Below are 141038 nucleotides of genomic sequence, written 5' to 3' on the forward strand. Positions count from 1 at the left end.
TACTCTTGGCCACCTCCCTCCTGACTCTTTGGTGGAGAAATTAGGCAGATTATAAGTTTGTGGGGCGATTGAGGCTTGAAAGCACTAATATGCAATGTTTTTCAAAAAGTTTTGATTGCAACTCAGAGTGAAAAATACAGTTTACATTTCATTAGAATGCAACATGTATGTGCAGGGATGGAATCAATATCACTGGAAATATATTCTGGTATTTCGTATTCTATTTAATTCTGTTGAAGAATGCTCATGGTGGCCCACTAAATTGATTTCCATGACCCTCTAATGAGTCTGCAGTTTAAAAAAAAAAAAAAAAAAATGAGTCTATATGGTAGGACTTTAGGGAGCTAGAAAGTGGTGGTAAACACTGTGGCCCAGGGATGGGTCTAGGGGTGCTACCTGTAGGAAGAGCCCCTTGACCAGGGTCCTGGAGGAGGGGTAGGAGCTGGATCAGTAAGGGAAAGTCATCCTAGGAGAGAAGCCTGAGCAAGACCTTGGCGGATAAGCCTACATGTTAGGGTTAGCCTACCTGTGCAGAGGGGCCCTATGTGGGTAATGGGAAATAGGAAACAGGCGGGAGTGATACTCCAAATAGCTCCGATTTGGAATATCTCTGACCCCTGGATGAACACAGGCTTTGACCAATCAGAACATCACCAGCTGGGCACCCTCCTGCCAGAGCGATGGTACCAAGGTTAGCCTGACTGTCTTTCTGGAAATAGGACATGCAAGGAAAGGAGTTGGTTTTGAACAGGGCTTGGGGATGGTGGTGGAGCTGGAAATAGCAGGTTTGGGGACCAGAAGCCCTTGTGGGATGGAAAAACATCTCTGCATTATGCTCCTTTCTAAAGAATAATCTTATTAGCTTTTTATATGATTATAACCCCCTCGGGATTCTGAACATCTCATTCCCAGGTGAGGATCCTGTCTGGCTGAAGCCTGGGAGAGATTAGGATTCAGTGAAGGTCAGGGGCAGGTCACAAACAGGAACACCTGTGCATGTTGGGGCAGACCGGGAGACAGCCTGCTGAGACAACTGTGTTCGGTGTTGCCGGACTGAGGGCTGAGGGAGGCATTGGGGATCTGGATTTAGGTCCAGACAACACACTTCCTTTGCCATGAGTTTCAGGGTCTAATAAAGGAAGTATAACAACATCTGCCCCGCTGACCTCAGAATTATACCATGAGCATGTGACAAGGAGAAGTCAGAAATCACCTTGAAATGAAAAAGTGGTTTACGAACAGGAACACGGCCTTGAGGTGGCAGAGGAAGCACTTTCCTCCCGACTTGCCTAAGAAGGGAAATTTTTGTTTGAATAACACAAATGTAATAGAATTGTCCAAAGTACATGATTTCTTCAAGGAAATTGGTGGGACCTAACTCACGGTTCTTGTAGTTTTAGAACAGTGTGAAAATAATACATTTTTCATCAAGATTAGAAATAAAAACAATAATAAAAATCTAACATTTATTGTGTGTTGATTATGTGCCAGCAACTCGACCAGGTACTTTGCATCTCATTTAATTCTCACAACCTACCTGTACAGTGCATACTATTATCATCTTCGTTTCACAAAGAAAAACGGCTAAAAAGCTGGTATAACTCAACTGATGAGGACATGGCAATTGTCACCTCGTGCAGTGCCTTTCCACCTGCAGGCAGGCGTTGTCTTGCTGGCCTAAGGGCACAAATGTGAGGTCCCGCCTCTGCCCCATCCCCCAGCTGTCTTGGGCCATCTTCCCTACAAGCACAGCCACATTCTGCTCCCACCCCACACCCCCGCTCCTCTGGTGTCTCTCCGTCAAGCCTCTTAAGTACCCAAGAGCTTGGGTAGGAGTGTGGTGTCTGGAGCAAGTGCCCTAGGAACAGAGTAATCCTGTCACTTTCTCTGAGGTCTGCACCATCCTCCAGTTAATCCAAAACACGGCCTGGAGAAGGGGAAGGGCTGGCAGCCATCTGCGAGCTGCGTTGGGAGTCTGCGTTCCTTCTCTTTCCCATACACATAGTCATCAATACCCATCAAGCTTGTGAGCCTTACTAGGTCTTCCCTGAGATGCCATGAATTCCCGGGTCCTCCCTGTTTTCATCAGCTTTTCCAGATCCTGCCCATGACCCCTGCCCCCGACATGCTCCCCGCCCCCCACCCAGGCCCCTGCTACCTGACCATGGAGATCGAGCTCCAGGCACACCTCCTCCATGAAACTTTGCTTTGTCTTTTGTACTCAGGTGCATCTTTCCTTCTTGGCACCCTGTCTGTCGACATTTGGCCATGTAGGATCCTTACTTGTCCGTATTGTGAAGAACACGTTGAGTTGACGTTCCACGAGGTAGTTTTTAGGGTTTCTCCCATTGGGACACTCTAATGTGTTCACAAACCTACTTAGACTTGCTTCTGTCCACCCTTGATAGATCTTTATGAGAGAGGATGGCTTCACGAGCTTGAATTCCTCATCCGCCACTTTCTGTGTGCTGTTGGGCAAACCAGTCCCTTTTCTCAACCCATGAATGAGGATAATGATACCTCAAAGAGTGGCTGTGAAAAGTAGAAAGGATTAGGTAGAGCACCCAGCACAATGCTGGTTTCAATAAACAGCCCTGGGATAGGGGAATAAACCAGGAGTGGGAGAACGGAGATTGCATCCTGACTCTGTGACCGTTCAAACTGAACTTGAACAAGACAGATCTATCTTTGGAGCCTTGGTTTCCTCATTTGTGGAATTAGCAGGTCTGGATGATATTTGAGGTCTCTTCCAGTTTCTCTCTTTTCAAGTATGTATGTATGTATATATGTATGTATGTAAATTCCAGTGAACATACAGTGTAATAATATTTATTTCAGGTGTACAATATGGTGATCAACCCTTTGATATTACACCTGTTGCTCCTCACATGTGCCCTCCTTCATCCTCACCACCTGTCCCCCCTCCGCTTCCCCTCTGTGACCATCAGTTTCTTATTTAGAGTTAAGAGTCTGTTTCTTGGTTTGTCTATTTCCTTCTCTCTCTCTCTTTTTTCCCCTTTGTCATTTGTTTCATTTCTTAATTTCCACTCATGAGTGAAATCATATAGTATTTGTCTTTCTCTGACTGACTTATTTCACTTAACAAAATACTCTCTGGCCCCACCTATGCCATCGGAAATGGGAGATTTTGTAGCTTTTTATGGCTGAGTAATATTCCGTTTTATACACATATGTATTATATCTATATCTCTATATCTCTATCTATATCTAATCTATCTCTCTCTATATATATCTCACAAGTTCCTTTTCCCACCTCAGATTTAGGATTAGAGTTTGGGTTAGGGTCAGGGTGAGGGCCAAAGTGGGGGGGTGGTTAGGGTGAGGGTGGGGGCTGGGAGTGGGGTTACGGTGAGGGTCAGGGTCAGGGTGAAGTTGTGTGCCCAGTGACCTGCAGCTAAGAGTTCTCTCCAGAGTGTGAGGTTTAGTGTTAGGGTTAGGGTCCCGGTTAGGGTTAAGGGTTAGTGTTGAGGGTCAGGGTCAGGTCAGGCTAGGATATGTGCCTGGTTTCCTACAGCTCACAACTGCTGTTCTTTCCTTCCCTACACTGCAGTTTTTATTTAAATTCCGGCTGGTTAACATATTGTGTTATATTAGCTTCAGGCGTAGAAGCTAGTGATTCCTCACCTCTGTCCAAGACCCCGTGCTCATCACAAGGGCTCCCTGACGCCTGTGCCTTGTTTCACCCATCCCCCACCACCTCCCCTTCGGTTACTATGAGCTTGTTCCCAGTAGTTAAGAGTCTGTTTCTTGGGTTACCTCTCTTCTAGTTCTGATGTTGTCTCTGACCCAGCTTCCCCCGCAGCCCCCAACCCCGCCAACAAGGCCTAGATCAATGAGCCCAGTAGGACTCAACTGGTTCCCATGAGCTGAATTTCGAAGGTGTCTGCTTTCCCAGGGAACGTGGTTGGCCTCTCCTTTGTAACTAGGGAAGCTTGGGCTCTTGCCTGTGTGAGGCCTGGCTTAGAGCAGAGAGAATGGGCAGGCAGGAAAAAGGGAGGGCATCTGAGAGGAGGACAGCGTGACCTTGAAGCTGAAGTCCTGTCGTTAGCCCAGAAATGACAGGTTAAGGAAGGGCTCTGGCGTGCTGCTTGTCTCAACTTTAATTACTATAATTCTGAGAAGACTTGAGTCTAAGCCTCAGAATTCCTCCACGGAAAACCGTGTCTTTGCAGCGTCCGCAGACAAGGACGTTAGCAAACTGGCAGTCAACGCTCCATCAACTCCCCATGCAGGGAGGGCCGCCGCTGACAGATGGAGGTGTGTTTGCGGCATGGGTCAGAGCCTGCCAAGCGCCTTCCGCATGCCTGGCTCCCCTTTCCCTGCGATCACATGGCTACTCAGTCGGCCACAATTACAGAGCTATGAAGACGTCTATTACCTGGTGGGGAGGCATGAGGGGACAGAGCCATTCTGAATGAGGCAAACAGAAGAAAAGGTGGGGAAGAGTCAGGGACGTTGACGTTGGGGTCTTTGTACTGGATGTCAGGTCCATGTTATAGGGGTTGCGGGGTCCTCTCTGTGTAGTTCTGGGTGTGTGGGGGGATGCCTTGCTTGTGTGTGCACACGTGTGACCATGATGGTGAGTGAGAGGCAAGCCATAGCTGGCAGGGCTTGGAGAAGCCTGGCTCCCACGTAAGGATCTAACTCATTCATCAGGCCCAGAAAGCCTGGAACCTTTCCTGATTCTGGAAATGATTATTCAGTAATTTCAGTGTTGATTCTTGGCAAAATCCCAAAACAGATGACTAAAACTGATGATTTGTGAGTTCTTGGAAAAGAAAGGTGATTGCTAGAAGCCAGCATGAGTTCACTTAGAACAAAGCAGATCAACCCACCTCCTTTCCTTCCTTTTGACAGCTGTTGGATTGATAATCAGTGTGGTGGGGCGCTTTTGCTCAGCGGAGAGTGGGGGTGGCAGTTGAGAGTTCTCCTTCTCCCCATATTGTCCATGTGCCCGTGGGACTTAGGTACTGCATGGTGGGTGGCCTTGTGGACTGTCCCTCTCACAAGTCTCTATTTTTATCCTGAAAACATGTAGAAATGGGGTGGTCCCCAGAGAGACTGGGGAAGCGGACCCCATAGCCACATTGCCACATTGGATGGCTGCATCTAAGGCACATGGGCAGGCAGGAGCAGCATGGCTCCCTGGGGGCACCTCACCAGTAAATAAAGGGCAGTGGGACCCCGGGCCCAGACCTCTGAGACCATTAGTACGAGGCAGGGGGATGTATGTGTGGGTGGGGTGGGGAAGTGGCTCTGGATTCCATAGGGGCCCAGGGCAAATTTAGAACACTGGGGGCCTGGGAAAAGCTTTAGACTTCCCATTAATACCGCAAAACTTGGGGTCCCGAGTAGATGTGGTATCCTCTCTCTCACCCTGGAGGGCCATCGTAGTCCCTGCAAGTCAGACTGACCTCTATGGCAAGGCCAGTGAGGGCACCTAGCCTCCAAGTTTCTGCTTTCTTTGCAGATAGCAACAGTTTTAGACAAGTTTATACAACCCTAGGAATTCCTGGGAATTTTTGGTGATCAGATCCTTGGTTAAGTGGGTGGGCCATACTAACTTGGGCATGAAAGGAAATGTCACCACATTTTATATGTAGAGGCTGATGAGACCTAGCTACTTGGGCTGGTCAATCTTTGAACTCACAAGTTAAAATCGCTCATGACAGCCTTGTGAAGAAATGACAAAAGATGATCTTTCGTTGGTAGTGCCCTTGGGTGGGCCCATAGTGTCCCTAAAGGAGATGGCTTAAATCTCAAATCTCGGTCTAGAAGGGAGACTCCAAGTATGGAGCCATAACACTCAGCCCTAAACTCTCCTCAGCTCAATGATTTCATTGATGATGCAGGTGAAGACACAGAGAGCAGGATTATTAAATTTTTAGATGACAGAAAGGATAATTGAGGTCCGGCGAAAGAGCTGAGGGCTTGAAAACAACCTGATAAGCTGAAATGATGCCTGAAACAAACAAGATGAAATTTAATAGGGACAAATATTAAGCCCTATATTTAGGTAATAAAAATGAATTATGTAGGTACAGTATGGGGAAGCAGGATTTCAAATTAAAATTGGGTGGCTGGGACACATTGAGCAGAAATTGCCTGATGGGGGCAGCAGAGAGCAGATGCTTTTTGGAGCTCACTAGGGAGTGTGGACCAGGCAGGTATGGGGTGCCTGTTTGGGCAGCAAGAGGCACAGAAGCACAAGGGGACAAGGGGGCCCTGAATGGGCGGGGGAGGACTGATCTGCAGCACACCGGCTCCACGTGTGTGGGCTGTCTGAATCCAAGTGAGGCTGGGCTCCTGGTGCCTTGAGTCACTTCTGTCCCAGGCCGCCGCCCTCATCAGTCCTTTTCTCAGCTGGGTTTTGCCCAGTCTCTGAAGGGGCTTTCCATGCCCACTAACCCCGTGGGGAGCACAGACTGGAAATGACACGATTCTCGAGATGGAAAACAGATGAGTGACAGCCTGAGAGTAGGGAGGGAAGGAGGGGCATGGTATTTGAGGGGGAGGAGGTAGAGGAGGTGACCTTTGTGGTGATGGAACAGTTCTGTATCTTGATTGCAGTGCTGGTTCCATGAATCAACACCCGTGAGAGAAAAAGGCAGGGAACGGCACACACACATTGTGTCGTGGTACCTGGTCAGTTTCCTGGTTTTGTTATTGTCCTATAGTTATGTAAATTGTAACCATTCAGGGAAACTGCATGGAGAGTCTAGGAGGTGGATCTGTACTTTTTACAATTTCCTTTGAATCTGTAATTATTTTTTTAAAAAGTGAAAGAAAACAAAATAGGAGAAAAACTAAGCCAGACTCTGCGATGAACACCCTCCGATGGGGGTAGAGGAGCAGATCTCCATTCAGTCCTGCAGAAACTAGCTGTTAGGACAGCCTGTGGGGAGGGAGGGGAGGCTCGCATCCAGGAGGTCCTCCGGGTCACTGGCATTTGAAGAGCCCTTGGCAAGGCCCAGGGCTTTGGGAATATAAAGCTTATGCACGATGGAGATAAGAGCTCCTCCCCAACCCCACAGATGCTCCAGTTGGGTGGAGGACCGGAGGCACTCCCCCTTCCTGGGTCCTTGACAATGAGTTTGGTTAATGGTTGCTAGGGAGAGGTGTTTGGGGATTTTATCCCTGGAGGACACTCAACGATTGGTAAGATCCAGCCTGGGAAAACCTGCCCCAAGTTCTCTAAGAGCTGGAAAAGCAGAAAGTAAAGGTCTCCTGGCTTGAGATCTTAGACAGGATTGGAGCCCTAGGGAGACCTGCCCTGGGCCAACCTCAGCACAGACCTCCTGCAGAGCAGGCTGAGGTGATGACCAGCTGTGCGTAGGGCTCTGTGAGGCCACCTCTGAGGGAGGCCAGCTCTAGTTTCTGCTCTGGGGGAGGGGAGAGGCAGAGTGTGCACTGCCCTGGAGGACATTGCCAGGACGACCCTCCTTGGGGGCCCTAATGACTTCCAAGGATGTGGCTGCAAGTGTGTCCTCTGTCCTGTCCCTGCTGAGGGCTTAGGACTGTACTGCTCTCGGCATGCTGTTCCACCCCTCTTTTGGGGCCCAGCAGAAGCTAGTCATAGTCCTGCCCCCAAAGCCAGTGGGATCTAGAAATGGATTTTCCAGAGAGGACAGGAGTGTCAAGTATTTTGGCAAGGCTATTAAGAGGCAGCCCTCTCCCCTGATGTCCAGAGAAGGAGGGGCCTGGTGGCTTTCCAGGGCCCTCTTCTCTCCCATGGGTTGCTTGTTTGCTGGGGCTCCTCCTAGCCCCCAAGACTGGTACCTAGGGCATGAGCTGCACTAGATGCCCCTCAGTGCATCTCTCACATCATTCCCATGGCTTCTTTCCAAGAACCAGGTCCCAAACCACCTCCTCTTTTTGCCAGAGTCTCTGCGAATCAGGCCTCTGCAGCTGACACTCCCACCAATGGTATCGCTCTGTCGAGGGCGCAGAGCCCCACTCCTTGGATGACATTCTCCTGGGTCCTTGACACTGCTCTTGTCCTGCTGAGACTGGGTCTCTGAGTGACAGCTCCTCTGATGGTTCTGTTCCCCAGCCCCGTTGGAATGTGCCATATTCCTGCACCCCAGAGCCCATTCCTTTTATATCCTCATTGTGCTAAGGAGCTGGCACCAAGGGCTTGTAGATTTTGATCTATGCGGGCAGCACATACCCAGGAAGGACTCTGCCTGGGGAGGGAGGGACTTGAAGAGACTAGGGACATCAGTATGGGATAAAGGAGCAACTTAAAGGTTCTAGAACAATTAGGGGAGGCGGAGGAAAAAGGAGCGTGACTCTCCCCAAGCTAGAGACCGACATACCTGGTGAGGAGGTGTGGAGAAGACCTATGTTGTGGCTCATTTCCACCCCCTGAAGTCTAGAGTTAGGACAGCAACAGGGACCTGTTTGGGTTTGGGGACCTGTGCTCATCAGCGGAGGGGTGTGCCATCTGCTACGTGCCTTTCTTATTTGGCTTTTGAGGGAGAACACAGGGCTCACAAATTCTCCTTTTTGAGCTGAGCTGGTGACAGATCATGGTTTGTTAATTCTGTGCCTATTGCATACCACATATTAGAAGATGATCAGGAAGATAAAAAATGTGGGGTCTGCTTATGCCCAGGACTATAGGAGAAGCAGCATCTGGGGCTTAGGGCACGGGGTGCAGGGTCTGTCTGACCTTAGCAGAATCATGTTGCTGAGTGAGAAGGGGCAAGCGGTTTGCATGTGCTGCTCCTCCAATCCCCTTCCCGAGCTCTGTGTCATCCCTGAAGTTCTCTCCTACCCCTGACATTCGGGAGGCTGCTCCAGGAAGCCCATTGCAAAGATGCTGGTCATAGGCCAAAGGGGTTGCCAATTCCAAAGACCTTGAGTGTCCTGATGGCCACGTGGACTGGGACAGCTGGGGGTGGGTGCATCAGGGCACGGTGGGGCCTGTGGGGGCTGGGGAGTCCGTACTGCAGCGGAAGTCATTCAGATACAAGTTGTTTAAGAATGGCATCTGCCAAAGAAGATAGATCTGCAGCTAGAGTCTGGCAGCAGCTCATGCTGACCTTTCTCTTCTGTCTTGCCCTGAGAAGGGAGCTCTCCTTGTCTATTCCTCAGGGTTCTTCCCACCCCAATCCAGTCGCTCCAGGAAAGTGGCCTGGTGTGTGAGTGAAGGTCTGGTTCATTAATCTGCTCCCTGAATGACTTGGGGCAAATAGTTGACCTCTCTCTTATCTTGCTTTACTCATCTGTCAAATGGGTATAATGATATCCTTCTAAATCCGCTTCGAAGCATTGTTCTGAGGGTGAAATGAAATAGTGTATTTTTAAAATTCATACCCTGTTTCATTCCACAGTGGATTTGAGGCAGCTTCTAAAAATACCTGTGATATAAAGGATAAAAATAAATAATATGTGAAATCATTTTGCGATTGTACTGTAAACACGTTTTCCTTATCGTTCCTGGGAGCAGTGTGAAAGTGATAATAGATATATTATTTCCCAGACTCATTTTCAATTTAACCTTGGCCTTCAGGGCCTTAACTGAAAAGCTGGGCTGTGGGGTTGGGGAGGGGGGAGATCCTCAGACACCAAAGCCAGCCATCTGCTGGGCCCTAAGGCTGGTTTTGCCTGGGGGTGCTTGGTGGGGGTGAGGGGGGTGGTGAGGCGGTCAGTTCTGACTCTTCAGCCTCTTGCTACTCTGCGTGGAGGCTTTCCTGGCAGCTCTGTTATCATTCACGTCAAACCTTCCTTGAGCATCTCCTCTGTGACTTGGCCCTGGCCTGGCTGTGCAGACACAGAGAAGAAAATGACCAAGGCGGGTCCTACCCGGGGGCTCAAGAGGAAGGACTCTGGGAGGGAAAGTCACAGGGGCTTAGCTTGATTGGGAAAGTCATTGATTCAATTCTTCGTTTCTAGGATGGACACCATAACCTTCCACTTCCTCCCTCGCAGCAGTGCTGGAAGGAAGAAATGGGAACATGCTCTGATAAAACAAAATTGCTATGCAAATGTAAAAAGTCATCCTTTCTGTTCAATGCTGCTCTGAAATGATTCCGAAAATGACAGAGCTGTGAGGATTTCGGAGCCGACATGACCAAAGGGGCTCGCCTTGAATGCTCCGTCCTAGAATCTTTCAGGGACCTCTGCAGGACTGGGAGCCCAAGCCACAGAGAGGAGCCCTTCTCTGGAGAAAACAGAAATGCCTATCAATTCTGGGGCATGTAGGGAATATTTAATATGTGCCTGGCACGGAGGTAGGCATTCTGAGGGGAGGGTTGTTATGGGCCGAATTGTGTCATGGCCCCACCCCCCAAATTCCTGGGTGAAGTCTTAACACTCAGGGCTTCAAAATGTAACTGTATTTGGAAATAAATCTTTAAAGAGGTAGTTAATTAAAATGAGGCCGTTAGGGTGGGCCCTCATCCAATTTTTTAAGGGTGTCCTAATAAGAAGAGGACATTTAGTCCCACACAGAGGCACTAGAGAGGATACCGTATGAGGACCGAGGGAGAAGGTGGCCACCTGCAGATCAAGCAGGGCGGTCTGGGCAGGAGCCAACCCAGCCAGCACCTTGATCTTGAACTTGCAGCCTCCAGAGCTGTGAGACAATCAATGCCTGTTGCTTAAGGTTTGCATTTTGTTCTGGCAGCCTGAGCAGACTCAGGTAGACTTACAGAGAAAAGTACAAAGCATTCATGCCTTCAGTGACCACTCAGTGAGGTGGGCACTGGGTGGACAGGAGACACCAGCATGAAGAAAAAAGAGGTGGTTTGCACTCTCACCAAGGTTAGTGTCTGAGAGGATAGTGTTGCTGCCTTCAGGATGGGGACTGAAGACCGGCACTCAGAGAAAGCACATTGGCATCTAATTCTGTGTGTATAGGTGGAGTTTAAATTGAGTGGTGCTGACTTCCAGCGGTGGGTGCACAGAGAAAATAAAACCGAAAGGGAATCACAAGGGGAGGTTTTGTGGGGGCGGGGGGCTAGAATGGTTCAGGGGATATCAATCTGGGCTGTTCTGGACATTTGCAGCAAACTTCCTGCGGGTGTCATGCCCATGATCAGGGTGCCAGCCAGGCCAGTCTTGTCTCCTGGGAGCCGCCACCACCATCCTCCAGCGGAAAGCCCCTGCTCTCGGGAGGCTGGGGCTTGGCTGGCCCTTGTGTGGTTGGTTGGTCGCTGCCGTTTCTCCAGGCAGATGGGGACTGCTGGCTGTTCATCAAGTTAGCAATTAACAAGTAATTCATTAGGCGCCTAATGAACAAATTATTAACCTGGCAAGCCATGTCCAGCCGCTGACTGGGGGAGAAATGGCTATTAATAAGGTCTTGCAGTGGCAGCTGCGGTTTAGTGGTGAAGGCAAGGGCTGGGCAATAGGAAATGTGGGTTCTAGACTTTTGGGCCAAATCTCTCCGCCTCTCTAGGCCTTAGTCTGGCTGCTCACATGGGAGTGGGGGTGGGAGTAATAAAACCCTATTAGTGGGCAAATAAAATGTCAGAAATGGTCTGTATAAATGCAGGTTTCCACTCCAAGGCCCCTTCATTCTAACTCCCTATGATTGTACCTCCCCAAACCGATGCAAGGCACACCAGGACCGTCCCTAGAACCCCGGGAATGGGGGAATGTCACTCACAGCTTAGTATCTGCCTGGAGCCCTAGTGTATGCGAGGACTATGTAGGGTAGGGCCGATGTGAATGGTGGGTCCCTGCTCTGCTGGTGCTTACCATTTGCCAATATCAGGCATTCAAACACAGCAAACTCACTGGTTTACGAAGCAGTCTTTGATGGGGCCAAGAGCCACAGAATTTCAGAGGAGAAAAAGAAGTGTAAACCGAGGGATGGGGGAGCCTTCCAGGAAGGCAGGGACTTGAAGCATGACTTCATTGTGTTTTTCTGATTGTAAAAATAACATGCACTCCTTCCCCCAAATCTCCAAATAGAGAAAATTGGAAAGAAGAAGATAAAGATAATCTGTAATCTCATCAGCCTGAGATAACTGCTGTTGACATTTTTGTGTGTATCTGGGGAGGATTTTGACAGACAAAGATGGCAAAAGGATATTCTAGGTGGAAGCGATGCCTTGAGGGAAAGCTCTGGGCTGGAGGAGGGTATGACCTGGGGTGGGGGTTCCGGGAGATGGAGGTGTGGACCGGGCAGGCTGGAGCAGGGGTCCTGGAGCAGAAGGGAATTGGTGGCCCGGAGGTAGGATAAAGGGCTGGAGAGGGCAGAGGGGGCCAGACAGCTGCGGTCGAGGAGGAGTGTGTGTGAGAGAGCGACTTGTGCATCAGACCAGAAGCCCCAGCCAGCAAGCCAGCCCTCCGCTCTTCAATCACGCTCGTGATGCAATGGAACTTATTGATGTAGCTGTCCCACTTAGGAGAAATACTGCAAAAGCCCCGGCAGGAAAAATAAACAAATACAAAGCTGTGGCAGAGCTGCCAAAAGGAGTGCGGGACTGGAGGATGAGTTGAAGGAGGCTGTGTCTAGTGGGACTGGCTGGGGCTGTTCCGGCTGTGACGCCAAGTCTCCTCAGGGGACACAGGAACTTGTCCTGCTTTGCCTTCCACCTGGCAGGGGAGACCTCCCCTCAGACCCTCGCCCATCCTAGGAGACATTTAATCCACAGATAGTTTCTGTCTCATAACAGCGTTAAGTTGGCAAAAGTCCGACGAGATACTTCAAAGGGTTTTGTGGGAGGTAGTTTTTCTTTGGCTCCCATGTCGAAGACAGAGAGGCTCACCACATGTCTACCAGCTTCACTGCGTCAGACGGGACCACGTCCCTGTCTGGCCAACGGGCCATGGATGAAAGTGACACGGATCGCTCTGGCCAGCCCTCTCTGCTCCTGCCTCAGTGGCTGAGGGGACTTTTGTTCCAGGAGGAGCGACCACAAAGGGAGAGGGCGTCCCTCGGTCTGAATCCCTGAACTACCGTGTGGAGCAGAGCTCCCTGCGACCTAGAGGCGAACATGTTGCGTGAAGAAGAAAGAAATCTTTGTTTTGTGGTGGTGTAACCCTCGGAGACCCTGGAGGTGTTCTCTGCCCTAGCGTAGCCTAGTTTAACTAAAACAACCCATTTCGGTAGACTGAGGTCTGACCTTTTATTTAACAGTAAACCTAACAGCTTTCACTGGACAGCTTTCCCTAGCTTATTAGAGAGCAGGTTCATACCATCATTTCAATCCTAGGAGCAATTACATATATATGGGAATCGGTCCCTGGCGAGAGCTCAGGAAATGTTAATTCTTTATGCAATGACTTCCGTAAATCCCCACTGCTACGCACATCCAGGTTTTAATCAATCCCTCTCCCTACTATGCTCGAATTCTACCAGTGTTTTGCTTCCCAACGGTGTTATACTTCTTTGTTCTTACATCCAGCCAGGTTAGAAGCTCCTCGATTCTGTCTTATTCAAGACCGTGTTTGTCCATTTTGCGTGTCAGTGTCTCCAATGGCAGGTGCTCAGATGTTGGCTGAGCGAGCCACAGCTGTGTGTGAGCCCTGTGGGCCTATCGTCATTGTTTTGTGGAGGGGCAGCCAGGTTAGGGGACTGGCCCATGGTCACGCAGCTACCAAGTAGTCCAGCCAGCAGTGGGCGCCAGCTTCCTGACTAAGAACCACAGCCTGTTGACTCATTCGAGACCCAAATGAGATATTGCCAAGGTGTCTTGTGAGGCATTCCCATTATGTTTGCATTTCCTATTTCTAAAGGAAAGTCGGGAGTCCCAGGTTGGGGCGGTGGGGCAGGGGGAAGTTAGAAGCTGGAGAAGAGCTGGGTTGACTAAAGAGGGCTGTTTCGAGGATGGGGGCAGGAGCTCCCTGGGGAGGAGGCCTTGTCTGCCATATCCTCGGCAGGACAATGGGGCCTGGAGCATAGTTGGCACTCAGTTCAGTGCCCCCTTGAACAAATGGGAAGGAACCCACAGGTGAAGGGAGTTTGGGAAGGAAGCTGCAACTTGAATTCTGAAGGGACAGATCTGTGACGGGGTGTGCAGGGTGGGGAAGGTGCACAGGCTCCCTCCTGCCCACCCTCCAACTGAGTGCATCCCCCGCAGCTCAGGTGGCATCTGTCTCCTGCCCCTGTGGAAATTCCGGGACTGGGTTGGCCGCCAAGCAGGTGATATTATGTGTGGACGGCTTACTGTTGCACCTGTGCCGTCCGTTTAAATGCTCCCAGAACGCCCATTAACAAACACAACATCAGCCATGGGGCTTCCCCTATTCCTAGTTCCTCATCAGGGTAGGGGGGCGGAAGGGAGTCCCTTTCTCACACCTGGTGGCCTGAATCCCATCCAAGGAGCAGATGGATGGAGCATCCGGGTGTGGTGGTCCAGTGGGGGCTGCGAGCAGTGCCTGGGGAAGAAATGCCTGCTCCCTCAGGGCTGACGGTATGTGGGAGCTCTTCTGTGGCAGAGATTGGTCTTAATTAGTCATCAGATTCCAACAGGGGCTGGTTGCTTTTCTTGGCACAGTAGTTCTCTTCCAAAAGGCCCATTCCCTGTCCTCCTTTGGGGAGCAGAAAGATCTTTCTCTTTTGAAAAGCCCTTTGACACCCCCACTGGACACTCCTGGCATGGCTGGGTACCGTGAGGTCAGCCATAGTGTGATTTGAGGGGTGAAGAGAACAGCTTCTCAGACATCTCCCAGAACCCCAGACCTGAGGACCAGAGGGCATTCAGAATTCATCAAGTGCCCCTTGCAAATGGATTAGATGAACTTGCATGCCCACTGCAAGGGACTGGTTATGGCTGCCTGGAGCGCTGCACTGAGCAGTCTTGGCTGCGATCAATTAACAGTATCTGCGGTGGTTACAAGAGGGGAGTGTGCATGAATGCAGCAGATTTGCCTTCTCGGATCTCATTTGAATCCCTTTCTCCTGGTGCCTGATTTCTACCATTAGAGAACCATTACCTTGCATTAAGGCCTTCTCTCTCTGTTCATATTTCTTTAAAATGCATATGTGTCAGAGAGGAGTACCAAGAAGGTATTGAAGAATTCAATGATTGATTGATCAGGATTGATCACAAAGAAAGGACGCTTATCAGTTTTGCTAGTTCTGGAAAATGTAACACACTGACAACCTTAAAATGCATGGATTATCACTTGGCTTAGGATCTGTTTATCAACCGCCTTCTGAAGTGGCAGTGGGCTGAAAGAAAATGGGAGAGCAGGTCAGCCTGCTGGGGTGCACACTGGGGGGTCAGAAGTATGGAAACATGACCTGTGGGAGGGCACAGACCAGCTCTACTCCTTCTGTTCAGAAACCCTTTTTTGGGAGACTGTGTGTTCCTGGCACCATCGCCCATTCTCTGAGGGCTGTGTCTTTATCACCCACTTTGAGGGGGGGCAGGTTTGGGGAGAATGAGTTTTGTAGCCACTTCATTTCTTCCAAGTAAATATTATTGGGGTCGCTAGGCTGAAGTGCTGGGTGTGGGGCATTACATGCTAACAAGTAAGCCAGGCAGTTCATTGTGTCGATCGGGAATTCTAATGAACCGTTAATGTACTAAGTCTTTATAGAATTAGACTTTAAAGTGAAGAGTATAAGCCAATCTAGCTTGAATTAAAAGAACTTAAATGGCAAAAAAATCCTTTGGTCAGATGTATCAGTTTTTCCTAAGGAGAACAGAATGGGAGGAAAGAGAAGCCTAGTCCAGTAAAAGAAGAGCTTTGACCCAGGTGGGCGATCCCAGGTCTGAGCCTGGGTCAGGTCAGGAAAGGGGAACCATCCATCCATCTATCCATCCATTCAACAAGCACTTACCTGAACACTGATTATGTACCAGCATCTGACCATACGGGGTTGAAGAAGATATAAGTCTAGTCTGCCTAGAGCTTTGAGTGCGGTGAGGAGTATAGACAAGAAAACATGCATTCTCAGTAGAGTGGTAAGTGCTGAGCTTTGGAGGCCTTGGTTTTCACATCTGTGAAGAGGGGCTATTCCTCTTTACCACGGAGCTCCAAGCCACTGGAGTAGCCAGAGCTGTCTCAAGCCATGCACCAGGTGTGGGTGGTTCATCTGGAAGCCGACAGGGAGGGGCCTCCAGAACTCACCATGGGATGGGGGCTGCCCCAAAGCATCGTGACTTTTTCTGCGAAACTGTCTTACTTTTTTACAATTGAAAAGTATTTCATTTTTATTTTACTGAAGTGTTTGAGCAGAAGCTACCTCACACATAGGCAATTTGGAATCAGTTCAGTCTGGGTTCAAGTCCAAGGTCAGCAACTCACTATGTGATCAGGGATAAGTCACCTGATGTTCTGATTTCCAGTTTTTTTTAATCTGGGAAATGCCTACCTCAGAGGCTGTTTGCGGGAGCCCAAAGGAGTTGAATTTACAGAAAAAAAACTTTGTAAGCTGTTGAGTGTTCTGCATGTGTTGGCTCTTTTTTTTTTTTTTTTTTTTAAGATTTTATTTATTTATTTGACAGAGAGAGATCACAAGTAGGCAGAGAGGCAGGCAGAGAGAGAGGGAGAGAGAGATGGAAGCAGGCTCCCTGCTAAGCAGAGAGCCCGATGGGGGACTCGATCCCAGGACCCTGAGATCGTGACCTGAGCTGAAGGCAGAGGTTTAGCCCACTGAGCCACCCAGGTGCCCCATGTGTTGGCTCTTTATTCTTGTCCTGCAAGTTTCCTTCAACCCTGAGAACCCGAGGGCCCATGATGATTGAAATTCTACCATTAGTGCTTCATTCTTTTGGGTTAAGCATTCCCCCTCCCCTTGGGAGCAGCATCGGTTCAGACTTTCCTGCTGGGGCAAGAGAGAGGATAGTAGGAAAGCACAGTGCACAGGGACAGTGGAGGTAAGGAGAGAATATTTTGGATGATGGGAAAAGAAGTTTCCAGGATGAGATGTCGGGCTGAGGAAGGTGGGCTGATAAATGTGATCATCTGTCTAAACTCTAGGTTGGGTCCAGGGAAGGCATTTCTGCTCAAAGAAGGACATTCTGCTCCCGTTTTCTGTCCAGAGCTCCCTGTGAATTGCCTTCCAGCTCGCTGGAGACTTTCAAGTGACAGTCCATCTCAGACCTAGCTCTGGTGCCCCACCCACTTTGCCAGGCTTGGCTAAATAAAGACACAGTCCCTGTGGGGAGCTGCTGGGTCTGAGAGCTCTCCTGGGGGGCACCAGGCAGCAGGAGCCGGCTCCCCACAGCTTAGCAGGAGCAATCCCTGCCCCTCTCCCTGGATTCTGTCTCTGACCTTGGGTAACCTGGCGGATTGCCAGTGCCTGAGAGCTGGGGAGGGTGTGCATGTTCAGGAGAGGCTGTGGGGTTGTTCCAGGCAGCTGGGGTCTGCCAAGCACAGTGCTGGCACCAGGACAATCCTGGGGGGCGTGGCCTGGATGGTGCCAACATGGGCGGCAAGCTTCGCAGTCAGAGCTGTTGGGGAGGAGGCTTGACAGTGAGCTGGGATATTTTAAGCTGACAGTAGCTTCTATAGAGGGGCCATTTACCAGCTCCACTCCTGCTGCCATTAGGGAGTTGTGAAGGGGGCAGAGGAGAAAGGGGGTTTTGCAGTTTTCTCAGGATATCTGTGACTTCAGGTGAAAGAGGAGTTTAGAGAAAGTCCTTCCTACATTTGTCCCAGATGAAAGAAAGTCACTGCCAAAAAATATTGGGTGCCTTCTCCCTCTTCTCCATGATCTCCTATGTGGGAGAAAACAGCAGAGAGGTGAGGCACCCTGGTGGGATGAGTGCTTGGTTTCCTTGTTACAAGGGGAAAACTCACTAGACCAGAGTGTGGGAGGACCTACTTTTGAGTCCCGGCTCTGCCACTTGCAGACTGCATTGTGACCTTGGCCACATCGTGGGACATCATCAACCCTGAGTTGGTTCACTTGGAAGGGAGGCTAATCCTGCCACACTCCCTTCTCAGAGATGCTGTAAGGGCTTCAAGATCAGGGAAGAGAAAGCCATGAAACTCTGAGGTCCTATACCCACATAAGGTGGTTCTGACAGCTCCCTGCTGAGAGTCATGGAGTAACATCCCATCTGCCTTCCTGCATCCCTGCTGCAGTAGCAGCAGCAGCTTTCTCCTCCTCTGGTGGGCTAGCCTGGAGCTTGGGGACTCCCTGGCATGGGTGGGGCTGCACAGAAGTCTCTGATGCCCTGAGGAGAGGATAAGTAAAGCCAGATTCCCACCCCCTTTGGTGCCTACCTCTAAAGATAATGATGAAGCACAAAGAACACTGACCGAAATCAATTAGAGAAATCAATGCCCACCTCCCCAGTGCAGTATGCCCTTCTTCTCTCCTACTTTGGACCCACCCACCTTGCCCAGCAGCCCTGTTCACCCTTGGGGATCAGATGGTTTAGTTGAATCCCTGCTGGTCTCCATTCCCACTAGTTCTCTCCTAGGCTGGGTCTCAGGGATCTGGAGTAGGGGAGGGAATGCTGGTAAGGGTGTTCAGCCTTCCATTAACAGGGAGACAGAGGGCCGGATCAGGGCTGGGAATGCCCATGGTTGAGCTGGGCATTGTGTAGGTTCACCATGTTGGACAGGATCCTTGCTAGGCTCCCTACTTGAATTCCAAGGATGAGGCCAGGCAAGGACCACAGGAAAAAGAAAAAAGAAATTTCAGTTCTTACAATGTCCTCACAATGTCCCTCCTGGGCAGGGCAGGGAGAAAGGGAATATTTAAGATGCTCTGTATTGGGACATGAAAACTTACAGGCTGGAGAGCCATCACTTTCTTTATTTATTTAGGGCACATAGATTACCAGGGAGGAACCCTGGAGCCCAGCTGCCAGAGTCCAAATCATGATTCTGCCACTTAAAATAGGACTTCAGCAGAGTTAAATCACTTTTCTTGCCTTAGTTTTCTTATTCATAAATGGGGCTATTAATGGTACCTACCCCACAGAGTTCTTATAAGAATTTTGGGGTGCCTGGGTGGCTCAGTGGGTTAAGCCTCCGCCTTCGGCTCAGGTCATGATCCCAGGGTCCTGGGATTCAGTCCTGGGATCGAGCCCTGGGATCAAGCCCCACATCTGGCTCTCTGCTCAGCAGGGAGTCTGCTTCCCCCCCCACACCCCCCTACCCTCCTGCCTCTCTGCCTACTTGAGATCTCTGTCTGTCAAATAAATACATAAAATCTTTAAAAAAGAGAATTAAATAACAACATGTATCTTGCCATAAAGCAGGTTACTTTAACTATTTTTTTCCAGTGACAAATCCTGAAAAGTCAGTGCTGGTCGTCCGGCCCTCTGTGATGGAAAATCTGTTACCAAGAGCTTGAAGGTTTTTCTTGATATTTGCCTCTGACACTTCCTGTCCATGCCCACCGTCACCTTCTGCTGTCCACCACTACCTTCTTCTCCACACCCACCTGCTCCTCTCCCTGCCCACCACTGCTTTCTGTCTGGAGCTTGTCAATGCCTGTCACGTCCACACCACCTCCTTGTCCACTCCTACCTTCACCTCCTGCCAAGCCCACCACCACTTCCTTCTCCAGGCCCACCTCTTCCTATTCCTGCCCACCACTGCTTTCTGTTTACGCCTATTGTCTCCTTCCATCACTCCCACCACTACCACCTTGTCCACTCCTTCTGTCATCTGCTGTCACTCGCACCATCACCTCCTCCACGCCCACATTCTCCTAACCCCGACCCCCACTGCTTTCTGTCCACGCCCATCGTCACTGCCTGCCACGTCCACCACCACCTCCTTCTCCACACCCACCACCTCCTCGGGTTTTGGGTAACCCTCGTTACTTCGGGTGAGACTGTTATAATTGCCTCCTAACTGTTCTCCTGTCTCCATCCTTCACAGAGTTGTCAGATCAATCTTCCGAAAATACCATTTTCGTTATGTCATTTGCCTGTTCAGAAACTTTTGTTGGCTTCTAGGGGGAGCAAGTCCGAAGCCTTCACTAGTTTGGTCCTCCATTGTCCATACCGATGCGACCTTCTAGATCCTCTTCCATTAGCCCGTCCCGACCTGTGCCCATGGTTGCCCCTTACTCTTGGACTGTTTCTCAAACCTTTCTTACCACTGTGTTTTTACCTATGCTGCCCCCTTCCCAGAGCTCTCTCCTTTGTGTGCAGCCAAATTCTACCCATCATTCCAGGTCCAGCTGGCATCCTGCCTCCCCAGAAAGTCCTGAAATCCAGTGGTGCTCTTCTTTTCTCTTACTTGGCCCAGTATGACTTTGGGTTGCTCACTCTTTTTATGGTATATGCCCTAACTCTATCTGTAAATGTTTCCGTGGCAGGGGCAGTCTGATGCTGTGCTGGGGACAGAAAAGGGGTCAGGTAAGTCTGTGCTGGTTGGTTGACTGCAGGAGACTCTGGTGGGTCTCTGGCTGTCTCATACTGGTTTTTGAAATGTCTTAGCTGGCACCTTTTTATTCTTGGTTGGTTTTATCTCCAGGACAAGGGAACACTCACTCAGCCTTCTTCCCTCCACTGAAGGAAAGGAAAGGATGAGTTTCTGCTAAGGGCAGCCCAAGTCTGGTCAGCTGAGCTCTGTGGCTAATGTGTGTGTGCACATGCCTATGTGTGTATATGTACATGCATGTGTGTGCACTGCACGTGTGTGCACCGAGGTGGGGCTGCAACCCCCCCCAGTCCTTCTTCCCTCCCTGCTACTGCTCTTGCCCTCCAGAGAATCCACTCTACAAGACAAGTAGGTCTAGAGAGATGAGGCAAAGGGAAGAAACTAAAGGTCTAAGTGTTCTCTTTCCCTCCCCTTTGCATATCATAACTTGTCCATCTTTGATGGTGGAGTGACAGGCAGGCTGGGTGGGTGGGCAGGCAGGAGGCTTACCTGCTGGGTAGCTCAGGATAGCTGGGATGGGCCCTTGCAGGTGGTCTGAAGGATATAGTACCTGAGTGTGAAAATGTGTCAATAAGCCCCTGGGGCTTTTGTTCACACCTACTCACTCTCCTTTCTCCCATGACTCCCTCTTGCAAAATCGCCTACCCCTCATACTCTACAAAGTGGTCTTTGGATCCCCACAGCCTTTTATCTTCTCATTTCCCACTAAATTTTATGTCTTGTCATTGGTTCCCAATCCTTTCCCTGGATCCCAGAGGAAAAGGGTGACATTTTATGAACAACTTTCTATGAACCAGGTATTTGACTAGCTGTTCTGTCTATATCGTCTCATCTAATTTCTTCAAGGTTTTTTTTTTTTTAATTCCCATTTTATAGAGTAGAGATTTTCTAGATTAAATCGCCCATGACTAGTATGTGTTCATCTGTATTTCCTCTGTAGATCCTGGCTGAGGGGAGCCTTACATACAGCATATGTTCAGGGAATAATTGAGGGCTGGGGTCAGCAGAGGGTGGGCTGTAGTGGAAGAGGCTTATACAGATAGAGAGGAAGAGAGGGCCCAAGGTCAGAGTGCCCCACAGCCCCAACAAGCTGAACGTTAATCTGGCTGGTGTTGTCCACTGTCCTTGTGAAAGCATGGTAACCTCAAGTCCATAAAGGGCCTCAGCCACTCACCTCTTGCTACCCGCCCCCCCCCAACTAGAGATGTCAGTGGGAGCCACTCTTGGGTGTCCATTGCTGCTTTCTCAGCCCCCTTCACAGAAACGGGGGCCAGGCAAAGCTTCGACATAAGTTTCGGAGTTATCCTTCATATACCCACTGGGGTTAAAAGACAGTTTAACACATTTTTGGAGGAGAAAGAAAGATGTGCTAATTTGGGAGCATGAAATAGAGCCCTTGAAAGAGGGACAAGCTGCATCAGATAACGTGGTGTGGCGATGGTGGAGGGTATTTGGGCCACCAGAGGGCCCTGAAGTGGGGGAGCCACTGGAGAAAGGTTATTTATAGTTTTATTTATAGCGGGCTCCCAACCTCTGGCCTCCAGTCCAAGACTCCCCAGCAGTATAATTCCTATTGGCCTGTCATCCTTTCATCTATACTTTTCTGAAGCTGGTTCCTTAAGTTTCCAAATTTTGGAGAAGAAGCCGGGAGACCTTGTCAGATGTGAAGTCTGTTTCTAGAACTAGAGAGGCCCGGAGTAAAGGCAGGGAGGGCTGCCCCGAGGAGGCTTTCCCCAGCTCCGATCCCCAAGCTTTCTTGGTGCTGATCTTCCACTAACTGCCTAGGACTGCGGCTTCATGGGGCATAATTCAGTGGCGTGAGGAGGAGATAGGGCTGCGGCCAACGCGCCAGGATCAGCCAAATAAGAGAGGCATTCGGAGGAGACCCGCGCGCTGTGCAAGCAGGGCTGGAGAAGCCGAGTTCCCGCCTAAATCCGCAAGATGGAAGTTGCTCCCTCTAGCTTTTCCGCTAGCGCAGCGTATTGGTTTTGGGAGTGACCCCTCCCTTCTCGCGTGGGTCGACTTTTAACATTTACTATTTTCTAGAGTCTTGTTCATTTAGAAATGCATGGTAAAAGACACTACCAAATACCCCTTAGATTCGGGCCCAGACCCGGTTTTGCGTGGCACAGAAAGTTTACAAGGCGCTAGATGTACCCCACCCCAGCACACGGGGTGCTCGCGGAGCAGAATGCAAGAATGTGTGCACCAAAGCCGAGGGACCCTGGCAGCTCTAACGTTGCAGAGGATGTGCCGGGAGTGAGAGTGAAACTGGGGTGCCCAGCGTGCGTAGGCGTGTGCCCCCGCATGTCCACGGGCCCGCCGCCTCGCCCCCTCTTGCCGAAACGTGCCAGCAACCTCAGCTCTCCTTCAGCCCTTTCCCAGCCAGACGCTCCCTTTTTGGTGCCTCTGGGCGTTTACTGTAAATTCCGTGACTAAAGCACGCCGGTGAGCCCGGCCCATCGACAGATGGATCAATCGCCCCCTTCTCGGCTGGGGGAGGGGGACCCCACCCGGAGCCTCCGAAGCGGTTTGCTGCCGGCTGCCTTGGGAGAGCTCTCCGAGCCCAGCCCGCCGCCGAGCGCTGGCCGCGGAGCTTGCCTGGCACGGAGCCCTGGGCCGGGTCGGTCTCGGGCGCTCCCGCCAGCCGTGGCGGGGTGCGAGCCCCCGATAGATCCCTCCCGGTGCAGTTCGGGCAGGTCAGCCGGCCTCGGAGGAGGCGGTCAGGGCGCCCAGGCACAGCGGCCTTCCTCCCGCGCCAGGGGAGAGGAATGGGGAAGGGGTGTCTCGAAGGGCTGCAACGCCGGGGAGTGAGGGGGCCGAGGGGGCTGGGGGCGCGTGGGGAAAGTTCTCGAGCTCCCCGTGGAAAGCACACGCGTAAGCGTGCTAGGGGCTAGACCTGGGCAGGCAGGCTGCTTGGGACGCTGGGGGCTGGCCGCAGGAGGTGGAGTGGGGGTGGGGTGGGGGGTCCTTCTTTTCTCTTGCGCCTTCGGGGAGAAGCTCTGCTTCCACTCTCCCGCCCAAGGACGCATCTGCCCAAGGAGGGTGGAGCCCCTCTTTAGACCCAGGCCACCCAGCCGGGGATTTTCGAGCCCCCCCCCTCCCCGGCCCCATGCCTCCGGGATGGCTGGGGTGTCCTGGACTCCACGCCCTTCGGCCTCTGCTGAGCTTCCCCAGGCTTTCGGGACTCGTGGGCCGAGGCGGCGGGGGCAGGGGCAGTGGGGGTTGGAGGGCTGGAGGGCTGGAGGGCTGGAGGGCTGGAGGGCTGAGCCCCTCCGCCGCGGGGTGGGGGGGGGGCGCGGAGGGCGGTGTTGCGCTGCGAGTGGAGAAGGCGGGTGCGGAGGTTTTGATGGGTTTGAACGGTAGCTCGGGGAGCCGGTCAGTTTCCGGCCAAGGCAGCAGGTCAGTCCCGGGAAGGGCGGGCGGCAGAGCAGAGGGAGTCAGCGGCGAAGCACTCCTCTCGTCCAGCGTTCCCCGGCGCCACTGCCACCGCCGTGTCGCCGCCGCCGCTGCAGAGTGTCGCTGCTCCGCCGCGCTCCCGCGCCCCGCGCCGCCGGCCGCCTGGGAGCCTGAGCGCCGAGCCCCGGGCGGAGAAGAGGGGCGCGGGCGCGAGAGCTGCGGCTAGGGAGCCGCGAAGGGGGAAGGGGGCGGGCGGAGGGAGGAGCAGGGAGAGAGGGAGAAGGGGGAGGGAGAGCGGAGAGCTAGGGAGAGCTGGAGAGAGCGAGAGCAAAGAGCGAGAGCCAGGGAGAGGAGAGGGAGGGAGCGAAGAGAGGAAGACACACGCACGCAGAGACACACGGTCACTGGAATTCCATTAGAAAAAAGTGAGACGAGCAGGGGTTAGCAGGAGAAGATTTTTTTTTTCTTTGAATCTTTTCTTCGTCTGGGTGCGAAAGAAGCGACTCCGGGCTCTGGTCTTCGAAGCTCCCACTGGATTGTTCCTGGCGCTAACACTCGTCGGTGGATTTCTCTCCTATTTGCATTTTATTCTGACCCCCACCCTCGCTGCTTCCTTCCAGCCCTTCACTCTCAAATCGCCTCTTCCCCACCTCCCCAGTCCGCTCCTGGGAAGCGCAGGGGAATTGGACCCGTGGGGACCCGAGCCTTCCCGGACCAGCGGAGGGCAGGACCGAGCGAGGACCAAGCTGTCGGCTTGTAAAGCAGATATATCCTCATTTACGTGTATATTTGATTTTAGTGGGCAAGGGGGGCGTCGAGAGGTAGCCCACCGCTCTCCTTCCCCCCCACCCCCTTCGGCCAGAGGCGAGAATCGCAGGACTCAGGATCCTTATCGGGTGGACTAGCTGGAATCTCCGCATTGGATTTGGGGCTGATTATCACTGCTTGGCTATTATTATTGTTGTTGTTATTATTATTTTTTACCCAAGGGAGAAAGACACACACAAAAAACTGTGGGATTTATTTAACATGATCTTGGCAAACACCTTCTGCCTCCTCTTCTTTTTAGGTGAGTACCTGCGGGCGGGGAGGGCAGCTTGTCCGCCGGAGCCTGGGGGGGCCGCGCGGGGTCGCGCGTTCGGTCGCCGGCGAGAAGCCGGGAACGCGGAGGGCGAGCGGGGCGCGGGCTGGAGACCGGCGGGGAGAGCGCGCCGCGGAGCGAGCCGGGCCCGGCGCTGCCGAACCGAGCGGGGCCGGTCGGCGAGGCTGCGGGCGGAGGGACGCGAACCGCGGCTGGCTGGTTACGCGCGGGGCTTGGGAAGGAGACTTGGAACACCCAAACCATCGCCGCACACACGCACCCTCGCTTACTCACACACAATGCTAGCACTCATTTCTCTCAAAATATTCGGTTCAAATTGCGGCAACTTAAGAAAAAAGAATTCCAACTCTTGATCTGGAAGAGAGAAGGGTGGGGAGAGGCTCTGTGTCACGGAGAGAAAAATCATGCCAGTTCCATCTTTCTGGTCGGCTCCCGGATCGATCCCCGTGGACGGCGTGGGTTTCTCCAGGATCTCCAGCTTGGACATTGGTGGGGGCAGCGCTGGCAGCCATCCCCTCACCTGCCAATCAACCTTTGGGAAATGCATCCCACTTCCCTCTCTCTGAACCCCTTTCCAGTGGCCCCGCTCCCTGGAATACTTTTCAAGTTTCTCCCCACCCTTTGCCCTCCCTCCGAGCCAGATGCGTGGGCAGGAGTGGAGGGTTGTGGGCAACCCTTCACTACCTATCCTTCACCACCTCTGGCCGCCTGGGGACCCTGTAGCTTGTGGGAGAAGGAGGGAGGGAGGTCAAAGTTTGCTTCCTTGGCTGAAGACAGAGAGGAGTTGCTGGGAAAAAAAGGAATCTGAACAAGACCACCTGCTTATTCTATAAGCCCCCTTCTCCAGGGGCAGGGAGGAGGGGTTGCCTGGTGCCCTGAACCGTGGGCAGGCTCTTTCCCATCCAGAATCCCCAACCCCTCTCGCCTTTTTGTGCTGTGTGAAATCCCAGCTGCTTGGGAAGTGGGTATAGAGAGAGCATTCTGGGAGTGGAGGTGAGGAAGAAGGTGTTGGCAAGGCCTGGTGCTGACCTGAGTCCCTGGCAAGGCTGATGCCTGGGGTAGATGCTCTGGAGAGGCAGCTGGTCCTGGGTAGGTGCTCTGGAGAGGGAGCTGGGTAATGAGTGTGTTGAGGGTACTCACATCTACTTGAGTGTGGGTGCTGTCCCCCCCCCCCCCCCCCAGCCTGTCAACAGCCTGGACAGCCTGTGGTGAGCCGGGTTGCCTGACTGGGTCAGGACTGTATTCTTTCTCTCCTGGAGGAGGAGCGAAGGGAAGGCCTGAGGGGGTAGGTGCCCATCACAGAAAGATGTGGGTGGTCTGGTAAGTGCTCTCCTGGCTTGAATAAGGGATTTGAGTCAATACTGGTTGGGCCCTGGACCCTTTGTCCACCCCCTGCCTCTACCCCCTCTCAGAAACTGCCATTCCCCTGGGTGCCTGGCCTTGCTCTAGGGTGTGGCCTTCACGGGTCCTGCCCTCTAAGCCAGAGGCAGCTGTCTCCAGGGTGGAAGGAGCAGCAGGAGGAAACTGGGTAGGGGCCCTGGGGCCCACCGTGAGCTTGCAGCCCTTCCTGGCAACCCGCTGCAAGTGGGCTTTCATTCGAGGGGTTGTTATAAAACCTGACCTTTTCTCCCACTGCTGGTTTGAAAACCCAGCTTTCTGGGGCCAAGAAGAAAAGAAAATTGTATTTCGGGAAAAGCAGCCAGATTGTCTGCTGCTGAGCTGTATGTATATACCCCAGAGGTGAATTCTGACGTCCTGGGGTGGAGAAGAGTGGTGTGGGCCCCTTAGTCCTTCCTAGGCCCAGAACCCCATGTTGCAGGCAGGCTTTTTTCAGCTGGGAGGGCTGCGGAGTTGACTTTGTTCTCATGATATAGGGGTGTGTGTGTGTCTTTTGTGTCAGAGATGCACCTGGAGTCTGAGACCCTGGGGACAGAGGTGAGAGGAGAAGGAAAAGCCAGGGACAGCAGTCCTTTTGGTCAGAGCCCTTCAGCTCCCTTCCCTCGAGATGCCCCTTTCCAGAACTGGGGGGCGGGGTTAATGGAGTGACCACCAGATATTAGAAGGCTCTGGGTTAGGCCAGCCAAGGAGGAAGGGATGGGTTGATAGCAAGGAAACTTCAGCCTCAGGGCCACTTTCCTTGGCAAGGAGCCCGCCGTTTGGGAGTTGGTTGGAAATTCCACTTGGGGGGAGAGGATTTGGGAAGCTTGAGCCTGGGTAGGCAGCTTCAGTGCATGTGTGTGGGAGCATGGCGAAGTGTGGTGCCAGGAACATGGGTCTTCATTGTGCCCCCCTCAAGGTTCCGAGTGAGGCCTGGAGGTAGAAAGGCCTTTCTGGCCCAGTCATCCTGACCTCTAGGGCTGACGTACCTAGGGAGAGAGTGAGATGGGGCAAGTCACTTGGGGGCAGGGCTGGTCAGAGGGCCCACTTCCCACTGGGATCCTAGTGTGCATTCTAGCTCTTGCGGGGCTCTCAAGTGTGGGAGGGTGTTTGTAGCTCCGTGCAGTCTCTCTGTCCCCCTCCCCCCTTGTCTCTGTAGCAGCTGTTCCACTTGTCTTTTCTTGATGGATCTGAGTTTTCTCCTGATTTAGAATTTGGACACACCAGGATGCCTTCTGACCTTTACTCTTTTAGAATTCTTGGCCCAAGGCTCCCAGTTGCTATTTCTTTCTCTGGCTGGACTTGATTGGTTCTGGGGGTCATGATACCAACTAGAAGAGCCAAGGATGGGTGCGGCCAGGGAGTTTGGGGAGAGGATACACTGGCTCTCCACAGAGCATCCCCCATCACTGGGGAGATGGGGGAAGGCCCTTGCTTTTGGCCCAGGAGCCCAGGATACTGCGAGGATTGTCCTGTGGGGCTCTAGAACCCACCTGTAGGGCAGGCAGGGTAAGTGTCCTTCTTACCACAATACCCCAGGCCAGTGTCCTAACTTGTCACAGACAGTGCAGCCTCAGGCACAGTCAAGGTGGGAAGGGAGAAGGTTGCTGGGATGCTGGGGGAAGTCAGTGGAAGTCCCGGGTTGGGTCGTTCTTGAGCCTCTAGAAGGCAGGCTGGCTGGCTGGCTAGGTGGGTGTAGCAGGTGCAAGTGAGGCCGGGTCAGCCCAGTTGCTCCTGGGTGGCCCAGAGGCACTGAGTCCTGCTCAGGGGACCTAGAAACAAAGCTGCTGCCTCTGCTTGGGCGGAGGACGCCTCTCCAGCAGGTGCCACCCAACAGCTGGCTTCTTCTCTGGGCTTTCTCAGCCTGGCCACAGCCTTCAGCTCTTCCCTGTCCTAAGCCATTGGTATGGTCAGTGGGAGAAGGAGTATCTTTTGCTCTGGCCCTTATGGGCTTTTCCACTCCAGACCTACCCCTTGCTCTTCTACTTCCTCTTCTTGTGGGGTAGGTCGGCTCCCTCCAGTGGTGGAGTCCTTTCCCCTCAGCAGCCCTCTGGAGTGACAGGATCTTGATGCAGGGCTCTGCCTCTAGGTGTCGCTGTCTCTCTATGGTAGCTCCCCCCCTGAGCAGGGCCTCCTGGGGGAAGGAGTGAGAAGTGGCCTTTCTGGGTAGGGATGAAGGGAGGGGAAGGGCAGATTCTGTGGACTTCTGAGGAGGGGACTTCTGGCCCAAGATCTTAGTATGCTTTGGGCTGGATGGAATGGAGGAAGCCTCCCAGGTCACTCCTGGGTCTTGGAAAAGGCAGTCTTGGTTCTGGCATATGGAAGGGCTTTTTCTGGGGCAGGATCTGGAGGGGAAGGGGAGACTGTCCCTGTCTAGAGGAAACCATTTTGGGAGCTTGATTTGACAGGACCAGTGGGCTCCTCCCTGCCCTTCACTTCTGAGTCTTTCCCCCTGAGCCCCTTCCTTCAGAGGACTGCGGGTTTAGATGCTTTGAGGGTACTGGGTAAGAAGGGTGGCTGTTCACTTTTGGAGAGATGAGGCTCCACATGCAAGGCCAGACCCCAGGGAGGGCAGCTCTTGCCTTTTGCAGCTGCAAATTGGCTTATTATTCGGCTTCTGGAAAGAAGAAAAAAAGGAGAGATGGAGTGGGGAGAGGGTTTCAGAGAAGGGTGGAGAGGAAAGGGAAGAGAGAAGAAGTAGGTGGTGCTAGAGAGAGAGCACAAGCAGCACAGGGCTATTCAAGACCTCAGAAATAGACCTCAGAAGGAAGGAAGTCAGAGAGAGAAGTGTGTGAGAGAGATGAGAAAAGCCTGTCAGGATGAATACACACACACACACACTCAGAGGAAAGCTATGCCTGCAGCACTCTTTCTGCAGGGCTGGGGTAGAACTTGGCCACAGAAGGCATGTTTTTAGGGGTCCAGCCAGGGTAGCATTGGACTGGGAGGTGTGGAGGGCTGGACTGGAAAGGAGTGGCTGCCCCCTTCTGGGCTTGCCTCAGGACCAGTTCAGGCTTGTCTCTCAGGGTCTTCTTTTAGAGCCTGGAAACTCAGAATGGACAGGCCAGTAGTCCGAGGGGTCCTTTGTGACCTTGAGTTGTCATCTCCCTTCTTTAGGCCTCAGTTTCCCCAGGGTAAAATGGTGGGGTGGTGGAGCTGGATGCTGTGGTCTCTGAAGCCCTAACAGACTAGGAAAGTAAAATTATTTCCTGCTACTTTCCCCGTTTGACCCAGCATGTTGGCCAGACCTCTGGCTGGAACCAAGGTGGATGGAGGCTTGGGCAGCAGGAAAGTGAGAGTCCCACTCTGCACACTCGGGGAGGCCCTGCAGCCCCCCCCCCCCCCCAGCTGTCTTCTGAGGCTGTGGCATTCTTCTCTGGCCTCTGTGGTCTTGCTCGAGGGTCTTCCGGCTTTACTGTGGTCAGCTTCTGGGCCCAGGGCTGAGAGGCGACCGAGTGGGATCCCAAGAGAATCTAGTGGAGTCAGGGCACAGTGACAGCTCAAGGTCTCCTTTGGGATTGAGGAGGGATGTTGGTGTCTTGGGGATCCATTCCGGGCTCTTCCTCCGACCTGCTCTGTGGTGGGGAAAGGCAGCATGGAGTTGGCTTTGGTGTGCTTTGGTGTGAGATGGGTGTGAAGTTCCCAGAAGGGCCCCAGCCTCCAGGCCTGCATCTTGGGTCGGAGGTCTTGGCGGCCCTCATTCATGCTTGTCTTCCCTCCCCACCACCCAGACGAGACCCTCCGCTCTTTGGCCAGCCCTTCCTCCCCGCAGGGCCCCGAGCTCCACGGCTGGCGCCCCCCGGTGGACTGCGTCCGGGCCAATGAGCTGTGCGCCGCGGAATCCAACTGCAGCTCCCGCTACCGCACACTGCGGCAGTGCCTGGCGGGCCGGGACCGCAACACCATGCTGGCCAACAAGGAGTGCCAGGCGGCCCTGGAGGTCCTGCAGGAGAGCCCGCTGTACGACTGTCGCTGCAAGCGGGGCATGAAGAAGGAGCTGCAGTGTCTGCAGATCTACTGGAGCATCCACCTGGGGCTGACCGAGGGTAGGCGGGGCCTGGGGGGGCGGGGCGGGGCGAGGAGGGTGGGGGCCTGGGTTCAGGGGCAGACTTGGTACCAGAGAGAGCTGGCAACCGCTCCATCGCTCCCTGCCAGGGGAGCCTAGAACCCAGAGGAAGCTGCTGGCCCACTTGGGAGGGCGGCTGTTGGAGGTGGAGTGACAGTGGGAGCAAGTGGGAGAAGGAGAAAAAGGCCGGAGAAAGGAGGGGAGTCAGGGTCGGGGAGAGGATGGATGGATGGATGGATGGACAGACGGATGGACGGACTGTGAAGCGGTGACAGAGAAGGGTAGGCAGCAGATGGGGTGCAGGCAGAGCTGTGCCCCCAAGCAAACTGGCCCCCGCCAAGCCCTGGGCTCTGAGCTGAGGGCAGCCCCACTTTTGCTCTTCCTGCTGACAGGAGGCTTGCTCTGCAGGTGGCTTCCTGACCCTGGGGCTGGCCTAGGCTCCTTCTACAGGGCCTGGAGTAGTGTGTGGGCAGCAGGCCCCTGCAGCTCTGGAGGTGGAACCTGCAACTGCCCCTCCCCTAACAGCCGGCTCCGGATGGTGTCCCCCTCAGGACCACAGTGTGGAGAATTTGCATATAGTGCCGGAGGATGGGACACCTTGGTCAGACGTTCATTTATTGGTGCAACAACTGTTTATTGAGAGGGTATTATCTGCAAGGCATTGTGGGAACACTTGAGAATAAGCTGGTATAGCCTTTGCCTTCAGAGGAGCTCATAGTTGGGGGGATGGTGCAGAGAAGTGAGGGGCTTTCTGTCATTTGGTGGCATGAGTGCTGTCGGAAAGCACTGGTGCTGTGGGAGCCCCAAGGCAGCATCTTAGAAAATCTGAAGAGCCTTCCTGGAAGAGGCAGCCTCCGAGGCGAGACTAAGGAGTGAGCTGCGGTTACATTGGGAGGGATACGGGAAGTGTGGGAGGTGGAGGGGGAGCTTGGGCGAAGGCCTCAGGAGGGAGGTAAACTCACCTGCAGACCTTCAAGTAACTCAGTATAGTCAAGTGGGGAGTTGAAAGTGGGGATGGGTGAGGAGAGGGGAGGGGTGTGGACTGACTAGGCCTCAGGGAGTCCCGCAAGGGGAGGCCCTATGATCTGGGCTTCAGGACAGTGCTCCTGTGTTCCAGGGGAGAGAGTAGGTTGGAGGCTGCTGTTGTGATCCAGGCCAGGGGTCGTGGGAGGTAGAACTAACAGGTCTTGGTGAAGGGAGAGGAGTCAAGGGGGGCAGTTTTTCTCTTTTGGGCAACAGGGTGGGTGATCAGGCCATTTACAAGAGGCAGTGAAGGTTTCCTGTAGGGGGAGGCTAGGGAGATGATGCCTTAATTTTGGGGCATGTGGCTTTGGTTGGCCATGGCCTGCACACAGCCATCCTTGTAAGGCTGGAGCACAGGTGGGGAAGCCGCACTGCACATATAGCGGGTGTGCGCACACTGAGAGGAGGCGGGGACAGAGCCCTCGGGGATCACTGACATTTAAAGATGGCCAGCACAGAGCGGCACCTGCAGGGGAGCCGGGAGAGAGGTGGGAGGGGCAGCAGGAGACCCGGGAAGGAAGCAGGTTCGGCAGTCTCCAGTACTTGGGCTCCAGCGGGAGGGGGCTGGCAGTGTCTCTGTGCCCTTGGGGTGAGCTCTGCAGATGGCTGCTGGGAGCAGAAGCCTGGTTAGGGAGTGAATGGGAGCTGGGAATGGTGACTGTGGACCACTTCTAGAATTTTGCCACGAAGAGGAGAAAGAACAAAGGATAACTGTTTTTAAAGATGTGAGAAGGTAGAACAGCTTGAATCCAAAGGTTAGGCCAGTAGTGATGGAGGTGTGGAGGCGAAGAGAGGGGTACGCTGTGGAGCCGCACCCTTGCTTAGCCTGAGATGGAGGGTGCTGGAGGGAAGGAGGAAACGGGGCCAGAGAATGAGTGATTTCCGATCAGGGACCACGATGGTTCCATTATGCCCTGAATATGGGAGTAAAGTGGGCATGTCATTATGAACAGTGTCACCACCGTGAATAGCAAAGTAATTCCCCTGAATCAGTCTCCTGTTTCTAGCAACCTTGAGCCCTGGAACTATAGGTGAGGAAAGAGGGGGAAACAGTGCCACAAAGCTGGTGTCTGTTACTCTGGGAGGTGAGGGAGAATGCCTCGCAGGGTCTGAAAACTGAGGTCCTTGAGCCCATGGCTGGGTTGTTTAGTTTCTTGTTTTCTTTCCTGAGGCCTTCAGTTTCAACCCAGGGGAGGTGGGGCATTTCCTTGGGGTGGGCTTGCGGAGGGCTGCAGGACACACAGGGAGGGGACAGAGGGACTGCCAGCTGGAAGAGCCAGGTGGGCCTGCTGAAAGCCTTGCCACCGGAGTGGCTTCCTCTGGCCAGAGCACCGAGGCCCCTACCGGTGGAAGCCCGGCTGTGGGGCGTTTGGATGACGATGGTACGCATCACCGGCTTTATGCCCTGTGGTCTGAATTCAGGGCCCTCTCAACCCAGGAATGGGGGACTGGAGAGGTGTGAGCTGGCTTGCTGGTTCTCTTAGTCAGCAAAGACCTCTGAAACCCTGACTGTGTGCTTCGGAATTAGTGTGTGTGTTGGGGGGAGTGCCGATTCAGCCATGGTCCCTGTGCTGGCCTGTGTCCGGGCTAGGAGAACCTCCCCTGGGCCAGTCCTCCAAAAGTAGAGCCTCTGCTTTCTCATTCCTTAGAACCCACCCCGCCCCCATTCCTGGCTCTTGGGAGCCAGAGGTAGTTTCTGCCTAGAGCCGGCCAGGGGAGACTGAGGCCTTTTAACAGCAGGTAATGTTCCTGTGAGTGACAGGATCCACCCCAGAGTTAATTATTCACGGTGTGGGATGAGTGGTCTCCCTGGGGGAGGCTGCAAGCACTTCCTCCCTATTCCTTAATAACACTTTATAACCTGGCTTGGGCCCGGGGCAGGGTGGGGGATGGTGGACCCTGCCCACGGATGAGATTGCCCTGGAGGGTGGGCCCCACCTTCTCCCTCCACCTGAGGCTGAACTCTGCAGAGTCTGAGAACCTCAGCAGCAGACAGAGGTGGCGGTGGCAGGAATGTGCCCTCTGCTGAGCTCCTGGACAGTCCCAATTGCAAAGGACCTAGAGATCATTCTGTCCCACTCCCGCTTTGGTGGGGAAGCTGAGGTGCAGGGAAGAGGGTTTGTGGAATCAGGAGCTCTGACTCCTTTTCTAAGCCCCCTTTCCACCTGCTCTGGGGAGATGCTGTGGCCTGGGGCTCAACTTTCCCTTCTGTCACCACCACCATAACCACCAGTATTTCCATGGGGGGTGCTGCCCTTGATGGTTCCATGGGGCACTGGTGACCAGGCTTCTTGCCTTCTCCAGAGATGGCACTGAAGTTCAGGGTCATTCTGGTGCTTCAGATGTGAAGAGCACAGGCCCCTCCCACAGGTCATGGCCCAGGAATCTGACATGCTAGATTTGGGTCATTCTGGTGGCTAGGATGCCCAAAGGGACAGGTCTCTGATTTCCTACTTGTGAATTCTGCTGCAGGAGCAGGTCCCATGAGTTGACTTAAATAGGATGGGCCTCTGTCAGCCAGTCCTGGAAGGGGCTGTTTTTCCCCTGGACACTCCCCCGCCAATTCTGCAGTCACTCATGCTAGCTGGATCCGTACCCAGGGCCCTTGCTGTGCCAGGTGCAGGAGCGAAGGACAGGCCCTGGGCTGGGGGAGCAATCCAGCTGGCATAAGGCTGACCCCGTGAAAAGTCAAACAGCAGCAGTGCTTGTTTAAGAACAGTTAGGTTCATCAACACTTTTCATTTTGGAGACTGAGTACGTCTGGCTAAGTGCTTGGACTCTGGAGCCAGCTGCCTGGGTTCAAAACCTGGCTCTGCCACTTACCAGTTGTGGAACACTGGGCCAGTTACTTATCTCTGTACCGTCTCAGGCCAATTTTTTTTTTTTTTTTTTTTTTACCCATCAATAATTACTTTATTTGTTTATTTATTAACATATAATGTATTATTTGCCCCAGGGGTACAGGTCTGTGAATCGTCAGTCTTACACAATTCACAGCACTCACCATAGCACATAAACTCCCCAATGTCCATCCCCCAGCCACCCTATCCCTCCCTATCCCTACCTCCCCCCCACTCCCCAGCAACCCTCAGTTTGTTTCCTGAGATTAAGAGTCTTTATGGTTTGTCTCCCTCCCCGGTCCATCTTGTTTTATATTTTCCCTCCCTACACCCCACAAACCCCTGCCTTGCCTCTCAAATTCTTCATTTCAGAGAGATCATATGATAATTTATGATAATTGTCTTTTTCTGATTGACTTATTTTGCTCAGCATAATACCCTCTACTTCCATCCACATCATTGCAAACGGCAAGGTTTCATTTTTCTTTTGATGGCTGCATAGTATTCCATTGTGTGTGTGTGTGTGTGTGTGTGTGTGTGTGTGTGTGTGTGTGTATACCACATTTTCTTTATCCATTCATCTGTTGGTGGACATCTAGGTTCTTGCCATAGTTTGGCTATTGTGGACATTGCTGCTATAAACATTGGGGTGCCCGTGCCCTTTCAGATCCCTACATTTGAATCTTTAGGGTAAATACCCAGTAGTGAGATTACTGGGTCGTAGGGTAACTCTATTTTCAACTTTTTGAGGAACCTCCATACTGGTTTTCAGGCCAGTTCTTTAGAAATAAAACAGGGAGAGGAAGAGTGCCTAACTCATAGAGATATTAAGAGGCTGAAGTGAGTTTGTAGACCAAAAGTGCTTTCAGTGGTGCTGGCACACAGAGGGCTCAGCATAACACCATTTTTATTACAAAAACGCTTTCTAACCTCTTGCATTATTTGACCCCGACAAATAGCTGCTGGGGGTTTCCCCGGTGCCTGTGGATAGAGAGGAGGACGCTGAGGTTGTCCAGGCCTGGACAGTCCCAGGGAAGGTGGGATTGGAGACTGGCCTGAGAGGATGTCAGTGGGCAGATAGCACTCAGGCTCCGCTGTGTGTCGCAGGGTCTGAGGTGTGTTTGCTCCTATGAGGGGAAGTGAAGGGTGGGGGCCTGTTCTCCAGGGGAAAATGAATATCTGGGGTCCGCACCATTTTTGGGGCGTCTGCTAGCAGACAGATGCCTTGCTCTGTGAACCAGCAGAGGACTGGCAAGCCTGGAGTGCTGGCCTCTGGGGGACCTCCTGGGGCTGGCTGGATGAGCCCCTTAAAGGCAGATTGCAAGTCCCCTCTTCTGGATGGCTGGCCCCTTCTTGCCAGTGGCCCCATGGATGCCACCGCACGTGTGCTCTTCTTCAGGTGCCAGACCCGGGTGGATGGGAAATCAATGTGTGAGACTCCGGGTCGTCACCGGTCTCCTCCGCCCCTTCAGCGCACACACACAGTCTGAGTGATTACCCATTGATTTCTCCTCACGGTGACGTCTCAAGAGGATATTTCCTCTCCTGCCGAGGTGTTGGCGGAGGGGGCGGGAGTCCCGACGAGAAGGTGCTGGGTCTCCAGGGCATCCCTGTGCCATTTATCTCCTGTCATTCGCTAGCTTTTCCCATTCACCAAGGCTCTGAGGCACCCCAAAGCCCTGAGGGGAAATCCGAGAAGCCAGGAGGGGGTGGGGAGGCCCAGCAGGGAGTGCAGAGGTGGGGAGTCCGTCAGACAAGCTGGCGGGGGTGGGGGGGGTGGCCTTCACTTAGCAGACCTTCAGCCCCTCCAGTCAGACTCTTCTGGTGACATGACCGGAAGCAAAGAGGAAGTTCTGGGCCCTTAGGTGGCATGGACAAAGCGTGAGAGCCAGGGGACCGGATTCTAGTTTAGCTCTGCCACAGGGAGCTGTGTGATCTCAGTCAGGTTGCTTTACCTCTCTGGGCCAACTCAGAGTCCTCTCCTGTGAAATGAGGAAGCTGTACTGAACAACCTTGGAGGGCCTTTGGCTTCAAATTTATGCCTGGCCTTCCACAGGCTGTCCACTTTCCCAGTGCTTGATTTCTGGAAGCGTTTGGAAGTCCTTAGAAGAGGGCTGGACATGCAGGGAGGTCAGGAGAGGGAAGCGTGAGCAGTACTGACCTGCTGTGGGGGACCTCTACTCCAGTTGGAGAGAAAGAGCTCACCTGTGTGTGCGGAGTACTCAACATCCCATGCATCGCTCCCTCTTGTCTGGCACTGTGGGAGGTGTGAGCCAGTGCCTGATGCTGATTCTCTCTTCCAGGTGAGGAGTTTTACGAAGCCTCACCCTATGAGCCGGTGACCTCCCGCCTCTCGGACATCTTCAGGCTTGCTTCAATCTTCTCAGGTAAGTGGGCTCTTTCTAGGGCCTCCCCAGTCCTCCCCGGCGCCCAGGCCTTTATCCGGTTCTGCCTTCCACCAGCAAGCCCCTCTGTGTTTCTGAGCTCTGGGTCCTTGTCTATGAAAGAAGAAACCGTACACCTAGTCCCGAGGCTGTGTGTGGAGTGGAGCATGTATGGGAATTGCGTAGAATGCATCTATCCTGCAGTGGGTCTTGAATTGGAAACTTGGTGTCACTCCCTGAGTTTTTCTTGCCCTGTGGCCTCCTTCTTTCCAGTCCCCAATGCTTGCACTTTGGAATTCTACTTTGGTCAAGTTGTTCAACTTTGTTGTGCCTCAGTTTCCTCAGTTGCACAGTGGGAGAGTACATACCTTGGACTGGCATGAGGTCTGGATGAGTCAGTGGCTCAGAGAGATGCTGGGCAGTGCAGCTCAGGGCCCGAACCAGGAACCATTAGCTGTGGCTCTTGGCAGTAGTGTCATTTCTCCCCGCTCCACTCTGGGACTCCCCTTCCCCCGAGGGCTCTTCTTCTTGAGCATGACTGAGAGGCCTCTGAGTCCCCTGGCCACTCCTGCCCCAGCCTGCCCCAGGAAGTGAGAGGACTCTGGAGCTCTAGCTTGGCTTGCCATGGTCCTTGTGTAGGAGTCTGATGAGTCCGTTGGTTCCTTCTTCTTGGCCTGTTCCCTCTGGCATCTGGGAGACCTGCAGGCGCAGGGCAGCTGCTTCTGCTCGGGCCCTGGGGAGGGCCTTTCAGTCTTGGGAACCGCTCTGGGGCGGGCTTGCTGGGGATGAACACCTTCTGAAGCCATCACTGGGGCTCCAAGGTGGCCATGGGGGCTTGTTCTGGTTCAAGGCTCCAGACCTCGGGATTCTAGGAAGTTTCGTGGCAGTATGTGAAGCCTTTTGAAGTTTCTTTTGCTCTAAACCATGGGTTGACAACAGCAGCGCCCTTGGCATTTTGACCTGGATAATGCTCTCCTGTGGGCAGAGCTGTCCCATGCCCATGCGTCGCTGGATGTTCAGCAGCATCTCTGGCCTCTACCCATGGGATGCCAGGACTAGCACACTGAGTTGTGACAGCCGAAAATGTCTCCAGATGTCCCAAATGTCTCTTGGGGACAAGACTGCCACCAGTTGAGAAACAGTGCTCTAAAACTGTGAAATGAAAGGCTCTCCAGTGAGACCCTAAACCCTTTCAAAAGAAGAATTGTCTCGGAGACTGTTTCTCAAACTTTCTTTTTTCCATTATTGCCCCCCTAAAGAGAAAAGTCAATTCTCTGTAGAGAAATACCATCTTAGTCTGTTCGGGCTGCCCTAACAGAATATTGTGTTGGGGAGCTTCACCAACAGAAATGTATTGTCTCATAGAGACTGAAAGTTGAAGATCAAGGTCTGGTGGGGCTTGGTTTCTGGCGAGAGCCCTTTTCCTGGCTTGCAGATGGCCACGTTTTTACGTGTCCTCACAGAGTGGAGTGAGGGGTGGCAAGGAGGGAGGGAAGGGGAGAGAGAGTGAGAGGGTTCTTTTCTTTTTCTTCTTTTTAAAATAAGGACACCATTTCTATTGGTCATGGCCCTACCTTCTCACCTTTATGACCTCACCTAACCTAATTACCTCCTAAAGCTCTGTCTGGAAATAGTCACATTGGAAATTAGGACTTTAGCATATGAATTTGGTGGGTACAATATAGTGCGGAGCAAATACCAAGGAATAGCTACTTTTTTTTTTTTTTTTTTTGCCTACCCAAGAACCAATTTTTGCACCCTTGGTTCCATTGAGAATATGTGAAATCTGGTAATTTCTAAGACAGTGATATCTAAGAGATTGATATGTGAGAGTACATAGGTACTTGGTGGGGGAAATTCTGGAACCCCATGAGAAAGGAGGCATTGGCGAAAGGGTGACCATCTAGATTTGCCCTTGAGCCCTGGTGGTGTTTGGGGGTGGTAGTGATGGAATGGAGACTTCAGAGGTAATCCCGATTGGTTTTGGCTAGAACTCCACCTTAGGCCACTCTTTTAGAGATGGCCTCGGGGCTCAGATACAGGTTAAGAACATTCTCAGCCTGGGGTGCTATCATGGGGATGCCCTCCAGCCCCGATGTTCTCAGTTCCCACCCTGCCAGTTTGGTACTGTTGGAGGAGTGGGAGCCTTTGGGTTTCCCTCCAACAAAGAAATCATTTAGGCTTGCTCCTTGAAGGGTAAAATTCAGAGGTCTGCTTCCCGGGCTTCCACTAAACATCTTTCCTTCTTTTGAGCAGAATTTTTTTTTTTTTTTTTTTTAGATTTAAAAAAAAATTATTTACTTATTTATCAGAGAGAGAGTGAGTGAGCAAGAGAGCACAAGCAGGGGGAGCAGCAGGCAGAGGGAGAGGCAGACTCCCTGTCGAGAGGGAGCCCGATTCGGGACTCGATCCCAAGACCCTGGGATCATAACTCAAGCTGAAGGCAGACACTTAACCGACTGAGCCACCCAGGCATCCCTCAAGCAGAAAATCTTTATGTAATGGGCGTGATACTCCTCAGGGTAAGGATATTGACAATTGAGGAAGTTACTGGATCTCATTTCACTGAGCCAGATTTATTTACCTGCTGCCTAGATGAAACTAGATTCCACATGACCCTGGATCCTTGGGGTCAGGGAGAGGGCATAGCTTCAGGGTCTGTGACAACCCCCCCTCATTGTTCAGTTCACCCAACTCCATCCAGAGAAGCCCCAGAGTTGGGGCATGGGTGGCTCCATCTGGGAAGCTTGGGTGCAGAGCTGGGAAGAGGGCCCTGGCCAGGCCAGCAAGAAACCAAGTGGGCCACTGTGGGGCGCAGAGAAGAAACAAGGCTGGACGCCAAGCTGGGAGGCCGGGGCGAGTGCCAGTGTGTTCTCTGCCACAGATCACCTGAGGGGCTGTGGGCAGGTCCTCCTCCCTGCTCCAGACCTTGTGTCTCTTTTCTGAAGAAGGAAGACAGAAGCTTAGAGTAGAGCTCCCCGATCTTTCCCACCAAGGCACAAAGACAGTGGCAGTATCGGGTGGCATGCTCAAGTGAGCAGAGCATCTTGGTGCTCAGGGGGACCTGGGCCTCTCTGTGGCTGCCCCGTGGGGTCAGTATCTGGGCACACATGTCACCTAGCTTTGGCTGGCTGGCTGAGAAGGTCTGGCTTGCGGGACCCAAGATCTGTACTGGGGCTCTGGCATGATGAGGCTGCCACTCTCGAGAACTGGGCGGAGCCCGTCTACTCGTGCACAGGCCTGGAGTTGGCTGTGCATTGCCTCCTCTATCATCTCTGCATGGAAAGGCTGTAGGTGGGGAGCATGGGGTCTCTGTGGTCCCGCTCTGGGCCACACTATGCCCAGTCAGGGCCCTTGGGACTTGGAAAAGGATACTCTTGTAGCTTTGGGGTTCAGTTGCTACTATCTCCTTCACATCTAGTGTCTAAGAATTTGGGTCCCTGTTGTTGGAGCCTCCTGGAACATGTGTTCTTTATCTCTGGCCTCCTCTCTCTGTTGGGGTTCTCAGAAAGTCCCACTGGGAATCTGCTGGCAAAAAAAGCTGCCAGGATTCCTCCAGCACTGTCTGATGCCAGAGGCTCTGGGGCAGAGACCAGCCTCCCCTCCTCTCTGCCTAGTTCAAAGGCAGGCCCTAGGATCAGTGACTGGGGCCGGGATTACTGGTGTCCCGTTGGCCCTGAGTCCAAGGCTGGGAGTAGAGCAGTCTGGTTCTGCCCTGAACCATGGTGGCAGTGATGTTGGAGGCGTCCAGGTGGAAAGGGAGAGTTCATGGGGAAGTGAGATTTTTCCTGTTTCTAGCCATTCGCTGCACTTGTAAGCAGGGGGTGGCGTGCTTAGGGAGGTAGCCCAGTGCATGAGAAGAGTGTGGGCCTTAAGGCGGGCAGTCCAGGGTTTGAATCCTGACCTGGCCACTTAGTGGAGCGTGACCTTGGGTCTCACTGGGCCTTCTCGAGCTATAGTGCCTGTGTTTGTAGAGTGGGAACAGGATCCCTAGGGGCAGGACTGCTACCGAGGATTCGCTGAGAAAGGATGTAGGTAGAGTAACAGAGTTATCCAGCCTGTGCTGAGGATGCTCAGTAGTGGAACAGGGGCTTGGGTGGGGGGAGGCTGAAGTCGAGAGCTGCTCCATTCCCAGGTGTCCGTGACCCCGTGAATACCGCACCCCAGCTTGTCGCACGTGGGGAGGCAGGAGAGGATGGAACAGGTGAGAAGAAGGTCTTGTTAGGGAAGGGAGAGACTGTTCAGGCGGAGAGAGGTGGTGGAAGGGTTCTGTTCTCCGTTCCGAGGCTGAAGGGTCTGGGAGGCCCAGGCCATGGTTTCCCTCGTAACCATGGGCCATGCCTGGGGAACAGGGGGGAGGAATAGACGGTGGCCGCCTCTTCTGGGCTGTGCATTCTTGGTGAGTGTGGGGAGCCTCCAAGGGGCTCTGCATCCCCCGAGGGCCTTACCAGGTGCTTGGGCCTGGAGCATGTTTATGTAAACATGTCTTTTCTGCATTCTGAAGGGACTTAGAGATCACCTAGGCCCACTTCTTCTCCTGGCAGGAGAAGGAAATGGAGACCCTGAGAACAGGGACAGACTAGACTGGGATTCAGGTCCTTGATACCACCCTGCCCAGGGTCTGCCTCAGGCAGGTGCCTGGAAGCCCTGGTTTCCTCTTACACGGCAGTAGAAACACCTACCTTCTAGTGTTTTTGTTGGGACTAAATGAGATCCTGCAGGTAAATGCTTGACTCAGTGTGCGGATATTGCACTGAAATGTGTAGCTATTTAAAACTTATTCTGGGGTGCCTGGGTGGCTCAGTGGGTTAAGCCGCTGCCTTCGGCTCAGGTCATGATCTCAGGGTCCTGGGATCGAGTCCCGCATCGGGCTCTCTGCTCAGCAGGGAGTCTGCTTCCTCCTCTCTCTCTCTCTGCCTGCCTCTCTGCCTACTTGTGATCTCTCTCTGTCAAATAAATAAATAAAATCTTAAAAAAAAAAAAATAAAACTTATTCTGGAGTGGTTGGCCTGGAAGCTTGCATCTGGGAAATGGTTGCAAGCCTTTCAGTGATGTGAGGCGGCCTCCCACCCATGATAGGGCTTGGTGGGGGCTGGAGTGGGAGGTGACTGGGCAATTTTCATAGGACAGTAGGTTGCAGGGGCTCCTGCTGAGGCATCCTGGCCTTGGTGAGCCACACTTTGGAGGGGTGGGGACGGACACATGGAGCCTAGTGAAATGTCTGGGCTGGGAACTCTTGTGGGCTGGAGGAAGATGTAGTGGGCGGCGTCGGCCTCAGTTTGACCAATAAGCCTCTGGGGTGGGGGGACCGCCTTGCCTGGATAGGGGCAGGAAAGGTCTAAGGATGTTTTGGGCTCCACTGGTCCCCTTTTTGGGCGCTTAGAAGTGGAGGGGACTCTATCCCTGCCAAGAAGCCTGGCAGGTGGCGCCTGACAGAGAAGAGCCACCCTTCCCCTTGGTACCACAGCCTTCTCATGTGCTGGGGGCACGAGTGTGATCGGGGGTATTGGTCTGTGTCTACACATCCACGCTTCTCGTGTTCCTGTGGGTGCTTCGCACAGTGCTGGCCTCCTAATACGAATCCACAGAAGATTCTGGAGAACTTGGTGGGCCTGCTAGAGCTAGTTTGCATCTTGGCCTTACCCTATCAGCTGGGTGACCGCAAGGTGGGGCACCTGATCCCTCTGACCCATCAAACAGAGCAGTTGGGGTCTGCCCTGCTGGGATTGGCATGGGGGCACCCTGGTGAAGGCTGTGGGTGTCACTGCTGAGGGTGGGAGGGAGCTATTGGCTCCTGGGGGGTGTTAGACTGCACAAGGCAGGTGGCAGAGAGGTCCAAGCAAGTCTGAGGGGCCTGTGCGTGCCACATCTTTGGAGTATCTGAGACTTAGGGAAGGGCAGGGTGCTCATAAGTGCTTCATGGTGGGGGCGACCTGTTGAGTAAGCATTGAGCTTGCTGTGTTCTAGATACTACATCAGACCCTGCTTTAGAGTGACATAGACTCATGTCCTCACTGTCTGGTGGGGTGAGCAGACACCCACTTAGACACCTGCTAGGAGGCTTATTGGTGGTGGTGATGTAGACCAAGGGCCGCCCTACGAGTTCAAGGAGCCTGGGTAAATCAGGAGCAGCTTAGAAGAGGACAGAGGGTTCTGGGAATGCCATTTCTGGCAGCATCATGGCTTAGAGGCCTGGCCCAGCTGGGGTGATGGAGGAACCACACACCCTCTGGGCCCCGTGGGCTCTGAGGACAGTGAAGAGAGATACTTGTGTCAGAGGTGAGCTTGGCCTCTCTGGGATCTCTGTGCTTGGGACTCTTGCCTTGGACTTCTCCAGGATGGGGCTCAGCATGACTGCCTGGCTCAGGGACCTGGGTCCCTGGGGAGGGGTCCAGGAGAGGGTCAGGTCCTAGGCTCCAGAGCCAGGCCTCTGGGAAGGACACCTCAGTGGCCGGAGTGGGGGCCTGACTTGGCTCTGCCAGATGCCTCAGGAGGCCCCTTCCTTTCCCTGGCTCTTCTGAGCGGGTGCTCGAGCCTTTGTGCCCCCAGCCCCTCCTCCCCTCAGGTCGCTTAGCGGAGGCTGTCAAGAAGGGGCTTTATAGGCTCAGCCTCAGCAGGTTGGCTGGCGCCTCTCAGATGCCCCCCTCTGAGGCAGTCCCTTTGAGGAGGCTGTGGGGAGGTTTGGGGACTGAGGGCAGGGGAGGAGCTGAGGAAGCAGGCAGCCTCTTTCCCTGCCCCCCTGCATGGTGGCTTAGGCGATAAACTGCTTATCCTCAGGTTGTCTCCCTGAGCCGAATGCAGAAGCGTGTTATTTAAATTTCAAAATCATATTCTTCTCCTAACAGCTGTCAGAGACTCTGAGTGTCAACGAAAATTGGGCTTTAGCTGCAGCTCTGTCACCTCTTACCCCTCCCTTTTCCTGAAGAACTCATCCCATGGTCAGGGAGAGAGGGTTTGGGGTGGGCAGGATAGGGCCTGTGGGGACGGGGGAGGCGAGGTGATGGTGTGGATGGAGTCAGGTGCCCAGTGACTCCTGCTGTGCTGGTCAGCAGTTGGGAGAAACTGGGAGGAGACAGGCTCCGCCATCAAGGGGGGGGGGGTGAGGTGTTTCTTTCTCGTTTCCCTTCCTGCTCTCTCCTATCAGTGCCGGTGACCTCAGCTTCTGTCAGTCAGGGGGAGGATTTGCTTGCCCTCAGGTGTGAGCAGGGTGTTGGTGACATCATGTTTTGTTGCCTTTGTGTCTAAAGAAGAAATTGCTATGAGAAAAAAGAAAGGAAGGAAGTAAGAAAGAATAGGAGAAAACAAAGTTTAACAACAAAGAAAGGCTTTTTAATGGTAGGATTTGAGATGTCATGGTTGGGGTGAGGTTTTCAGAGTGCAGACATTTTCCCCCCCTTTTTAAGGGGGTGGGGCAGAGGGAAAGGGAGAGAGAGAGAGTCCTAAGTCTCCACACCCAGGGCAGAGCCTGATGAGGGGCTCCATCTCATGACCTCTCATGAGATCACGCCCTGAGCCAAAATCAAGAGTCAGACCCCTAACTGACTGAGCCACTCAGGTGCCCCTCCTGGTACTTTTAAAATAATATCTCAGGGCGCCTGGGTGGCTCAGTGGGTTAAAGCATCTGCCTTCAGCTCAGGTCATGATCCCAGGGTCCTGGGATCGAGCCCCACATCAGGCTCTCTGCTCAGCGGGGAGCCTGCTTCCTCCTCTCTCTCTGCCTGCCTCTGCCTACTTGTGATCTCTGTCAAATAAATAAATAAAATCTTTAAAATAAAATGATATCTCTTAGGGGCACCTACTTGCTTCTTCTCAGGTATGTAAGACAGGTTCTGCCAGCAGTGGTGATGGACGGGGGTGGGGGGAGTTCTGGGCTGGGTCTCTGCTTTCTAGAGCCTCCTGAGATGATTCTACAAGATTCCACATACCGCCCTCCCTCCAAGCATGCTCCTGGTTTAGTCAGGAACCGTGTTCATCTTACTTATCCCGGTATAAGGCAGGGTTTGGTTAACTGCCCTGGGAATGCCCCTTCCAACCATTTCTGTTGAATTTTTTTCCTTTTTAAAAATATTTTATTTTATTTTTTCAGTGTTCCAAGATTCATTGTCCTATCTGTTGATAGACTCCTTTAATCCCAAGGCTGTGGAGAGAAAGGAATGGGTCTGAAGGGGGTCAGGTTAGAGTGTGTGGAGGGTGGTGTGTGTGCATGCGTGCGTGTGCGTGTGTGTGTGTGTATGTGCTGTGAGCATGTTATGTGTTTGCATGTGGAATGGTGTGTATGTATGAGTTTGTGTGTGTGAGGGGGGTGGTGTGTGTGTGTGTATGAGTTGATGTATGTGTGTGGGGGTGGTGGTGTGTGTGTATGGGTTGGTGTATGTGTTTGTGGGGCGTGGTGTGTGTGTATGAGCTGGTGTATGTGTGTGTGTGGAGTGGTGGTGTGTGTGTGTATGAGTTGGTGTGTATGTGTGTGGGGGTGGTGGTGTGTGTGTGTGTGTGGTGTATGTATGTTGTAAGCATGTTATATGTTTGTGTGTGGAGAGGTGTGAGTCTGTATGAGTTGGTGTGTATGTGTGTGGAGTGGTGGTGTATGTGTGTATGAGTTGGAATATGTGTGCGTATGAGTTGGTGTATGTGTGTGTGTATGAGTTGGTGTATGTGTGTGGGAGGGTGGTGTGTGTGTGTTGTAAGCATGTTATATGTTTGTGTGTGGAGTGGTGTGTGTGTATGAGTTGGGGTGTATGTGTGTGTGGGGGTGTGTGTGTTTGTATGAGTTGCTGTATGTGTGTGTGGGGGTGGTGTATATGTGTATGAGCTGGTGTATGTGTGTGTGTGGAGTGGTGGTGTATGTGTGTATCAGTTGGTATATGTATGTGTGTGGGTTGTAAGCATGTTATGTGTTTGTGTGTGGAGTAGTGTATGTGTATGAGTTGGTGTGTGTGGGGGGTGGTGTGCATGTATGAGTTGGTGTGTGTGGGGTGGTGGTGGTGTGTGTGTGGGGTAGTGTGTGTGTATATGATTTGGTGTATATGTATATGTGGGGGTGGTGTGTGTTGTGAGCATGTTATGTGTTTGTGTGTGGAGTAGTGTGTGTGTATGAGTTGGTGTGTGTGTGTGTGTGTGTGAGGTGGTATGTACATGTGGCATGTATGATATGAATGTGGGGGCCGTATATGTGTGGCGTGTGGAGTGGTATATATACATGAGGGTGTGCACATGTACGGTGTGTGTGTGTGTCCTGAGAGGGAAAGTGGAGAGGGGTGATGTGGCCCTTCCCTCAGTGGAACAGTCACTGCCTTTAGCCCTCTTTCCTGCCTCCTAGGGGAGCCCTGGGAACACTGGTGTAAGGGTGAATACAGAGGGAAGGGATGGGAGATTTTCCCATTTGAAGATGGGAAGGCCATTTTCACGTGATCAACAAAAATAACTAATGGAATAAACCTATATATGTGTGTTTGGGGGCCTCCTACAATCTGGAGGTTACATCATTGAACTCTGGATGCTTCCGTCCCATCTCGCAGATGTGGGGTGTGTGTGAATTCATCCCTCAAACTCCAGAAGCATCCGTGTGTGCTGTGCCCTGTTCTAGGGGCTGGAGGTATGTCAGCGAACAAGACAAGGGAGTCATTGCTTCTTATGGAGCTTATTTCTATTTGTCTGAGACAGAGAAAAACAGAAGACAAACCAACAAACAAATGAACAGCACCACCAACAAAAAGATGGTGACAGATGCCACTCAGGATTAAATAGGAGGCTAGGACAGAGGTGGCTGGTGGCCCTTCCCAATGGGGAGGGCCAAAAATCGTACTCCTAGGAAGGATCCAGCCATGGAATCTCGGAATGGCAGAGGGCACATCTAGGAGAAGGTCCCAAGGACCTTCGGGAGGGTGGGGCCTGGAAAGGCGATATGGCTGGGGCCTTGTGAGTGAGGGGGAGGTGGTGGTTGGGAGGTGGGCACAGGTGCAGGCAGGGGCCAGCTCCCTGGGCTGCGGCCGGCAAGTTAAGGACCCTGGGTTTCATTTTAAGAGTGGTGAGAAACGTTGGAGGATTTTAATCACTTGAGTAGCACAGTATGATTTCTACTCGGGAAAGCTTACTCCTGCGTTAGGGATATCGGATTGTGGGGCAGTGGAGGGGCACGGGCAGGGGAGGAAGCTGGCGAGCAGTTTGGGGCTGTTGCACTGGCTGGACTTATAAGATAGGAGGGGCTGGAGAGGGTGCGTGATCTGGGATCTGGTGTGGGACAGATCTCAGGACAACTGGCGATTTAGGCTTGAATCGCGATGGTACTCCCACGTATTAGGATAAGGAACAGGGAAGGAGAGGTTGGGGGACAGTAATCTGGAGTCCTCTGTCAGCCACAGTAGGGTGGAAGTTCTAGTCAGACCTCTGCCTGAAAATGCCAAGTAGGCATTTGGATGTAAGCCTGGAGTTCTGAGTAGAGATCGGGGTTGAGATGTAGGTTGAGAGTCGTTAGCATATAGATGGTATTTAAAGCTGTGGACCCATGAGGTCACCTAGCAAGAGTGTGTGGACAGAGAGCGAGCGAGGCTGGGCTCTCCATGCAGGGGTGAAGAGCAGGGAAGAAGCTGAGATGAGGGCTGATGGGGAGTCAGGGGTGTGGGGGGGAAGCCAAGAGAAGCGCTGGTCTCAAGAGGGAGGAAGGGGTCAGCTATGCCAAATGTAGCCAAGAGGTCAAGTCAGAGAAGTTTACATTTACATATGATAGCATAGAGGTCACTAATGACCTTGACCAGAATGTCTCAGTGGGGCCATGGGTTGGAAGCTTGGCTTGGGCAGGATCGAAGAGAGGATGTGAGGTACGAAGGTTAAAACAGCAGCGGTAGGTGGCTTTTTGGAATTTCTTGGTGAAGAAGGGCTTCTCATGGTGAGAAAAGTGTATTTCATAATTAGTAAAAAAATTTTAGCTTGTGGTTGGTGCATCTAATCCTGCATCCATTCACCACAAATAAAAAATGCTGATGAAGGATTTAGGTGAATCACATCACTATGAAATGCTTCAATTTTGGTTTTTAATTGTTATAAATACAAAATTAAAGCTAACACACCACTGCAGGAATTGGTGTGAGTATGGTAAAAATTTGAGTTGAAAAAAAAACCCATCCAAACTACATTTAAAAAGACACAGAGCCCTCGAAAGTGGCTGAAAAATTCCCTTCCAATGTGAAATAATGAAATTTTAATTTTTAATTGCTTAAAACACAAAATTAAGACTAATAAGGCTTTTGAAGAATGGGAAAGAATTCTGACAGTGGTTAAGATTTGACAAAATATAAAATGATATTCAAGAGCAATCGATTTTTGGAATTGATTTGAATTTGCCATTCATCAAATGGACTTTTGGTGGGTTGGCCTGCTTCCAAAAACACAGCCGACCCTGGAGGGTGCTGGGGCGGCTGCGTGTTGTGTGGGGCTGGGGGTGAGGGGGAGATCCCAGGAAAGGTTGAGGATACAGGGGAGCCTGGGACTGCCGCTGGTTTGAGGAGGACAGCACCCACAGTGGCGGGGACGAAGGTGGCGGTCCCACTGGATCCCTGGGCCTTGAGTGAGGCCAGATGGCTGGCAGGCGAGGCACTGGGACTGGCAAGGTCATCTCTTGGGGAAAGCTGAGGTACTACTTCATGCAGATGGTATGGGGCTCCTGGCTTCCACTCCCAGTGGTGAGGAAGAGCCTGGAGTTCCCACTCTCTTAGGCTTCTGGATGACCTGAGAGCACTCTGCCCCCTGCTCCTCAGTGAGGAGACTGGGCACCCTTCTATCTTGTGGGGTGTGGTGTGTGGGGCTGGAGCAAGAGGTGCATGGGGTGAGTCTCTTCTGCAGGGTTATGTGACCATGGAGAGATGGGAGGAGGGAAGATCTTTCCAGGTGGGGAACACATTTGTAAACAAGCATTTATGGGGTGTGTGCCGTGTCCCGGAAACCACGAGAGAACTTTTTATCTACCTTATCCTGTCTGATCTTTAGCACTGTCCTGTGTACTGGCAGGCTAGGGGTTTCATCCTCATTTTGCAGATGAGGAAAATAAACGAGGCTCAGAGAGGTTGCGTAACCTGTGATGCTCACTCTGCTAGCGGGTGGCCCAGCGAGGTCCTCTGCCTCCCAGCTGGGCCAGAGCTCCTGCTCATAATAACCAGCCAGCCCCGAGCAGGGATGCGGGGGGACCCTGGTTAAGCCTACAGAGCAAGCCTCTGGCCAAGGGTAAGTTTCCGTTAGTTACTTCATTATAATCTCATTTACCCTGGCATGTAAGCTCCAGGAGGGCAGGAGGCTTTGTTGCTTTTGTTCATTTCTCCAGCTGTGCTCCGCATGTAAGGGTGCTCAGTATGCCAACGTTGGGAGTGAGTGGATCTTGAGGGGCAGCTGGGCATGGATGGCCCCATGAGGCCGAGGGGTGTGGAGGTGATGGTGTGGGTGGCTGGAACCCGGTGGGGAAGGTGCGCTCCCTCTAGCTCCCCACGGGTCCTGTCTTCTATCCAGCCCCATTTAGAGTGCATTTTGTCTGTATCTCCTTGTCGACTGCCTCTCTGTTCACCCTTATGTCCCTAATTATTTGGATTCAGTTGAATAGCTGTCCTTCTCTTCGAAGCTCTTGGCTTGGTTCCCAGGACCCCTGACTTCCCACCACCACGTGGTGCTCTCCTTCCCAGCGTCCACTGAATGATGGTGTCCGAAGCTCCGTCCTGAGCCCTTTCTTCTACTTTAGTGTCCCCTCAACCTAGGCAAACTCATTTAGTCCTATGGCAGCAAGTGGCCTCCACATCAGTCATGCTGTTTTATGCCTCTAGCTCAGACCTGCGTCCTACACTCCGGACTCATTTGTCCTCCTGAAGTTTCAACATCTCCACTTGGACAGCTAGTAGGCATCTCACACTTCAGGTGAAAACATCATGATGTGTTTAGTTCTGCCCTCCTTCTCCCCTCCAGGTCTTTTCTGTTTCCCAAGTGATTCCACCATCCACCTGGTGCTCAGGCCCAACACCTGGATTTTTTCCTGGATTTCTTTCTTCCTGTTCAGTGTCCAACTGACCCTGTTGGTTTTTTCTCCAAGTTATATGCACAGTGGGCTCAGTGTGTGATGTCTTTGAAGTCACTACAGTACCCACGCTACCAGTGGCTTCTCTCTCTTACTTTGCTTCATTAAGGTAAACCTCAGCCACTTTACCCTCCCTTTGGCCTGTGAACACACCAAGCTCATGCCTGTCTTAGGACCTTTGCACCTGCTTTTCCTTTTGCTTGGGATTCTCTTACTCTGGATTTTTTTTTTGCATGTTTCACTCTTCCTGCCCACCATGCTTTCTCAGCTTGGATGTTGCATCCTAGGACAGGCCCTCCCATCCCCCATTTATTCTTTTCAGAATTCCCTTAGTTTATTTTCTTCACAGCACTTATTGGCACTTATTTATTTGTTCATATATATATATATTTATCAGTCTTTCACTAGACTGAAAGCCTCTGGAGGGAAGCGACTCTGTCTTCCCAGTTCACAGCTAGGTTTCTAGGGCATGTGGTCAATACCTGAAAATATTTGTTGACTGACAGCTGTGTGACTGACTGCCAGGCGACAGGGGCCTGGGGTCTGGGCATGGAGGAGGCAGGGGCACTTGTGAGCCCTAGGACACGTGAGCACGTTTCCGTGAGTATACATGCTGGGTTTGCCTGGGGCCAGGGTGAACTCCTTTAAACCTGTTTCTAAATGAGGTGGGGCAGGAGCTTCCTCACTCCCTGTACTCCCTTCCTCACTCCCTCATATCGTATGTGTGTGTGTATGTGTGTGTATGGAGGGTGAGGGTAGGCAGGAGAATCACAAAATGTAGAAGTCCATATAGTTCAAAAACTGTCCTTTTCCAGGCGAGACATTAAGACCCAGAGAGGGCAGGGCTTTGTCTGGGGATTGACCCATTGGGAGAGGCAGAGACAATCAGGCCTCGGACTCCTGCTCTACTGGCAGAGCTGCAGGGTAAGGCCCAGGGAGCTGGGGTGGGCTTGCGGCTGGACACTGCAGTCAGAAATGAGATTAGGGGTAAGCAACAGGCTGGCAGTTTCCTGGAAGGCTAGAAGCAGAACAGAAGCACCCGGTGCCCCAATGGCTTGCAAGAATCACAGAACGCCTTCTACACTCGCTCTGACGATTTCTGCTCCCACAGGGAGAGGCCTGTCGGCCCCTGGAAGGTCAGCCTTGATGAGCCTCCTGGTGGGGTTGGGGGCGAAGCCCCCAGGGGGCATACTCTGATGATGTCAGAGGGCTGTCAGTGCTAGGGGGCGGGAAATCTGCAAAGTGCTTTGCCTTCTGCTGAGGGTGGGTTTGGTAAACGGTGTGTTGGATCGGGAGTCTGCGTGTTTGAGGAGGGTGCTGCCAGCCCAGCCCCTGCTCCAAGTCTGTGGTCCCGCAAGTTCGGAAGGCAGCCTCAGAATCACTGGGGAGCTTGCAAAATCCAGAGTCTTAGGCACCGTCGCAGAGCTCTTGATGGGGAGGCGGGGGCCCATGCGTTTGCATGTAATGGGCACTTCAGGTGACTCCCAAATGCACGGAAGTTGAAGAGTTTCAGCTGTCAGTCAGTGACCTCCCTCCGACTGCACACACAAGGCTGTTGGAATGGGAGAGGGGTGAGGAATGCACATTTTTATTTTAATAGCAGTGCATTTTAACACATATTAGAAAAGTCCAGAACTAACATAGATTTTATCATTTAGGATAAATCTGGGTAGGTATTAAAAAATGTAAAGGGGTGCCCGGGTGACTCAGTCAGTTAAGTGTCCGACTCTTGGTTTCCACTCGGGTCATGATCTCAGGGTTGTGAGATTGAGCCTGGGGTGGGGCTCTGTGCTTGGTGTGGAATCTGCCTGAGATTCTCTCCCTCTCCCTCTGCCCCTCCCTGCTCCCTCTTGTACGTGCACTTGCCCTCTCTCTAATAAATAAATAAATCTTTAAAACATTTAAAAAGTGAGTCAATTAAAGAATTTAAACATTTTACTTATGTATTAAGAGAATTCTTTAAAGGAGAAATTAATTAAATATTTGTACGTGTGGTACCGGTAGCGTGGCTGAAATGACAGAGGTGGACCAAGGCAGACTTGGCTCCTTACAAGGTCATACACTTATTTCAAGGATATTGGTTTTAAGCTCTAGGGACGGATGGTCATCGGCTCAGGGCAGCTCTCCAGGAGGAAGGAGGGGAGGTAGGTGAGGCTTGGCTGGGGTGAGGGAGCCCCTCTACGGTAGTTTCCCTGGCTCTGGCCTTAGGGAAGGACAGGGAGGGAGGACAGGAAGAAGCCAGGGTGTATCTCTCAGAGGCAGAAGCCCAGAGGCTGTGTTCACCAAGGCTTTGGAAAGCGCCAGGTCTGGTTCGGTTTCCCCTTGCTCTCCCTGGGGCAGCTGTTTCCCTTGACTCCTTGGCCCATCTGGGCTCCTCTCAGCAGGCCCGGGAGACCTGGATGTGTGTGGGGTAAGCAGAGTGAGTGTGGAGAGCAGGCTGGCCCAGACCTATGTCCCCTTCTAGTGCCTGAGGCCTTCGCAGGCCCTGTGTGGTCTCTGCTAGGGTTGTAGGGGGTCTGAGGGGAGGGGTAGCAGGGGCCCCTCTTTCCTACCCTTTGGACATTTCAATCAAGGGGCTGAGCCCCACACTGGGGGAGGCTGGTGTTTGCAATCCAGCACTCCCTCCTTCTTCCCCCACTGGTGGGAAGAGAAAACAGAAGCCTTCTGGAGCCGGGGGAGAGGTGGCTCAGTGGTGGAGAGAGAGGCAGGGCATGTGGGAAGGGGCTGTCTGGTCGGCCTGCCTGCCCCAGGAACGTGTCTCCTTGCTAGAAAGGAAAGCCGAGCCCAGGCCAGCCTCCGGGGCGTTCTCCGCCAGGGCCAGTACCCGCTCTGAGTGGGGGTCTGAAGGGGCCCGTTCTCTACCAGGGTGGGCACCCGCTCCAGGAGGGTCGGAAGGGGCCTCTTCCCTGCAACTAAGCAATTGCTGTTACAGTTGCCACATTTATTGTTTTTTCTAGGAAATTTACCAAGTTTTGGCCCAGGGGTTTACATTTCCCGCCCCCTAGCACAAGCTTTCACTATTCAAGCTCCAAATGGAAGGCACTGAGGCTGTAATTACTCCGGCATTAGCTCAGGAACACGCTGAGAGGAGCAGGGGCAGAGCACCTGGGGAACCTAAAAGCAGCCGCAGGCCTGAATTAGCTGCTGCTCCATGTGCCGAGTCGCCCCGCTCCTCTCCGGGGCCCTAGAAGTCCTCGCTCCCCTCCACCTCCGCCCCAGGCTGCTTTGCTGGCTCTTCCCTTCTGCCTGCCGGCATCCTGACAGGTGCAGGGAACATGGAAGCAGAGCCCGGTTGGCGGGGGGAGAGAAGGCTTTGTAGACGGGGTGCCTCCAGAACAGCCCGTGTGCAGACAGGCGTCTTGGATCCTGGCCCCGGGCAGGATGGTGTGGCCTCAGCTCAGGGCGACTGCTTGGGAGGCCGCACCCCACTGTGGACAAGCCCCTCTTCTGCTCTCCTGGGCCCCTCTTTCAGTCTCCATCTCCAGGCTTCCTGAATTGCTGTCAGCTCCTCCCAGCTTTTGCCCAGCTCCTTGTTGACTCAGACCGGGAGCTGCTTTGTACCCTTTTTGCTTCCTCTGACTCATGCTGTAGGTTCAGTTCAGATACCACTGCTTCTGTGACCCCTGGTCTGGGCATGATGCTTTCCTCTCTGCTCCCACAGCACCCTGACTTCCCCGGTGCACGGGTCAGGCCCTTTGTTTCCAGCTGGGTCTCTGAGGAACTCCTTGGCACACAGTAGGTCTTCAGTAAAGATTTGTTTATCCAGTGAGTGGGAAAACCAACCTCGATTCTCTTTCTGCTTTAATCCCCCTTTTGTTTCTATGAGAAGAAGAGAGGGAACTTTTCTCTTTCGGCCTTTGTGGTGCTGTTGTTGGCAGGGTATTGGGGTGAGGACCCGTCTTTGTCTATCGCGCCCCAACTTCCACATCTGCACCCTTCTGGGCCACATGGATACTTGCTTACATGTGGTCTTATGTTGACCTCTATTGCTGACTCTGCGTCAGTTTGGCTTCTTTAATAACATTAGCCAACAACTTTTGAGTACTTGTTAGGAATTAAATATTGTTCTAGGTACATTTATTCTTTCACTTGTTAAATTTGTCTTCAATACCTACCATGCACCAGACATTGGGAAATATGGATACAGCAGTGAGTATAACCAGTAAAGCTCCTGCTTTTATGGAGTTTGTATTTGACACAAACAAATGACTAAGGAAGCGTGTACTGTGGTAGACAGTGATGAGTTGTGGGAAAAAGAGATCAGAGCAGGGGTAAAGGGAGTGGTTTCTTATTATGTATAGTGTGGTCCAGAAGGATTCACAGATAAGGTAGCATTTGAACAGACACCTGAAAGAAAGGAGGAATGATGATGGTGGAGAGCTTTCCAGGAGGAGGAAATAAGTGCAAAGGCCCTGAGGTCAGGGCACAGTCCAGGAAGAGGAAGTCCAGGAAGAGCATTCTGCCTTGTGGCTAGAATGGAGGAAGTGACCAGGAGGAGTAGGAGGTGAGGTCATCCAGAACAGTGCAGGCTGACAGAAATATAAGTCACCTATATAATTCTAGGTTTTCTAGTAGCCACATTAAAAAAGTAAAAAGAAGCAAGTAAAATTAATTTTGACAATATATTTGTTTAAGATATTTCCAGAATAGTATTGCTTTACTATGTAGTTAATCTAAAAAATTATTAATGAAATGCTTTACATTATTTTTTTTTTTCTTAGCAAGCCTTAAAAACCTGTGGATATTTTCAAAATCTGGTGTAGACCTCTCATTTTGGGTTAACCACATTTCAGGTTCCATGGCCATGTGTGGCTAGCAGCTACCATATTGGACAGCACAGGTATAAAGCCTTGAAGACCATACCCTGAGTGAGAGGGGAAGCCGCTAGAAGCGTTGGAGCCCAGGAACATTATCTCTCTGCCTTGGGTTCTAGAAGGTTCACTCCAGATGTGATGAGAAGATTGCTTTGAGGCAGGGGTTGGGATGGGCATAAGGACAGAAGAGGGAGATGAGGAACCGAAGCTCTTGCCAGCATGTGGTGAGGATGGCATGTAGAGTGCTGGGAGCAGTTGCAGTGGTGAGAAATGCTTGCATTCTGCATGTATTTTGGAGGTGAAACTACCTGGTTTTTCTGACGTGGTGTGTGAATGTGAGAGGAGTCATGGATGTACCAAGATTTTTGGCCTGAGCTACTGGGAGGGTGAGTTGTTTTCAGAGGGATGAGGAGGACTGGGGCTGCGGAACAGCCTTGTGGGGAACATGTAGGTTTGGCTAAGTTTGAGATGCGGGTGTCAGCCTTTCAGGTAGAGAGGGCAAGCAAGTAGTTGGACATACAAATCTGGGGACTGGGGGGAGATCTGGGTGGGGACAAGCCATGAGTGGGTGCACAGAGAGAAGAGGGGGCTGAACCCTAGAGGAGAATGCCGAAGGCTGCTCAGGTGAGTACAGGAAGACCAGCAGAGAGGGGAAGGATGTGAGGAAAGGGGGCTGGAGGGGGCCATTGGCTGTGTCCAGTGTCCTTATGGGCTGAGGAAGAGGAAGGCCCAGGATCCCTGACCACTGGCAAGAGCGGGAGGCCAATGCCAGGCTGCAGTGGGTCCAAGTGAGACCAGGAGGGGAGAAAGAGACTGTTGGTATGGACAACTCCTTTGAGGGGTTTTGCTTTCAAGGAAGCAGAAAAATAAGGTGCTACCTTAACGGTGGGTGTATGGTCACAAGGAGGCTTTTTTTCCCTTAAAGACCGGTGGTGTAACAGCTGATGGGGATGATCTTATAGACAGGGCAAATTTACCATACATGCAAGAGAAAAAAATGAGCTAGCTCATTCATGCTTACAGCAATGCTATGTGGGAGGCACTCTTTTGTAGACGGGTAGACTGAGGCAAAGGAAGATTCAGTTACTTGTCCAAAGCCACACAGTAGGGCTGTCCAGTGACGATGCCTAAGGTTTAGAGCACCCAGTCTTAACCACTATGCTATGCTATTCTGTCTCTTGGTTTCCTAGCTAGAGTTGTGAGCTCTTTGAGAATTGGGACCAGCTCTTACACATCTGTATCTGACATAGCACCTAGCAGAGAGAGGGTGTGCAGAGGGGCATTTAGTACATCTTTAATGACCCAGAGACCTGAACACCAGGAACTGTGCTGGAATGCTCAGGCACCTATGCTGGCCAGGGCGGGGGGCGGGGGGCTTTGTGTGGAGAGGAGCATGCTGTCAGCCTCCCTCACCCTACATCCTTCCCAACACCACGACAGGGGTGGTGCTCACTAAATATTGGCAAGACTTTACTGGGTAGATGAAGAATGAATGAAAAAGGTGCAGCTCATCCATCCTAAAAGCTGAGCTGATGGTGTACACAGTGCTGGCACAACTGGGTCCCTGCTCTGGTTTACTCCCCATGTGCTGGATGACCCGAGCCAAGCCCTTGCCTACATAGTACCTCAGTTTCCTCATCTGCGAAATCAAGAGGTAGGGTTAGGTGATCTGCCGTCTGGCTCTGTCCGAACATCTCAGGTGGGCACTCACGGACTGGATTCCCGCCTCCCTCCACTGTCTGTCATTAGGATGGCCAAGAGGCCCTCTGTGGTGGGGGTCGGCTGGCAGGGGAGGGTCAGGTGGTCCTTAGAAGAGCTGAGACCTGTGGGATAGGGTAGCCACCACAAAGGGAGCCTGGGAATTCCCGAGAATCCTGCTTCATGTCCGAGACGCTCCACTCCACGGGCAGTGATCCCAAACTCAAGGGTGCGGCACCGACGCCGAAGTCGCCATATCCAGCATGCCTACCCTTTGGCTGGCTATGCTCTCGGCCCTATTAGAGTCCGAGCTGGCCTTTAGCCTCTCCCTCGTCCTGCTGGTCTCCCACCGGCACCATCCTTTGTAATGGTTCTCCGGACCAACTGGCCCCTGCAGCACCCCTGCCCTGGCGCCTTCTGAAATGTGTAGGGACAGTTTCAGTGGTCCTGTGGTGGCCCTGATGGTGGTGGTGGTGGCTGCTGAAGATCCCGTGATGGGACCTGTTCCTCCCTGAACGCCAGCAGGACCCCAATCAGAAGCCTGCTCAAATGTGCAGCTGCTGGATGCCTGGGGGCCTGGGGGCCCGTCCTGCCTCAGCTGCCATTCGGTTGTACGGACTAGAGCCAGTCACTTCATTTTCTGTTACCCGCGTTGGTGAACAGGACTGCAAACCCCTAGTTGCTTGCCATTTTGGTTGTGATACTTTTTTTTTTTTTTTTTTTTAAAGATTTTATTTATTTATTTGACAGAGAGAGAGAGAGAGCACAAATAGGGGGAGAAGCAGGCAAAAGGAGAGGAAGAAGCAGGCTCTCTGCTGAGTAGGGAGCTCGATGCGGGGCTTGATCCCAGGACCTAGGGATTGTGACCTGAGCCGAAGGCGGAGGCTTTAACCCACTGAACCCTCCGCGTGCTCCTGGTTGTAAGTTTTAAACAAGACAGAATGAACAGTCCTCCTCATCAGAGCTCCCCACAGGTACAATTGCTCTGTACCAGGGGCTGTCCTAATGTCCCCTTTAGTCATTAATTTAAATCTAGCTGCCTGTTAGGTGTCCCCACTTCACAGATGAGGAGACTGAGGCGAAGGGCATCATGACCGCTGGGAGGTGTCCCCCGGGAGCAGGTGGCTGTGGGCCTCCGTCCCCTGGCCAGCCTGTGACCTGCTCTCTCCTCCCCCTCCAGGGACAGGAGCAGACCCCGCGGTCAGCGCCAAGAGCAACCACTGCCTGGACGCCGCCAAGGCCTGCAACCTGAACGACAACTGCAAGAAGCTGCGCTCCTCCTACATCTCCATCTGCAACCGCGAGATCTCGCCCACCGAGCGCTGCAACCGCCGCAAGTGCCACAAGGCCCTGCGCCAGTTCTTCGACCGCGTGCCCAGCGAGTACACCTACCGCATGCTCTTCTGCTCCTGCCAGGACCAGGCGTGCGCCGAGCGCCGCCGCCAGACCATCCTGCCCAGCTGCTCGTACGAGGACAAGGAGAAGCCCAACTGCCTGGATCTCCGCAGCGTCTGCCGGACCGACCACCTGTGCCGGTAAGCACGCCGCTGCGGGTCGGGACTCCGCACTTGCGGGACCCCGGGGACGCGGACACGCGCAGACCGAACTGCCAGCCACTCATTCATTCATTCATTCATTGGTGCACGGGCTTGTGGTTTGTCTGCCAGCTCTGTGCTCAGCGCGTGCTTAGGACCGTGCCAAACCAAGGTGAACAAGCCAAGGAGGGTAGAATGTCAAATCAGAGACCCCTAGAGCCTGGACTAAGAAGGGACCCTCAGTGATTTCAGTCCCACCTCTGAAGGAAGTCCCCACCTCATGTCCCCGGGACGTGGTGTGGCCATCAGGAAGGGGCTCTTCTACATCACAGAGGTAGCTCTCTCCGCCCAGCTGGCTGAGCCAGGCTGGTGGGGCCCTGGAGTGCGGGTCTGAGTCTGACTGCCCGGGTTTGACTTTCTGCTCCCTCGCTGTGTGACTGGGAGCAAGTTGTAAACATTTGTCCAGTTGGCTCTCCTTCACCTGCAAACAGGACTAACAATGCCCATATCACAGGGTCCTCATGAAGATTAGATGATGGGATGTGTGCCCCAAGCCTAGCACAGAGCCTGGCTTAGAGGAAATGCTTAGTAAGTGTAGCCTAATTATCGGGAAGGTTTTTTTCAGTTGTCGTGACGGTGAGTGGAAATGTGCTTCTGCACAGTTCTTCTGTCTTCTCTGCTTGCTGTTAAGTGTTTATCTAGCCCCTGTTGCACCCAGCACTCCATTCTCAGGGCCTGCAGAGGCGAACATTGTGCTCTGAGAGAAACAGCCAGTCTGGAAGGGAGGACGGACAAGGCAGCCTTCCCAGTGCAAGGGTGTGAGGGCTGTGGGCTCTCCGATGAGGCAGCATCAGGAGGGACATCTGTCTCAGCCTGGGGGACCAGGGAAGGGGGTCTTGAGCTGAAACTTGAAAAATGAGAAGGAGGAAGCCCTGGAGTGTTGTCAGCTGGAAAAACGTGTGCAGAGGCTGTAGGAGAGAGCCTGGCCTTATGGGGCGCTACAGATGGTGGGTGCTCACAGTGAGGGCGGTGGGATGGGGAGGCCACAAGTGGGGCTGCTGGAGAGACGGAAGTTTGCTCATGATGTACTGGATGCTGGTTTGCCAGCAGATGTAGGAGCAGAGAGAAGTGTACCATTTCAGATATGATTGGTGAGTAGACTTGACAGGACTGGTTGATTGGGTGAATGTTCGTTTCCTGGAGGCACAAGGCATTTCTGTTTTGTTTATGCCACACCTCATCCTACACAGAGAGCCTGGCACATGATGAGCACTCCACAAACATCACTGGAATGGATAAATGAATGATGACCGCCATGTTTCCTAGTCAAGTAACTGTGGGATGAAGGAGACATTCAGTGTGTGTGTGGGGAACGGGGTTGGATGCGTAGCATTTGTGGTGCCTGGAGGTCTATTGCCATCCTCTTGGCTATGTTTGGGGGCATGCCCAGTAAAGCGGCTAGAGTGGAGAAGTGGGTTTGGGAACTGTTGGACACCTCATTGGTGGATAGAGCTCCAGCAGTGGGTGGAATGGTGCAGGGTGGGTTGGTGGAGCCCAAGAGGGAGTCTAGGCTGGAGAGGCCTGAAGATAGGAGAAGCCATTGGTGTGGATAGTGAGTCAGAGCTCTGCTGGACATGCAGGTTCTTCAGGGAGGGACAGAGGATGGGGGGCTTGTGACAGGGAGGCTCACATGTGGAAGGACAGCCAGGAGAGAGTGGCCCAGATTGCAGAAGAGAAGGGGGTTCCTGAGGGAGGGAGTGACTAAGATATGATGCCTCATGGTGTGTATGTGCATGTATAGCTGTGAGCGGACATGAGAGGGAGTGTGTCTGTATGTGAGAGTGTGAGAGTGTAGGAAAGTGTATGTGTGTGGTGTGTATGTGTGAGGGAGTATGTGAATCCGTGTGAGTGAGTGAGTGTGTGTTGGAGGGTTGAAGCCAGTTGTGGTTGGTCTGGGCCTGGCAGGAGGCACAAGCGGATTTTACTGAGGCGGAGGCTGCAGAGGGAAGGGAGGCCTCTTTGTACCAGGGGAGTGCTGGGTCATGTTGGATGAAGGGGGAATGCTGGTTGGCTTTGGACAACAAGATGCTGAGTTCCAAGGCTCTGGTCCTGATCCTCAGAGCCAGCTGCAGGGCTCTGGAGAGCTATGAAGGAGGGGCCTTTCTCTCTTGCTTTCTTAAAAAAATAGGCCTTATTACCTACAGACACTGATTGAGGCCATTTAAAACAAACTATGCAGGGCACTTGGGTGACTCAATCGGTTTGGCTGCTATCTAGTGATTTCAGCTCAGGTCACATCTCAGGGTCCTGGGATCAAGCCCACATCGGACTCTGTGCTCAGCAGGAGTTGGCCTGGGGATTCTTTCTCCCTTTCCCTCTCTCCCTCCTCCTGCTCACACACACGCTTTCTGCCTCCCTCTCTAAAATTAATAAATCAGGGGCGCCTCAGTGGCTCAGTGGGTTACAGCCTCTGCCTTCAGCTCAGGTCATGATCCCAGGGTCCTGGGATTGAGCCCTGCATTGGGCTGTCTGCTCAGCAGGGAGCCTGCTTCCCTTCCTCTCTCTCTCTCTGCCTACTGGTGATCTCTGTCTGTCAAATAAATAAATAAAAATCTTAAAGTAAATAAATCAATCTTAAAAAAGAAAAGAAACTGTGCATACAACAGGAACATGGTTAGAAGAAGGAAGTGAGGGCCCTACCAAGGAAGTCAGGAGTGAATGCCGCAGGTCTAGCAGTTGCTGAGCTGGGGCTCTGAGCCCAGTGGTGGCTGGGATAGAGCGGGACCTGATGGGTCCTATGAGTCCCACAACATGACGGAAGGGAGCATCGAGGTTCTCAGAAGGAGATGGATTCCCTCCTTCTAGGTGCTAACATGGCCTGCCAGGCCGTCTCACACAGTGTATGTGCAGGGACAGATGTGCCAGGAGCTGGGCCTGGGAGGGAGCTGGAGCATCGCTGAGTCTGAGCCCGGGAGCTACAGGCAAGGGCCCTCAGGAGCCTGTGCCTGCTTGTGGGCTGGGGAAACTGTGGCCAGCGGGCAAGCCCCCCTCAGCTGTCTCCAGGAGGGGCGGTAACAGAGGAGCCCTGGACCCCCTTCATGAGTCCTCTGTTATGGAAGGATGACATGTGTGGCTCCCGGGGGGTCTGCGGCCTTGTGTGAGAGGGGAGACTTTAGAGCAGGGTGATTTCAGGCTCACAGAACCTCTGGGTCATTTGAAGAGCTAGAGGGGCTTTTCATTTGTTTTTCTAGGGGCGGGGGAAGCCAGGAACAAGGATTTGGGGAGTAAGCCTCACATCATAGAACCAGGAGCTGTTTCAACAGGTTTAAGCTTCAGGAGGGTCAGGAATGAAGCGTCCCTGGAACTAAGGCCTGATGGTGTCTGAGAGGCACTGAGCCGGGTGGGGGAGACCGAGCTTCAGGACCTAAACTGAGACAGCAGGCACCGTGGGACCCACGGATAGTGGGTCTGCATGTTTGAACTGGGTCAAGGATAAAAGTTCTAGGAGCTCCAGGGTGTGACAGGGTGAGCTCCTGGTCTAGAACCAGGTCATACTTCCACCTCTCCCTGCCCAGCCCCCAGCCATGGATGGTTGTAAAGTGTGGTCCTGCGAGTGGAAGGACAGGGCCTGGAACATTGTTCCGGCCTGGGCAGTTGTCCTCTGGGCAGCTTTACTGCTCAGTGTCAAGGCTTGAGGCAGGGTGGGAATGGTGCCCTCGGGTGAGACAGAGTGATGGTGGTGGACAGAAGTGGTCGTCGTGGACACCCTCGAGCTGCAAGACCTGCCCTTGGTCTCCTGGGTGGTCTTGGATGGGCCGTTTCCCTCCTTATGCTCTCCTTGTCTTTACTGATCACCGAGGGATGCTCACCTGGCTCCAGGGACCCCTCCAGGTCTGTGAGTCAGTCTGCTGGGGCAGCCTTTTCCCACCGCATCTGCTGTTCTCGAGGTTTTGTATCTGGAGAGATGAGCTCTCAGCACAGGAGGACATGGCAGAGACACCTCCTTGGGGCAGAGGATCTGGGAGGGCAGATTTGAAGGACTCCAGGGCAGGCTTGCAGGGATTGTTTTTCCATGCACCTGCAAGCCTGACTTACTGACCTATGGACGCTTTCTCCACGTCCGCGGAGGAGCCTAGGAGGGGATGGGTGGCTTGGAGGGGGCTTGTAGAAAAGAGGCAGCCCAGGCTTCATTTTCCTCTATACCCAGGGAGGAGCACCCTCCTTTCCCTTCCTGACACTGGATCCTTTTAGGTTTCTGTCCTCCAGGGTAGACACAACAGGTGGCAATCTTTACCGTGAAATGGGAGAGCCCAGTGCTGGGGTGTTTGGGTCAGGAAGTGGAGACCCCAAGCCTTCCTTTCCTGGATACTTTAATGGACAAAGCTGGCTTTGATGGGGGTCATGGGGAAGCTTCTTTGAGCTGACATTTTGGGAATGGGACCCTTGCCTGGAGGCATCTCTCAGAACCTGCCCTGGGCTTCAAGGCTGTGCACCCAAGCCTGGCTAGCCCCCTTCACTATATTGCCAAGGAAAACGGAAAGCAGGCCCAGCTATGCTTCTCCCTGGGTGAATATTGGCCCAGCATACCTGGGGGGCAGCTCTGCCAGAGCCCACCTCACCTGGCACTATGTTAAAGCAGGCCTGTTGGTTTGCTCTGGGGCATACCCAGAGGCAGGCCTTGTCTCTCCCCAGGGTGATATTTAACAGACTTTGCTGTGCCATCTTATGAAATGTTGGTAACCACAAGGTGTTGGAGTTTAAAGAAGCCTTTGGTTAAACAAGAACATCTCCTTGTAGGCCTAGGGGTAATGGAGGCATTTCAGACTCCTCCCTTGGAGCTTTTTTTTTTTTTTTTTTTTTAAAGATTTTACTTATTTATTTGACAGACAAGAGATCACAAGTAGGCAGAGAGGCAGGGAGAGAGAAAGGAGGAAGCAGGCTCCCTGCAGAGAGCCCGATGTGGGGCTCAATCCCAGGACCCCGGGATCATGACCTGAGCCGAAGGCAGCGGCTTTAACCCACTGAGCCACCCAGGCGCCCCCTCCCTTGGTTCTTTGGACCAGGATCAATGTGGAAGCTTCCTACTCAGAAGTTGCATACCCTGTCTCTAGCCTTTGTCTGGTTCCTATCTTGTGAGCTTCTAGAGCTGTAAACGTCAGACCAGGAGACCTTTTACAGTGTTCTGATATGGAGTCTGAAAAGCCCAGAGAATCTCTTGGAATGAATCCATGGAATTTGGCTCAATTCTCTCTCTCACCCCAGCCCCGCTAAGGGCCATGACCTACTTTTTTTTTTTTTTTTTCTTTAAACACAATCTTCTGATTGCTACTCTCTGCTTACCTTCACTGTAAGGATGGCCTGGATTGCGTGTGTGTGAGCGCATGGGGGCGGGGTATGTGTGGCTGGGAAGCTGTGGGGAGGATGAGTCTGTTGTCCTGTAAACGGTGTCCCTTTCAGGCCTTGTTTGGAAGAGGCTCTCTGAAATGCCCTGTTCCTCTTGGTCTACGGAGAGGACATAAATAACTCGGTGCTGGCGCTGTGCCATATCCCAGGCTGTAATTTCACCTCCAGGGACTGAGAATGTGTATAAATAGACTCCAGCCCTGGGCTACCCTGGCTGCCTGGGTCTCTTCATGCAGTGGCCACTGTCCTTGTCCAGGAGGACTGCTGAAGGCAGAGGGCTTGGGGTCCTCTCCACCAAGGCTGTCCACAGGGAGTGGGGAGGAGTCCTTCTGGCAAGCCCGCCCGCTTACTTAGCTTAGGCATGTCTGGTGCCTGTAGGCGGTGTATATGGACACGTCCGCATTTGATTCTTGGCTCCCTGGAGTGGTTCCTCAGCGTCCTCTGGACTCTTTATAGAATAATCCGTTGGCTGATGTTTTTAGTGGGTTATCTCTAAATAGCAGCAAATGATTATTTGTAGGGGGCGTGTGGGCTCTGGGGCTTCCAAGCCTTCCCTTCTCTCAGAGGAGAAGGTCTTGACTATCTTGAAATCATATACAAAATTTTGTGCGTATGTTCCAGAGAGAAATGTGTGACCTTCATGAGATCCACAAAGGGTTTCTTGACCTCTCAAAGCTTACAAACCTCTGCCTTCTCTGGAAGAGAAGGCCCGGGTGGGACAAAATGGCTGCCCTGATGGATTCCGGCCAGCAGGCCTGGGCCCAGTGGGTCACTCAGAGCAGAGGAATGGGGGTTGTAGGGACATTCCTTTGTTCATTTACAGCTATTTGTTGGTTTCCCCACTGTGGGCCAGGTCTTGTACAGGGATTAGAGAGTTAGTGAAGTAGACGGACGTCTTTGCCCTCGGGCACTTACGAGTTCCTGCCAGTTCTCTTGCCATCCCAGTTCTGCTCTGCTGCCTACCAGATATTCCCTGGGTCACTTTGGTTACACTGAGAGCAACCTTTGTGGAGAGGAGCCACACCCATCTGATCCTGGCTTAGGGAACTGCCTGGTCTTGAGGAGAGCTCAGCACTGAAAATTCCTGTCTTCCCAGAACAAAGCTGTGCCCAGGAGTGCCGTGGGGTAGAGAGGTCACCATCTTCCTTGCCAGTGGAGGAAGACTCTTTACCTGGGCAGCATTAGGATCTTCAGCCTTGCGGGCAACCCCAAAATCCATCTTCCCACCAGGGACCCCGTCCTGGCCCTGGCGGCTGACATCAGTAGGGGTTCTGCTTGCCCTTGGGCTGTGGGCTAAGGATGCCCAAATGACTCCTTTTGGAATTTCCTGTGGGCCTCAAGACCCAGCTGGAATGTTGAACATTATTGTGCTGAAGGCTCTGGGAAAATAAACAGGGCGAGAAGCTGCCACTTGCGTGTCTAGTCTACATCTTCTGGCTCTGCCCACGCCAGGGGTATTTGCATGGCTGGGCCCCGAGTGCCTTTCCCTTTCCCCTTTCCCCTTCAGGTTTGCTGTCCAGGCATCTGGGCTCCATAAAGCTCCCACCCCGCAGAGATGTGGAGACGCACCCACCCCCTGCTGAGATGAGGCTCCCTCTTGAGGAGCCCAGGTTTGGTCACACCAGAGGGATCAAACTCCAGTTTTGTGTGTGTGTTTGCTGGCATAGGACCATTGCACACTTTGGCTGCCCCTGTCCTGCTCCGTTTACTGGCTCCTTGGTTATTTCCACTTGCACTCATTGACGCAGGCGCTCTCCTGCTTTGCTCATTAGTGTCTCAGTCTGCTCCTGCCGGAACAGAATACCACAGCCTGGGGGGTGGAAACAGCAGACATCTCCTTCTCATAGTTCTGGAGGCTAGCGGTCTGAGATCAAGGTACCGCCATGGATAGGTTCTTGGAGAGGGCCCTCTTTGGGGTCATGTCCTCATGTGGCTTCCCTTGGAATGTGTACTTAGAGAGAGATCTGGTTTTCCTCCTTTTTATATAAAGGCACACATTCCATCATGGGATTCTACCCTCATGACAGAATCCGCTCCAAATGCCATCACAGTGGGGATCCAGATTTTAACACATCAGTTTGGAGGGACATGAACATTCAGTCTAAGGCATGAAGACTTTATCCTTCATTCACAGCCCTGCTTGGTCCTCATCTCCTAGCTATATCTTCTACTGATGCTTTCTCGAACTTGTCTGTATCCTTCATGGGGCAGCGATCACATGACTTTCCTTTAATACTTTATCTTCCCAGTGAGGTCTCTGGTTTCTTACATTCTTATATTACTACGGTGTTGACTTGTTTATTTAACAAATATTTATTAGGGGCCCGGCCCTGTGCTAGACATGAGGTCCTTACTGAAGAACGTAGTAGAGATGGTCCCTGCCCCCGCTGGAGTATATAGTCTGATGGCGGAGGTAGGAGGAAAAGTTTGCAAAATGAGCAGGATGTAGAAATAGAGGATAATGGGGAAGGAAGTGGGAGCTACTTGGACAGGGGTCAGGAAAAGTTTATCTGGGGAGATGACATTTAAGCCAAGACCTGAAGCATGAAGCAGCCAGAGGTAAGACAGATGGGATAGAACATTTCACACAGAGAGAATAGCCTGTGCAGAAGTCTGGAGGAGGGAGGGGGCTTGGCATTGCTGGGGGAATGACAGGAGGCTGGCGGGGCTGGAGCAGAGGGGACCCGAGAGAGAGGAGCGGGGGGAGATGGGAGCAGAGAGGCAGGGCTGGGTCAAGCAGGGCCTCGCAGGCTACGGCAAGGAGTTTGGATTTTGTTGTAGATTGAAGTATAGTTGACATACAATGTTGTATTGGTTTCAGGAATGTGACAGTGATTTGACAATTCTATACGTTACGCAGCATTCGCCATGATAAGTGTAGTCACCCTCTGTCACCAAAGTTATTACGATATTATTGGCTCTGTTCCTTGTGTTGTACATGACATCCCCATGACATATTTGTTTTATAACAAGGAGTTTGGATATTTTCTGAGCACAATTAGAAGGAAACTTTGAAGCCCACTAGTGACATTATTAAAATCATGATATGGAAAGATTACTTGAGCCGAGGGAGGAGGCAAGAGTGGCCTCAGAGAGCCTGGGAAGAAGTTATCCTAGTGTCGCCAGACCAGAGGTGATGGCTTCTTGGGCCAGGAAGTGGCCGTGAGTGGGGAGGTAAGTGAGCAAATGAGAGGTATTTGGGAGATGGAAATGATATACCTTGATGGGAGTGAGGAGATGAGGGAATCCAAGGATAACCTGCTGCCTTCTGGCTTGAGCAGCTTGCTGTGTGATCATGCCATTTTCTGAGATGGCAAAGGCTTGGGCAGGGAGATAAATCAGGGATTCCATTTTGGGCATGTTAATTTTGAGATGCCTTTGAGACATTCCTATCTGGAGCTTGACAGGGGTTATAAATTCTGGGGGTCATTAGCATATTTCTGGTATTCAAGGCCAGCACAATGGGCAGGGTCTCCTAGGGAGAGGCTGGCCTGGACAGAGGCACTGAGAATGTGCCTGGTACCTGTAAGTGCCTGGTAAGGGGTTGGTGGTGGTACTATGGTGCCCCAGGGGTCAGAAGGAGACTTTTGAGAAACAGCGAATAGATGTCTGTGCCACATGAAAGATCCAGAAAGCTGAGGACAGAAACACAGCTCCTTATTGGACTTGGGGAAATGGAAGGCACTAGTGACTTCTAGCAGTTTGGGGGAAAAGGAGTTTATGGAAACTTGATCAGAGCTAAGGAAACATTCATCAGTTGGCTGGTCAGAGCTTCCTGGGATAGCTCCTCAAGGAGAGGAAATATGTGCAGCGTGGAGAACTTGCTCATCTGTCTGTTCAGCAGCCAAGGGGCACCTACCCACTGGCTTGGCTTTGAGAAGTGTGGGGTGGGGGTCATTTCCCCCATGGGCACTCCCAGGTGCTTTGCCATGACACTCTGCACAGCCCGGGGCCACACCCTTGGCCAGGGGGAGTCTGTGATTCTGAGGCTTCTCAGCCCTGGGGAGAGCCCGTGGTGTGGGCCCCATTTGCCTGGTGGTCTCTGATGCTGACCCATGCACTGCGCTGTGATTAGAACCCTGAACAGCCCCACCTTCCGTGTTCTCCCTGGGCTCTGAGGTGCCATGATATGGCTGCCATTGACTCAGGTTTTCTAACCATGACTGAAAGGGTCCTTAAAATGTCAGAAGAGATCTTTCGTTAAGCCCCATACTTTTCTTTTTCTTTCTTTCTTTTTTTTTTTTTTTTTTAAAGATTTTATTTATTTATTTGACAGAGAGAGATCACAAGTCGGTGGAGAGTCAGGCAGAGAGAGAGAGAGAGAAGCAGGCTCCCGCTGAGCAAAGAGCCCGATGCGGGGCTCGATCCCAGGACACTGAGATCCTGACCTGAGCCGAAGGCAGCGGCTTAATCCACTGAGCCACCCAGGTGCCCCAAGCCCCATACTTTTCTGATCAATGGACATGATCTGTCGTCCCAGAGAAGACAGCCTGGGGCTGCCCGAGGGGCCTTGCTTTTTCAGCTTCTTCAGCCAGGAGGCATACACTATAACACTGAGGAGTGTTTGAGAGGAGCCCCTGGGGCCACCTGCCTGGGCAGTCCTCTCCATGGTGCTCAGGGGGTGGGACAGGACTTTCCATGGTCAGCCAGGATTTGTGCTTTGTCCTCTTGGTGGGGGGTATCCCCAGCGGGGAGGCAGCCCTTTTCCCCTTCTTCCTGGTATCTGGGAGCTGGCTGTCCCCCTCAGGACCTCTTGGGGGCTCTTACGGAAGACTCGCAGCCCTTGTGCCAGTGGCCCTGCTCTCCCAGCATCTTGGAGGTGAGGAAACTGATAAGTGTTGGTGTACGCACCTAGAGTAGAAGCAGGACACCAAGTTGGTATGACGGAAGATTAAGATACTCACTCTTCATTACGCAGTAGTAGGGAATTTGGGGGTAGCTCTGCACAGCCCGCCTTGCCCATGGTGCCTGGCTTTAGTCTGGCGGGGGTCTTTCTGAGTGTGCCCCTTCTCCAGTGTTTGGCCCGTGGCGGTGGGGGCTGTCTGAGCGCTGTGACTGGCTCGAGCAAAGACTTCCCAGATGTATTCTCCAAAGGGCAGAATGAAGCAGCTGAAGCCACAGCCCCGGCTTCAGACCCCCACCTCTGCAGTCGTGTGAGCCTGGGTGGTTTCTTCAACATCACAGAGCCTCTGTCTCCTTGTCAAGATAAGGGCAGTAGCGTGATGACACCAGGCTGAGGCTTGGTAACCAGTCAGCGGGGCTCCCGTGGGTGCTGGGTGCCCCGGATGCTCAGGTGAACAGTACGCCCGCCCTGGTACTGGCTTTGAGGGCCAGGCCTTCCCACCGAGGCTGCTGGGGGGCTCTTACAGAAGACAGCTTTGGGGGGATAGCTGAGCTGAGGATGAGGGAAGGATAGGCCTGCGTGGGGAGGCAGGCCTCTGGTCCTCGCAGAGAGAATGTATGTGTTATTAAGTGGGGCCCCTGTGGAAGCCCGGGAGAACCAGTTTGATTTCCTCCAGAAGACAGTGGGAAATCGTGAAGTCTTTTAAGCAAGAGAATGACATGGTCCTGGGGGTTTCGGAAAGATTTCTTGGGCTACTGTGTACATTGCAGTCTGAGGAGAGTGAGGCTGGAGACAGTCGTGCTGGGACCACATGGTGATGTCCCCTGAGGTCAGGCCTGGGCCAAGGGCTAGTGGGGAGGAGCCGGGTCAGAGACGGGCTTTGGAGACCTTCAGAGGTCACTTGCAGGAGACTTAGAGGACTGGGACCAGAGGGAGGGAGGGTCCAGATTGATGCCATGGTCTCTGGTTCGGATGTCTGCTGATTGGTGAAGGCACCACCTGAGAGACGAGAGGAAGAGGAAGAGGTCTAGGCAGAGAGGGAGGGCGTCTGGGTTTCAAACCTGTTGTTGGAAGCAGGTGGAAATCCAGTGAAGAGTTTGTGTATGCGGGAGGCCGGGCCTGGGATCGAGATTATGGGATTAAGGGAAGTAAGGCAGGAAGAGCAGTGGGCTTGGGGCCTGGCACATAGGCACAAGGTAAACATTAGTTCCTTCAAAGAGCATATAAGCTCATTTGGGGAGACAAGGCTCACATGTGTGAAAACCTTAAATACAAAAAGAGGAGGCCCCACTTAATTAAGTGTTGTAAGGATTAAGTTGCTTGCTGCAGGCGTTCAGAGGAGGGGAGCCCTGCGGCTTGAAGAGCCACAGAAAAGGTGGTGTGGAGTCAGGGTCCTGCGGCTGGGGTGGAAGGGAGGGCAGGGTGCCCTCGGGGGCAGAGGCTTCTTGGGGAGGGGGCGGGAGGGAGAAGCAGGACTGGGCATGGCTTTTTCCGGCAGGGAGAAATGCCCTGCTGGAGCAGTGGAAGGTGCCACAGGTGGAGAGTGGAGAGTGGAGAGTGAGTGTGCGTGTGCATGTGTGTGTGTGTATGTGCACACACACATGTGTGAGGCAGGAGCTTTGAGATGCCCTGGGGAGACACAGAGCAGAGAGGGTCTCCCCTATCCCCTCCCAGGCTCCCACTGTTGGTCCTAATTCCAGCAGACTCAGGAGTTTCCAAACTTGTTGCTTAGTAGTTGAAGAAACAGAATCAGGTGAGAAGGGTCCTGGATTAGGAGTCATGCTAAATCTTAATATTGCTGCAGGCCTAGTTCTACCCTTTGTTGTTACTGGACTGTGTGAGACCTTGCTGGAAACTGGGATGGGCTGCTTTTTTAGGTAGTGAGTTCCCCATCTTTAGAGGTACCACGCAGAGGCTTGAGCCCCGTCACCAGGACTCAGATGAGTGTCAGGTTGGATGGGCTTGGTAGGTTCCTTCTGAGCATGTGTGACACAGCTCTTGGCTCTTGGGGACCAGTGAAGAGAATGGGTTGTGGGACCCAGCAGGGACCCTCCCCTCGCCTTTCTCTCTTTCTTTTTTCCCCTGATTTTAAAAATGGAATTCACTTTACCATTTTTGCTGATTATAAAAGTGATATGTGTTCACTATAACACATCGTTCAGGCAAGATAGGCATAGTAAAAAAAGTAGAGATCGTCTTCAACTTTAACACCCTGAAATAAGCCATGGCAAACGTTTTGGAGAAAATACACTTCCAGACTTTTTAAATATGCATACACATATTTTTAAAAAAATGATGTCATGCAGTGCATGCTGTTTTGTAAACTATTTTTTTCTCTAAATATACTGTTAACATTCAACCTTTGTCAACATCTCTGTATGTATAGGTTTCCTGGATTTTGATGGAGGTCTGGTTTTCCCTATGGCTTTGTGTCCCTGGGGATGACATGCTCCACTCATTCTTCATACACGTGTGCGTTCCCTCTTCTTGTGGGAGAACCTCTTCGGGATCCAAGCCTGTGGGATGGTAGGGGACAACACATTCTAGGCCCTTGGAGGGGAGGGGGGTACCAGATAGCAAGACCCCCAGAGAGCTCTCAGGTGCCCAATTCAGGACTTTCTCAAGGTGGAGGGGAGGGCAGGGGACTGGAATGGAATAGGGTCTCTACAGTGGGTATGCGTGCTTGTGGCTAGCTTCTCTTTGTGGGTTTGGGTTTGCTTGGCTGGAGGAGGTCCCTAAGGAGAGTGTGGTCTGTTTCCTCTAGCTTCTGAGAGGCAGTATGCAGGGAGAGGACTGTAATAGAGCCCATGAATTTTAGAACGGAATATGTGGAGGCCTCTTCAGCAGCTATCCAAAGACAAGGAACGATGATGCCCAATGTGGAAAATTTTAGGAATTGGTACGGGCACCATTGAAACATAAGCTGGCTGGTGATGTTGAGAGCAAGAGGCCATAGGGCTCATCAGAGAGGCTTGGCCTGGAGAGTCCTGGCAGGCTGAGCCTGGAAGGAAGGTCTGGGGGTGGTGTATTTTCTCCACTTGGTTTTCCTAAGTGCTTTGCTTCTCTGGGGGAGTTTTAAGTAAACTAAGCAAGGATCATTGCCTGCTGCTTGCTAATTCTCCCCTAGTTCCAGCAGGGATGACTGGAAATCCCTGAGAAATCAACTAGTAGCTACCGAGTGGTAACCAGTGAGCTCAGAAGACCTGGGGGCTGCCGCAGCCAGGCGATTAAGCCGCCAGCTCTCCCTGCTAATGGACCGAGGTGTAGAGCTGTGCTTGGAGCAGAGGTGGGTTCTCCTCTCCCAAGAGGTAGCCAGGGTGGGGAGAAAGCTGGCCAGGTCTGGGGGCCCCCTGCCTCCTCCTTCCCCCTGCTGGGAACGTGCCCCCAGAAGCTCCTCCCCGGGAGGAGGCACTTTGGCTACCTCTTCTGCCTGTTCCTGCTTTTGTGTTCTGGTTGCTTTAATTAAGGCCTGTGTCTTTGAGGAGGCTGGGCTGGGAGAGGGGTCCTCAGAGAGAGAACCAACCTAAGCACCTTAACTTAAAGGAGGGAAGGGAGAGCTCTCGAGGTCCCTGTCCACTGGCCTGAGCACCCTCCTCTCTTCTGCGCTGCTTGAAGGAAGGGTGGCTTGGAAGGACCTTGGTGTGGTGGTGTGGAGCAAGGGGGGCTGGCGGGGGTGGGTAGGGGCTTGGTTTTTGTGTCTTTAGTGTTCCTCAGCCTATTGATGGAAGAAAAGTATGTTGTCTAGAAGGTGGCAGCTATGGGAAGAACAAGTCTTGGTGCCCGAAATTGTGTTTGGGTGGAGCCCCCAATGATCTAGGAGTCCACTTGGAAATAGAGCTGCAGGAGATCTTGAAACTCATCCCAACAAAATTTCAGTTATAGAAGAAGACTCCAGGGTCCAGGGAGGTAAAATCATCTGCCCGAAGCCACAGAACTAGGGAAGGGCAGACCCCAGGCAGAAGGTCAGGTCGAACCTCCCCAGCACTGCAAAGCATCTTGGCCTGGCAGTGGGTGCACTGGACAGGGAGTCAGAAACTGGGGTCCCACACTTGGGACATGGAATGTTTCTGAGCCTCTGTTCACTTACTGAAAAGAGCATACAGAATCAAATCTTTCCCGTCCACCTACATGGCTGCTGTAGAAAAGGAGAGATCAGTCAAGGTGCTTGTAATGCTGCAAAGAAGCCGGTCCAGTATCCTCTCCTCGCACATTTGAAAAAGTGTGATGTTGGGGCGCTGGGGTGGCACAGGTGGTTGAGTGACTGACTCTTGGTTTCGGGTTGGGTCACAATCTCAGGGTTGGGAGATCAAGCCCTGCATCAGGTTTCATGCCCAGCGAGGAGTCTGCTTAAGTCTCCCTCTCCCTCTGCCCCTCCCCCCTCACATGTGGGCGCACATAAATGCATCTTTAAAAAAACAGTGTGATATGTTCACCCCTACCCCTAGAGAGAGCCCTGGCCATAACCTGGAGAGAAAGGTAGGCCTTGATGGCCCTACGGGGTGGATCCCCTCAGATCTGGGGAGGGCTGGAACATCAGGGAAGGCTTGGTGCTTGAGTGCTTGCAGAGCCCTGAAATGGCTTTTGGCTTCTGGCCGTGGACAGAAGGTTGAAGACCAGTTGGATCATGGGCTAGACCAGACTTGCACTCCTTTCCTTTCCTTCCAGTTCTTTCCCAGGGAGCCCATCAGACAGTCCGGAACCCCTGCAGTCCGGCCAGAAGCCCAGCCAGTCCATGGCAGACTAAAGGCTGGGCAGGACGGGGTGGGGGGAGGGGGAGTGTCCATCAGTCAGTGGCCCCCTCGCCCTCCCTTTCTTCATCAGGGCTCACGCCTACGTTGCTCTTGTCCCCCGCTCCTCTCTCCCCTTTGGATCAACCTCCCAGAGGTCAATGGCAGAAAGGAGGGGGGAGAAACAGAAATGATGATGACTTTGATTTTTTTTCTTCTGTCGGAGCCTGGGGAGGGTGGTTGTTTTGCTTCCTGGACCTCAGCAGAGAATTCTCTGCCAGACAATCATCTCGCGCTTTCATTGCTTTCTGATGCTCCTCTAACTGCACAGGGTCGGCTATTAAATGGTCATGAAACCTCAGCCTCTATCCCATCAATAGTCATAAAGTTGGGGAGATAAAAGCCATCAGTTTTCCATTATAGCTGAAAGCAATGCTGTAGATAGCTATTTTCTGAATGCTGCAGATAGATGTATTTTAACTAGAGCAGGGTTTCCAAGGGGCCCCCCAGCTCAGCTGTGGGCCCTGCTGGGCCTGGGATAACCTGCCAGGTGGTTCAAATGGGGTGGGGTGTGTGGGGGAGAAGACGGGGTCTTCTCTGCCTTGTCTTTCTCCTTGGAGAATTGAGAGGGCATGTCCTCAGGTGTGGGGTGCTGGGCAGAGGCCCACAGCGGTGGGACGGTGGGCTTCAACCCTCTGTTCCAACCACATACTGTGGATAAATGCAGGGCTTGTCATCTCACTCTAAGGAGGAGTGACCCTCCTGATCTTGGGCAGTGGGCAGGCCAGGGGCCTGGTGATTTGTGGAGATTCTGGGCAGGGCGAAGGGGGGCCTGGGCAGCCACAGCCTGAGGAGGCCGGCGGGAGGGGTGGGATGTGGAACCTTGGGAGGACGGCTGCTCCTGATATACAGCTCTTGTAGCTTCTCACAGACGAGCAGGCTATTTGGAAATGGATTTTGCAATCAGACACCTTGGCAGTAAGCAGCCATCAGATAAGTCCTCAGAATGAACTTTTCAAAGCACTCAACCCCGGGGCCCTCCTGCCTCGGGTTCCTGAAGAGCCTGGGATTTGAGCCCTCTGCCTCAGACCTGGTCTGTGCCCCCTTCCCCGGCACTCTTTCCAGACAACCTGGCTCAAGCCTTCCTTGTCTCTGGGATCTTGCAGGGACAGCCCCCCCGCAACCCTCAATAAGCTATGTTTCTATGTGAAACGGAGAGTGCCCTCCAGACCCTTGGAGGTCATCCCCTCTTTGAATCTTCTCCGTCTTCCAGGAAGCCGTGTTCTGTTGCCTTTGCTCCCAACATGACTTTGTCCCCAACCAGTGAGAGCTATTCTTAGGATGCATTGTATTTGTAAAGTGGGTGGATGTTACTCCATAACACTCTGGGGTCAGATCACATTTCCTGATATTTCTAAACCAGCTACAGTTCCCCGCTCCCCATCCTGGCCAGCAGGAAATGCAGTCCCAGTTAATGGAGCTTCCCTGTCTGTGGCACGCAGAAGCCCAGCCTCAGTTGGGGAAGCCGGAAGAGGCGGGGGAGGCTTGTCTTCAGCCTGTGGTGGTGCTTCTCTTGCCGGCTGTGCCATGGGCCTGGGTCCTTCCGCATCTGCCCAGTACCTCCATGCCACCACAGCTGTAAACCCAACTGACTCCAGTCTTGCCCAGGGGCACGGCCTTCCAGGCCATGGGGCTCCCTGTTTAACTGCTCCGGGTGTTCCTTGCGCGGGGCTGCAGGGCCGTGGCCCCAGCTTCGTCCAGCCCAGGAAAGGTGGCCTTCTCTCCTGCCCCGATTGCCAAGCCCTGGGCAGCTCTGGCTCTTGGCCTGCTTTGCATGAGGTGTCTGGACATAAGGCCTTCCAGTGGCGGGGACGCCCAGGCCTCCAGGCCTCAGAATCCTGCTCCCCTTCTAGAAGGGGCACATGCATGTGCGGGGAGGAAAGGAAAATGCCTTTCATCATCTTTATTCATATTCTGCTGCACCTTGAGGAGTGTGAGGCACTGCTGCCTTTTCCACCGCATTCCTGGTATGTGTCTGTCCAGCTCACACTGGGGCCTGTTCATGTAGCCCTGCATCTAGCCCAGGGCCTGGCAGAGTGCAAGGGGCAGGGAGCACTTGAGTTCTCGAAAGCTCCTTGTCTCCTCAAATAGAGGTTGTAGAAGGTGGTTGCTCCTTTTCACTCAGTGCTCTCTGTGACTTCCAGTGATGTAGTGTGGACAGCGCACGGTGACGCCTTCAGGTGTCCCTGACTGGGAACTGTTCGCCCTGCACTAATTAGCCCCAGATAACTGTGAACTTTGAGTTACCGTGTTTTGCTTTACCAGGCGTTCCGTCTCCTTCTTGGTGTTTGCTGTCATTTCCTGCTGAAGGCTCTGTCTGCCTGGGAGGTTCCTTCTGTCATCCTTTCTCGTTCTTGGGGTTTCCGTGGCACAGAAAACCGGATCACCGATATATTAGAATTACGTATGCACCAGGAGCCATTAGACTCTAAGAGAGAAAGGATTTTCGTAGGAGTAAAATCTCTGTTTCGGTGTGCAAACTTTACACTCCGTGCCGGCGGCTTCCGTGTTCCTGGCAGCCTGCCCGATGAGTGACCTACAGAAACGCTGTTGTGCTGGAGCCTTTTCAGATTAAAAATATATATTGTGAGATGACTTTGGAAAAGGGACAAGAGAGCATAGTAAGACTTTTTGGAATTAGAGTTGGCTCTTGAGACGGATAAGGATAAGCAAACCCTCTGTTTTCTCTGCAAAAGAATGTGAGCAAATCCTCATTGTCCTGTTCTTCCTGATGACCTTGGATAACAGCACGATTTTACCCTTTTTGTCACTGCCCGTGGGCCCAGGGATAGGGATGAGGGCAGTTTTGGTGTCCGGTGGGGTTGCGCAGCCGCGAGGGCTTCCTGGCACTGTCGCTTCCCCACCCCGTGACGGTGAGCGCCGCGTCAGTTCCCGTGACAGCAATGCCCGTGTCAGGCAGGGGTGCCGTGAGGACCAGATGGAAATGGGGCGAGGTGAGAGCTTCATTTCAAATAGGAGGCCAGTGCGAGTTAGACTGGTGGGGGCGGCTTGCTGGAAGGAATAAGGCCTTGGCCGGAATGCCTGGGACCTTACCCCTACATCAGCCCTTCTTGCTGGGAACCCTCAGGGATGTTAGGGAACCTGTCGGGGTTTTGCTCCTTTGACAGAAAACATCAGAGCTGAATGAAATGACACTCATCCCAGCTTTTGTTTTTCATAATTTGGTATGTGTTATTTCTAGAATTGGGGGCAGAGAGAGGGAATAGTTTATCTGAGGAGAACGCAAGGCTGAGAGCATCAGTAAAGTTTCTGCCATCCAGTGAGGTAAAAAAAAAAAAAAAAAAAAAACAATGGAGGGTTTTTCACTGACATCTGTCTTCTGATTCCGTAAGTTTGCGTGAGAAGACATGGGTGCTGAGTGTTTCTGGGTGCTGTGCATGTGTGGATGTGTGAGCTGTGGGGGACAGAGAGATCCCCGGGGCATGTGAGGTTGTGCTGGAGCTTCTGAGCCATTAGGAGAGGGCCTTGTGTTTTGCCCTGATCTATGAGGCTCGAACTTTGCTAGCCCCAGCACAGGAGCTGAAAGAGGGGCCTTGGGTTAGCTGCTTGCCCCTCTGGGCAACAGCTTCATTTCTGGAGTGAGAGGAGTGCGCTCACTTGTCTCTATGGTCCCTCTTCGGTGACAACACTGACAGCCTGAGAAAATGCCTTTACAATCCTTCCTCCTCCTGCCCAGGGAGGTTCTGCCCATGGGTCCATCCTGTCCTTGAGTCCTCCAGGTGGTGTGGCCCATGACGGCTCATCTCTCCGGGGCCACGTGGGTGCCGCCATATCTGAGTCTAGGTTTTCTAGGTATGAACGTGTGTCTGCAGTCCTGGAGGCCATTCTTGGTAGCATCTGGGCTTCCCAGACTCAGAAACATGAGGGCCAGGCAGGGCGGAGTGGGAGGTAGCCTCCTAAATCTCAGAAGAGCACACCAGAGAGAGTCATTCCTTGGTGACTCTGCCTGGGTCACTGTGCCCTTCGGAGTGGCAGTGGGAGGGAAGGAGACTCAGGGTGTGTGTTCTCTGCAGGAGAAGTATGTGGTCACAGGAGGGGCGTGAGGGAATGAATGCGTCTATACACAATTAAGAGGAATTCCTTCTGTGAGTGGGTCTGTGTGTTGTCTGTGGATTTTGTCAGCGTGCTCCTCCAAAGTGTTTCTGAACCGCAGGGGCCGCTTCTGGGCAGAATTGCCTCCTGCTTTCATCGTAATGAAACCCACGCTCTCCACCGTTGTCCCTGAGGAAATCTGCAACGCGAGGAGGAGGGGCAGGTGGGCCTCTACATCCCACCCTGGTCTCCTGGGGCCCTTCCCCAGGGATCATCCATGGAGGGCCAGCCCTCCTCCCTCTGTGTGAAGGGTTCGGCAGCACGCAGGCTCCAGGGCTGGGTGGTGCGTCCACACCTGCCGGTACCCCCAGTCACAGTCGGGATCAGCTGAGATGTTCAGGGACTGAATAAAGCCTTGGGGGGAGGCAAAGGAAGATACCATGGGGAGTGAGTGCATCTGAGTCATCCGCTTTGTGGGCCCAGCATGCTCTCTGGGGCCGCCAGAGCCCATCCTGCTCTGGTCTTGTCCGCCCCATGTGCCCACCACTTGGAATCCACTACCCGGGCACAGGCCTTAGTGCCCGACTCTGCTGTTCAGACCCCAGAGAGCAAGGCTGCCAAATGGGACTGAGGCTGGATTGCCACCCATTCAGGGAGGCCAGCCTTGCCCAGGATGTGGCCTTTGAAGGCAGGTGACATCGATGGAGCTCTTGTGTGTTAGACTCCGTGTTACTGTGTTAGGAATTTTCACCCCCAACCTCACATGTTCTAAGGACCCTTTGAGGCAGGCCCTGTTACCATTTCTCTATGCTCAGGGAAGGACGCCCAGACCAGAGATTTTCAGTGACTTGCCTGGGAGCACACAGCTAATAAGGCGGGTAGAAGCCTGAAGCAGGCAGATTCCTAGGGCTGTGTTTTCACTGTTTTTTTTTTTTTTTTTTGCCTTGTCTCCCCAGATGTAGCCCCTGTTTCTATTAGCTGTGGTGAAAATGCTGATTCCCGGGTCCCTCCTAAAACCTATGGAAACAGAATTCTGGGTTTGGGGCCCAGAAGTCCAGTTTCATCTGGCTCCCTGGATCATTGTCCTCACAGCAGTGAGGGTTAAGAATAGAAGCACCCGGGCACACCGTGCCCATGGTCAGTGCTGGACGGGGGCTCAAGAGAAGGTCCTGGGATGTGTGGTCTGATGAATCTCCTTCCTAGATCCTCCTGCAAGGGGCTGTTCTTGTGCCCATCTCTTCTCCTTCTCTGTGTTCTCCAGAGCTCCCTTTCTGTGGCAGATGGAGTGTGTTCGGGCAGGAGAGTGGCCTGGATGTATCTGCTGTTTACTTGCATGGAGCATCCAAGAACTTTTGTTTTAATATCCAGCTGGCATTTTTACTATGAAGATGACCTCTGCTTGTTCATCTTTTGGAAAACAATCAGAGTGTTTGCTTGAGCCCAGACGGTCACTGGAAGTGGGACGTCAGTGCAGAGAGACACTGTGGCATGGCTGGGACAGATGGATGGCCTGAGCCTCCGAGACTGAGCTAGGCCCAGTGTGGAGACTAGTGCTTGTCTCAAAGACGGGTGACACTGGTTGGCCTGTTACTGCGAGTTGGCAGCCAAATGGTGTCCTGAATGGCTTCTCTGACTGCCGTGCTGAGGTGTACCTGGCCCTCAGGGGACATAGGATTGGACTTTGAGGACTTGCAGGAAGTGAGGCTAAGGCCTGTAGTTATCTTTTCCTGGCAGCACCCAGGGAATAGGGAGAGCACAGTGAGAATTGCTTCCCTGGAGTGTCCTGGGGACCTGGTCCTGGAGGGGTTCTGGCCCGCCAGGGCGGCTCCCAGAGAAGGCCCCCAGCAGGGATGGGGGATTGGGCCATCCCTGGGTGGACAGCAGAGTCATGTCCTGGAGAGTGAAAGCTGCCCTGGAAGGGGTGGTGAGCCAGGCTGGGCACACATTGGGGTCTTAGCCTGCATCTGAACCGAGCTGGGAGGTGGTGGGAAGCCAAGCACCTGCTGTAAGGGGAGGGAGATTGGTGAGTGTAAGTGGGTCAAAGAACATCCCTCCCAAATTCCACATCCACTGGGAACATAGGATGTGGGCTTGTTTGAATAAGGTCATTACCGATGTAATTAGCTGAGGCCATGCTGGATGAGGGCATCCTTGTGACATAACCATAAGTGCATGCTGGGAAGAAGCCAGTGGAGACCGGCAGAGGCTGGAGAGATGGGGCTGCAAGCCAAGGAACACACAGGCTGCTGGGAGCCACCAGGGCCCACAAGATAGTGCTGACCTTTGACCTCAGATGGCTAGCCTCCAGAACTGGGAGGGAATTAATTTCTCTAACTATAAGCCACTCGGTTTGTGGTAATCTATTTGGGCAGCCCTAGGATGCTCATGCATGGGGGCAGGGTCTCCCACACTTCTCTGCGGGTGGTCATTAGCCAGGAAAAGGCCATCATCCTGCTGTCACTGTGACCCGCCCCAAGGGGCTGGGGGCCCTGGCAAAGGTCATGACAGTTCATAGCCCATGAGAGGCAGGTAGGAGGGGGCTCAGATGGGCAGGTGCTGTTCAGGAAGGGCCAGGAAATCCCGAGGGGGGCTTTCTGAGGAGAGGGAGTGGGATTGAGATGGTGGGTGCCATCCTTGGCTGGGAGAGCAGAGGTTGGGTCTGTTTTGGGGTGAGGTGTTACTGTGACTTCCTAGGCAGAGAGGGGAGCTGGAGAAAGGCCACGATTTCAAGGACAGAGACCAAGAGCAGGTGTGCAGTAGGCCTGTGGGGGGTATACCTTCTTCCTGGCAGTGAAGTCCAGGGCCCTCTGGGTGGAGCTGGGGTGTGACTCGGGGGGGGGCAGGTGGAAAGCAGGTGGGGTGTGTTCAAGCTCAGGTGGCATTGTCTCCGCCCTTGTGACCCATTCCCTGCCCTGGGGCTTCTTTCTTGGATACCACCACCACTATCATAGCCAACCCCCAAGGGCAAGGTCCATCCCAGAGGGGAGCAGCCCACCAAACCCTGAAAGGATCAGCAGCCTTGGGTTTGCCTGGGTTTGTATCCCAGCCCCAGCACTTCCCAGCCATGCCTCCGGTCATTTCCTGTCTCCAAGGCTGGATTTCCTTCTCTGGAAAGTGGGAGTTTCGTGGTCCCTGTCTCAGGGTGTTGTGAGGGGTAAACAAGGTAATGCTTTCAGGGGTGCTTAGTGGACACATAGTGTCTTGCTATTTAGTCCGAGTTTGGGTAGGCCTCAGTACATGCAAAGGCAAGACTGAGAGGGAATAATTGTAAAAAACAGAAACAGCATAAAAATGTAGGTTCTCAAAGGTCTAGGTTTCCGATCCTGAGTGCCTGGGCTGGCTCAGCTCCCTCATAGCTCTCCCTCTCCTTGGGCTGGGTGCTGGGCTTCCATGGAGTGGACTTCTGCTCTGGCCCTTGACCTGAAAACCTCTCAGCCTCTTTAGGCCCCTGCTGCTGTGACAGCAGCCTGTATCCATGGAGGAGGAGCAGGGTGGCTGCCAGTCTAGCTCCTTGTCAGGAACTGGATTCGAGGGGCCCAGCTCTGAGGTCTCAATTTTGGGAGAAGCTCAGAAATCTCCTTTGGGATGTACTTAACTGGTATTCACCCTTGACTCTTCAACTTCTCTTGGCTGGCTGGCTCTCTGCTCTGAAGATGGAAGCTGGGGTGGCATCTCATTCTCTCTTATGCCTATTGCTGCACCCCTCTGCTCCCTTTCAGAGCAGGAAGGGTCAAAAGGGATGGGTTTTAAGAAGGTCTGCTGTAGGGAGCTGAGTGGGAAGGCTGGCGTCCAGACGTTATGTGTGGGCCACAGCTCTGTCGCAGCCTTGTCAAGATGTTGGATGTGTCCCATGGGGACCTCTACCAGGAGTGACGCTCTGTGTGATGGCATTAGAAATGCTACCTGTATCTGAGCCTAGAGGTGGATCAGGAGGCTAAGGAGTCTGGTGCATCCTATGAGCTCCTGAATGCCTTCCAGGGTATGGTTATTTTTTTTTATTTCATATATATTCAGTTCTGTGCGTGTCAACTTACCATTGTTTGGAGGTCCTGGACATCTTCATTAGAAGAGCAGCTTTCACCCTTTGCAGACCCTTGGCCTACAGATCACGAGTCACCTGATCTCAAATTGCCATTCCCAGTTTACCTCCTGGTTTGAGAAGGCCTGGGTATCTACTTCTTCTATAGCCTCGGTATCTACCCAGTAGCTGCAGACCCACTATTATAGAGGAACATATCAACTGTATATTCAAAGAGTAGCTCTTTGTCAGCTACACAACTGGTCTACCTTCCCCATTTCCATGGATTCGTATATATCAAAACTCATCACGACCTATTCCAGTGCAGTCGTAGATTCTACTCCTTCGTTATCTGAACACCCACATCACCAGCAATACCTAGATGAGACACAGGTTGCCCATAAGGATGTCCAGAAGGCCAAGGGACAGCAAGGAAGAACACCATGAAACACAATGTCCCCTGGAAGACCATCTGTGGGTGGACCCCATCAGTCTCTCCTGCTGGGTTGGGCTACTTTCCTGGGCAGGAAACTGGAGGACTGCTTCTTGGGGCCTGGGGTCAGATGTATCAGCCTGATCGGCTTCTGTCCCTGTGCTGTAATTCTCTTGTGGCTCTCTTTGAGTGGAAACTGACTGCCCCTGGGCTTTCTTGTTTCCTGGGGTGGTGGTCTGTGATTTCTCACCCACTGTGCCCCACCTTCCTAGTGCTATCATACTGGGGATTAAGTTCCAACATACATGTTTTGTGATGACACAAACATTCAGTCTGTAGCAGACCCCTCAGGCACTTCCTTCTGCTTGGGCTGGAGCATGGGTGCTCTGGAAAGTCCTCTGTTGCATCCAGACTCTGGGACATCACTCTAGAGACTGCCTCAGGAATCCACTCATTCCCACTCACTGCTGGATCCCCTTCCTACTCCTCATCCTGCCATTGACTATGATGGCCTTCCCTTTGCTCCTGGGGCTGCCCTTACTTGGGTCTCATTGTTGACTCAGGCTTTTCTTTCCTTGGTATTTTGTATTCCCGTGTCTTGTCCTGCATCCTTTGAACCTTCGAAGCCCTGGCAGAGCCAGGCAGGGTATGTGTGAGAGCCTTAGTAGAAGTAGTGAGGAACTTGACTTGGCCCCAGAGTCTGCTTATTCTAAGATAAATTCATTTAAATGCTTGACGAGCTCACAGGGGTCTTCTTACTCCTCACCTGGCATTATATATTCACATAGGAATCACCATCTGTTTCTCGCCAAGTATGCATGTCTACCTGCCCCCTTTATCTCCTTCTCAGATGAGGCCATGTACTTTGGTTCAAATTCTCAGAAACTCGAGGGTCTTGATGTTTCATTGACTTACAGTAGAGGTTTTTGGGGGGCTAGTGACTGGCCCAGTGGGACCCAGTGGCCATCTGCTTCTCTGAGTGGTTTGCCATGTCCCTCTAATCTCCATCCTGCCCACTTCCCTTGGGAGGCCCTGATAGGCACTGACCCTTTGAAAGACCGCAGCTCCCTATGGTCAGCAAGAGGCATGGCTCCTGGCCCTCTGATATCAGAGGGAAACGAAGTTGTCACTTGCTTTGGCGTTGGAGGGTAGCAACAGGGAGGACCCACACAAGTCAGGGCGTAGGGGAAGGACCTGTGTGTAGGGGTGTGGGGCATGTGTCTGTCCGGGTGGCGGGGCCCTCCCGTGGGCGTGCCCATGGGGATTGTGTTGTTAAGTGTCCCACATGCTGGTGAACCAAAGGGCCTGTGTTCTCTCTTCCCTGGATGCTGCAGTCTGTGTGCTTGACCTTAAGCTGACAGGTTGGAACCCCCTCATTTATAGATTTTATTTTTTTAAAGCCCTTTTTGTAAAACACTAACCTCAGCGAAGGAGAAAGGAGGGAGAAAAAGAAAAAAAGCTGAGTTCAGCAACTGCACTTTGCTGTATTTTTCATCTTGCCTCAGCAAGTTGGGACCACAAATAATCTGCTCTTCCATGCTTCAGTGATGCTTGCTGGTCAAGACGGCGTGCCCCTCCTACGGCAGGGTGTTCCTGGGAGCCAGCATCGCTCCCCTTCTCCAGCCTGCGGGCTCAGGTGGTCTGGGCGCACATGGGTGGTCGGGGCAGGGGATCCACGTGGGAGCTGAAGCACAGAGGGAACACTGACCAGCAAGAGGGTAGGTCGTTAATTTCCGAATGATTTCTGGAATCAGCTAAACATTTCCTTTTAACCAGTTTCCCCAGCCTCACATTCTTTGTTAGTTCAGGAAAAACGTCATTTATAATGGATGCTGCCTTGATAAATTGCTCCCGAGAAGCATAGCGTTCTCATTAGTCTATATAATGAGAAAGACTCTTAGTGGTGACAGAGCTGCCCAGATATTTGCCTGATTGGAAGAATATTTGCCTATGCAGTCTGCACTAGAAGGCCTGGGATGAAGGGCAGCGGGGAAGGGGCTGAGGGCTCCCTGCAGGCTCTGTGGCTCCGAGGCTGTGATTTCCCAGCATTCTCGAAGAGCAGACCCCAAGCACATGGGGTCTTTCCTGCTTCCTGGTGGGTACAGACTGGGGTATGCTGGCTTCTTACCTATGCTGCCCCCCCCCAGCCCTCTCCTGTCCCCGGGTCTGGCTGTCTGCTTTGATTGGGACCTGGTCTTTTTGAGTCAGCTGAAGAAGAGAATTCGGGTGCTTTAGTCCTGCCTTGTTCTTATTATTATGCCGAAGGAAAAAAATAAGTGTATACATATATAGAGTGAATTCTGTTTTGCAAAGCACTTTTGCGTATGTGGTTTCATTCCAACCACTCTTCCATGTAGGTATCACGGAGCCGCTTAGGAACTCAGAGAGGCAGTGATAGTTCTAGAGTTTATGGCACAGTGAGCAGCGGCATTTTGACCCCAAAACTCGACCCCGTCATGGATTCCTTTTGCCTTTCTGCTTGTTTGAGAATGGACAATTTGCCCAGTCTTGCTCCACAGGGACCCATTGTGTTGTTCTCTCTAGGGCCCCAAGGCACTTCTTCATGTTAAAGTGGTGCTTAAGGATGTGTGTTAATTCTTGCAGGCCACTGGGGCCTCTTTTAGCAGATGGCTATTACCAGAGATAGTGAAGATACTTCTCCAAATTCCTAACAGCCTCCAGGATTGGAGGAGGAGGAAGACAGACCCACTAAAGGGCTATCTTTCTTGTTTCCTAAGTTAATGCAATGTTGATGCATTTTTCTGTGCTGTCAGCTAGAAATCTGGAGTAATTTTGTTTTTCAAGAGGAGGTATTAAGAGAGTTCTTGGCTCTTCTCCTGCTTTGAGGAAGTCTTCCAGGCTTCCAGAATAGTTCACATTCATTCATCTACTCACCCACCCATTCATCCACTCACCCATCTAACCATCCATCTGTCTACCTAACCATCCATCTATCTATCTACCTAACTACTCTCTTATCTATCCACCCACCCACCCAGTCCTCCACCCACCCACTTAACCATCCATCCATCCATCCATCCATCTTTTCCTCCCTCCTTCCCTTCCTCCTTCCATCTAGTGGCTGTTGAGTCCCTATTTGATGTCAGGTATTACTCTGGACATTGAAGATTCAAACACGAATAAGACTCTTTCTATTCTGAAAGAACTCCTACTTTAATGGGAGAAACAGATATGAAAAGTATAAATTATGGTATGCTTGGTGGTGCAAGCTCAGGAATTGGAGTTTGTGAAACACGTTCAGAGTTGGAGCAGAATATTCACAGAAAGCGTTCTGGAAGGGCTGACACCTGAACTGGGTTTAGAAGGGTGAACTGGGAGAAGTTTAGGGAGGACATGGTTGGGGGATGGTGTTCCTGGTGGAAGCAGCTCCATAGGATAAGGTTCTGTGAAGCAACGTGGTTGGGGAATGTGTGCTCTTCGGTATTGCTGCAAGGTCTGGGGTGAAAGAGAGGAGGAGTGTAAGGAGGGGTGAGTTGATAGATGTTAGTGGAGTCCAGATTATGGGTGGCGATCAAGGTGGTACATGATGGGCTGAAGAAGCCTGGGGCATCAGTGGGGCCACAAGGTCACAATGAACCCTTCATAAAAGCCTAGCATGCTAGCATGCCTGGCACAATCCTAGGTGTAATATGGGAATCTCGATTACCTTCTCAGAAACTACCAGACCTTTTCAATGCATTAGGGTGCTCACAGAGGGGTGAGTACTTAGGCAAGATCGTACCCCTTGTAATTTGCAGAGTTGGGGTTTGAAGGTGATTTTGCTCTTAAATGCTGTTCTGTCTCTTCTGTTGCTCTGAAGTTTAGGCTAAGCATCTACCTCTAGATTTTTCTTCTATGTTATGTTTCAGGAAATGTTATTTGATGTAAGAATCTATCTGAATCTCTGTAACAATATGCCATGGAATAATAAGGTTTGGATGGATTGCAAAGGCCGAGGAACACATTCTGTGGAGGTTGAAGGGAGGGGAAGTGCTGAGAATAACAAAGCCGGGGAGGGATCTAGGTCTTTGAGTAGGAGGTCCTTATCATCAGGAAGGGGAAGAAAATGTCGGAACTGCTAGAACCAAGAGCAAAGGAAGTAAGCTAGTGGGACTTCGGGGGTCAGCGTCTCAGGACTAATTCCTAGAAGGTTAGGAATGTTAGGTCTTCCTAACCCTAGGAAGATCATGTGAATGGCCGGCCACTGAGAACTGGGACCTTGCCCAGTGCTTGGCCCTGCAGGATCGCCCGCTACTGCCAACTGGAGGGTGGTGGATCTGGAGCTCTGGAGCAAGAGGGAGGAGGACTGTGGTGGGGAGAAAGAGAGAGAGAGGGAGGAAACCTAACCTCATACCACCAACAAGAACCATATCAGCATTCAGAGAAAGTTGAAAGAAATCTTTCCCCTTGGCTGGCTACCTAGCTCAAGGCTAACCACACTCTTAACACAATAATAAGTCAATCCTCACTGAATAATTAAATAGAGAGCCTTCATAAGTATTGACTTAATGTGACAGCAAGTCTATAGTGACTCGGGCTTTGCTTATGTAAACACAATCTCTTGTTCAGCTTACTTAGCAGTTCAATGAAATAGAACAGTCCTTCAATTAAAATCAAATGATGCATATGTTTAATTCTTTTCTCTTCTTACTGGGTAATAATAGGTTTGGAACCTAGGTGAAGGGATTGGGGGAAAAATGGAGAAAAGGATATCTGGCCATCTGCTTGTGTTTTCAGAGGACATGAAGGAGTATATCCAGTGGTGGTCTTGGGAAGACGGATATGGTCTTGGCTTCCATCTCTGGACCCTAAGTGGGAGACCCATCCAGACCCTCCCAATCCTCTCCCAAAGCAGGCTTGGGTTGGCCATTGTGGTTGTCACTGCTGTCTCTTGATGGTGGCGTGGGTCTAGCTGATTGCTTCTGGTCAGTTGGAGGTACAGCGGCTCCTACCACAGCACTCACCAGGCCATTTCTTATGGATACTCTCAGGGTTCACCTGGAGGGGAGAAGAGGGTGCTGTGGGATCTCCAGGCTGGATGGCAAGCGGGGGCCAAGGAGCAAGGTGGCATGCCTCTGATTTCCTTGGGTGACACCTGAGTTCTGTGGCTTCAGAAGGCTGGGAGAAGGGGTGGGGGTGGTAGGTTGGGAAAAAGATGGAGGGTGTTGGGGTGGGCTGCATGATGGAAGGGAAAACCTATTGGCTTCGGAGCTGAGATTTGAAGCTCAGTCTTCCGGCCTTGCTGCTGCGATAGTAACTGAGTTAATTAACCTCTCTAGGTCTTTGTTTCCTTATCTGTGAAGCGGAGGTAATAATGCCAGCTTCAGAGAATTGTTGTCAGGGTAAAATGTGGGGATGTTAGTAGAAGTACTTTGTGTGACACTGTACAAATACGGGGGGTGCTTGTTAATAGATCAGAGATGTTACGTGCCTGGGCCTGAAGGCAGAGTGCTCCTGCCTGCCGCACCATGTTGCACGCTTGGGAGTGAATCGTGGGTCTTCTGATTTCAACAGCCGCAGCAGCAAGCTATGTGCCAGGCACCATCCAAGTCCTTACGTAAATTTGCTCGCTGGACATCTCGTTCAATCTTTGCCATGGCCATATGAGGTAAATACTATCATTACCTCAGTTTTCCAGTGAAGAGATGGAGGTTTAATGATCTACTCAAGGTTACACAGCTAGTGAGTGGCTAAAGCCAAGCCTCAAACCCAGTCGGTAGGCGAGATGTCAGAAATTGGACCTTAGGGCCGAGTGTGCTTCTGGCTGGGGTGGAGAGGGGCGAGGGCTCTTGCAGAATTCAGGACCTCCTGTGGTGGGAGAGCCAACATTTCTACTTGTGGCAACCTGCACTGGGGTCATGTTCGTGTAGAAGGGCCTGCTCTGCATTTCCCAGCCTGGCACCAGCTTCTGTCTCAGACCTGTAAGCTCCTAGTGTTGGAGATGCCCTGGAGTGAGGAGCTGGTTCTCTGAGGTGGTAGGTTTTCTCTGTCAGCCTCTTTGTCTTGGGACAGAGGGTCAGTTAAATTTGCTAGTGCTCCTGGAACCAGTAATACTTTCTCTAAATGAAGGCTTAGAAACATCATTGTTTATAATAACTCAGGATTCCTGAGGCCTCACTCAATTAAACTTGAAGAAATAATTACAATCTTAAGCAACTTTATTAAAAGAGAACATAAGGAACAGTGTCTTCTATTAGCATCTTTGGAATTTGCTTCTGGATCTCATTAGTTTGTATATTTACCATTTTCCCCCTGTTTTTGCAACCAGGGTGAGCAGACGGTATTGTCTCCTGATTTTTAATCCCTTCACGTGATTTCATGTTTGAATTTTCATATGTTGGCACAATCTACATCCTTGTCATTTTTAATAGCAATGCAGCTTTCTGTGGCGGATCCGTCTGAGCCATTCCCCTCTAGTGAAGCTGGGGAAAGGATCCAAGGCCAGGTCCATTTTCCTTCGTGAATTTTATTAGCATCTGTTTTCCAAAGCTCTCGCTAAGGTGCTCCTGAAAGCCTGGGCCTTTCATATGGGTTAGCCAGACCCTTTGTGGGTTTGGTTTTTGATCTCTGTCCTTTTCAGTGTATGCCTTTTTGGTTGCTTTTAACTTGGACAGAGAAGAGCATATGAAACCAGAGAGTAAAGCTAAACATTAGTTTAAAGCTAAACATTAGTCAAGAATATTTCTGTTGTAAGAGAGCCCCAACTAGCTTAAGAAAATTACAAAGGAATTTATTGGCTTCCAGTGAAGTATAGAAAGGGTGGGAGTATATGCCAGCACGCAGCTACACAGGGGCCTGTCTCCATCTCTCCTTGTCTTGTTTCTGCTTCTCTCTGCGGTTAGCTGAATGTTTATTCTTATTGTGACTGTGAGGCTAGAACTGTGGGCCCAATTTTTCTGGGCTCACATCAATGGTGTCTCATAACAGGAGAGAAAAGAATGTTCTTCCTTGATGGCTCCATTAGGAAAACCTCAGGGAAGAACCCTGTTGAGCCTCGCTTGTGTTACCTCCTTATCCCTAAACCACTAGTCAGGGTGGCTGGGGACAGCCTGGGTCACGTGTCCACCTTTGGCCCAGGATGATAGAGTGCCATGGTTGACAGCTTTTACTAGAACTACCCGGCTGGAGGAAGAAGTCCCTTCCCTCAGTCCACCCCCTATCTGCTATTCTGGGCAGATAGATAAATATTCACTGCACACTCGAAGAATAAACAGAAGGGAAGGAAGCCACGTTGGGACTTGAGTTCATGAAATCAGTGGTGGCAGTGTCCTGGGAAGGACGGAGGATCAGGTTGTCCACGGTGAGCCCCGGAGGTGTCAGAAAGCAGCCACGTGAGTGAAATCCATTTTCCCCTTTCTCAGTGTCGCATAACATTGAACCCACTTAGGCAAGCCCTGCACTGCTGGAGGGGACCTCAGAAAGCCATTCCAGAGCACTTGGGTCTATTAAAGTCATTTTCTCTGCATTCCCATAAATTGTCTATGAGGCCTATCATGAGTAATTTGCACTTCTTGGGAGCCCCTTTTCCCCTCCATGAAATATTCAAGTGTCCTATTCGTTAGCATGAGGCAGGGCTGGTGGCTGCCTCTGGAATCATCATCCGCAGTGGTGGCTTGTGACAGCAGAGCCGGAGGGAAGACTGTGTCCTTGTTAGCAGGTACCTGGTCTTGGTGTGCGGGCTGGTGGGCATATAGCTGTGTGGCCTGTGTGTCAGAGCTGCCGTGGCCTTGCTGGGGAATACGTGTACTCTGCGGGAATGTTTCGAAAATTAATTGAGGGAACAGTGTCTGGCACGTAATAGGTTCTCAATAAATATTAGCTTCCTTTTCTCCTTCTCCACTTCTATAGAAGACCAAGAGAAACCCACTGGTTTCCATGGCAACAGCATAACAGGTATAATCTGATAAATGGGAATTTTGGGCAGCTGACAAGCACTTCAGACCAAAAAGCCATGTACTGGCCAGCATTAGAATGCTTTGGAATTCTGTGGAGTGATTCACCTTTTATTGTGTTAGGGTAGAGAGGTTTGAGAAACCATATATGTTTGGGAAGGTATTTATACTTTGGATCAAGGGCACTACAGGTGTCTGTACTTTTTCTTGGCTAAGAGCAAAGTACAGAGAAGAGTATATCCAAGTGTAAGTGTATGTCTGTGTAGGGATTGATGTGTGTGTGTGTGTGTGTGTGTGTGTGTGTGTGTGTATACACAAGCATTCTTTGCCTTGTCACCAAGAGCCTTCTCAGGTCGTGGTCTGAAGCGTTACTTTCTTCCTTGACTAGGTTATAAGGTGGGGATATTTATTTTTTTATTTACTTGCTTACTTATTTTTTTTTAAAGATTTTTTAAAGAATTTTTTTTTTTTTTAAATTTGAGAGAATGAGAGTGAGTAGGAGAATAGGGAGAGGGGCAGAGATTAGAGGCAGACTCCCCATTGAGCAGGGATTCCTATGTGGGGCTCCATCCCGGGACTTATGACCTGAGCGGAAGGCAGACGCTTCACCAACAGAGCCACGTAGGCGCTCTGAAGGTGGGGATATTTACAGCTGAGACAGGGAGTGAGATCTGAAGGGGCCCCAGAAGTCCCGCTCTGCAGCCTGTGCCGATGGCCAGCCACACCCCCAAATGTCAGCTTGCCCTAGATTCATCGGCAGGACTGGTGAAAGCACGGGTGGCTGTATGTCTGGGCTGTGCCTGGAGAATCTGCATTTCTACCAAGTTTCCAGTGGTTGCTGATGCTGTTGTTTGGTAGACCACACTCTGAGAACCAGTCCCTTGCAGGGAGTCGACCCCACTGCTCCGGTCTGGGTGATTTCCTCTTGCGTGGGTTAATCTTTGCGTATCCGGCCTTGCCTCTTTTTCCCTCTGGAACACATCTGCCTGTCAAATAGGGTTGCCAGAGCTAACAAATAAAAATTCAGGCCTTGCATTCCAGATGAACGATGAAAAACCGCTTAGTGTTACTATTAGTTGTGTTCGGCTTAACATTAGTATGTCCCAGATACTGCCTGCGAAAGACTTACACTAAAACATTCATTGTTTACCTGAACTTCAAATTAAACGGACATCCTGTATTTAATCTGGCAACTGTTTCATCAGGCTGCGGGTCAAGTGTCTCTCCATGCTTCTCCTGCCGCTTGCCGGTGATTGAATATGCTATAGCTGCTGCTGTGACCGGCCCACGGAGGGTCTGTGTTTTTTGGACAGAGCCACCTGCTGCCCCCCAGCTCATTTGGCCGTCTTCACTTGGTCTTGCTGGGAGGGACTTGGCTGGTGTTCATATTGGTTCTCTTGCTGGCTCTCTGGGCTTTTCTTTGTCTCTTTCTCTCGCGCTTCCTTTTATGTCATCCTTCTTATGGGGATTCTTAAAGGTAGAAGTTTGCTGGGTGTTGGGGGTGGGCCAAGGACAAAGTCTGTTGCTAGCCAAGAGAGCAGAGTCCAGAGAGCTCACCTCATGGTGTCCGCAGGGAAATGCGGCGGCAGGCCCGAGGATGGGGCAGGGAGCCCCAACTGGCTGGCGGTGTGTTAGGAAGAGGATAACATTTGCCTTGGAGAACACACCTCCCCGGGGCTGGTTCGCATGGGGCTCGGAACCTGCGTGTTGCTGGCTTGAAGGAAATTGACACGCCTTGGTCTCTGATGCTGACAGAGGGAGCCGCTGCCATGGACTTCAGCCTGCCTTGAGGGGCAGACAGAGTTGGAGCAATCAGAGGCCTTCTGGAGACTTGGACACGCCATCCTCCTAATGGGCCCCATTTGGCCCTCTCTCTTGCCAAGGCCACTTTGACGCTGGGAACGGAGAAATGGGGGAACAGAAGGCCTAGCCACGGCCCTTCCCTTTACCTGCCCCTCTGCTGGCTGTGGGGTCTGGGCCTTTCTCCTCTCCTCCATGAGCTCTGCATGGAGCCCGTAAGCCTGCTTACAGGAAGTTGGCCATGGCCTTCAAGGGGTCCGGTGAAGGAGTTTTGTGCATGTTGTCTGGCTTCGGGGGCCTGTGTTCCTCTTCCTGTGTCCTCAGAGTGATGTGGAATGTAGCAGTGGGTAGGGAGGCCATCATGCACCTGGGGCCAGCAGGGTGACTCTGGAGCCTCATGGTGAGGGACGGGGGAGGGGCCATCTCTCCCGGGTTGCCTTTTATGGGAGGCAGACCCACCTCAGCAGGCTGAACAGATATTTCTTCTTCTCCCAGACACAGGAAACGCTGTTCCTTGTTTTCACTTGCTGGTGCTTGACAGGCACAGTGCTGGGGACAAGATGTCTGGATAGAGAAGGAAGATAATGTGATGCCTCCTCTAAGTGCCCCAGCTGTCCAGTGTAGCCCTGTGAGGGAGATAGGCAGGCACAGCTCACCCAGTTAGATAACTGAGGACACTGTGCTCAGAGACATGACAGGGCTGCCCAAGGTCACACAGCCATGAGTGAGAGAGAACGGCCACGGGCAGATGCTCTCTCCTTTCCTGGCAGCTGGATCTGTCTTTTCCCCACCCACTTGGGGCTCCTTTACCTTCCAGTCTCTGGCTTCTCTTTCTTTCGTCTCTTCTCTTCGTAGACAAGTCACATTCTCCTTTCTCATGTTTGGTGCCTTCTCCAGCTTCTGGGGCCTCGTGACATTCTGAGAGGCTTTGTGGATGGTGGGGTCAGGCAACGTCCTCGAGCCTCCTGGTGCCTGTGAGTGGGAAACTCACCTTGCAGAAGGGAAGGAGGCCATGTGTGCCCATGTGGAGTGGAGCTGCCTGGGAGACTCCCCTTAGGTCTCCTGGGGTGGGCAGTACACCTCTCATCAAGTCCTGGGTCCTGGCCTGGTGGCCATTCTGTCCTGACTGCAGGGGCTGGGTTTTCCTTTCTGATGTTGCACTGACCCACAGACCCTTCCCATCCGTAGTCTGTCAGCCAAATGGCAGGGGCTCAGTGTGTGTTTAGAGGAAGGATGAAGAAATCGGTGAAGTCTGCCACTTTGGGGATGTATGTTCCCAGAAAGGGCTTCCTGGGGAAGGGCTGCTGGGGGGCTTTGGGGAGGCACTGAGACGGAGTCAGGCTTAGCATGAACAAGTGGCATAGCAATGCACTCCTGTATTTGGGCTAAGAGTTGACCTGCATTCCTCTTTGGTAGGGAAGAGATGGAAACTAGGGCTTTGCTTGTTATCTGGCTTTCTTGCTCACACCATGCAGGGGCTTCATCCTGGCTTTATTTTTTTGCCTGCCCCCCTGGCAGAGCTCCTTACCATTGGGCCTGACTATGTGCTCTTGGCTCCTTCTGGAGGGAGGCACTTGGCCAAAGTGAGCAGTGATGTCCCTAGAGGGGCTTTAGGAGTTTCTCAGGGCCACTGTCACAAAGTCCCACAGGCGGGGAGGGTTAAAAGAGAAATTTAATCTCTCAGTTCTGGGGGCCAGTAGTCTCAAATTGAGGAGCTGGCAGGGCCCTGCTCCCTCGAAAGGCTCAAGGACAGACTCTGCTCTGGCCGGTCTCTTCACTGCTGGTGTTGCCTGTGGTCCTTGCCTTCCGGGGCCTGCAGGTGCGTCCCTCCAGTCTCTACCTCCGTCCTCACATGCGTTCTCACTATGTCTGTGTCCCTTCCGCCTTCTTATAAAGACCGCTGTCGTTGGCTTGAGGCCCACTCTTAACCACTGTGCCCTCACCTCAGTCACGCCTGCAGGGAGCTCACTCCGAAGTAAGGTCCCATCACGGGTGCTGGGAGTCAGGACGCGCCTCAGCCCACAACATGTACCTCCAAATCCCCTCCACCCAGTAAAGTCCCTGCCCCCATCCCCAGAGCACCTTTGCACACCTGCAGGGCACACAGTAGGACACGCTGCTCCTGCTGCTCCAGATCAAGTCTTACTCTGCAGAACCTGAAGCCTTGGTTAGAGACGCTGCTTCTCCCTATTTGGGGGCTGGGTGTTGAGGAATAGAGAGTGTGTTCCTGGGTGGGAGCAAGAGGGAGGACACCTGCAGATTTCCCTTTCTCCGGGACGCAAAAGGTTGTCTGTGCAAGGACCCGTCAAGGGCTTCTGTGCAGGAGCTGTGATCTCAGGTAATAGCTTCTCTGAGCCTCAGCTTCCAACTCCATAACGTGGGGCAGTAACCACAGTCGTGCATCCCGTCTTGGAGTTCAGTCTCAGTGCGGGTGAGGATTGAATGATAAACGGATGAGTGCGAAGTATCCTTCTGTCAGTCATTTTTTTATGGTGGGAAATTACACATTACATAAAGCGGACTGTTTTATCCATTTTTGAGTGTGCAGCTTCCTGGCATTAAGGATATTACAACGTTGTGCAAACAGCAGCAGCGTCCCTCTGCCTCCGGAGCTTTCTCACCTGCCCAGACAGTGAAAACATGTTTTATGAAGAGCACTTTCTATTCACTGGATAACTAAGGAGCCTGAGTGCCAGAGAAGGAAGGGTTTGCCTGAGTCCCCGTGAGTTAGGGGCATAGCTGAAGTGAGAACCTGGGGCCCTGGCCAGTGAGTATGTTGCTCGTCTTCCGTGTCCTACACCTCTGTGGGCTGCAGGATCTGGGGATGTCTGAGCATCCCCGGGTTGAATTCCTCTGGGGAGCTTTCTCTCCCCCAAACTGCACCCCCCCGGGACAAACTGGAATGTGTCCCGTGATGAGACACATCTAGCTGTCTGCTCTGAGGGAGTTCCTCTCAACCTCTTGTCTCTGTCTACCCACTCCTTTCTCAGGTGCGACAGCTCCAGTGGAGGACCAGGGTGGCCAAATTTAGGGCACCCTTTGGGATGGCTTCATGAGGTATTGCCTGGAGAGAGTGGGGGCAGGGCGTCAAGGGCTGTGTTCTGTCCCTTCCTGTAGCTACCATAGCCTTCTCATGGAGCACGTATTTGTTGAGGTCCTACTGTGTACCCATTGGGAAAATACGAGTGAACAAGACCTTATTCCTTCCTGTTTAGAGCTGCTACAAGGCACAAATGGTACGATACAGGAGGAACCCATGGCAAAGGGCACTCACCTATAGGAAGTGATGACAGGAGGTGGGATGGCCACCCCTAGCCTAGGCTGATGGGAGCCAGGGTGCTGGGGCAGGTTAGACTTGGGTGTTCTGGGTTCTGTGGGACCTTGCACATCAGGTGCTAGAGACACACCTGGGCCAGAGAGCATCTGCTTTCAGGTGGATCAGGGTCGAGGAGGGAGGTGCCCAGGTAGTTATGAAGTAGTATTACAGGTGCCAACAGAGGGGAAGGGTGACAGTGGTTTATGCCACCAGGGGAAGGAAGGGCTGATTCTGCCCTCGTGGGACAGAGAAGCAGGAGGAGAGCCAGCAGGGGAGGCTTTGCTCTGACCCAATTCAGAAGAGGCCAGTCAAGAAAGCCCATGGGTGTCTCAACCCTAGGGGAACTCTTCTTTTCACCTGCCTGGGGGCTGGCTCCTGTGACCCTCGGACAGATCCTGTGAGGGAGCAAGGCAGGGATGACTGTGTGCGTTTTGCAGGCAGGAGGAGTGATGTGTTGAAGGCCTAGAACAAAGTCACCTGGGAGTGTGGCCAAGCAGAGAGCGAGCCCACTTTCCTGCCTTGGTCCCGGACATTCTTGGTAATCCCACTCCGGGTTCTGACTGTGTTCCTCTGACTGAAAGATCCATTAGGAGCCTGCCATGCCTCAGCTGTGTCCCTGGCTCTCCAGGACGTCCTGCCCTCAAGGAGCTCCCAGCCCAAAGCCCCCAGCGGTTTGTGTTCCCCTCCATGTTCGTCCTCTCCATCTTCCTAGCTTCCTCCTGCCCTGGGGACCTGCAGGGAGGAGCTGCTTTGCCGCAGAAAAGGTGGGAAGGCAGCCAGACTAAACCATTCTCTCTGTTGGGTCTTCTCCTGACACCAGGTCCCGGCTGGCAGACTTCCACGCCAATTGTCGTGCTTCCTACCAGACGCTTACCAGCTGCCCTGCCGACAATTACCAGGCGTGTCTGGGCTCCTACGCTGGCATGATTGGTAAGCCGTCCCCGTGCACCTGGGCTCGTTGGGGCTCCTGGCTGCCTGTCCCCCATGGGCAGGGGGCCCGGCTCAGGGCCAGAGGGTGGACAGCCTGAGCTTGCGCTTCTCTGCTGTGGGAAACCAGGCCAGCCCTTTAGTGTGGGGCAGGGAGGTCCTCGGGGTCTTATAAGGCATTTGAAATGAGGAAGTAACATATATTGCATGGCTCAGACATTCCAGGTACTGCACTGAGAGGTATACGCAGATTGTCTTACTTTTATTCTCACAACAGGGCTTACTAGGGAGGGGTTAGTGTCCCCATTCTACGTATGGGGAAACTGAGGCTTAAAGTAACTTGAGAAGGTTCACCTGGCTAATAAATGTGGTCCCTCGGATCTAAACCCAGGATGCGAGCCTTAGTTTCCCTGGTTCTAGAATGCTCGCTCTGCTTGCTGGAGAAGGCAGCTCTCTGTTGTGTCTGGGGCCTGGGTCCCAAAGAGAAGGCTCACTGTTCCTCTCTCCTTTGCCTTCCCTTTCTCCCTGCCCAGGGTTTGATATGACACCCAACTACGTGGACTCCAGCCCCACAGGCATCGTGGTGTCCCCCTGGTGCAGTTGTCGTGGGAGTGGGAACATGGAGGAGGAGTGTGAGAAGTTCCTCAGGGACTTCACTGAGAACCCGTGCCTCCGTAAGTCCTCCCAGTCCTTCCCTGTGGCCCTGACGTCCCAGAGGGGCCCCGTGTATGGCTGCCTTAGCCATCCCCTTCTTTCTTCACTGGGGTGTTCAGTGCTGGGGCTTCCCCAGCAACCTATAGAGACCTTGGGTTTTGTGCTCTTGGAGACTCGTCCTCCTGAATGGTCAGTAGGCCAGCCTCAGTTTAGGAGTGGAGGCCTTGAACCTGTGTCAAGTCAAGGTCAAAAGTTTCTGGTCTGTTTTCTTGACAGCTTCAACCGGGTTTCTTTTCAGCATCTGTCACTTGTCCCTTTAAGGATCCACTCCCCTTTAGAATTGGTGACTTTTCTTTTCAAGTCATCAGACTGCTATTCAAAAGGCTAGAGAGGGAGGTTAGCCACAAGTCCTGCCTGCTTGGATTTGCTTAGCCTGACAGCCTTGCCTTCTGTGCACGTGAAAATCCCCTCCCTCCTTTCCTCTGTCCTTCCTTCCTTCCATCTGTCCATCCTTCCTTTCTTTATAGCACTGGGGATTCAAAGAGATGAGTCACAGTGCCTGTCATTGAGAAGCTCGCAGTCTCATGGAGGCACACCATCAGGGGGTCACTGCGATCACAGGACGGGGTGAATGACGCTAGGGTGGAGGTTTGCGCCGGGCTCTTCAGGAGCTCTCCAGACCCTGGAAGCTTCTCAGAGTCTGGCCCATTGAGGGACAGTGGGCATCTGTCTGCTTATGAGGCAGGGGCATGCTGGTCCACCTTAGGCAGAAGTGGTTATAGGACCTGCAGACCCCTTAGTCTTGCTAGAGAGCGTGAGCGTGAGGATGCCTGGAGTTGCCTGGGTAGGGAGGGGGAGTCCTTCTCAGGAAGGGCCTTGCAGTCCTGACGATGTTAGGGTTTGGTGGTCCTGCCGGTGGCAGAGGTGGTGGTGCAGGCCACTGAAGGGGTGTCAGAAGGTAGCATTGTTCCAGACTCACATTGCAGAAGTCCCTGTGTGGTGGGGATGTTGATCTGACAGGGGGCCCATTGCAAGTGTGCTCAGAGGGCGGAGATGCTGCTCACAGAGGACGGCATGATTGAACTGGAACAGTGGTGGGGAGGAGGGGGAGAGGGAGTGGATGGATATTTAGGAGGTGGGCTTCCCTAGTGCAAGGGGGCAGTTAGGGAGGCATAGTGGGGGACCTGGGTGGGAGAGTTGACCCCTCAAAGGGGCCAGAAAGTCGTGATGCAACAGGAGGGAGTGATGACTAGTTGGGCTGTGGACGTGATGACCTTGAGGTGTGTGTAGAATTTGGAGGTGGAGGTGTCTGTAGGCACTTCGTTCGAGGGTCAAGTCTTGGGGACAGGTTTGTCCGAGAGGGCCCACCAGTCCTCAGTACACTGGTGATAATGGTGTGGGAGTGGGGGAGGCCACCCCGGGAGGAGGACTGAGTCTGGGGCTCCTGGAATGCCAGCAGTGGGACTCAGAGCCATCTGAGGTAGTAAAGGAGCCAGGAGAACCTGTACTGGGGGGGACTTCTGGGGGAGGGGGGATTGGTGTAGGGGAGTGGTGCCCCAGACAAGCTGGCACTCGCCGCCCCTGGCCCGGCCTGCTGCCTCCGTCTAGGCTCCCCACATCCATTTACCCTGTTCCCTTCCTCTTCTACATTTCCTTCTCTTGTGGTTTCTTGTCTTTTCCTCTTGCTGTTTTCTTCTCTACATGGGACATGTCAGTAGTGTCTGAATACGAGCTCTGGACAAGGTAAGTTTGGACAAGCCACAGCCTGTGCCTGGCTCTGGGTTGCTCTAGAGAAGGCAGCATTGGGATATGAGCAGCAGCCCCCATTCCTTTGCGCCTACCTGCTCTCTCCCCCGACAGGGAATGCCATCCAGGCCTTTGGCAATGGCACAGATGTGAACCTGTCCCCCAAGAACCCCCCATTCCAGGCCACACAGGCCCCTCGGGTGGAGAAAGCGCCTTCTTTGCCAGATGACCTCAGTGACAGCACCAGCCTGGGGACCAGCGTCATCACCACCTGCACATCTGTCCAGGTGAGGGGGTACAGCTCTGTAGCCGGGGGCAGGCTGAGGGCCTAGAGAAGCACCACAACACCAGAGGCGGGGGTGAGACGTTAGTGAACCGGGGACCGGGGCCTGGGCGCATGAGTTCCTTCCTCTGGATTGGGACCCAAGAGGCAGGGTGGAACTGTTGGGGCTAGTTTTTTGTGCATAAGTTCCCCGGGCATTCACTTTACAAGTGCGAAGCACCTGTCCTATCAGAGGATTGTGCTAGATGCCCTGGGGCTCAGAGAGATGTAAGGGTTACCGTTCCAAGCCATCTGCTGCTGACCAGGTATTGTGCTAGCGCATTCTCTACCTCTTTCGTTGTCTTTTCGCACAGTGAGGTGTTGGGCTTCTTGTTTTACACACGGGAAATGGCCCAGAAGGGTTAGGTAGCACACCCAAGGTCACACAGCTGGTTAGTGGTAGAATAAGATTTCAGACTTACGTCAGACTCCAGAACCCTTGATGTTCGTTTGCTTGTCCATATGTCCGTCCATCGATCCACCTAGCATGTGTTATGTACACGTTGTGAACAGGACTAATGGGAGAGGCAAGGGAGGCATTGATGAATGAAAAGGACACAGTCCTGGCTTTTGTGGCCCTTATAGTCTCGTCAGGGGTCGAACAAATCAGTGAGCATTGGGCATGGACTGTGGTCAGTGCCACAACAGGGGACACAGGTGGCACTGTGGGGGCATGTCATAGGGCTCCCCACTCAGCCGTTCTCCTGGCTGCTGTCTGCTCTCAGGCCTGCATGCCAGTGGCTGCAGTGGATTCTTTGCTTAGGAGGTTGGTTCCAGTCAGAATACACACACTCACACATATATCACTTATGCTTACACAACACACACACATACATACTCACGGACACTCACACAACACACCCACACACACACACACACACACTCTCTCTCTCTCTCACACACACACACACATTCTCAGACACTTAACTTGCATATACACGTTCTCTCCCACATACTCATACACACACATATGCTTTCTCTCTCTCTTTCTCTCTCTCTCTTTCACACACACACACACACACACACACACACACATCCCACTAGGGCAGGGTGTACAAGAGGACCTTGTGCAGAATATCAGGGCAGAGGAAGGACATCAGTGAGCTTGAGGGTGGTGGGGTATAGTGGGGGAGTTGGGTCCCGAGTTGCCCTTCCTTACAAAGGAGCAGTCCTGCCTGGCGTGGCGGGTCTGGAGGACAGGTGTATAGACGTGGGACCGTAGCTGACAGTGTCATACTGTGAACTTGAAATGTGCTAAGAGAGCAAACCTCAGGTGTTCTCACCACAAAAAGGGAAAGAGAAGGCAAATGGTAAAGATGTGAAGTGATGGTTATGTTGATTGGCTTGTGGCAAATATTTCCCAATATGTGTATATGTATCTTTCCCAGTATGTGTATACGGTCATCGGGTTGTACACTTTAAATATATACAGTTTTTGTTGGTCAGTCATAACCTCAGTAAAGCTGGAAACCCCCCAGCGCCAGGATGAGGACTTGATCAGGACGTGGCCCTGTGGGAGGCGTTCCGGTGCCCTGGGACCTGTTGAACCGTGGGAGCAGATGAGGGTGCCTGTCCTCATTGGGAAGCCCAACCCGCTTCCCTCCTGGTGGGTTCCTCTGTGCTGTAACAGCTGACCTTCAAATACCTACGTGTGGGACTCAGCCTGGGCCCTTCCGTGCCCTGCGGCCGTCCATGAGGTCACCCCTCTGGATCTGGGCTAAGGGGTTCATGTCACCCTTGGGCAGCTCCTAATTACACTAGCCATGCTCGAGTGGCTGCTGGTGGGGGCTCGGGGGCCTGCCCCAGAAGTCCTAGCTCAATTTCATGCTAGAATGGAGGCGAACAGATCCCTGGTCAGGGCTGGGCCCCCTGTCACATGACCAGACACCACCCTTGCCCATGACACCCATGTCCGTCGGGGCACTGTCAGCCTTCCTGAGCCCCACGGGGCCAGCTTGCACAGGGAGATGCTGACTCAGCAGATGGCTGCTGACCTTTCCCAGGATGTTTGCTGTGACTCACCGTAGGTATGGAGGAGCTCAAGGCCTGTTAGGTGTTAAGGATGTTGGGGGTGGGGGGGCTGGGCAGGGGAAGCTGACTGGTGGGGGGGCTCCCCAGCCCTGGTCCCTGTAACCGCCCACTCACAGTCCAGTGACTAAGTCACTGTGGGCAAGACAGCAGAGAATGGGGGTTCCAGGAGGAAAGGAAGAGATGCAGACCCTCGGGGTGGGGTGGGGGATACTAACCATCCCGCTTGGTTCCTTCTCATGGAGCCTGAAGGAGGAGGGCCCTGTTTCTGCTTTTACCAGTCTTCAGTGAGCACCTACTGCTGTGGGCCAGATGCTGGGAGGGCAGAGTGAATAACCCCCTCCCTGCCCTCCTTCCCGCCGGAGGCTGGTGTGGGTGGTTTTCCTGTCCCCCGCTCATGCCCTTTCCCTCAGCTCTCCTGGCTTGGAAGGACTCCATGGTGGCCTTTGTGGGGCCTTTGAGGATGACAGCCACCCATAGCTACAGAAGGGGGGTCCCTGTGTGAGGGCGGCAGAGGCAGAGGCCAGGGTGTGTGGCACACACCCTGTGGAGAGGGAGAGGCAAGGTCACTTTACCTGTTTCCGTCTTCCTTCCCATCAATAGGCGCAGGCCCTTGGGGAAGCCTTAGGGACCCCCTTCACTGACAGAGATGGCAGCCAGTTGGGGACCCACATAAGTGATTGGACGTTAGGACCAGAGGGCCTTTTGAGATCTCCTTCTCAAACCCCAAAGGATGGCAACTGGGGGAGGACAGTGACATGTCCAGAGCCCCCCACCTGCAGCTCCTGGACAGTGTCCCCTGGCTGTATTGTGTGGGCTCCGCCTCCAGATTGGCTACCCAGAGGGCTTTCCCATGGTGTGGAGTGGCGTCCACAGCTCTTGTCCATGTCAGGGTGCCACTGAGCAAAAACATGGGTGGCCACAGAAGAGCCAGGAACTAGGAGGCCCCCAACTTGGCCCTGTGTCTGCGTGTCCTGGATGCTATTTTGAGTCCTATTCTCATATGCTTCCCCTCCTGGCTGTGGCCCCATTCCAGGCAGCCCTGCCATCCTAGAACTCATGGATGTTCTATGAGCATGGCAGGATCCACAAAATGGTTCCTCCCTGTCCCTTCTGGCCTTGCCTCTATGTGTGCTTCCACACACCCCTGTACGAGTTCCCTCCTTGATCTGAAGCTGAGCCGGCCTGTCCCCTGGTGTCAGCCTGAGGACTGTGGTGAGCAAGATGCCGGCCCGTGCACTTGCCAGTCCCTTGCAGCGAAATGCCTACTTCGATTCACCTTTTGGGGTGTTCCCCTGACTCTGCTCCTGCCTTGCCTCCCTTGAGCCCCCCTTATGATGTGTTCTGCTCCCTCTCCCGGGTACGCATCCCTGAGGGACAGAGGCTGCCTCTCACCTTCTCCGTTGCCCTGCGTACCCCAGCGCTCAGTGCGTGGTGTTGAGCAGGTGCTCCAAAGAGGCTGAGGGAAAGAACCCAGCGTCCCCAGTTCATTGGGCTTAGTGGAACTTCCCGCTCTGTGTGCTTTCCTGCTTGCAGGCCACTCTGTCTAGCTAACCTCCTTATGGCGGCTATCTGTGTGCCTGCCATGAGGGTAGGGAGGTAAAGCAGTCTTTTTGTGGAGGACTTGTGAAGAGTGTCCAGAAGGCTCTTCTGTCACATGATGGGGCCTGAACCAGGGTGGTGCTATGCGGATGGAGGAGGCGGGGAGATTGGCCACCAGTTCTGGCTTTCTCTGCTCATGGTTTGTTTCTAGTGTCCTTGGTGTTCCCTGTGGTTTTCTCTGGGCCAGTTTGCAGGGACCCACGAGATCCCCTGGAGTCTCATCTTTTCTGGGGCTGCAGGGCCCTGACAACAAAGTCTCCTCTGATCTTTTTGGTTCTTCCAGCCAGTTTTTGCTCTTACCCTTGATAGTTCCCATCACATGTGGGGGCGTTAGAAATGTATTTGGAGGGGGTGACCCAAGCCCCCCTCTACACACTTACAAGGGCCTCAGCAGCCTGCAGATGCTTTTGTCTCCTCAGGCTGTCAGGATGGACCTCTCAGCCAGTGCCCAGCTCCCCGGGCATCAGAGTGGGAGGACTGAGAGGTCTGGCCGTGGTCTGAGAGCTCCGATGTGCAAATACAACTCATTTCCGAGCTTAAAGACTTGAATGCATTCCTGCTTTTCTTCCCTTGCTCTGACTCCCTTAGGGTCATTTATTTATTTGTCCGTCAGGACCTTTATTCACTTATTCACCATGGATCCTCACTGCGTGTTACTCTGATCCAGGCTCCGAGGCTGCCCAGCTCAGTGGGCCAGGGCCTTGGTTCCACACGTAGGATGGGTACAAGGCCTGCTCAGATAATTGGGGGAGGAGGCCATTGGCACATCAGGGAGGCTGATAATGGGATCGTGGGATCCGGAGGAGGGAGGACTGCTCTGGACTGGGAGTGGATGCAGAGGACTCACAGGCTGAGTTCACCCCGCTGCTAGGCCTGGAAGAGCAGGGAGGGCTGAGTGTGTTGGAGTGGAGTTGGGGTGGAGTGGATGAGGGCGTTTAGGCGGAGGGGCATGTGGGAGCAAGGGCACGTGGTCCGCATAGCGCAGGATGGGGCCAGTAGGGAATCTGGCCTGTTACCTGTTGGATAAATTAAGCTTTATTGGCACACAGCCACACCCCATTATTTACACATTATCCATGTGCTACGGGCAGAGCTGTCTAAAATACTCATGAGGGCGCCTGGGTGGCTCAGTGGGTTAAGCCGCTGCCTTCGGCTCAGGTCATGATCTCAGGGTCCTGGGATCAAGTCCCGCATCGGGCTGTCTGCTCAGCAGGGAGCCTGCTTCCTCCTCTCTCTCTCTGCCTACTTGTAATCTCTCTCTGTCAAATAAATAAATAAAATCTTAAAAAAAAAATACTCATGAACTGGGCCCTTTGCAGAAAATGTTTGATTGCCCCCTGGTCTGGAAGAACCACGGGCCCTGGTTTGGGGGAGAATACCAGGTACTTAGATGGGAAGGATGGGTGGGAAGACAATCTGATGATCAAGCTGCAGTGGGGAGTGTGGAGGGGGCTCTGAGGGCCTTTGACTGGGGAGTGTGGTGGTGGGAGGATGAGCTCTGTGGTCTGAGACCTCCACCTGGGACCAAGGTAGACATTGGTTGGTAAGGGGGAGACACCTGTGGACCTGTCTGATTTTTGTCAGCATTGATAGTCATAGGCAAGATGGTAGGGCTAGATGGGGGGAGGGGGTGAGGAGAGGAGGGGAAGAGGTGTGAGTTACCAGGTGGGCCTATCAAAGGGGAGGTGGCCAAAGACACTGAGATCTGGGGCCGGGGCCAGGAACAGAAGCAGAAGACGCAGTGTTCCTATGGATGCAACACTGGACTTGGTCCCCGGCACCTAGGCCAGGCTGGCAGGGCCCTGGGACTGCCAGACCCAGCTTTGGAAGTGGGGACAGAGGTGGGCAGGGAGAAAGAGAAAGACAGTAATTTCTTTCAGCTGCCTGGGAAAAACCCCTCTGGGAGAAATTTCTAGAAGGATCAGCTTTGCCTTTGATGCCATTCTCCCTCTGTGTCTGAGCCCCTACCCCCGCTCTAGTCCCCCAGTGCCACCTGCTGCTCTCATCCTCTGAAGGCAACCCACGCTATAGCCAAGGGCACAAAGGCTCTGCTCCCTGTCGTCCTTGCAGCCCAGACCTGTGCCCTTTGGGACACAGTAGCCCCATAGCCCTTGAGCTGGCCTTGAGGAGTGAAAAGGCTCAGAGATGGAGCAGGGGCAGGGCAGGGGTTGAAGCAACTCACCTCTGTTCCCCTAAACTTGTTCCATAGGAGTCCAGGAAAACTGGATGAGTGGGTGTCACAGGCAGCCTGGGTGGAGCCCAGCCTTTGAGGGCAGCCTATAGCTGGCAGATTCGGGGTGGGAGCAGCTTCTCCGCTCCCCTTTCCGGAGCTGGCCCTGAGGTGACTTGTGTGGATGTTTATTTCTTTCACTAGGGCGTGAGCAGTGCTGTGAGTCATTCATCTTTGGAACCCCTTGTGGGAGCCGTGGGGGAAAGTTAATGATGGGTGAGAGAGGCAGTGGATCTGAGCCACCGGTCATTTGGCCATTATGTAGAGGAACCTTCTCTCTGCACCTTGCCCACAGGCTGCTTTCAGAGGTCAGCTGGTGGGCAAACCCCCACATGGCTCTGTGTGGCCAGGGCTGGGTGAGGGTCTCGGGGTGGCTCCTGGGAAGATTGCTGCAGCCTTCAGCGTCTGCTCTGTGTCTGCTGGAAGTCAGGTGCTCCTGGCCAGCCCCTGTGTTTTGCTTCTCCGGCTGTCAGGTAGGGCAGGGGTAGCCCCGGGCTCCAGCTGGCCCTGGCTCTCACCTCCTGGCCCCATCCTGGGCCGGGCCTGCCTTCCTGAGGCCCTGCCTTAGGACGCAGAACCAAGCTTGGCTCAGCCTTATGCCTTGTGGCATTAAGGGGCCCTTATACCGGTGTGGTGTCTTGCTGGGCTGTGTGCTCTGTCTCGTGTAATTGTCACCGTGGGTCAGTGAGGTGCTTTGATCTCGCCCTATTTTATAGATGGCGAAATTGATGTCACAGGAGATGAAGTGACTTGCCTGGGTCACCGGATGAACACAACTTGAGTCTGGGGCTCTGGCCTCTTAGGCTCTTCCTTCCTCGGATCCGGGAGTGGTCCTGTGGGGATGAACACCAAGGATTAGGGCCCTTTGGCTTAACAGGGAAAGGCTGGATGGGTCTGTGAGGACAAAAGTCTGTGAGCCAGATCTCTGAGCACCTGAAGGAAGTACTTGAGGACAGCAGGCGAAAGCCCCGGATGTCACCCTCACGTTCAGTACACGTTCAGTTCAGTGTGTGGCCGGCGGGCCCGGAGCCTGCTGGACTGACTGGTCATTGATTCAGAAGGACTTAAGTCCATGCTGTGGATGATGGATGCCCAGTGAGTAATGGGGAGCAGGCCTAGAGGTCCTAGCCCTGGTCTTCATGGAAGCCAGTCCTCTCACACCAAAGTCCTTGTGGCTCCTGCCAGGGGCCCCCCTGGGGTTGGATTGCCTGGGGGCTGGCCCGGGGAGCTGTGCCCCTTTCTCCTGTTAATGCAGGTATGAGGAGAGGATGGAAACATTTCCTGGGCAGCTTCCTCTCCTCCTCTGTTACCTCCTTCTCCTCTGCTGCACCCCCCCTTCCTGTCCATTCACTGCCTCCATTATCCGTTATCCGTCTGCTGCTTCCACCTGCTCCTCCCTGTCCCCGCCCTCCCCCGCCCCCTTCCCTGCTGTCTGTGCTCCTTGGCTCCTTCGGAGGCTGCTACTCTCTTCCTCTCTCCCTGACTTCTTTCCTCCTGCTCCTCCCCCACTCCGTTTTCCTCAAATATTTAGACCCAGCCCCCTCTCCTCTCTGCTTTTAAGAGGAGCCTGTGGAGTCCACTCATTCTGAGGGGAAGCCCAGCCATAGGCCCATGGCTGGCTGCAGGTTGTCATTCAGATCTCACCCCCTCTCCTTGGGCTGAGCCTGTGCTGTCCCCATGCTCCTTTGTTTGCCGGGTCACCTGGGGTGCTGCCCTCCAGAGCCAGTGGGGTCCGCACCTGTGCCAAGGACCCTGAGAGCTGGCGTCCCATTGCAGAAGCCTCAGAGGTCACGTAGTTCACTTGTTTTCTCAAACCTTATTTATTTTTTTTTTTGAAGCAGTATTTTTTAAGATCGGTTTTGCATGTAACTCCAACGCCTAACACCAAAACAGAGTTAGTTTGGTTGACGTGGGGGGTGAGGACGTGGATTCTGACTGACTGATTCTACGCAGGTTGCATAGTGAGGGACACTGGGGGAGGGGACGCACTGGAGAGGACTTGTGCTGGAGGGGACAGAGGCCTGCCAGACCACTGAACCAGTGACAGCAGGAAAGAACATGGGATGGTGGGGGGCGGGGGGGGGGCGGCTGGGCCATGTGGCACAAAATGCCACAGGTGCTGCTGCAAGTTGCTCAAGGCTGGCGCCCGAGGGCAGATTGCTGAAGAGGAGGCCAGTTGGATGGAAGACTATGGTGACAGCATAGCCCCTAGGCAGGATGGGCAGGCTCTGTCCCTCAGTGGCCTCCCACCGCCCTGGCTGGAGCTCCACTTGGTGGGGGTAGTAGAATCCAGTCCTTGGGTTCCGAAGAGCCCCACAAATGTAGGGGGCTTGGCCGGGCTAGATCTTGACAGCTGAAGTCACTGACACTGTAGTCTTGAATGAGATCTTCCTGGGTCAGGTCCCCGGTTCCTTTCCTTTCCTGCTCATCGTCACCGTGCTCACGTCTCCACTGTTGGTAGAGACTTTGATTTTGGCTGGCCTCTGTGTGACAGCTGGGGTCCTGTTTAGCTGACCAGATGCCCTGGGTGGTAGATTGCCTGTGATGTTTAAGGGATTATTGATACTTCTGGCCAAGAGCAGCAATTTAGGAATAATTTCTTGGGCTTCCCAGTGCTTTTGGTGGCCAGAGATTCTCGGCAAGGGCCTTGGGAACCAAGCCGTTCGAAGCCAGGGTAGAAACACCATGTCCCCCAGCTGGTTCCCATGGATCATTATGATGACGGTAACAAAGGACGGTTACTCCTGCACACTCTCTGGTCCTGCATCCAAGCGGTTATGCCAGGAGCAGAGAATCCTGGAATCATCAGCAAGCCAGCCTTCCTTTCTCATTCCTTGCCTTGGATGCTGAGCTCCCCCAGGCCACACATCTGTTTAGAGTGGCATGGCCAACACCTGGCCCTGTGGCCCATGTCTTCCTCACCTGCACCAGTGGCAGACATCATTAATCAATTACAGTTCTGTTTCCCACAAGCCCAGACAAGGGCTCATGATCTTCTTGGAGCTGGCACTTGGATCCCTGTTCTGCTTTATGACATTCATTCATTGATTCATCCTTTCATGCATCTAGGAGAGCATTCACTGAGCTGGGGTGATGAGCCAGGCACTGTCCAATGCAAGGAAAAGAAGCCGTGGTCCCTGCCTCATCAAAGAGCTCTGAGTATAGTTGACAGACATGCAAATGGTTTATTAATACATAATGCCTTAAGTTGGGGAGCAGAGTTAGGAATCTCTTCTCCAAGAGCCCAGGGGAGACAGGACCTAAGTGTTGATGGTGTGAAAAAAGGCATAAGGGTCTTTTTGCTGCTTGGGATTCAGCTGGCATCTCCTCACACACCCTGAGCTTAATGATGCCAATGGTGGAAGGCAAAGCCATATGTTATTTGGTCTCGTTCAAGTGCTGGGGCAAAGCTCAGCCAGAGAGCCAGCTCTGGTGGTCTGTCCTTACTAGCGCCTTCTCTTCCACAGGAACAGGGGCTGAAGGCCAATAACTCCAAAGAGTTAAGCATGTGCTTCACAGAGGTGAGTGAGGGGCAGAGTGGGGGATGGGCGTGGGGGCCAGAAGCAGGTGGGATGTTTCCCAGATGAGTCTCATTGCATTGGCCGGGCTAGTTGAGCTCTTGGTCTAGGCTGGGGTGGGCACTCACTGCTGGGGGTGCAGGCAGGGCTGCAGCCGGGCCCTTGGCCATCTCCTTGGGTGAGACACAAGCAGCTGCTCTGAGCAGAGGCCCTCTCAAGCCCTCCTGGCTCTTTAGGACAATTGTCTGCATCTGCTCTTTGCTGGTTTTAGTGATATTGAAGAGCTAGAGAGGTAAGGAAGCTTCAGCTTCTAGAGGAGGGGAAAGCTCAGACAGAGATGGGCAGGGAAGCTTCATGGAGAAGAGGGATTCAAAGAAATTTAGGATCAGGAAGAACAGAGCTTCCCCACCTATCCCTTCCCCTTTGCACTCTCCACTCCCCTCTCCTCCCCTCTCCCCTGCCATCCTACTCCCCTCTCCTCCCCTCCTTCCTCTCTCCTCCATTCCCTCTCCTCTCCTCTCCAGGGTGCTTGTGGACCTTGGGAACTTCTTGAGATCTTAGTACTATACCCCCTCCTCTCTGGTTCATAGACCTCTGCTTCACTTGGCAGCATCATCCCATTTTCCTGGGGACTGCTGGCACTGCTGCCCTGGCTCCCAGAGCCCAGGGTTCAGGTCAGCTCCGTGGAAGCCCGGCTCCGTCTCCAGGGGAGCACAAAGCAGGGCCTCTGGGTGGACCCGGGAGAGCAGGGGATAGAGGACTCTACTTCTTGAGTCCTTTTCTTTGCCTGACCCCAGACCTGCTGACTCATTTGCTTTTCTGTCCTCTGTTGTGTCTTTGCTTCTGTCCCCCCACCCCTCCCATGTACCTGACTGTAGCTCACGACCAATATCATCCCAGGGAGTAACAAGGTGATCAAACCTAACTCAGGCCCCTGCAGAGCCACACCGTCGGCTGCCTTGACCGCTGTCTCCTTCCTGATGCTGAAGCTGGCCTTGTAGGCTCTGGGAATCAAGTCGGGAGATTTCTGGAAACTACACAGATGAGAACACCCACCAGGCAAAATGGAAACACACACAGACACACATACACACCTTGCAAAAAAATGTTTTCCCCCACCTTGTCTCTGAACCTGTCTCCTCCCAGGTTTCTTCTCTGGAGAAGTTTTTCTAAACCAAACAGACAAGCAGGTGGGCAGCCTGAGAGCTGGCCCAGAGGTTCCTTGGCAGGGGAAACCCAGCGCTGAGGAAGGGCGTGGGGGTCTAGAAAAGCCCTTCACTTTCTCCTGGTGTTTTCCTCTCTGGATCCTGCTGATGTAAGAGACCAAGACGACACCCCTGCAGCCCAAGGGACTCGTGGCTGTGCTGATACTAACTGGGAGCAGGGTGGCGGCCCTTCTCCAGCTACCCACTCCGGGGACCTGCGGGGGGCCTGGCAGAGGGTGTTGGGGGGTGGGGCAGTGAAGCTGGCCACTGGGGGTCCCACCGGGTCCCTTGGTACCCCCACCGGGCTTCGAGGATGGAGTTGATTTCACCCTCTTTGTCTGCGGGGTGAGTGGATCTGCATCTGACCTGGGAACCCCCAGCAAGGCCTGGGGAGGGCGTGGCACTGGGCTCCCCGATGTGACCTGGAGGGGGGCGGCCAGGGCCAAGCTCCGGGGGGCTTGGGAACTCAGCCCTCCTGGGACATCTCCTGGGGCAGAGGGAGCAAAGCTTGGGCACTAGCTCAAAGCTGCTGCTTCCTCCTCGGTGGCAGGAATTTGAAATCAAAGAGAAATGATCCTTTGTTGGCTCTTTTGGTTTCTTGTGGGTCCATTTGGTGGGTTTCTCCCTCCTCCCCCACCCTAGGGAGCGGGGGCCCTGAGAGGGGCAGAGAAGAGCCCGGTGGGACGCCTGTCCGCCCCATGCTCTGGTGGCTGCAGCTCTCTCCTCCTCTCGGCTCCCTCTCTCTCTTTTCCACGTTCTCTCCTCATTTCCCAGACGAACGCCAACTCTGTGTACATAACACGCCTCCTTTCTCAACATATATGTATATACACATCCATATACATATATTGTGTGGTTTCCCCTTTTTTTCCTTTTTTTAAGAAGCAAAACTATGGAAATAATACCCAACAGATGAACAAAAATGTATTATTGTAAAGTTTATTTTTTTTAATAATGTTGTCTATAATGGGGGGAAAAAAAAGAAGATCGACTCCCCGTGTCTCTGCCCCCGTCGGGCTGACTGGGCTGTGGAGGGGGTTCCTGATCCGGATTCATACTTAGCCAAGGCTCCAATAAACATACTAGGAAGCAGTTTGCCTTCTGCCTCACTCTGGGCGTGCCTTCTCCCCCTGTTTTGTTCTTAGCCAAGTGCCACCCCTCGGCCACTTACCTGGGCCCTTGGCGGGCCTTGGGGAGGGTGTGTGCATGTCTGTGCATGTGCACACGTGTCTCCATCTGTCCTGTGTCTTTGGTGTGGGTGGTGGAGCTCCTTTAGGAGACAGTTTTCCACTTGGTGGATCTTGGCATCCTGGCCAGGCTGAGCCTGCTGGGCCCTTCTTCACCCGTCCTCTCCTGCTCCCTTTACCAGTCAGTGCCAATGTGCTTTGGCCCTAGCCTTGAAGAGAAAGAAAGCAGTGGGGAGGATGGAGGGCCGGGGACAACTTGACCTTGATGCCCTGAGTCTGTTTGGGTTTTAAGGCTGCCTGGGTGGTCCTATTAAGTGGTCCTGTTGGTGGTATCTTTCCACTGGGACTTCTTGCTTATGACGGGTATGTGATTGTGAAGTCAGGGATCCGGCCTTCTGGGTCAGCCACCGCTGGCCTTACTCTGGGTCGAGGTGGCCGTGAAGTTTACTTGGGAATCCATGTTCTTTGTGAAGAGCGAGGACTGGTTAACTTAAAAAGCTTTGGGGGGAGAAGGCTCACAGAATCAGTGGAAGGGGGGGGACCAGGGGAGTCTAGGGCAGGAACCAAAGGACATCTGGAGGGACAGGAGGCATGATCTGGGGGGTCAGCATGCTGCTGCCTCTGGGATGAAGGATCACCAAGTGTCGCCCAACTGGCTGCACTGGGGCCTTGTGCCCACCTCCTGCCGCACTTTGGTGGGAGAGGAGAATATGTCATGTCTGGCATTCCTAGTGTGATACAAGCTCTTGGCTTGCATAACGAAGGAGAGGAGATCTCCCAAAATGAAACGGAGGTGCCATTAGGAAGGAGGAACGGTTGTGGGATGTTAGATGAGGCTGAAGGCCCTTCAGCTGCATCAGCTGTGGACAGGGAGAGAGACACAGACAGAGGCCCACACCCAGCTGCTCTTCCTGCCCAGGGAGCCACCCCGCGATCTGAGCAGGGGGGACCAGCCCCATCTGCCCGCGTGGCCATTTGGAATTTCTAAGTTCAGATGTGTTTTCTAAAAACCCGGCCATGCTACTTCATTGTTCCGCTCCTATCCTAAAACAAGTGAGTGAACGGAAAGGGCTTTGAAACCTTCGCAAAGATGTGGTTTGTAGACTCAGGGCTGAGACATCAGTTAATCAGAACATGGATTTGCCATGTTCCATTTCTGAACTAATGTGCTTTTTTGGGCTGCACCTTATAGAGCAGAGAAAGGGCAGTTAACATTTTAGGAGGATTTTAATAGCGTTGCTCAAAACTGAAACAAAATGTGGATATTTAAAAAGATATGTACGTGAGATTTACGCATGCTTACGTAGCCCCCACTGTGTGCCAGACACGGTTCTAAAATTGCATGATCATGCCTTCATTTCATTTCCACGCGGATGCAGCGAGGCTGGCTCTGTCTCCCCATTCTGCCAACGAGCAGAATGAAGCACAGACGGGGTGAGCCGGCCCCAGATCGGGCAGAGGGTCGGCGGGGCTCGAGCGCGGGGCCAGGCTGCCGCCCAACGGAGCTGCCTCCTTTGTGCCCTGCTTGGTGCTGGCCCACGGCTGGCCTGAGGAAGGCAGTCCCTTCCCTGGGGGGCTCTAGGTAATCTGGGCTTATAGCCGTGCCTATTCTTCTCTCTCCAGCCTACCTGGCACACGGTGAGGGAGTTCTGTGAACAAAGCTCATGAGATCCAGGTGTGGACCGTGTGGGCTCAAGAAGGGGAGAATTGCAAGTACCGTGCTCCCCGGGCATGGCTGCTCCAGACACGGCTCGTCCCAGGTCTGCCTTGGAGGGAGCCGTCCACCTCTTTGTGTGCTGGGATGGGTGTGGACCTTTGGGGAAACGGCTTTGGCTGGAAGAGGGCCTCTTGAGGAAGGAGCTTCACCATCTAGGAAGCTGCTTGTTGGATGCTGGACTGCTCTTGCCTCGGGGACACCGTGGTGTAGAGGAAAGAGGGTACATCTGGGGGTGAGGTGGATCTGAGTGTGCAGGACAGGTCTGCCACTGGCTGGCTGGCTGGCTGATCACGTCCAGCATAAGCCTCAGGTTTCTCATCGGTAGAATGGGGATGGCCGTCCCTGCCTCAGCAGCACTTGTTGGGATTACGTGCCCAAGGGCTTGGTCCACGGTGGGCCATCTCCCTTCACTACTGGGCACACCACCCGGGACCTCTGCAGATTCTCTGCCCAGCCCGCCAGGGCTCCTCCACGTAGCAGCTGGATTCCTGGTGGCAAACAAAGAACATGGTGGTCATTAGGACCCTGGACTGCCCTCTTTGAACGGTTGCCAGCTGGGATTGAGAGGGCTGGAGGGGGGGGGGGAAGGGGGGGGCACTTCTTTGTTATTTGTAAAGCAGAGTTGACTTGATCTATGAGTCACTGGGACAGTAGCTACAGAACAGCCAAATGTCACGCTCTCTGGAGTCCTTTGATTGGCCACCCCCTCTCCATGCATGAAGGTGCTGACATCTCAGCTCAAGGACACCAGGGTAAATGAATCTCGGGTCACCAGCTCCAAAGGGAAACGGGAGGCCGGGAGGCCGGGAGCTCTGAGGGAGACCGGGAAGCACTGATCATGGGGCCTGAGGGCAGTGTCAGCATCCACAGGGGTCCTGGCAGTGGCCCAGGGCAAGAGCAGAGCTACTTAGCTACCATGGGTTCTGTGGGGAGGGAGCCCCAGGCTCCTCTTTTGAGATGAAGTCTGAATCACCTCCAGGTTTGCTGAGCAGAACTGGCTCTCCTTTGCAATTTCCCTGTAGAAACATGGCTAGCTAGCAATGAGGTGTGAGTCTGGCCATGTTCAACCTCACAGGCTCTCCTCAAGAAATGTAGGGTACATCTGGAAGGGTGTCAGGGGGCCTGCATGTGAAGTTTGCTTGGCCGTCCACCAGCCAAGTCCCTGAACTTCTCTGAGCTGCAGGAAGGTTGCTCTAGATAAGAGTTGAGCCAACTTTTTTTTCTTTAAAGAGCACGACAGTAAGGATCATAGGCTTTGTAAGTCCTGTGGGTCTTGGCTGCCAACTACCAACTTGGCCTTTCATATGACAATATGTAAATCACAGGTCCTGACTGCCTTCTAATAAAACTGTATTTACAAAAGCAGACAGGCTGCACTTAGCCTAGGGGTCTTAGTTTGCCACTCCTTTCTCTCATTCATCTCTGAGACCAAGCTCTCCATCCCTGGCAGCCTGAGCACAGAACTTCGGTGGCGGGAGTGCTGAGGGGAGGCGAGGCTGGAATCATCCTGGGGTTGGAGGATGACAAAGGGCAACCAGGACAAGGAGGCGAAATTGGTGGGAAGGAAGGGCCCTGCACTAGATGGGAAAGAGGAGGGAAACCAGGAACCTTTGGGGCTGTGCTCACAGTGGCTGGTCCGGCGTGAAGGGGCTTTGGGCCAGGCCGGCAGATGGGGCTGATACTCACCTGCACTCAACTCAGCCACCCGTGGGCCCACCATGGGCCTGAGCAGGGGGCCACACTTGCTGGTTTACAAAAGGGCTCCCGAATGTGCTGCAGCTGACCTGTGGCCAAGAGCAATGAAGGGAAACTGCCGTTCCAGGGCCGGGAGGGGAGAAGAGTCACACAGGCACACAGAGAAAGGGGGGTGTGGCAGCCGGGGCCCTGAGAGCCCTGGTGTGACTGTCGGCAAGTCACTTACCTGGCTTGGGGTGCCCCCTTTCCTCATCGACAAAGGAAAGGGTCAGAGGCACGGCTCACCAAGGCTCCTTTCCACAAGTGGGATTCTGTGGTTTTTATGACTGCAGGCTATTTTTGAACTCACCAGCCCGGCACAGAATGACTTCGAAGGAGACGGAATTCATCTCTCTCTCAATAAACACCGCCACCCGCTTGGTTGCTCCCATTTTTCACCCAGTGTCTCGTGCGGAGCTTTAGACGGCTGCCGTGGGGCTTGTTCTGGGTATGGCCGTGGTGACATCCCTCACGCTCTGCTCCATTTCTTCCCCTTTCAAGGCTGCGTTTCCCAGAAAGTTGACACCTGCTGGGCCACAGGGAGCTACGCCTACCAGGTCCTGCCTCCCCTTCCTGGGGAGGCCACTCTTGTGTCCCCATCTAACCTGGATGCTGCTTGGCCATCAGAGGTCATGGAGCTGTTTACCCTTGGGCCACTGAGGCCCGAAGTGACTCATCGTTGTCAAATATCTCCGCAGGATGAGTTTGCCCAGCCACCATGGCCGGTGTGATTCGGGGGGTGAGGAAGCTCTTGCAGCCAGAAGAGAAGCATCTGGGGAAACCTCCCCCGTGATTTTCCCTAGGTGCACAGTGGACTCCCCTTCTCTCCTCCCTGCCCAGCCTCATGCATGAGGTTGACAATTTAAAATAAAGGCTGCTGCTCTCACTCTACTTCATTTAAAAACCAGAGTCCAGCCTGGCAGGCTGAACAAATCCTTGTGGGATGACACTTCTGGCCTGGTCCATCCTTCACTTTTATCCTCTGTGGAAGATGAAAGGCCTTTTTTCCAGGGACCTCTACAACCTGAAATCGCTCTTAATTCTCCTTGTGTTAGAAAGCCAGGCGAGTGTGAGGCCACAGGACACGAAGGAGTCCAAAATCCCTGCGTCCTGGAAGTTTCGTTTATAGCATTTCGACCGGGGAGCTGCTGAAATAATCTTCTCTTCCAAATGAGGAGGTGATTTTATTAGCTCCTGAAAATGGTCCGGAGGGGCTGTTGTTCCAGCGATGGGATGACCCCTCAGCATCCCCTCAAACCCACCCAGGCCTGTGCATCTCAGTGTCTGGGGCTTGCACAACCGTGGAGAGGACCCATCTAGAAAGACCACCAGGCAGTGGGAAGAGAGCTTGTGCGGCAGCCTGGACTGCTTGGTCCCTGTCACGGGGGGTATGGGGCTGAGCCCATGCATGGCCCTCATTCCTCTGGGTGTTAGCTGAGGGCTTTCTCCATGCATCCTGGCACCTGCCCCCGAGCTTGCTGGGCAAAGACCCCATGTGCCTGGTCTGGGCGTCTCCATGTGGACTCAGGGATTTGCAGCTGTGACATGAAATCTGATAGCATCAGGACTGTGGGAGGACTGGTCCTACCTCCTTCCAAACTGGGCTGTGGCACTGAGAGCAGAAGATGGGGCTCCCTGGGATCCCTCCAACTTCCACTGGGGGCTGCTGTCCCAAAGACCCTCCCCTTTTCTCTTCACTCCACTCTCTGTGGTTGGGCCAGGGCTGTGGCCTTGCACACGTCCTTGTTTGGAAGGCACTCCAGAGCTTATCCTAGGGCAGGCAAATGTTGACTCTGGGTGGGGCTCAGCAGGTCAGAGGAGTCTGAGGGGCTGTGGGGCACCAGCAACTCGGGGTTATTGTCACGGTCATTTCTCTTCCCGCAATTCTGTCTTTCCTCCCCCTTTCCACCGTCTTCCACTGGGCTGGTTTTCTCTGGTGTCACCTGCTCACCAGGCTGTTTGTTCAGCCTCTGTAGGCCCTGGGGAAGTTAGGGCTTTCCTCCTCTAAGCCCTGTCCTTCATGTCAGGTTGCTCTTCCTCTTAGCAGCCAGGCCCACCTGAACGGCATCTTGGGGGATGTGTCCCCACAAAGTTCTTTTTGTAGTATTTATTTGTAGTAGGACAGAGCCCTTGTAATGGCCTGTGAGACCCATAGGATCTAGCTGGCCGCCTTCCCCCATGCTTCCCAACCGCTCTCCCCTGCTCATTCACTCCAGCCATGCTGCCTCCTTGCTGTTCCTTGGACATGCCCGGCTGGCTCCCCCTCAGTGTCTGTGCCGTGGCTGTTCCATTTGGCTGGACTGTTCTTCTCCCAATCATTATTGCTCCCTTCCCTGCTCCCTCCTTCACGTCCCCGCTCACATGTCATGCAGTTCATGAGTCCTTTCTTGTCTAGGACACCTCTCTCAGCCCCCTCCTTCAGGACTTCCTGTTCCCTACCACTCTGCTTCTCCAAGCACGCGTCACCTTCTGACAGACTATACATACACATGTGTGTTCATGTGTGCATGTATGTGTATGTGTATTGGGTATTTATGACCTTCTCCTTCCACTACTATGTCTCCTTCCACTACAATGTCAATTCCAAGAGGGCAGCATCTTCGGCTGTTGTTTTTCTGTTGCCTTCTCCAGGCCCCTGGAATAGAGCCTAGCAGAGGGAGAACCTCAGCGAAGGTTTGCTGATTGACTGGAAGAAAGTAGATCAGGAGTTTCAGTGGGTCCCAAGAGAATGTGCAGGTGGCACACTGAGAGCAAACAGGGTGTGGGAAGAACAGAGAGAATCCTGAATTTGCATATCAAAGCAGAAGCCCAGAGAGTGCTGTCCTGGGACAGCTTTTCCTTATTGTTGAAACTGGGACACCTGGGTGGCTCAGTCGGTTAAGTGTCTGCCTTTGGCTCAGGTCATGATCCCAGGATCCTGGGATCGAGTCCTGATTTGGGCTCTCTGCTCAGTGGGAAGTCTGCTTTTTCCTCTGCCTGCTGCTTCCCTGGCTTGTGCTCTCTCTCTCTGCAAATAAATAAATCTTAAAAAGAAAAGAAAAGAAAAGCAACAAGTCCAGAACCTGTATTCTCTCCCAAGGCCACACCATGCATTCTTAACAGCAGGGCTGAGCCTAGAGCTCAGGACTCTATCAGTCTGATCCCCCTCCTTCCATCCCAAGCAATGGCTTCTTCTCTCAGATGGTTGTCTATATACCCTGCGATCTCATTTAAAAGAATTAATTTGCTTAGCAAACTCTTCTGGTGGGTAGGACAAAGGGAACTTTCCATGGAGCGCGTGAAGAGCACAGATTTACGGCTGGCCAGATTTGATGAGGGTGTCTAAAGAGAGCCTTTGGCCGCCGATGGAGATGCGAACATCTGTTTTAAACAAATTCAGGGGAGTTCCTCTGCAGGAAGCTTATTTTATAATCAAGCTGGCACACATCTGGATTTCTCCATTCCGTCCCTCCAAATCACTGTGTGTCCTGGTTTACCCAGCCTCACTCTCCTAGTCAAAAAATTGGGAGGTTGGTAAGGAAAAACCCACCCGGGGTAGGAGGCTGAGCTGGGAAGGGTTAAAGAGGGGTCTGGAATGGAGAAACAGAGAAAGGGGGCAGGGGGCTTATTCGCTCTGTGGAGCTACTGATAATACTGGGGAAAATTAAGTCTTGCTTGTTCAGGTATGTGATTGAGAAAGGCCGTTGGCAGAGGGACAAGGAGCTCATTAGAAATCACCAGGCCATTACAGCCGAGATCAACAGCTGCCTCTTGAAGTGGGGAGGACATAGATATAATCTCTGGAAGGCGATAAAACGGAAAGGTTCTGAGTGCCCTGGCGAACAAACAGAACCTCATACAAAGTCTGTTGGGGTGAGCAGCCTCTTTATCATAATTATCCCCCCAGCCACTGGTGATAGGGTGTGAGGGGCGCCGGTCGGGGCCCAAAGTCAGGGGTCAGAGACAAAGCTCCCTGGCCTCCTGTCGGGGTCACAAAGCTGCTGACTTTTCAAGACAAAGGAGAAGTCAGGGACCAGGAACGGCAAACCCTGGGTCTTAAGTTTTTGAAATTTACTGGCAATCAACTTCCAAAAATGCCTCGTGTGCATGATACCAGGCTCTCCTCTCCACGCACGGTGAGTCAGGCAGGCTGCATGCTGCCGGAGGGCCCTGTCTCTCTTCCCCGTGCTCCTGTTCTGCTGTGAGCGGGGGATGGGTGTGTGTGCCCCAGTGGGTATATATACAAGCACATACGTACACATTTCTTCTTGCAGAACAGTGAGGGTGGGTGGAATCGTTCACTCTGACAATTCTCTGAACCGTACCTGAGTTCCTTTGTGGGAAGCCGACTGACTGACAAGTCGAAGGGCTGTGGGCTGAGATAGGGTGGGACCATGGAGACTCGGCTCACCCACCCAGCCCTGCAGCCACCCAGACCCACCACAGGTCTCAGGTGACCAGGGGGACCACAGTTGGGCCTGGCAGCGGGCAGGGGGGAAGTGCACGCAGCAAGAGGGGTCCTGCTGCCTATCCATCTGACTTCCTGTCTCAAACCCAACTGAAAGCCCATCAGTCCAGGGCATTTCTTTCAATGGTCCCTGTGATGGCCCTCTTCCTGCGATAATTGGCAACTAGTGAAGAATTTTGCTAAAGCCTTCATCTGGCTTTTAAAACTGTCATTGACTATTTGCACGTGACCTTAGAGAGAAATCACAAGAACAGTGGACAGGGAGAAAAGCATCCAGAAGGAAGGCTGTAGAGGGGTTTCCCCTTTCACTTTAATTGGCTTCCCTGCACATGGGGGAGATTGCCTCACAATAAAAGACGGGTAGGATTTCGACACTGCATCCCTTTGAATGGAGTCTAGGAAGTATTTGCCCTTCAGGGAATTCTGTGCATGGCCCTCAGGGTGGTATTGAAGGGGCAATGTCCTTGAGATGGACAACAGGCAAAGGGCAGAGGGGTTCCAATGAGGTCCTCATCACTGAGGGTAGTCATTGGTGGGGACTTGAGAAAGAGAGAGGGGACGAGCAGGGGGAGGAGCCGAGGGAGAGGAAAAGAGAATCCCAAGTAGACTCTATGATGAGCATGGAATCTGATGCCGGGCTCTCGATCTCATGACCGCAAGATCATGACCTGAGCTGGAACCAAGAATCAGATGCTTAGCCGACTGCACCACCCAGCTGCCCCTGATGGGGGCTTTTGACGGGCTGCTCCACTAGGATGAGCAAGGGTTTTTGCTGGGCCTGGAGGAAAAGGTGTGGGGAAGGCGGTGTCCATCTGGGAGTCAGAAAGGCAAGGCTGTGGTTCTTGTCCTGGTCCAGGGGACTTCCTTGTGTCTGCCTCAATTTCCTCTTCTGTCAATGAGTGGTTTGGAGCAGGTGCTCGGGCAAATCAAGAATGAGCCGAATGGGTGAGAGCTGTGGGTGGCCCACTGGAGCGTATGGGCCGTCTCAGTGTGGGCCAGGTCCATTTCCAGCTCCTTCAAAGACAAGCTCCCGCTAAGTCACCTTGGGAAGCCACCAAACCTCTGTAAGTCTCAATTTGTCTCCTGTAAAGGGGGTTAAGTCACCCTTATTTTGAAGAGTTGACAATTTTGAGTGAGCTAATGTAAATGTAGGGCAGGGCCTGGCACCGAGTAGGCTCTTAACAGAACAGGTTGCCTTCTTGGGTCCTTATTTCCTTATGGTCCACACCCAAGTTTTTTTCACTCACTTGCTGCACCAGGTTGGAGAATTGGAAAGCCAGGTATGGCGCCCGTATTAGTTTGAGTCCCTGTGTAGATAAGTGCATTGAGGAATATTCTGGCATTCTACTCTTGCCTCTCCTGGGTGATCTCTGTATGTCACAGCTGCTTGAAGGAGGTTTGCTTTGTCTGCAAGCCCATTCTGGAAGACGTTGCCCGTTACAGGCAAAGTCCCTGAAATATACTATCTTAGATTTTAGTACAGGAAAAATGAAGTCCTCCTTTATGTTAGACCACGAAGGAGCAGATCGTATTTCCCCTTTTGGCCTTGGTTGCCAGAAAACTCAATTAAATTTTGTGCTTAGGAGCTGTAATGCTTGAAATGCTTGTACTACCTGACCTCTCTCACACATCCTTCAGGGAAACCTCTGATTCCCCAAGTCTGGGAAAGAGGCCCAGTTTAGTGCTTGTGGTGTTCAGGCTTTCCTCAGACAGAACACTGTCAGGCTGATGTCCTCCCTCCCTTTCTCTCAGCACTCACACGTGTACATACACACACACACGCATGCACAATGCAGTCAACACATACATGTACACACATGAGTGCACGCACACACACACACACACACACACAGGTAGGCGTGCGGGCTCACGCATGTGCTCACCCAATGCCCAGCTGTAAGTTCCTTGAGGCCAGAGTACGTCTTTCAGCCCAGTACATGGGCACAGAACCCCTGGCATCTGAAATCTGTGAGATACTCAGTAAATGCCCATCGACTGAAGGTAAATGATTAAACAAGTGCTTGTATAAAACATCTCCGTCAGGCATCAGACGGATTCATCTTTTGTATTCAGTGGGGTTTGATATTTTATGTTTCGATCTCCCACAGTTATTGCGCACCTCTCATTGTAAACACAACTCTGAAGCTTTTGGAATAATGTCGGGACAGGAATGTATATAAATGAATGCATGAAAAACCTGCTTTTCGGCCACAGCGCCTCGTGCACTGCTCTAGCCCGCGAGCGCCCTGGGCTCCAGCCCGTAGACTCTGGAGCGGAGAAGGACTTGCATTTTTGCAGCTCTGTCGCTTCACTGCTGTGTGCTCTTGGGCGCACGGCTCTGCCTCTCCGACCTTCTGTTGTCTTATTTATAGAAGTGGAGGTGAAGCAATTTCCTTCCTAGGGCCGTGGGAGACTAAGACCGTGTGGGAAAAGCGTGTCTGTCTGGCCCGTGGCGAGCACTCAGCAAGGGTTTGTGATGAAGGAGCCCCTTGCGGGGATGTGAAGCACCGATGTGTCCTGCTCCTCTAACTTCACTGGAAGCTCCTTGAGGCCGTACTTTGGGTGACGCTCCTTTCCTGCAAGCCGGACGTACTTGTTCTACAAAGCCCCAAATGAACTACTGAACACCATTGGAGACACCGTGCAGACAAATAACTGGTCTGGCTCTCGGACTCGGGGCACGTGGACCTGGGAGGGGTCCATGAAGTCAGGAGTCTACCTCTCATTTTATGTGGGAGAATCAGGGTCCAGGTAGGTATACCAGGCCACACTTCTGGGTGGACAGCCCAGCCCAGACCCTGGGCTCCAGACATCAGGCAAGAACAGCTTCTCCTCTGTTGGGCCCCTGGCCTGGATGGACTGAACCTGGCCGAGGACACTGGCCCTCCCAGGTCATGGCTTTGGGGTACCATCCTGAAGCTATGTCAATTACCTGTGGCACAGGCTTAGAGCTCTATGTTTCCAAAGTGCTATTTCACAGCCGTGATCTTGTTTCATCCTCGCGGGGACTACGGGAAGCAGGCTGGTGGATGTTTTCATCTGGATTCTCTGCAAGCAGCTTAAGGCCCAGAGAGGTCAAGTGCTGGGGTGGAGATCTACCACCCAGCCAGCGGCACGGCTGGAGTAGAAAGTGCAGCTAGGAGACTGATTCAGGGCTCTTTGCCCTGCGCCTGGTGGGAGTGCCTCCAGGGGCTGCGTCTAGCAGCTGGCACGGTCTCTGAAGTTTGCTCTGAAGATGATCAGAGCCTGAATCCCAGTCCAGCCTGCAGGAGCTGAGAGGGCCTGGCCTTCTGGTAGGGCCACCTCTGCCCGTAGTTTACACGGGCTAATGGCGTCAGGGAAAGACAGGAGGCTTGGCTTTGAAGGCCTTGGTTTGTTTCTGGGGCTGTGTTCAAAGTCAAGAGCTCTGACAGGCAGTGTAGCCGAAGACAGCATTAATGTGGCAGGGGCTGGGGGGTGGCGCGGCACGGGGAGCAGAGGCTCTGAGGTTTGCCTCTGAAACTCTGTGGTGTATGCACACAGGCCTCCGATCGGAGTGGCCACCCAGACGCACGCACGGATTGGCATTTAGCAACTTTCCAAATTCGAACTGCAGTATAAAATTAAACCCACATTTAAGGGCTTTTAAAGCATAGCCTATTTATTCAGTGGCTCTTTATGAAGCCCTCACCGATTTATAATCTATGCGGTAACTCACTCCACATTGCTGAGAGCTGGGTGTTAACCCTTATGTGGAAGAATCCTCTCTCCCCAGACACAGCCAGTCTCAGTAACCAGGGCCTGCAAGACAATGGAGGCCCAGGGGCCGGTGCACCTTCAAGGAGCAGACGGGCACCTAGTAGGGGGAGGTGATCTGCGTGCACCCTCTACCTTGCCCTGATAACCTGTTTTTTCTCCTGGTCCTCTGGAAATCCCTGTGGGCCCGGAGCCTGATATGTAGAAAAATGTTTTCATTCAGTACTATTTATCTAGAGCCCACTCTGGACTGACCAGGGGGGAGCCCAAGAAGGACGAGCCTCAAAAGTCCCTGATGGGCCAGCCTGCAAGGTGGGCTCCCCCTTTGCATGCATGGGAGACTGGTGCTATGAATTCTTAAGACCCCCCCACCCCCCACACACACCTTCCCGGGGAGTGAAGAAAGACGGGGCAGCCCCACAGGAAGATCCCCAGGCTTTGGCTTAGCTCCTTCGGGTGGTCAGGCCGTACATTGAAGGTTTTTGATTAAGTCTGTCCCAGGGAGGAAACTCTTTCCTAATACTTGGGCTTAATGTGGGCGACTTTCTCTGTGGAGTCCTTCTGGAGAACGACTTGGACCTTAGGGGGAGTTTCTGCTACTTCTGTTGGGGAACATTTGTGCTAATAATTTGCAGTCTCAGTTATATAACTAGGCCTTTGTCAGCGGTTTTCTGATGGGATCTTATGTGAAGTTGGGGTTGGCTGTTCAGTAAGCATTTCTTTTTTTTTTTTTTTTTTAAATATTTTATTTATTTAGTTGACAGACAAGAGATTACAAGCGGGCAGAGAGGCAGGCAGAGAGAGGGGAGGAAGCAGGCTCCCCGCTGAGCAGAGAGCCCGATGCGGGGCTCGATCCCGGGACTCTGAGATCATGACCTGAGCCGAAGGCAGCGGCTTAACCCACTGAGCCACCCAGGCGCCCCGTCAGTAAGCATTTCTGAGGAATGCTCCAGAAAGCCCATGATGCTGTAATTGTGCTTCTGGCCTGCTGGGCTCCGTGTGCCACTGGGGCTCTAAGTCAGGCTTCTGAACCTTTGTGGTGCTCTGTGTCCCCACAGCAGCGGGCCCCCCCCTCAAGCCTCGGAATCCCCTGAGTGGGTCTGCGTTGGCAGGGCCCAACACACCTAGCTCAGGCCTCAGCGGGAGCAGGGACATTTATGGCAAGTGTCGGAGTATGGTGGGAAGAGTTCTCCTACAGGAAATGTCAGCCCAAGCTAGCCCCACACTCTTTTGTTAAACATAGAGCCCCAGCTTCACACCTCATTATCTAAGATCTCATTAATGGCAATGATTGTAACTAACATTAATTGAGTGCCTTTTAGGCATTTTACCTGTGTTATCTTATTTAATCCTATTCATGTTCCTATGAGGAGTTGGCATCATTCTCTCCATCTCATGAGCATGGAAACTGAGGCTGACGCGTTTAATACCTCATCCGACATCACTTAGTCGTGAGTGGTGGTGGCAGATCCAGGATTTGAAGCAGCGGCCTCCTGCTTATTGCCTTGTTAGCTTGTGCATTGGCGCATGCACAGACTGGATGTTTTCGGTAAATCCAGCTCTGAAATACAGGTGAAGACCTTGCCCTGGAGAAGCTCAGAGTCTAAGCAGGGAGGCCGTCCTCAAAGCACACTATGTGGGCACAGCCAAAGGGAGGTGCTCAGGAGAGGGTGTGCAGAGCACACAGTCCCAGAGGGCCCCACGAAGGTAGGCTGAGCATCAGCAGCTGTTGGCTCAGGCTTCACGGAAGCAGGGGGTGCTTGAGCTGAGTCTGGAAGAGTGGGCAAGAGATGCCAGGCAACCCTGGGGAATAGGGCACCCGGCAGGAGGAACAGCCCGTGTGGATGCGCAGAGATGAGAGCTGGCGCTGCCGCGGAGCACCCTGGGTTGTTTGGTGTGGCTGGCTGTGACAGGCCCAGGACTAATGGCAGGCTCGTATGTCTGGAGGAAGTCTTATATGGATGGAAGGGAGGGCCTACACGGAAAGATAAGGGGAAACTTAAGTCCGTGGATCCCAATGTTGTGCTGAAGCCCATTTCTGCTATCCATCAATGCCTTTCTTTTTCACCTTTAAAACTTAAAACCCATTTACATATGGTCCCCTTTGGTGTCAGTGTTGTAGCCTCTCACCTCACACATTGAGAAATTGCAAGCTGCTGAACCCAGCTGCGTGCTCTGGGGCATCTGGGAATCTCTCCCTCCTTGTAAAACCTCCTCCCCAGTCTTAGCACATGGGAAGCACGTTTAGTACTTGTATAAGTTTATTACTTGTAACTTGTCTCCATCTCTCCTTCCCGCTGCCCCTCAATCACTGCAGTGATACTGAGCTGTCTCAACCCTAAACTGGATGTTTAGGAGATTATGGATTTAGTGTGTCCTGCTCGACTTCTTCAGTGTCTCCTCTCAGAAAAATCTCAAGTAATAGGAGTAAACTAGGGACAGCTGGGATGAACACTGGCCCCAAAACACTATCCTAGCAGGAAGGGTGGGGGAAACATGGTCAGTTCAGGCTTCACGCTCACCACGCTTATCCTCCCCTTCCTTACCGGCCTCCAGACCCTCAGGCTGAGTCTCAATCTCCGTCGCCCCCACCTCCACCTGTGTTCTTGAATGGGAAGTTTCCGCTACCATGAAAAGGCCAGTACTCCCTGGGTTAATGTATATATTTAATGTAATTTCAATAACATACCAATGAGTTTTGTTTTCCCCCCAGAATTAGACAAGGTATTTTAAAGTATATATGGAAATTTAAACCCCAAAAAATAACTAGAAAAAAAAAATAGCAGGGAGTGGAGACTAGTCCTACCAGACAACTTGCAAACACGATACAACCTCCGTAATTGGAACGGTGTGGCAGCAGCATAGAAAAATAGACCAAAGGGACAAAGGGACAGAATGCTTCTAAGATGGGCCAAGCACATATATAAGAAATTAGTAAATGATACAGATGATACTGATATCAAATCAATATGGTAAAGATCAGATGATAAATGATACAGGTGATACAGATACCAAATCAATATGGCAAAGATCAACTTTAAATAAAGGATATGGGTTTCATAAAATAGCCATTCTTGGAAAAAGATGAGTTTGGTTCTGTGCTTCATACCATGCATTGGGAAAATCTCCAGGTGGAACAAAGATTTAAATGTTAAACACACACATAAAATTGCTTTAAGGAAACACGGAGATCACCTTGGATGAGGACAGCCTTTCTAACTATGATTTCAAATCTAGAAGCCAAGGAAAAGATGGGTAAGGAATCTATCAAAATCCTAGAGGAGAACATAAGCAGTAACCTCTTCAACATTGGCCACAGCAACTTCTTTCAAGACATGTCTCCGAAGGGAAAGGAAACAAAAGCGAAAATGAACTCTTAGGATTTCACAGCAAAGGAAACAGTCAACAAAACAAAGACGCAACCCACGGAATGGGAGGAGGTATTTGCAAATGACACTACAAAGGGCTGATATCCAAGATCTATAAAGAACTCCTCAAACTCAACACTCAAAAAACAGATAATCACATCAGAAAATGGGCAGAAGACATGAACAGACACTTCTCCAAAGAAGACATGCAAATGGCTAACTGACACATGAAAAAATGTTCATCATCACTAGCCATCAGGGAGATTCAAATTAAAACCACATTTAGATACCATCTTACACAAGTTAGAATGGCCAAAATCAAGAAGACAGTAAACAACATGTGTTGGAGAAGATGTGGAGAAAGGGGAACCCTCTTACACTGTTGATGGGAATGCAGGTTGGTGCAGCCACTTTGGAAAACACTGTGGAGATTCCTTAAGAAATTAAAAATAGAGCTACCCTATGACCCTGCAATTGCACTACCCCAAAGATACAGATGTAATGAAAAGAAGAGCCATCTGTACCCCAATGTTCATAACAGCCATGGCCACAGTCACCAAACTGTGGAAAGAGTCAAGATGCCCTTCAACAGACGAATGGATAAAGATATGGTCCATATACACTATGGAGTATTATGCCTCCACCAGAAAGGATGAATACCCAGCTTTTGTATCAACATGGGCAGGACTGGAGGAGATTATGCTGAATGAAATAAGTCAAGCAGAGAGAGTCAATTATCATATGGTTTCACTTACTTGTGGGAGCTTAAGGAATAACACAGAGGACATTAGGTGAAAGAAAGCAAAAGTGAGTTGGGGGAAATCAGAGGGGGCGATGAAAGATAAGAGACTGTGGACTCAGAATCAAACTGAGGGTTTTGGATGGAGGTGGGTGGGGGGATTGGTAATCCTTGTGGTTGGTATTAAGGAGGGCATGTATTGCATGGAGCACTGGGTGTGGTGCATAAACACTGAATCTTGGAACACTGAAAAAATAAAATGAAAAAAGAAAAGATGGGTAAATCTGATTAAGTAAGAATAAAAAAGTTTATGCATGCCTGAAACACCATAAGTAGAGTCAAAAGGCAAATGGCAAACTGAGAAAAAGTATTTGCAATGCATCTCACAATGAGCTAATCCTTCTAACATGACAAGAATGAGAAATCAGGAAGTTCCATAACCCAGTAGGAAAATGGACAAGGCATATGAACACCGAGTTCACAAAACAGAAATGCAAATGGTCTTTTCCTCTTCCAACAGAAGCACACCCTGTTCATAATGGGAGGAATACAAATGACTATGATGCCAGGAGATACCAGTTTTCACCTCTCAGCTCTGGCAAAAATCCCAAATCTTGACAAAACACAGTGCTGGCCTAATTGTGGGGAAGCATGCAGTCTCTGCTGTCGCTGGTGGGGTGTAAGGTGGGGTGCTTCCCTGGGTGAGACCCTGGTAATGTCTTCCCGCATCCCAAATGCATCTGTCCTTCCACCCAGCCTTCCCATTTGTGGGGGTCTAGCCCACAGACACAGCTGCATAGGTGTGATGTCACCTATGAACAAAGTCATTTTGTACAACGATGGCATTGCAGCTGCCCTGGCACTGGGGACACACCCACATCTGACAACAGGGGAAGGGGGGAATACACTATGGTACGTCGACCCAGGGGAAAACTGCAGCAGTGAGAAAGAGGGAAATCTCTGTGTAGGCATGTACCGACAGCTCCAGGATATTGTTAAGTGAAGAACGCTAGGTAGAGAACATGTAAACAGCATCATATCTTCTGTAGAAAAATGGGAAGAAATAAGAATATATATACTCATTTGTGCTTGTGTCTGCATGAAGAAACATTGGGGGAAGAACAGGGATTGGATCAAAGGTGGTGGCTAACAGGGGAGGTACGGGGCAAAGTTTCTCCGGATTTCTTTTTTTATTTAGTCTGGACTTTTGATGAATACATGTTTTATCTGACTTGTCCTGGAAGTCTGTATGTTCTAACCTAGCTTGATCCTAAGAATCACTCGGGTTACTTGTTAAAATTAATCCAGAGCCCAGCCCTCTGTCTGCAATGGGCCCTGGGAGTGTGCATTTGCCCATGAGCACCAGATTATCCTTGGCAGGGGAACCTAGGGGAGTGCTCAAGCCCATCTGTGCCCGCGGGAGCCAGGCAGACAAGACTAACCCAGTGTCACAACCCCGATCCTGGTGGCAGTGGGATGGGCATGGAAATCTTGCTCCTTTCCCTAGGGATCCTGCTCTGCTCCCCCAAGGGGCTGGTCCTCCCATCCCACAGAGAAGCACCGCTATTAGGTGCCTTTCTCCAGCAATCAAAAGCATGTTGGATTTCATTCTCCATGGTTTTGCATTATGAAAATGACATAAATTAATTTTGTTTTTAAATACGAAATATTATACTCTTGAAGATCGTTTTTCAAACTACCCCTACCCTGGCCTGTTCCCCCAGGAATTCTGAAAGCTCCAATGGCTATCCCTATGCACCCACCCAGCAATGTCCCTCTCCTACCCCCAAACCTTGCTCAAGGAAACTGGTGGAAACTGAAGGAAGATGCTTCAAGTGGTCCTTCCTCTCCCTCCAGGAAGCACTGCTTCCACGTTGGTGGAGGGAATAATTCAGAGGGTGCCCCTAGTCCTGAAAGGCAGGCAGTGGGTCACTGTGGCAGTGCAGTAGCCTTGGGGGGGGGATCTCTTGGCACCAGGACATCTCCCCTTTCTCTCCTTCTGGACCTCTCCTCCCTGTCCCACAGACTGTGTGTCCCTAGGGCCGTGTGTCCCACAGGCCGGTCACCTCTGCTGCCTCACTTCCCTGCTGACTAGGCATGTAAACCTCCCCTTCCTTTTTTATAGGAGGGTTTTTATAATTAATAAACTAATTAATTAACTAATTTTTTAGGGAGAGAGAGTGTGTGAGCAGGAGGTGGGGGGCAGAGGGAGAGGGAGAGAGAGAATCCTTAAGCAGGCTCCATGCCCAGTGTGAAGCCTGACGTGGGACTCGATCTCACGACCCTGAGATCATGATCTGAGCTGAAACAAGAGTTGGATGCTTAACTGAGCCACCCAGTGGCCTCCTTTGTAAGGGTGTTATTGGTAATCGTTATGGGGGAGCCTAAAGAGTAATGTAAGTCATGGCCACGCAGGAGGTATGAGGCGGAGGAAACAACAAGACCATGGTCTCTGTCCTCAGGCGTTGGTTTGGAAGCCCTCTCTGGGATGCCCCCTGGAAGTTAGGGAGATGTTGATGGAGACCCCCGTGCCGAGTGTTGGCCCTGGAAGCCTCTCAGCTGCTGAGAATGTATCAGGAAGACCCGGAGGGGCTCTGGCTGAGCGGCGTCCAGCGAGGGCTCCCGTGGATCCACAGCCAGAGAGGCAAGACAGAGAAAGGAACGTGGGCTTCGCGTTGTGGAGGCCAGCCGTCCCCAGGGGTAGGGGTGGTTTCCGCAGCCTGGCCCTTTGCCCCACCCTCTCTCGGCTGCTCTTGCAGCCTAGTTGTTTTTGTGTGAGGGTTTTTGTTATTGTTTTTGTTTATTTGGTGTCAAGAGGAAAAAGTCTGTTTCCTTCCTGTTTCTCTCTGAAGTCCCCAAGGACTAATGAGAGCGTGTCCTGGAAAAACCTGCGTTTTCCAACAGAATGTGCTAACAGCAAGGAATCGCGAGCCAGAGATGACTTTGGCCAAACCTGGCCTGGGTAGGCGTTGGGTGTGTGGTGCTGGCAAGAGGGGCTCCCCCCACCCCCTCTCACCAGCGCCCTACCCTTCCTGGATTCCTCCTGCGACCCCTGCACCCCACCGGCAGAACATCTCACAGAAGGAGTAGCTGTGAGACTGCGGGTGTGCCCCTTCTCTGTAGGACTCAGTTTCCTCTCCAGTGGAATGGGAGGCTGCTCTGGGTCCCTCTCCGGAGCCCCTGCGGCTGCCGTTCCTGCCTGGCACCTCTCTGCAGCGAGCATTTGGGGTAAAGGGAAGCCCCTGGCCCTAGAGGATGGAGCAGCTTTGGCTGGACTTCCTACCATGGCCGGAGCAGAGCACCCGCCCGCAGGCTCAAAGAGGAAGCTCTGGGGGATGATGGGCCAGCTCTCCCCAGGCTGACAGACCGTGCATGAGGAGGTTTGGTGGGGGAGGGCCTGGCTGCTGCCCCCCCCCCCCCCCCCGCAACCTCTCACTGGTCTGTTCTCAGTGTGGCTTTGAACCTTCCTCACTGAGGGAGCATCAACAACGGCTCAAGCTTCAACCCCATCTGGAAACTTCGTTCAACACTTCGTTCCACAAATCTTGTCCCAGTGTGCAGGAGTTCAGGCTCATTTCCTGCCATCCCCCTCACTCTCTCTTGCCTGGATGGAGAGCAGCCCATTCTCCCAGGTTCCGGAGCCAAAGCATTAGGGGAACATCCAGACTGATGACCCCAGCTTGGTCCTCCGAGGGCCAGGGAGGGAAGTCTGGAGAAGCTCCAGAGACTGGAGTGCTTACGAACGTTCTTGTAGGGAAGAGCCCAGAGTGCTTGACAAAAACAGACTGGCTGGCATGCGTACAAGGAACCGTTGCCCACAGAGATGAGTCTGTGGCAGCCGAGGGGTTTTGGGAATGTTCCTGCTTTCCTTTGTGTCCCCCTCCCAACCTTTTTGGGTGTCCTTTCTCTTGTTGACCCTGTCTTTACCTCTCATGCCGGCTGACACGGCCTGCTGCTTCCTGAGGCCCTCGCCACAGAGCTCTGCTCCCTGTGCTTGTACTCCTGCGTTCTTTCAACACACACTGGAGGGTGTCTGTCGTCAGTGGGGGCACGGTGGCCCTGCCTCTGGGGGACCACGAGGGCTGCCGGGCCTGCCTGTGGTCTACGGCGTTCAGCAGAGGCTACTCACTCCTTCCTGTCCACCAAGTTTGTGTGCCTGCAGAATCCTGATGTTTCCAGGAGAGCAAATAAATGGAAAAAATGCACGTTGAGACGTGAAGTCCCCGGTCGTTCTCCCTGGGGTTCCTTCCACCTCCCACAAGGGAACTGCGAATCACATGTCCTGGAGGGAAGGATCCTTTCTTGCGTCTCTGGTTCCTCTAGTTTCAGCCCCTCTCCTTTCCGAATCATTGACCTGCTCCTTCCTGTTGAAGAGCGGCTGGGATCTCTGTAGAGATCAACATACGGTGCGCACGCATGTGTGTGTGTGCGTGCACGTGGGCATGTGTGTGTGCTTGAACACTAGTTTTGGAAAGTGGAGGCACAGGGAGTCCAGAGACCTGGATTCAGATTGCTGTTAATTAGCTTTGTGACCTGGGGTGATTCATCCCACCTCTCCGGACCTCACTTTCCTTATAAAAGAAGGTAATGCTATCTGCCCTGTTCCCTTCGTGAAAAGTCACCCGAGGAGAGGATCAGAGAGTGTCTGCAGATGTTTTACCAACGCTGACAAGATGCCTTCAGGATACTAGGGATCGCCCTTGCTCACCCGGCCGTGCTCGGTGAAACTGGCCTCGCGCCATTTGGCAGTCTGGAACTGATTAGCAGTGGGGGTTCCCTTCGCCCTCAATCCCGCAGACACCCATGCTGTGATTCTGTGAGTCCCTTCCTGGCTCCGGTGAGCTTCCAACGCCTGATGAGGGTAGCCCTGGGGTCTGGGAGCTGCTTCCCAAAGTGCCGGGAAGCAAGGGCCTCCTCGTGCTCTTGCTCTGGGCTCTTTGTCCATGACTGTGGAGGGCGGGAGTATAAGGCTCACTCCTGGCCTCAGCATCCGCACATCTCGGGTGTGAAATGGACCCTGAGAGTTGTGCTGAGGTTACCCTCCTGGGCCTGGCCAAAGCCGCCCTCACCCTGCCTCCTTCCTCCTTACAGATTTCTCCGGGGAGCACACCCCTGGGAAGTCGCTTCCTCAGGTATCCTGGCTTGGAACGCTTGGATCCATTTCTAGGGAGCTTGACCTGGGGGAAAACTTTCTAGAGATAATGAGCTGTTACATTTTAGCGGAGAAGGAAGAGTGAAGAGGAAGAGGACGTGGCTGAATAGTGACTAAGCACCAACTCTACGCCAAGGCCCTGTGTTAAATGTCTAAGATGTCACCGGATCCTCAAAAAAAAACCCCCTTGTATGGTTCCTACACTTTCTGTTTCACGGTTGATGAGACTGAAGCTTGGAGAGCTCAAAACTCAGGTAACAAAGTTAGCAAGTGACCCTTGCACCTCGGGTTCCACACTCTCTGCCTCATTCTGTTGCCTCCCTGGTCTGTCATGATTTTGAGATGCCTGGGGCTGGTTTTGGGGGACAACTGTGTGCAAGGGATCTCCTTGGGCTGGACTGGGTCTGAGTATAGCCCCCTACAGTCATATCCTGAACTGTGGGACAACCTCAGGAGCTCTTTGTTTATGTTCTAGTGAGTAATAGGTGTGTGTGTGGGGGTGTGCACATGTACATGTGTGGGCATGTGCGTGTGCACACATGCGTGTGTGCTTGTGTGTGACTGCGTGTGTGCAGAGGGTGGGGCTGGGGCAGAGGGCACTCTTTTTCCTTGGTAATGAGGTTTAATTATCCGCTGCTTTTCCAGGGTTTTGAGGGTGACAGGCTGGGGAGAGGAGCTGGTTTTTAATATCACTGTCATAACCTGCTCTAGGGCCAATTAGATGCCTTTTGTCTTCCCATCTTCACTGTTTATCATGAGTTCCCTCTCTCAACCAGGCACTGACACTCTGCTACACCTCCAACCAGAGGGAGGGAGTTGGGGAGCAGCTGTTAATTTTTCTTCTTGCCCTTTCTCAAGAAAGAAGATATGGATGTGCTCCTAGGGTGCAGGACAAAAGATGAACAAAGAGATTTGTGACCTTGAACCACTCTGACCATCTGCTTTCGGGCCTCTGTTTATTCACCTGTAAAATGAACATGGTCGCACCTGCCTGGCCTTCTTCATGCAGCTGGTGGAGAGTGAGAGAGCAGGCACAGAAGCGCTAGCAGGGAGACACCCCCTAGAAAGTCGGGGGCTCCCTCTGCACCTCGGCCTTCCGGCATCAGTGGGAGAGCACTGGGCCCTCCCTGGAGTTGCCTTCGGGGTGGGGATTAAAATCCACACTGCAGGGTGGACCCTCCACAGGGCAGGGCACCCCTAGCTGCTATGCAGGCTGGTCCGCCCCTCCCCGAACAGCCTTGTAAATTGCCTGGGCTGAATTCTGCACACACCTCAGTGGAAGGGGAATTATTTGCCAGATATACAGTGTCTGTGCGAAGGGCCTCTTATGAGTCAGTGTTCAAATATGTTACTGGCTCAATAAACAGAGTTTTGTTGTAAATTAAGGAAAGGAAGAGAGGGGCTGCGACAGCCCTTGCTCACCTACTGCTTTCTATTAGCAACACTTTCCCCTTAAGTAGTGCATAATTCCCCGGGAGCTGCTGGGCAGGCAGCTTGGAAGGGGGGATGTAATTACATTGTTAGGTAGTTAGACCTACACAATAAGGTCAAGAGAGGACCAGGGGCAGCCCCTGGGGGCTTTGGCTGGGTTCCCCAGACAAGAACATCCTTTGAGCAAAATTCAGGCTGGGGTGGTAAAGGCAGCACAGGCTGGCGAGGGCAGGAGCAGCCTGGGAGACAAGGCTCTATCTAACTCTCATCACTGGGACACAGCAGGGTTGCTAGGCTCATGGTTCCCAGAGGGAGCCCTGTGCTGGTTGATTGGCAGGCTGCTGGCAAGGTGTAGTCGTTGCTGGCAGAGACAGTGGGTTGGCACCAAGGCTGCCCAGACACGGCTTCAGCCTGGATGAATGAAGCCTGCCGGAAGGATGGAGGGGTCTAAAGAAAGGGATGTTGTGGGGTGAGGGGAGCCCCGGGCGAAAATCCAAACAGGCTGTGTTTGTCTCAGAGGGAGCTCTCTAGGGAGCTGGCTGGCTGGGGAGTCTTGCCCCTGGGGAGCATTTTCTGGCATGTTCCACTCCCCAGCTCTTTCTGGACAGGCCCCTTTAGGACCCCATCCCATCCACAGCCCCAGATTCTGAGCCAATCCTGCCTGAGGCAGGAAGGACCTGGGTTTTTCAGCCATCCTCTGCCTTTCCTGCTCCCCAGCCACATGGGAAGTCTCAAGTTAGGCATCCTGGGCCAAAGTATGGGGCGTGAGTGGCCACTCCGGTGTTTGACGTAACTGCCCATGCAGGTCTACACTGAGACGTCACCCTCGCAGCGGTCCCTTCGTAGCACCCCATGAGGTTGCTGCCGGGTCATCCCTGCTCCTTTTCAGATGTCGACCATCTCTTCCCTGTGTACCAGGGGATTGTTATTTAGAAAGAAGGGAGGGCATCCTTAATCCCTCAGTCCTTTGGGTAGACCCTGGGGTACTCTCACTTAGGGACATGAGATTGTGACATTCTAGAGATAGGATGAGGCTCCAGAGAGACGTGTTTGTCCTCTTCCTGAGGCAGTGGCCAAGGAAAGACCAAGCTGCCTGAGTGGGGGTGGTGAGGAGAACAAAGAGGAAATGGAAGAGTGTGCTGATAGCCCACAAATTTCCCCACCATAATGGAGAATGTCAGAATTAACAGGGACCTTGACCAGCTTCTATTCAGCCTCCTAGTCTCTAGATAGATGTCCAAAGCCCACAGTTTGCTAGCTTCTTAGTGGCAGAGGATGCCTTCCTGTGGCAGAAGCGTTTATAGAATATCGGAATGTGCCTGGCATGTGTTAGATGACTATTATATTTTAATTGGGTGAATGAATGAATGAGTGAGTGAGTGGCAGGTGGCATCAGTGGCTGGTGAGGGAGGAGGAGATTCGACTAGGGTTCTACAGCTCCTGCCTTTATCTTTTCCTCCCTCCCTCCCTGTCGTCTCATGGCATGCGAGGACAATGATAACAGCAGTAGGGAATTCTAGAATAAATGCGGGAGGATATTTGCAACCAGAATCCAGCCCCCCCCCCCCAGGTGCCACTAGGGCTTCAGGGCTCCACGTCACATTTTGTAACCCACTCTTGCCCCACCAGTGTGCTGTTGCAGGTGGGTTGAGAAGCTCTGGTGGCCTCCTTGCTCAACCAGGGCTATGGAGCTGGCAAGAAGCACATGCAGGCCTCAGGGGTTGGGGATCCAGGCTGGAGCAGAAGAGAGCCTGGTCATTTCTATTCCAGGCTGTAAAGGAGAGAAGAGCTCATTTGGCTAGTAGCACAGAGCTCTGTCCCACCACCGATCACGGTTACAGCTCTGCACTAGAGCAGTTCAGAGATTGAAGGCCAGGTAGGGCCCTTATTGGAGCACTGACATTGCCTACTAGGGGCTCATCAGTGTTGTCCCTCCCTCCTAGGTCCCTTGACCTACACCCCCCGCTCTTAAGTAACCACAGTTAGCTGAACAGTTTCTGCCCCACTGTTCTGAATGCAAGATTGTCCTCAAGATGGCAGGTATAAAGGAGAGCTCCCCTCAGTTCAACTGGGGCTGAGGGGATGGCTTTTTTGGAAAAAATTTGTTCTAGAGGCTTCTCTGTCCAACGTCCAGTCTTATCTTCCCAGGTTTGATTAGAAGCCTGCATGCCCTCTGAGTCTCTTTTCTATTTACCCTCTTATTTAGTTAAGTCTTCTCTACACTCCTTGAGCCCAGGGAAATGGCTTCTTGTATGGGAGCTCAGTCACTCAACTCCAGGGAGAACGAAGAGCACCCCATCGTAGAGCCATGAGCATGGGGCCTGCCCCCAAGATGGTTCTCCAGGCCTGTTCTGCCTCTTAACAGCAAGCCTATATAACCCATAATGAAACTTCTCCAGAAGTAACTAACTTTTACTCTTCTCCCACTCTGGGGCTCATTCACTCTGGAAATATGGATATGGTGGGAAGATCATGGGCCCAGGACAAAAACACCTCATTGGAAGCCTGGCTCTGTGGTATGATCTTGGGCTGCTCAACCTCTCTGTGTTTATTTTTACCAAATTTAAAATAAATAATGGGGTGAGGATTATGTGATAAACTGTAAAGGTACTTTGTACATCCGAAACCACTATGGAAGTATTGGTTATGATTACTTAGTCGGACGCTGGGAACATCCTAGCTGAGCCGTAGATAGTCAACTTGTCAGAAGAACCAGTCTGTAAAGGACAGACTTTCTCCTTCCCTGTTCCAAACCCTGGTTGAGGAAGTGCTGAGGTGGGGCTTGGGGGAGGGCTCTAAGAGGAACAGAGTGCATGTCCAATAAGAAAATGTCACGGTGGGATCAGATTTCCTGGGGAAGAAATGGGGAAAGGCGGGGAAAGCCATCATGTGGTGGTGCAGGCCAGATAACCTGCAGGACAGAGGGAAGGAAGGAGGCTTGGGGTGGAAAGAGAATCCGACCAAAGCACAGTTCCAGGACTGGTTGGGCCTGGCTGGTAGGGAGTCCTTGAACCAAATTTGACCCTCAGAAGTGTCTTGCATTTTGCTGGATTGGGCCCACCTTAGTGTCTGCTGTGCTCAGCTGCTGGCTAGAAGCAGTCCCTGAAAAGTGTGGACTCCTTATGAACGTGGTGGTAGGTCCTAAAGGGCAGAACTCAGACTTGGTCAATTATGCTTCTCATGGCAGAGATCTCAGCGACACATTTTCATGCAGCAGACAAGAGTTCTTCTTCTCAGGGGTTGCAAGAAGACAGATAGTACCCTGTAGATGTAATAAATGAACTAACAATACAAGTCCCTGAGTACTATGCAAAAATAGGGTGGTATAAAGGGGATCATAAGTGCTAGGGTGGGCATTTTTACAACTTAACTAGCAGGTGTCCTCCTCAAGTCCTGAAGCAAAGCCCTGAAGAAAGTGAGGGAGTAGTTAGGTGGGTATATGGGGAAGAATGTTCTCTGAAGAGCCAGTGAAAAGACCCTGAGGTAGGAGCACACCTGGCGTGTATGAAGAACACCAGGGAAGCCATCATGTGTGGAATGGAGTGGGCCAAGAGGAGACTGATAGAAGAGGGTGTCTGAGATGGGGAGGCCTGTTGACCACTGTAAAGATGCGGCTTTTGCTCCGAGTGACCTGAAGAGATTTTGGAGGGTTCGAGGAGGGGAGTGCCGTGCTCTTACATCTTAAAAGGATCAGTCTGTCCTTGAGTTGAGAGTAGGCTCCAGGCAGCCAATATAGAAGACCGGAGACCAGTAGCTGGGAAGCGATAACATTGCTTCCGATGAGAGACAGGGGTGACTTGGGGCAGGGCGGTGTCAGCAGAGCCAGTGAGAGGTAGGAGTCAGGTTCCCGATGTATTTTGAAGGGAGAACCAGTGGGACAGCCTGATGAATTGGTGAGAGAAAGGGAGGACTCAAGGACAATGCCATTTTTGGCACAAGCAACTAGAGGGACTTGGTGCCAGAAGCATAAAAACAGAATGTAGAGCTTTCAAACTAGCAGCAGAAAATTTTATCTATCTGGCAGGAAAGAGGAGGGAGGGAGGAAAGAGTAAGGAGAATAGAAAACATGAAATAAAATGGCAAACACAATTCTCAATATAACCATCAATTTACAATGGTATAGATGGATTCAACTCATAATTCAAAATACAGATACTCTTAGATTGGATTGAAAAACCGAGGATTTAGGGATATACTTTTTATAGGAGACACAACAAGAAGATGGGAATAAAAGGTGTAGAATAAGATATAGTAGGCAAATAGGAACAAAAGAAAATTTTTGAGAAAATAAAAAGAGGACTATGCAGTAAGGAATGAAAGATCATAAAACTATAACAATCGTGAAAAAGTATATCCCCATCTACAATACACCTTCGGATGTATGTGAGTACTTTTACACACGTACACATATACGAAAATAGCTCTGGTGAAACAGGGAAAAGCAGATAAATCAATATTTTAGTTGAATATTTTAACATGTTTCTCCAAAAGTTGGTAGAGTGGGCAGACAAAATTTGTTAAATGTATAGAAGCATGGAACAATTTGTTCATTATTAAGCATATGTTTGTATATGTGTCTAGCCACACAGAACTGTAATTAACAAACAGAAAAGGAACATTATTTTGATTATAGGTAGATTATTCTCATTCATCATAAATCAGGGCGCAAAGGCAACCTCAGTAAATTCCAAAGGACTGACATCACACAGATGGTGCTCTCTGCCCATAATATGATGAAACTTGAAATAAATAAAAAAATCCAAAACAGATATGTATGGAAATTAAAGAATGGCATTAATAAGAAGTCTGTAGATTAAAGCAGAAATAATAAAGACAGGTGCAAAATATTTGGAACTAAATTAATAAGCCATATGGCAAAATTAGTGGGGCAAAGATAAAGCGGCATATATGGGAAAATGTGTAGCCTTACATCCATTTATTAGAAAGCTGGAAGCATATGAGCTAAGCCCTCATCTCTGGGGCCTGAGAAGGTAGTGGCAGAGGGAGCCTGCAGAAAGAAAAGGAAATGCTGGATGTTTAAGACAGAAACACATGAAGAGCAAATGATATTTAAAAAATTACAGAAGCTTAGCAGAGCTGAAAGTAGGTCTTTTTGAAAAGATCCATAAGATCATAAACCCCTGACAAGACTGGGGAAAAAAAAAAAGGACATAAATAAAACTGATAGAAAAAGGAAAATGACAGACATAAAAGATTGTCTTAAAATAAGAAATCAGGAGCGCCTGGGTGGCTCAGTGGGTTAAAGCCTCTGCCTTCCGCTCAGGTCATGATCTCAGAGTCCTGGGATGGAGCCCTGCATTGGGCTCTCTGCTCAGCAGGGAGTCTGTGTCACCCTCTCTCTCTCTGCCTGCCTCTCTGCCTACTTGAGATCTCTGTCAAATAAATAAATAAAATCTTTAAAAAAAATAAAATAAGAAATCATATTACAAACCAATATTATGAAGCACCAATAAATTTGAAGAATTAGATAAATTGGATAGCTCTTTGGGAAAATGAGAAATTCCAAAATTGGCAAAGAACAAAAAGAAAACTTGAACAGACCAGTAATGAGTAAAGAAATTAAAGTCGTGACTAACCCCTCCCTTTAAAGCTGGGAGCCCAGACGGCGCGTTCCAGTGGCGTTCCACAGAGCATTTGTGGAAAAAAAATACCCCCATCTTGAAGAGGCTGTCCTAGAAAAGAGGAAAAGAAAAACAAAAGCGTTCTGATTCATTTAACGAAGTTTTTTAATTGTTCCTCTTACACCAGACTAGGACAGGAGAAAAAAAACGGTAGGCACATTTCACTTGCAAAAATAGATGAAAAAAATAGTAAATAAAACATTAGCAAACGGAAGCTGGTAATGTACGTATTAAAAACAATTGCTGCAATTATGCTGGGTTTTTGTGAAAAATATTGGGTGGTTTAACAGCAGAAAGTCTAGCAATTCACCACATTAATGGGCCAAAAGAGAAAAAAAAATCATATGATTAGCTCAAGATTTGCAAAACAGCATTTGATGAATTTCAGTGCATGTTTATAACAGTAGTCGTCCCTACGACAAATTTCTCTGGAAACTAGGAATGGAAGGGAACTTCCTTGACTCTGGAAAAGCTGCTTTCCCCAAGCCTGCCGCAGCATCCCACTGAACGGAGAAACATGAGATTCGTTGTTTATTGTTTAAGCTGACATGTCACACCCAGGTTTATTTGGGCCCAAGTCTCATGCTCTTTCCCACAGGTGGGGCAAAGGCTGAGGTGTGGCCAGCTTTCAGGGATATTTGGAGCAAGTCCCTTTTAGTTGATTATAACAGAGATTTACTTAACTCAGTTCTGTAAAAAGCGGGGACTTGATCCTAGCTGTGACAGGGACGCAAATGTTAAGTTCCAAGTCTTCCTGGAGGGTCATGTACCTTGCCCGTGCCTTGCCCATGAGCAGGTCCTTAAGCGACACCCACTTGCTGTGTGTGGGGCTGTGGATAGTCATGAGGGTTTGGCGGTGAGGGGAGAGATGGTGGTGGCTTCCACAAGAGAGAGGTCGTGATGCTCCTTCTGGAAGTATTTGGTAGAGGGCGAAGGAGGAAGTGGTGGAGAGGTCTGAGCAGCACCCCTGATGTGGAAAAGATTTGTTAAAAGCATTTTTAGGAATTTTGCTGGTATTGTTAGGCAGAGCCTCCTTTTCCCTTAATCCTCAAGACCTTCAGTCAGGAGCCATGGTTCCTCTTTGGGCCTTTGGATGTTTAGATATGTGAGGTTTGTTTGTTTGTTTGTTTTTCTTTCCCTCCTCCAGTGTGTCCTCCTAATAAGACAGGAGCCAAAAGACCCCCAAATTTGATTTGGGCTGTGTGAAGATGGAGGCTGTCATGGAGGCTGGAACAGGATCCCGGCTCTATGCCTGATCCTGCCCCTCTGGGACCTCACATTCTCTCTTGCGTGTTCCCTTCATGCCCTGCCTCTCCACTTTCCTTCTCCCTCTTGCTCTTGTTCTCCTCCCCTATCCCCACCCCTCCAGATTCATGAAGATTTGGGGATTGTGGAGCAAAGACCCTGTGCAAAGCACATGGAAATTTCACTTCCTTATTTCAAAGGACCAGCAGAGACTGGCTGGTCCTTCTTTGACCTAAGTTCAATTTCTTAGAGGAAGGAAATCGGATTGCCCCAGGGAGTCTCTGTCTACCCTGTTCCAACCTGTGTGGCCAGGGGTGGGAGAATGTGAAGGACTGGAAGAGGGTCATTGGCACAAGCATCTGTGTAGGGGCCATCCCTGTGTATGGGAGGTTGGATCTCAGGAAAGGGATGTGTGGTTTGGCTGGATTCCCCAAGCTGACTCTGGACCAGTCTTATTACAAGCCAGAGTTTGGCTGAGGAGGGTGACATGTGACTACCTGTGATGTGGCTCCCAGATGACTCGAAGCTAAGAAACGGACTATGGAGTAGCAATGTCCAGTCGTCAGCCTGGCGATTTCTGAGGACACAGAGCTGGCTCTAACTAAGAAGAGGAAACATATAAACAAAACTCATAACAGCTTGACACCCTCCAGGCTGAACCCAGCGATTTTATTTTTACTTGCTCAGGAGGGGGAAAAAGTCATTGCTAATTCCACAATTACTTCATTCTGGAATACTTGTGAAAAATGACTTCAAGTGTAAAATATTGTCTACTAAAGAATTAACTTAATAGATAATTTGGATTCAATTATTGGCTCAATACTAAAATTTGCTGGGAAAAAGTGCAGGCAATATTTTATGACTATCACATGATGCAGCGATTGTGAAATTAGTTATTAATAGCTTATGAGAGAGACACTTAAAAAAAAGTCAACCAGGGAAGAAAATACATCACTTAGGCTTTTATAGCGCAGCAAAGACGGGGGGCTTCTTCCTCCTCCATTTCTCAAGTGATTCCAATTTTGCTGACGGAACCTCTTGCCTTGGCTTCTGTCCTTCCTCTCCCCATGTGTGTGATTTGGAGCTTGAATCATACATGAATTCTTTGGGAGCAGTTAAAAGCTGAAGGTTGCTGCCATCCATCATAGCGAGGGGGACACCGTCTCCACCTGCCCTGAAAGCCTGCGGGGTGACCTCTCACCTCGGCTCCACACCACTGGTTATCCCCGGCCAGCTGTGCACAAGCACTGGGTGCACTTTTAAATGAGCTGCAGGCACTTTATTACCATTACTTTCCACTTATAACTTGCTTGCTAGTCAAAGGGGAGATTTTGTTGAAGTCCCCTGTGTTCTCTTTGGGGATGAAGATGATATACCTTCATTAGCTCTTTTGAAGCTAGTGCAGAAGCTACCTTCTAAATTAAATTTAAATGACATTTGTTCATCCGTCCCACTAGTCGCTATTGGGTTCCTACTCCATGCCCAGCACTGTGGGGAGTAAAAGAGATTGCTAAAATGTGCCCCGTGCTCTTCTAGAGCCTGGGACCCAAGGGGTGACCCATGAAAGAGCACTTTCCGGGACGGGGAAACTGTCACACTGAATGGGTGATGGTAAGCGGTTGCCTGATGCAGCATGTGGCCTTGAGGGTGGGAATCCAGAGACAGGGAGGGTCCTTGACAGAGGATTAGTGTGGGAGAGCCAGAGATCCCATGCAATGTCCCAAGAGAAATGGAAGGGGGAGGCTCAGGCATTTCACAAGTACTAGGTCCACCACGTGCCTGAAGAACTCCATATGGATCTAGGTGCTAGAGACACAAAGCAGACCAATGTCTTGAGCAATGTGTGTGTGTGTGTGTGTGTGTGTGTGTGTGTGTGTGTGTGTGTGTGGTGGGGTCAGAGAAGATGACAGTAATCAATAAAGCATTGCCCTTGGCCAGTGGGTAGCCATGAACCTGGAAACATACAGCCGGTCCTCTCCCAGCTGATGACTGACTGGTCCTGGGGACAAAAGGCCAATTCCCTTGCCTCATGGCGAGACCAAATCCATGGTGCAATTCCTGCCCCAGCATTTCCTGTGGACCATGCTGAAGCCAATGACCCTTTGAGAGCACATCCTTGCTTAGCTCCTTCCCTGCTCTGCCTATTTCCCTCAAGCTCCTCCTGCGAGCGCCCCTCCATAGACCAGTTACACAGGAGCCCCCCTCCTTCAGGTTTACTTCTAAGGATCCTGAGTAGAGCTGATAAACTATGGCCAAGGAAACACATTCTTGTAAACCCCATCAAAACCCTGAAAT

The 141038-nt window shown here is 52.3% G+C and overlaps 1 protein-coding gene across 1 annotated transcript; it reads left to right on the plus strand.

Moving 5' to 3' along the window:
* The first annotated feature begins 23957 nt into the window (after positions 1–23957).
* On the plus strand, positions 23958–109438 carry GFRA2 (GDNF family receptor alpha 2). Its single transcript, XM_059178885.1, has 9 exons — positions 23958–24751; positions 29893–30207; positions 36394–36477; positions 57215–57569; positions 94935–95044; positions 95575–95715; positions 97556–97728; positions 107091–107144; positions 108020–109438. Exons 1-9 carry the CDS (start codon positions 24712–24714, stop codon positions 108140–108142), a joined length of 1395 nt encoding a protein of 464 aa, XP_059034868.1. The 5' UTR covers positions 23958–24711; the 3' UTR covers positions 108143–109438.
* Positions 109439–141038: the final 31600 nt, after the last annotated feature.

The sequence above is a fragment of the Mustela lutreola genome, chromosome 1, assembly GCF_030435805.1.
Source record: "Mustela lutreola isolate mMusLut2 chromosome 1, mMusLut2.pri, whole genome shotgun sequence".
Taxonomy (NCBI): domain Eukaryota; kingdom Metazoa; phylum Chordata; class Mammalia; order Carnivora; family Mustelidae; genus Mustela; species Mustela lutreola.

What these genes read in the sequence shown, in the direction of transcription:
- GFRA2 (XM_059178885.1), top strand. Translation starts at nt 24,712, where the DNA reads ATGATCTTGGCAAACACCTTCTGCCTCCTCTTCTTTTTAG. An exon ending in CTGCCTCCTCTTCTTTTTAG is followed by an intron (nt 24,752 to 29,892) that starts GTGAGTACCTGC and finishes CCCACCACCCAG; the next exon opens with ACGAGACCCTCCGCTCTTTG. An exon ending in GCTTGCTTCAATCTTCTCAG is followed by an intron (nt 36,478 to 57,214) that starts GTAAGTGGGCTC and finishes CTCCCCCTCCAG; the next exon opens with GGACAGGAGCAGACCCCGCG.